At 35.9% G+C, this 138,870-nt stretch overlaps 1 protein-coding gene across 1 annotated transcript; it reads right to left on the bottom strand.

The window, feature by feature from the left end:
* Positions 1-50,665: 50,665 nt before the first annotated feature.
* LOC136028733 (aldo-keto reductase family 1 member A1-like) lies at positions 50,666-108,569 on the bottom strand. The gene is made up of 7 exons (XM_065706603.1): positions 108,494-108,569; positions 81,980-82,147; positions 75,835-76,044; positions 72,542-72,789; positions 67,111-67,273; positions 57,401-57,498; positions 50,666-50,815 (listed from the first exon to the last, which is right to left on the bottom strand). Exons 1-7 carry the CDS (start codon positions 108,563-108,565, stop codon positions 50,773-50,775), a joined length of 1,002 nt encoding a protein of 333 aa, XP_065562675.1. The 5' UTR covers positions 108,566-108,569; the 3' UTR covers positions 50,666-50,772.
* Between the last annotated feature and the right edge of the window lie 30,301 nt (positions 108,570-138,870).

Genomic DNA, 138,870 nt, shown 5'->3' with positions numbered 1-138,870 from the left:
ATTTGATCAAATACTCTCTTGAATGTAAAAGAGGACTGCTACTCTTTTCTTCAATCCCTGTTTCTAAATTCAAGTTTAATGTTCGTAAAAAAAGGTAACACTTGCATTCCCTCCTGGAAAATTCCCTGACGGAGTTTGTGATGCCCCCCTTTCCAAACCTCATCTTTTATGTCGGTGTTAAAAAAAAACAAGTACTCCTCTGCAAAAAGGGGATCACCCTGTAGCATCTACATTCAGAATAAGTCGAAATAAAGGGAAATCCGGGATTAAGTTCTGTTTTTCCAGACCTTCTTTCATCTTCGCCTGAAGGCTCCTGGAGGGCCCCATATTCTGGCATAAAAAACACTTTTTGAGGTATCAGGCTCTGCCCCCCCCCCCGCACAACCTACTAAATGATCAGTCATCCCTGCTCCGTAACAGCTTATACACAATTATACATTACAGTTCACAATTTTATCAGAATAATTTGTATTATTTTTAATTTTTAATGTTGCTCCTTATTTCAGTTGAAAAAACTTCTTTTTATTTCTAACTATTCTTGAAACCAAATCAGGGAATCGTCCCGCACCTTCTTGTAAACTTTATCCAGGAAAATTCCCTCCAAAAACTTTCCTCCCACAGAAAATTCTCCCCGTGGAAAATCCATCCCCTTGCAGAAAATTCACTCAAAAATATTTCCATTGAGGACACTAGAACTTACAGGACGATCGGCTCAATACGGTTACCCCTGGAAAAAAGAAAGAAAGAAAGAAAACAAATTAATGCCCATCTATAATCTTTTTGGTGACATATTGGAGCTGCAAACTTCTCTAATATACTCTTCTTTAAAAGTAGGATTATCTGATAGGCTGAATCTGATGGCATGATTTTCATTAAGATCGCTTGACTTTTTGGGGGGTGTTTTCCTAGTCAATAGGAAACAAAACCCTAAAAACCTAAATTTTTGTACGATTTTATCGGCAATAGATTTTGATTAAATAAAAAAACAAGTTTTTTCAACTGAAAGTAAGGAGCGACATTAAAACTTAAACGAACAGCAATTATACCGTATATGAAAGGGGTTGTCCCTTCCTCAACTTTCCACGCTTTACGCTAAAGTTTGACTATTTCTCAAAAATCTACTTTTTAAAATAATAAAAACTCTAGCGTGAAGAGTGAGGCGTTGAGGAGGGGACAGCCCCTTTCATATACGGAATAATTTCTGTTTGTTTTAAGCTTTAATGTCGCTCCTTAGTTTCAGTTTTAAAAACCTTTTTTTTTCAATTTAAATTTCTAAAGAATTATGTTGACTGTGCAAGACTTTTAAAGAGTTTGAAGGTGTGTTCTAAGCAAATTTACAAGGTGGGTATCTCCGCATACTGTATATTCAGTACATAGATTATCTTGATAAATAGTACAAAAAACTATTAAAGTGTTTTGTTTGCATATTAATTAAAATTAATTGAAATTAAACTAAGAGTAATTAAAAGTCTATTATTTGCACATTAATCAGAAAAGAACGGAATATGGGTGACAGAAGTGTCTTGGGGGAGGGTCATCTCCTCCGAACCCATGGATCTGTATCTGGCCTAAATTGCTTTTAGATCTTTTATTGATCTAATTTCAACCAAATTAGCTATACAGTTAAAATAAATTGATAGATATATCTATCACAAGAATGCCCTGTAGGGCCATTTGCTATTTAGTTAGTCACAAAACTAAAATTAAGGATTTTTTTGAGTGGGGGGTGGGTAGGGGCAGTTCAAAAAAATACTCTTTAACATGAATTTAGAGCTGTAAGTTGCCTTATCATATCCTCATCATTGACGCCCAGAAACCGGACCCTAAACTGAGGGGCTCTTAAGAAAGAGAATAAAAAAAACCTGCAAAAAAAAAAACAAAAAAAGAAAACAAAATCTGAAGATGAAGATCTAGCAAGCAAGTTTAATTATATGATTAATTTTTCCTGAAAACGAGGTTTACCTTATAATTTTATGACGAAATGATTCGTAAATTGATCATGTGAGCAGTTTCATGTCTGAATCTCTAACAGATCAAGAGCAAAATCTCAGGCACGGGGGCCACTGGAGCAAGGGCGCCAATGTGACTCAAAGTGGGCAACAAATTGACAAGTTTACTTTTAAAAAGATTAAAAATAGAAAAAAAGAACGGAATAAGTGGGCCGGAAGTGTCTTGGGGGGAGGGTATCCCTCTCCAACCCCATGGATCCGTTCCTGGCCTAAATTTCTTTTAACTCATTCTTTCATCTAATTTCAACCAAATTGGCTACATAGTTAAAATAAATAGATAGATAAACTTATTCACAGAGAGCCCTATTGGGCCATTTGTTATTGAATTAGTCACAAAACTAAAATTAAGGATTTTTTGAGGATGGAGGGGGTTATTATTAGTCAAAACTTAACTTTCGATTTTTGGGTATTTTTGGAGTTTTAACCAAAATATCCAGAAATATTCTTCGATCCCCTTGTACATTCAGCCATCAGTCTTCGCCTCTTTTCCATTCTATGCTCGTGTCCATATTTTTATTTTTATCCATTTTGAACTTTTAGCTACAAGGTTATTTTTCAATATGTTATTGTGAATAGACAAATAGCTGTAACTGTGTTACAACATATATGAAACGTGTTGAAAATACCACTTTTATTTTCAACAGGTGTTTCCATTTTCGTGAAATAAGGGAAAGTTCCATGCTCGTACAAAAATCTTTGCAGCAATCAAAGGTTTTTATGCCAATTTTGCAGGTACATACTGAACCAGTTGACGATAAAATTTTTGTTCGTTTTAAGCTTCAACTTTGCTCTTTACGTTCATTGAAAAGCTTTGCTTTTTGTTGTTAATTGAATAAATCACCTAGGAATAATTGATCAAATTGACAAGTGTACTTAAAAAAAGAGTAAAAAAGAAAAAAGAACGGAATGTGAATGAGGGCACCAGAAAAATCTTGGGGGGCCTAAGGCCCTCTGCCGACCCCTGGATCTGTACCTGGTCACAAAGGGGATTTTAAGGGAGTCCGTGAGAAGTGTAAAAAATATGTGGCAAGTCGTTGAGTTGAAGCCGAGACGAATATCCTTTTACCCGTTCACGGAGGCTCATACTTCACTTAAATTAACCAACTTATTCCTTAAAAGAAGATATTCCATATATAAAGGGATTTTTGACCTCTCCAATACCCTGATTATTACGTTAAAGTTTTTCAACTTTAAAAGAAAAACTTCTTATTCTAATTTCTTCTTACTCTTATTCTAAACGACATTTGTGTTTCAGGGGCTGTTCTTAGAAAACTTGGATAAATAGTCAAACTTTAGTTTAAGAGGAAATTATTGTGGAGGGGGGGGGGCATTCCCCTCATATGAAAATTAATTTGTGTTTGTTTTGAATTTTAATCTTACTCCTTACTTTCACTTGAAAAAATTTGTTTTTTTATCTAGCTCCCTCCCCATGAAAAACATCCCACCCTTACCGGATACTCTGCGGGATAAAGTTCCTCTCACTTAAAATACTCATCCCTTCGTAAAATCCCCTCCTGAAAATTCCGTCCTAGCTGAAAATTCCACCTCGTGAAATTTCTTGCTGACGATTCCGTCTGAAAAATTCTCCTTAGCATAATTTCATTTAAAAGAGACTTAAATTTCTAATCACTTCAGAAATTCCACCAACTCCCAGTGCGAAGTTCCTTCCGTGGAAAATTTTCCTTGGAGAATTTCCTGCAAAAAATTCTTCCATATAGAAATTATCCCTCTAAAAATCCCCCACCCCCAAAAAATGAGCCAGACAATTCCAAAATGGCTGATAATTTCCCCCGGAACTTCTCCACGTACGAAACTGAGTCGGTAAAAAGAAAATAAGACAAATAAAAATAATTTTGTATAAAAATTCTGTCAAATCCCCTGGTGCGAAAATTCCCCAGGAAGGTTTGACCCGGAAACTTCCCTCCTCATAGAAAATTCTCCCCATGGAGACAAATTCCCAGTGTAAAATCCCCCCTCCGAAAAATGTCTGTATACTTCCCAGTAACAAATACTGAACGTATTTGTTTTGATAATATATACTGTGCGTATATATTATTAAAAATACGTTCTAATAAAAAAAATAGTCCAAACCTAATTTAAGGGAAACGTAGATGTTTAGTAAAGCATAAATTACCAACCTAATCTATATATATATATATATATATATATATATATATATATATATATATATATATATATATATATATATATATATATATATATATATATAAATAAGTTGTATGTATTTTTGTATGTTTGACGACTGATCTCATTATAAGGATTGAGCATTATGACGTCATGGGTGTATTTTGTATGTTTGTATATGACGTCATTATAAAATGACGTCATTGTAAGTATATAACACTTTATATATGACGCCATTATAAGTATATAAGATTGCGATTCAAAGAGAATATTAGTATAAATCCTACAATGGCAGATGAAACAGTCTAGGAAGCGGCTCAGAGAGATAATACCAAAAGGCTTGCGGCTAAAGAACGCAAAACCGCGCAGTTAAATGAAAATCAACCTGGACAGCGAGAATCAAAACGTATCAAGACTGGAAATGATAGCGATGATGATTGGGTTTTGGATTTTGACTTGGATAAGGTCATCAATGCCTACCAGATTTTAGATAAAAAAACAAAGGTTTGGTGGTATGAATTTCATAGTGACGAAAGACAAGCCAAGGTAGAACAAACCAAACAACTTGAAAGTGATACCGATGATAAAAAAAAACGACATTGAAAGGACTATCGTTTCCCAGTTGCAACATCTTTTCCACAAAAATAATAATTTAGTGCTTCTGTTCAAAACAGCAATAGAATTGATGCCTACTCATACGCATAAACTTGTTATTTCCGCTGACAAAGCGCCATAAATATGCGTGTCCAATTGCAAAACAATCACTCTGGCGACACATTTTCAGATCAGTTGCTGACAATTGAAAACGGAATGTTCCCACTTGACTCAATTTCAGGACGTATACAACTGCCTCCTGAATTCTGTAATTTAGTGACATCAAAAATGATTTGGTTGAAAAGGTATTTCCGAATATTCTAACCAATTATAAAAATCATAAATTTCTAAGTGAACGAGCGATTCTGGCAGCCAAGAACAAAGACGTCCAACAATCTTGACAGGGCTTTCTGAGGGTGAGGCTGTTCTTATTCCTCGCATTCCCATGATTCCAACGGCCTTTCCAATTTAAAAGATTGCAATTTCCAATTCGATTAGCAACTACAAAAAAGAAAAAACTGAAAAAAAATAAAAAAATAAAAGAGGAAAATAGAAAAAAAAGAAAAATACACTGCTCAATGGCAATCATTTAAAAATAACTAAAAAAAAACATGTTAATACAGATTGTATTATTGAATACTTGATCAATAATAGAGTGGTAGAGAAAATGGAAAAGAACTATCTATATTCACAGGTGGGACACAGGGACGCAACTACAATGGAGTGTAACTAATATGGCACGTAACGACTTACGCGTGCAGGGGGGCTTGGAGGGGGCCCCCCACGAACTAGGTGTTGGTGTGGCGTGACGCACCACACCAACAGCTAGTATCCTTATAAGAACATCGTAATTACTTGCCTACGTTTGACTACAGCTAATTAGCGTTTCCAACAGTTGTCATTTAAGATTGGCAAATGAGTTCCCTTGAAGAACCAAATCCTGAATTCTTAAAGTGTACCTATTCTTGAACCCTTGAGGGGCCTAAAGCAAGGACTTCGCATACTTAAAATGGCCCTTTCATAACACTCGCCTATCAGCTTCAGTAAAAATGTCCCAAAATGGGGTCAAATATAAATTATGCGTTTAATTAGCATTACCCAAGGTTGTCATTTGAGCTTGGCAAATGAGTTCCCTTGAACCACCTGTTCCTGAATTCTTCAACCATTCTTGAACCGTACCTAGTCTTGAATCACCGAAGGCCCATAAGCAAAAACTTTGCGTACTTGAAATAGCCCTTTCGTAACACTCGCCTATCAATTTCAGTAAAAATTTCCCAAAATTGGGTCAAATATAGAATATACACGTAATTAGCATTTCCAAACTTGTTACTTGAGCTTGGCAAATGAGCTCCCTTGAACCACCTATTCCCAAATTCTTGAACCATACCTAGTCTTGAACCGCCGGAGGACCATAAGCAACAATTTTTCGTACTTCCGAAAATTTTTCGGGGCTCACCTCCTCCTAATACCTCGCTCTTTACGTTAAAGTATTTTCAGTAATTTCAACTATTTATTCTACGGCTTTTGTGATTCTGGGGTCAATCTTAATGAATTGGGACAAAATTTAAGCTTTAGTGTAAAGAGCGAGGATCTGACAAGGGGGCGAACCCCCTCATATATGTAATAAAAATATGAGAATACAAAAGTTGTTTACGTAAGCTAATTTATAAGTTACGTAAATCTTTTACTAATAAAAATATTCGTAAAAAATTAAAAGCTCTAGTTGCCTTTTTGATTAACCAAAAAATCGGAGGGCAACTAGGCTTCCTCCCCCGCTCTTTTTTTCTCAAAATCATTCGATCAAAATTATGAGAAAGCCATTTAGCCAAAAAAAAAAAAAAATGCAAATTTCGTTTTAATTATTCCTCTGCGGAGAGCCAAAATCAAAACATGCATTGATTCAAAAACGTTCAGAAATTAAATAAAAAAAACAAGTTTTTTTTAACTGAAAGTAAGGAGTGACATTAAAACTTAAAACGAACAGAAATTACTTCGTATATGAAAGAGGCTGCTTTCTCATCAACGCCCCGCTCTTTACGCTAAAGTTTTTTACTGTTTTAAAAAGAAGAATTGAGAGACAGAGTCAAACTTTAGCGTAAAGAGCGGGGTGTTGATGAGGAAGCAGCCTCTTTCATATGCGAAATAATTTTTGTTCGTTTTAAGTTTTAATGTCGCTCCTTACTTTCAGTTAAAAAAACTTGTTTTTTTTATTTAATAAAATACAAAACACCAACTTTTAGAAGAAGGCATGCTTAGAAACATTTAGTGCGACAAAACCGTAGGCAATGGAGAAATTTTGATTGCATATTAATTTCAAATTAACTCAGTTTCAAATTAATTCATATTAATTTCGAATTAATTGTAAATTAATTCAGTTTTTCGCAAAACGTTGCGAAAGTTACAGCGAAAATTTATCAAACAGTTCTTGGTAACGAACTGTAGCAAGGAGTGACCCGGCTCAATGGTGGACGAAAATCTAAAAAAAGGAATTTTGATACTACAAGATACATCAAAAGAATTGAATTTTTATGCTGATTTTAAATATATAAATTTCATCACTTTTAGTATTTGTCATCAAAAGTTACGAGCCTGAGAAAATTTGCCTTATTTTGGAAAATAGGGTGAAACACCCCCTAAAAGTCATATAATTTTAACGAAACTCACACTATCGCAAAAAGCGTATCAGAGTACTGTAAAAATTTCAAGCTCCTATCTACAAAAATGTGGAATTTCGTGTTTTTGCCAGAAGACCGATCACGGGTGCGTGTTTATTTGTCTGTTTTTTTCCCAGGGGTCATCGCATTGATCAAGAGGTCCTAGTGTCACAAGAGGGCTCATTCTAACGGAAATGAACAGTTCTAGTGCCCTTTTTAAGTGACCAAAAAAATTGGAGGGCACCTAGGCCCCCTCCCACGCTCTTTTTTTCCAAAGTCAACGGATCAAAATTTTGGGATAGCCATTATGTTGAACATAGTCGAAAACCATGGTCGAAAGTTTTTTACTGTTTAATAAACTAAAATTGAGAGAAAGAGTCAAACTTTAGTGTAAAGAGCGGGGCGTTGAGAAGGGAACAGCCCCTTTCGTACACCGAGTAATTTCTGTTCGTTATAAGTTTTAATGTCACTCATTACTTTCAGTTGAAAAAACTAGTTTTTTTAAATTTAATCAAGAAAATATATTCTTGGTTCCTCACAATGTTATCTGCCAACGTCATCAGAGTGTAATGAAATCCAAGCACGCCAACGTAAAAATTAAATAAAAAAAGTAAAAGTTTTTTAACTGAAAGTAAGGCGCGACATTAAACCTTAAAACGAAGAGAAATTATTCTGTATATGAAAGGGGATGTTCCCTCCTCAACATCCCGCTCTTTACTCTAAAGTTTTTTATTGTTTTAAAAAGTAGAACTGCGACAAAGAGTCAAACTCTAGCGTAAGAAGAGGGGTGTTGAGGAGGGGACAACCTCTTTCATATATGGAATAATTTCTGTTCGTTTTAAATTTCAATGTCGCTCCTTACTTTTGATTAAAAAAACTTGTTTTTTTATTTAGTTTCTGAGCGTATTTGAATTAATGCAGGTTTTGATTTTGGCTCATGATTATGAATAATTAAAACGAAATTTGCATATTGATTTTTCCTTTTTTTTGACTAAATGGCTTTCTTAAAGTTTTGATCGGATCGAAAAAAATTTATCGAGAAAATAAATTTTGGATCCCTCATAATGTTATCTGCCAACGTCATTAGAGAGCAATGAATTCCGAGCGCGCCATTGTAAAAGTAATCCGTATTAATTGATTTTTAGTTTATTTCGTATCAGGTTGTCAGGGGGAACGCAAGTGTGCTGGACCCAGGGATACTGTGTTGCACAGTAAACACATTAAATTTGAGGGATGTTTGACTCGGTATGCTTTTACTAAAACAACTCTTTGTGTTGTGCTCATGGCAAAGGATTGTAAGTAAGGAGCAACTCCTGCTAATAATAACTGGCGTTATACAAAAATCAGCTTTGATTACAACATATCATACGTATATGTTATAACAAACTGTACGTAAGGAGCGACTCAGGCCAATAGTAACCGAAACTCTGAAATAGGAATTTTGATAACAATTAACGCATTAAAAGCATTGGCTTTCTATGCTGATTTTAAATATATAAAATTAATCAAGTTTGATGTTACTCATCAAAAGCAACGAGCCTGAGAAAATTTACCTCATTTTTGAAAAGGGGGGAACATCTGTCAAAAGTCCAGTGATTTGAATTAAAGTTAAACCAGTAGATTCATCATATCAGAGAACTTCATTGTAGATGTTTCGAGCCCCTAGCTTCAAGAAGTTGCATATTTCCCATGAGGAAAGTTCACGGGAGTGTGTTTATTCGTTATATTTTTTTTTTCAGGTTTGATCATATCAAAACAATGCTCGAAGAAAATCGGGAGAGAGAATTTTCGAACACAAATTAAAGTTTTAGCACCCTCTATAAGTGACCGTAAAGATTGTACTACCTCCCCCTCCCCCGGAAAATGAATATATACTTCCCAATATGAAATACTGTACGTAAGCAATGGATATGTTATAGCATATGGATATAATTCATCATATCAGAGAATTTCATTGTAGATGTTTCGAGCCCCTAGCTTCAAGAAGTTGCATATTTCCCATGAGGAAAGTTCACAGGAGTGTGTTTATTCGTTATATTTTTTTTTCAGGTTTGATCATATCAAAACAATGCTCGAAGAAGATCGGGAGAGAGAATTTTCGAACACAAATTAAAGTTTTAGCACCCTCTATAAGTGACCGTAAAGATTGTGCTACCTCCCCCTCCCCCGGAAAATGAATGTATACTTCCCAATATTAAATACTGTACGTAAGCAATGGACAATTGTCATAACTTGAAGACCTATCCCCAGGGATCGGGGGGAGGGTCATTTTATCTCTAAAGGTTTGGTTTTGGTACTTTTCGACTATCCTGAACAATATCACTACCTCAAAAATTTTGATCAGACAATTTTTTGGGAAAAAAGGGGGATTGGAGGAGTGCTAGCTGCTTTCTAATACCTTTAGTCACTTAAAAAGGACACTAGAACTTTTCATTTTATATTACCTGTGATGATGTTTTAGTGCTATTGGTTCGATATGATCAACCTGGAAAAGAGCAAAGAAAAAAAAAAAAATGCTTCCGTGATTTTTCTTCTGACAAAAAATACACAGCAGGATTTTTGTTATGCTGAATTTGATGGAGTAATTTTCATTAAGGTTCTTTGACTTTTAGGGGGTGTTTCCCCCTTTTACTAAAATTGGGCAAATTTTATCATGCGCGTAACCTTTTCGGGTAGCACTAATTTCAATGGGTCTTATATATTTGGAATCAGCAAAACAATACAATTCTATTGATTCATTTATTGATATCAAAACTCCGTTTTTTATATTTTCGGTTAACATTGAGCCGTCTCGCTCCTTACTTATTCTTTGTTACCACGAATTGTTTGATTATGCTACAGATGTGTAATTGCGCATCAGCTATTATGAAGGAGGGGTGGTAGTCATTATATGGGTGTGTAGGGGGTATATGCCTAAAAAAGCGCATCTCAGTATAAACAGGTATAAAGTGCTTTGAATTGTCAAAGCACCAAACAGACGTGCTACCATTATAACTGCCCGTTAAGCAAGAACTTGAAGCCAAAAAGTTAATCTCTTAGAAATGATGGAGCCCTATATTAAAAAGCACATACGTGTCATGGAACGTAAATGGTAGTCTCAGCGCAAAAATCGCCAAGGTGGAACAACTTTGCCTTACTGAAGAAATTAAATAAAAAAAAGTTGTTTTAACTGAAAGTAAGGAGTGACATTAAAACTTAAAACGAACAGAAATTACTTCGTATATGAAAGGGGCTGCTCCCTCCTCAACGCTCTGCTTTTTACGCTAGAGTTTTTTACTGTTTTAAAAAGTAGAGTTAAAAGAAAGAGTCAAACTTTAACGTAAAGAGCGAGGCGTTGAGGAGGGAGCAGAACCTTTCATATACGAAGTAATTTCTGTTTGTTTTAAGTTTTAATGTCGATCATTACTTTCAGTTAAAGAAACTTGTTTTCTTTAACACAAAAGGATGATATTATGTCTTTTTTTTAGAAAAAAAAATCATGCCGACTTCTTTAGTTTGATCGACTAAGTTAAAAAGATTTTCTCTTGTAAGGTTTATTGTGTATATTAAAACAAGAAAAAAAAATCAATAAAAAAATCATATGTGAAGTAAAGAGCGTCGAAATTACAAAAAAAAGTCAGAATCTGGTCTGGTCCCTGATACGCATGCCAAATTTCATCGTCCTAGCTTATCTGGAAGTGCTTAAGGTAGCACAACCGGGACTGACAGACAGACCGACACACCGACAGAATTTGCGACAGCTATATATCACTTGGTATACCAAGTGCCATAACCATTTTTTTTTCAATAGTTTGTAACGGACAAAAAACTTTTTTTTATCATAGATTTGTTTTTTGGGAAATAGTTCTATTATTTTGAAAAATATTCAGACGATTCTGGGGAAAGTTTTGAACCATGAATGGAGTAGTTAAAATAAAATATATAGAGAAAACGGTTGTAATATTCAAACAAAGCAGTGAACAAAAAAACGATAAATTTTAAATGATATAAATCTGACTTTCCTTATCGTTTTATTATATTTTTATTATTTGAAATTAGTTTTTATATTCTTGTCCCCTGCTTTTTTTAAAAGTATTATACAAATTTTCTCTCATTATTGTAAATTCTATTAAATTCAAAGTGACTCAGACGGAAGGAAAAAAAAATTATGAATTCCGAAGACATACTTTTAAATTCCTTGCGACGCGAGGGATTGAACCACTGACCTGTCGATCATGAGATCAGCGTTTATCCACAACGCTATCACAAGGTATGAAAATGTTTTATTTTTCTAGTAGTTCACAAAGTTCAAAAAATTTCTACAGAAAATTTATAATAGCTGATTTGTTTGTTCCTTTGGGAATGGGACTGAGGGTTAAGCAAAGCAATGGATTATTTTCCAATCATGGATTTGATCATTTTATTTTCTTTTTTACTTAGTTATGCTAGTTTTCTTAATATGTATCTTTTGTTCTTCCGATATATGACTTATTTTGCGTTATCACTTTAATTCTGTTGTATTTTTTTTCTTTTTCGATATTGAAATATTAGCATGTATTCTATATTATATTCTGATTTGCTTTGTTTCTTCTTTTGAAAAAAAAAAAAATATGAATTGAATTATCGATCTGTACGTAAAAATATGTCGAAATCACCCCATGGTAAGCAAAAAAAAGACATTCTGCTATGGCACATACAGAATTTTACAAGTTTTGGGTTTTCATGGTATTTCCGTTTATAGAGGGATCCTCTGTCATGTCTTAATGTGAAATAATTCGTATCTCTGCATGCATGGGATTTACCTGGGGGTTTCAGATTTACCCCAAACCTGGGGTAAGTTCGATCTTCTTGAGATAGGTTACTTTGATGCCGTAACTCACAGAAACAACAGAGATTGCGAGCTTTCTAGATTGGGAAGAATATTACTAGTATGATTAAAAGCAACATCAAATAGTTTTTATTTGTTTACTCCTAAATAATTTCAGGGCCAAATTAAGCTGAAAAAATTAGATAAGGGTTCAGGATTACTTTACATCATCCTAGCTTTTGGTTAGTTCAAAATACACCTGAACGTATCCTGAAAGTTTCAACTTAATAATCTAAACACTTTCTGAAATATTGCTAGTACACCCTTTTGACAATCTGCATCTTCATTGTACGTTTTGATCAAGTTCAACATACCTCTTATCATTCCCTGAAAGCCCTACCTTAATACCCTTAGGTTCAATAGTACCAATAGCTACAGTAGCCGTAGTAGTAGCATTAGTAACACTATGCACATAGCACCTTATATTTTTTTCAAAATCCAATTGCTGTTACGTCCCTTTGACAGCATATAGTATATTCTGATTTAGTTCAATACTGTCTCAACATTCTTTCAAATTTTCAGCTTAATACCCTTAGATTTGGTTGCAATACTATCGGTAGAAGCTATAATGATAGTAGCAATATCAGAATTATCAATAGTTGTGGTAGTGGTAGCAGTAGAACCAGTAGTAGTAGCATCCAAATCTTTGCCTCTTGATTAGTTCATTATCTTGTACAACTAGGCCTGTATGTTTTAACTTCATACTGCAACGTTTCCTAAAAAATTGTTTATACGCCCTTTTGAGAACCTGCATGCACATAGTGTGTTTGATTCAATTCAACCTCCTCCCTGAATATCCCCTGAAATTTTCACCTTTATACCCTTAGTCTTAGGTGTAGCAGTAGTGACAGTAATAGTAGTAGGAGTATTATTTCTAGTTGTAGGAATAGGCTACTAACAGCAGCAGCTGTACATCTAGTAGCAGTAGTACCATGTTACCTTTTGGTCAGTTAAACACCCCATCATCAAGCTCTGGAAGTTTCAACTTAATATATCAGGTGTTTCTACGATATTGCCAATATACCCTTTTGATAACCTGTACAACCATAGTGTTTTTAATTTAGATTGACTTACTCCTTCGCATTTTCTAAAATTTTCATCTTAATACTCTTAGTATTAGTTACCATAGGAGTATTAGTTGGAATAGCAGTGATAGTAATACTGGTGGTAAGTAGGGGCGTAGCTCCAGCATTTTTATCGGTGGCAAGAGGGGTCTCTATCCTGAGGGTCAAGGAGCATGGGCTATTTAATAATTTTTCTCTAAACTACTACCTCCTCCCGAAACAATGCCTTTCGGTCATATTGCTTTTAGATCAATTGGTCTTCCCCCAAGGCATTCGCAGAAAGTTCCAGCTTAAAACGCAAGGCCATTACGACAGCCTTAATAGTAGTCGCTACAAAAGCAGTAGTGGTAGAATTACTAGCAGTAAGAGTGGTAGTACAAGGAGTAGTAGTAGTGGTAGTATCATACGAATTTTTGGTCAATTGATCTCATCAATCCCCACCCTTATCATTCCATGAAAATTCCAACTTAATACCCTAAGCGATTCCAGACCTACGCCGTTTTGAAAACCGCTTTTATAAATAATGCGTTTTGATTAAGTTCAACACTCCCCTTAAGATTCTTTGAAAGCTTGACCTAAATATCCTAAGTCTTTTTGAACACTAAAGGTCAACCATCGCCTCTTTCTAAATTACAGATACTGTATGTAAACAAAAGGTGAGTTGAATAACTTATAGCTACTGCCCCGACGGCTCTAGGGTGAGGGTATTTTCACCAAGTGCCATGGTCAAAAGAAAGTAATAAATAGGTAATACATTGTGTCCATTTTGCTCTTTACTTAGAGAGTGATATTGCGCTGCTTATTATTCCAAATTTATAAAAATCATTGAGTTGAATATTACCCATCAAAGCTAAGATGCTGAGAAAGTTTGTCTGATTTTAGAAAAATGAGAAAACACCCCCGGAAAGTGAAGCGATCTTAATGAAAGCCACGCTATAAGATTCAGCCTATCAGAGAGTCCTACGTTTAAAGAAGGGCATATCGGAGAAGTTTGAAGCACCAATGTATAAAAGACTGAATTTTGCAATTTTTTTATTTTTTTATGCCACCAACAATATTACAGATGGGTATTTATTGTGTTCTCTCTTTACTTACAGTTTGTTACGACAAACAATTTGATCAAATACTCTCTTGAATGTAAAAGAGGACTGCTACTCTTCTCTTCAATCCCTGTTTCTAAATTCAAGTTTAATGTTCGTAAAAAAAGGTAACACTTGCATTCCCTCCTGGAAAATTCCCTGACGGAGTTTGTGATGCCCCCCTTTCCAAACCTCATCTTTTATGTCGGTGTTAGAAAAACAAGTACTCCTCTGCAAAAAGGGGATCACCCTGTAGCATCTACATTCAGAATAAGTCGAAATAAAGGGAAATCCGGGATTAAGTTCTGTTTTTCCAGACCTTCTTTCATCTTCACCTGAAGGCTCCTGGAGGGCCCCATATTCTGGCATAAAAACACTTTTTGAGGTATCAGGCTCGCCCCCCCCCAGCACAACCTACTAAATGATCAGTCATCACTGCTCCGTAACAGCTTATACACAATTATATATTACAGTTCACAATTTTATCAGAATAATTTTTATTATTTTTAATTTTTAATGTTGCTCCTTATTTCAGTTGAAAAAACTTCTTTTTATTTCTAACTATTCTTGAAACCATATCAGGGAATCGTCCCGCACCTTCTTGTAAACTTTATCCAGGAAAATTCCCTCCAAAAACTTTCCTCCCACAGAAAATTCTCCCCGTAGAAAATCCATCCCCCTCGCAGAAAATTCACTCAAAAATATTTCCATTGAGGACACTAGAACTTACAGGACGATCGGCTCAATACGGTTACCCCTGGAAAAAAGAAAGAAAGAAAGAAAACAAATTAATGCCCATCTATAATCTTTTTGGTGGCATATTGGAGCTGCAAACTTCTCTAATATACTCTTCTTTAAAAGTAGGATTATCTGATAGGCTGAATCTGATGGCATGATTTTCATTAAGATCGCTTGACTTTTTTGGGGGTGTTTTCCTAGTCAATAGGAAACAAAACCCTAAAAACCAAAATTTTTGTACGATTTTAACGTCAATAGATTTTGATTAAATAAAAAAACAAGTTTTTTCAACTGGAAGTAAGGAGCGACATTAAAACTTAAGCGAACAGAAATTATACCGTATATGAAAGGGGTTGTCCCTTCCTCAACTTCCCACGCTTTACGCTAAAGTTTGACTATTTCTCAAAAATCTACTTTTTAAAATAATAAAAACTCTAGCGTGAAGAGTGAGGCGTTGAGGAGGGGACAGCCCCTTTCATATACGGAATAATTTCTGTTTGTTTTAAGCTTTAATGTCGCTCCTTAGTTTCAGTTGAAAAAAACTTTTTTTTTAATTTAAATTTCTAAAGAATTATGTTGACTGTGCAAGTCTTTTAAGGAGTTTGAAGGTGTGTTCTAAGCAAATTTACAAGGTGGGTATCTCCGCATACTGTATATTCAGTACATAGATTATCTTGATAAATAGTACAAAAAACTATTAAAGTGTTTTGTTTGCATATTAATTAAAATTAATTGAAATTAAACTAAGAGTAATTAAAAGTCTATTATTTGCACATTAATCAGAAAAGAACGGAATATGGGTGACAGAAGTGTCTTGGGGGAGGGTCATCTCCTCCGAACCCATGGATCTGTATCTGGCCTAAATTGCTTTTAGATCTTTTATTGATCTAATTTCAACCAAATTAGCTATACAGTTAAAATAAATTGATAGATATATCTATCACAAGAATGCCCTGTAGGGCCATTTGCTATTTAGTTAGTCACAAAACTAAAATTAAGGATTTTTTTGAGTGGGGGGTGGGTAGGGGCAGTTCAAAAAAATACTCTTTAACATGAATTTAGAGCTGTAAGTTGCCTTATCATATCCTCATCATTGACGCCCAGAAACCGGACCCTAAACTGAGGGGCTCTTAAGAAAGAGAATAAAAAAAACCTGCAAAAAAAAAACAAAAAAAGAAAACAAAATCTGAAGATGAAGATCTAGCAAGCAAGTTTAATTATATGATTAATTTTTCCTGAAAACGAGGTTTACCTTATAATTTTATGACGAAATGATTCGTAAATTGATCATGTGAGCAGTTTCATGTCTGAATCTCTAACAGATCAAGAGCAAAATCTCAGGCACGGGGGCCACTGGAGCAAGGGCGCCAATGTGACTCAAAGTGGGCAACAAATTGACAAGTTTACTTTTAAAAAGATTAAAAATAGAAAAAAAGAACGGAATAAGTGGGCCGGAAGTGTCTTGGGGGGAGGGTATCCCTCTCCAACCCCATGGATCCGTTCCTGGCCTAAATTTCTTTTAACTCATTCTTTCATCTAATTTCAACCAAATTGGCTACATAGTTAAAATAAATAGATAGATAAACTTATTCACAGAGAGCCCTATTGGGCCATTTGTTATTGAATTAGTCACAAAACTAAAATTAAGGATTTTTTGAGGATGGAGGGGGTTATTATTAGTCAAAACTTAACTTTCGATTTTTGGGTATTTTTGGAGTTTTAACCAAAATATCCAGAAATATTCTTCGATCCCCTTGTACATTCAGCCATCAGTCTTCGCCTCTTTTCCATTCTATGCTCGTGTCCATATTTTTATTTTTATCCATTTTGAACTTTTAGCTACAAGGTTATTTTTCAATATGTTATTGTGAATAGACAAATAGCTGTAACTGTGTTACAACATATATGAAACGTGTTGAAAATACCACTTTTATTTTCAACAGGTGTTTCCATTTTCGTGAAATAAGGGAAAGTTCCATGCTCGTACAAAAATCTTTGCAGCAATCAAAGGTTTTTATGCCAATTTTGCAGGTACATACTGAACCAGTTGACGATAAAATTTTTGTTCGTTTTAAGCTTCAACTTTGCTCTTTACGTTCATTGAAAAGCTTTGCTTTTTGTTGTTAATTGAATAAATCACCTAGGAATAATTGATCAAATTGACAAGTGTACTTAAAAAAAGAGTAAAAAAGAAAAAAGAACGGAATGTGAATGAGGGCACCAGAAAAATCTTGGGGGGCCTAAGGCCCTCTGGCGACCCCTGGATCTGTACCTGGTCACAAAGGGGATTTTAAGGGAGTCCGTGAGAAGTGTAAAAAATATGTGGCAAGTCGTTGAGTTGAAGCCGAGACGAATATCCTTTTACCCGTTCACGGAGGCTCATACTTCACTTAAATTAACCAACTTATTCCTTAAAAGAAGATATTCCATATATAAAGGGATTTTTGACCTCTCCAATACCCTGATTATTACGTTAAAGTTTTTCAACTTTAAAAGAAAAACTTCTTATTCTAATTTCTTCTTACTCTTATTCTAAACGACATTTGTGTTTCAGGGGCTGTTCTTAGAAAACTTGGATAAATAGTCAAACTTTAGTTTAAGAGGAAATTATTGTGGAGGGGGGGGGGCATTCCCCTCATATGAAAATTAATTTGTGTTTGTTTTGAATTTTAATCTTACTCCTTACTTTCACTTGAAAAAATTTGTTTTTTTATCTAGCTCCCTCCCCATGAAAAACATCCCACCCTTACCGGATACTCTGCGGGATAAAGTTCCTCTCACTTAAAATACTCATCCCTTCGTAAAATCCCCTCCTGAAAATTCCGTCCTAGCTGAAAATTCCACCTCGTGAAATTTCTTGCTGACGATTCCGTCTGAAAAATTCTCCTTAGCATAATTTCATTTAAAAGAGACTTAAATTTCTAATCACTTCAGAAATTCCACCAACTCCCAGTGCGAAGTTCCTTCCGTGGAAAATTTTCCTTGGAGAATTTCCTGCAAAAAATTCTTCCATATAGAAATTATCCCTCTAAAAATCCCCCACCCCCAAAAAATGAGCCAGACAATTCCAAAATGGCTGATAATTTCCCCCGGAACTTCTCCACGTACGAAACTGAGTCGGTAAAAAGAAAATAAGACAAATAAAAATAATTTTGTATAAAAATTCTGTCAAATCCCCTGGTGCGAAAATTCCCCAGGAAGGTTTGACCCGGAAACTTCCCTCCTCATAGAAAATTCTCCCCATGGAGACAAATTCCCAGTGTAAAATCCCCCCTCCGAAAAATGTCTGTATACTTCCCAGTAACAAATACTGAACGTATTTGTTTTGATAATATATACTGTGCGTATATATTATTAAAAATACGTTCTAATAAAAAAAATAGTCCAAACCTAATTTAAGGGAAACGTAGATGTTTAGTAAAGCATAAATTACCAACCTAATCTATATATATATATATATATATATATATATATATATATATATATATATATATATATATATATATATATATATATATATATATATATATATATATATATATATATATATATATATATATATATATATATATATAAATAAGTTGTATGTATTTTTGTATGTTTGACGACTGATCTCATTATAAGGATTGAGCATTATGACGTCATGGGTGTATTTTGTATGTTTGTATATGACGTCATTATAAAATGACGTCATTGTAAGTATATAACACTTTATATATGACGCCATTATAAGTATATAAGATTGCGATTCAAAGAGAATATTAGTATAAATCCTACAATGGCAGATGAAACAGTCTAGGAAGCGGCTCAGAGAGATAATACCAAAAGGCTTGCGGCTAAAGAACGCAAAACCGCGCAGTTAAATGAAAATCAACCTGGACAGCGAGAATCAAAACGTATCAAGACTGGAAATGATAGCGATGATGATTGGGTTTTGGATTTTGACTTGGATAAGGTCATCAATGCCTACCAGATTTTAGATAAAAAAACAAAGGTTTGGTGGTATGAATTTCATAGTGACGAAAGACAAGGCAAGGTAGAACAAACCAAACAACTTGAAAGTGATACCGATGATAAAAAAAAACGAAATTGAAAGGACTATCGTTTCCCAGTTGCAACATCTTTTCCACAAAAATAATAATTTAGTGCTTCTGTTCAAAACAGCAATAGAATTGATGCCTACTCATACGCATAAACTTGTTATTTCCGCTGACAAAGCGCCATAAATATGCGTGTCCAATTGCAAAACAATCACTCTGGCGACACATTTTCAGATCAGTTGCTGACAATTGAAAACGGAATGTTCCCACTTGACTCAATTTCAGGACGTATACAACTGCCTCCTGAATTCTGTAATTTAGTGACATCAAAAATGATTTGGTTGAAAAGGTATTTCCGAATATTCTAACCAATTATAAAAATCATAAATTTCTAAGTGAACGAGCGATTCTGGCAGCCAAGAACAAAGACGTCCAACAATCTTGACAGGGCTTTCTGAGGGTGAGGCTGTTCTTATTCCTCGCATTCCCATGATTCCAACGGCCTTTCCAATTTAAAAGATTGCAATTTCCAATTCGATTAGCAACTACAAAAAAGAAAAAACTGAAAAAAATAAAAGAGGAAAATAGAAAAAAAAGAAAAATACACTGCTCAATGGCAATCATTTAAAAATAACTAAAAAAAAACATGTTAATACAGATTGTATTATTGAATACTTGATCAATAATAGAGTGGTAGAGAAAATGGAAAAGAACTATTTATATTCACAGGTGGGACACAGGGACGCAACTACAATGGAGTGTAACTAATATGGCACGTAACGACTTACGCGTGCAGGGGGGCTTGGAGGGGGCCCCCCACGAACTAGGTGTTGGTGTGGCGTGACGCACCACACCAACAGCTAGTATCCTTATAAGAACATCGTAATTACTTGCCTACGTTTGACTACAGCTAATTAGCGTTTCCAACAGTTGTCATTTAAGATTGGCAAATGAGTTCCCTTGAAGAACCAAATCCTGAATTCTTAAAGTGTACCTATTCTTGAACCCTTGAGGGGCCTAAAGCAAGGACTTCGCATACTTAAAATAGCCCTTTCATAACACTCGCCTATCAGCTTCAGTAAAAATGTCCCAAAATGGGGTCAAATATAAATTATGCGTTTAATTAGCATTACCCAAGGTTGTCATTTGAGCTTGGCAAATGAGTTCCCTTGAACCACCTGTTCCTGAATTCTTCAACCATTCTTGAACCGTACCTAGTCTTGAATCACCGAAGGCCCATAAGCAAAAACTTTGCGTACTTGAAATAGCCCTTTCGTAACATTCGCCTATCAATTTCAGTAAAAATTTCCCAAAATGGGGTCAAATATAGAATATACACGTAATTAGCATTTCCAAACTTGTCACTTGAGCTTGGCAAATGAGCTCCCTTGAACCACCTATTCCCAAATTCTTGAACCATACCTAGTCTTGAACCGCTGGAGGACCATAAGCAAAAATTTTTTGTACTTAAAAAAGTCCTTTCGTACCACTCGCCTATCAGATTCAGAAAAATGTCCTAAAATGGGGTCAAACATAGAATATGCGTATAATTAGCATTACTAAAATTGTCATTTGAGCTTAGCAAATGAGTTCCCTTGAACTACCTAATCCTGAATTCTTGAACCGTACCTATTCTTGAACCACCGGAGGACCATAAGCAAAAACTTTGCGTACTATAAAATAGCCCTTTCGTAACACTCACCTATCAGATTCAATAAAAAGTCCAAAATGGGGTCAAATATGGAATATGCGCGTAATTAGCATTGTCAAAGTTGTCATTTGAGCTTGGCAAATGAGTTCCCTTGAACCACCTATTATTGAATATTTGAACCGTTCTTGAGCCGTACCTAGTCTTGTACCACCGGAGGGCCAAAAGCAAAAACTTCGCTTACTTAAAATAGCTCTTTCGTAAAACTCGCCTATCAGATTCAGAAAAAGTCCCAAAATGGGGTCAAATTTAGAATATGCGTGTAATTAACATCACCAAAATTGTCATTTGAGCTTGGCAAATGAGTTCCCTTGAACCACCTATTCCTGAATTCAGGAACAATTCTTGAACCGTACCTAGTCATGAACCACTGGAGGGTCATAAGCAAAAACTTTGCGAACTTGAAATAGCCCTTTCGTAACAATCACCTATTAGATTCAGTAAAAATGTTCCAAAATGGGGTCAAATATAGAATATGCGTGTAATTAGCATTACCAAAATTGTCATTTGAGCTTGGCAAATGAGTTCCCTTGAACCACCTGTTCCTGAATTCTTAGATCATTCTTGAACCGTACCTAGTCTTGAACCACTGGAGGGCCATAAGCAAAAACTTTGCAAACTTGAAATAGCCCTTTCGTAACAATCGTGTATCAGATTCAGGAAAAATGTTCGAAAATGGGGTCAAATATAGAATATGCGTGTAGTTAGCATTACCAAAATGGTCATTTGAGCTTGTCAAATGAGTTACCTTGAACCACCTATTCCTGAATTCTTGAACCACACCTAGTCTTAAACCACCGAAGGGCCATAAGCAAAACCTTTTCGTACTTAAAATAGCCCTTTCGTACCACTCGCCTATCAGATTCAGAAAAATGTCCAAAAATGGGGTAAAATATAGAATATGTGTGTAATTAGCGTTACTAACGTTGTTCTTTGAGCTTGGCAAATGAGCTCCCTTGAACCGCATATTCCTGAATGCTTGAACCATTCTTGAACCGTAACTAGTCTTGAACCACCGGATGGCCATAATCAAAAACTTTGCGTACTTGAAATAGCCCTTTCGTAACACTCGCCTATCAAATTCAGTAAAAATGTTCCAAAATGGGGTTAAATATAGAATATTTGTGTAATTAGTATTACCAAAACTGTCATTTGAGCTTGGCAAATGAGTTCCCTAGAACCACCTATTCCTAAATTCTTGAACCGTACCTAGTCTTAAACCACCGAAGGGCTATAAGAAAAAACGTTGCGTACTTAAAATAGCCCTTTCGTAACACTCACTTATCAGATTCAGTAAAAATGTCCCAAAATGATGTCAAATATAGAATATGCGCGTGATTAGCATTATCAAAGCTGTTATTTGAGCTTGGAAAATGAGTTCCCTTGAACCACCTATTCCTGAATTCTTGAACCATTCTTGAACCGTACCTAGTCTTGAACCACCGAAGGGCCATAAGCAAAAACTCTGCGTACTTTGAATAGCCCTTTCGTAACAATCGCCTATCAAATTCAGTAAAAATGTCCCAAAATGGGGGCAAATATTGAATATGCGTATAATTAGCCTTACCAAAGTTGTCATTTGAGCTTCGCAAATGAGTTCCCTTGAACCACCTATTCCTGAATTCTTGAACCGTACCTAGTCTTAAACCACCGAAGGGCTATAAGAAAAAACGTTGCGTACTGAAAATAGCCCTTTCGTAACACTTACCTATCAGATTCAGTAACAATGTTCCAAAATGGGGTCAAATATAGAATATGCGTGTAACTAGCATTACCAAAGTTGTCATTGAGCTTCGCAAATTAGTTCCCTTGAGCCACCTATTCCTGAATTCTTGAACCGTACCTAGTATTGAGCCACCGGAGGACCATAAGCAAAAACTTTTGATTTGATCAGATTGAGTAAAAATGTCCCAAAATGGGGTCAAATATTGAATATGCGTATAATTAGCATTACCAAAGTTGTCATTTGAGCTTGGCAAATGAATTCCCTTGAACCACCTATTTCTGAATTCTTGAACCATTCTTTAACCGTACCTAGTCTTGAACCACTGGAGGGCCATAAGCAAAACTTTGCGTACTTTAAGTAACCCTTTCGTAACACTCACCTATCAGATTCAGTAAAAATATCCCAAAATGGGGTCAAATATAGAATATGCGCGTAATTAGCATTATCAAAGTTGTCATTTGAGCTTGGCAAATGAGTTCCTTTGAACCACCTATTCCTGAATTCTTGAACCATTCTTGAACCGTTCCTAGTTTTGAACCACCGGAGGGCCATAAGCAAAAACTTTGCTTACTTTGAATAGCCCTTTCGTAACAATCGCCTATAAAATTCAGTTAAAAATGTCCCAAAATGGGATCAAATATAGAATATGCGTGTAATTAGCATTACCAAAATTGTCATTTGAGTTTGGCAAATGAGTTCCCTTGAACCACCTATTCCCGAATTCTTGAACCATTTTTGAATCGTACCTGGTTTTGAACCACCGGAGGGCAATAAGCTGATAGGCGAGGGCACTCGCCTATCAGATGCAATAAAAATGTTCCAAAATAGGGTCAAATATAGAATATACGTGCAATTAGCATTACCAAAGTTGTCATTTGAGCTTCGCAAATGAGTTCCCTTGAACCACCTATTCCTGAATTCTTGAAGTATTCTTGAACCATACCTAGTCTTGAATACCCGGAGGGCCAAAAGCAAAAGCTATGCGTACTTAAAATACCCCTTTCGTAACACTCGCCTATCAGATTCAGTAAAAATGCTCCAAAATGGGGTCAAATATAGAATATGCGTGTAATTAGTATTACCAAAATTTTCATTTGAGCTTCGCAAATGAGTTCCCTTGAACCACCTATTCCTGAATTCTTGAACCGTACCTAGTCTTGAATCACCGGAGGGCCATAAGCAAAAGCTATGCGTACTTAAAATAGCCCTTTCGTAACACTTGCTTATCAGATTCAGTAAAAATGTTCCAAAATGGGGTCAAATATAGAATATGCATCTAATTAGTATTACCAAAATTTTCATTTGAGCTTGGCAAATGAGTTCCCTTGAGCCACCTATTTCTAAATTCTTGAACCGTACCTAGTCTTGAACCACTGGATTTCCATAAGCAAAAACGTTGTGTACTTAAAATAACCTTTTCGTAACACCTGCCTATCAGATTCAGTAAAAATATTCCAAAATGGGGTCAAATACAGAATATTTGTGTAATTAGCATTACCAAAATTGTCATTTGAGCTTGGCAAATGAGTTCCCTAGAACCACCTATTCCTAAATTCTTGAACCACCGGAGGGCCATAAGCAAAAACTTTTCGTACTTAAAATAGCCCTTTCGTAACACTCACCTATCAGATTCAGTAAAAATGTCCCAAAATGGGGTCAAATATAGAATATGCGCGTATACCCCTCACCACACTTCGTGTTTTACCGAAATATATCTGATAGAAATTTTGAGATTGCCATGTGTTGTCTTTGAAACTTCGAAAACATTTCATTCGATTGGAAATTGAAAGGGCCAGTGCACTTTTTAATGGTCAAAATTGATTGAAGGGCAACTAGCCTCCTCCCACGCCCATCATTTCCCCAAACACATCAAATCAAAATTTCGAGAGAGCCATTTTGTTCAACGTAATTGAAAGGAACGGAAATTATGTCTTTGAGGAAGACAGCACCGCTCAGTCTTCAGGGCATGGCATGTTATACCGGGGGGAATGTAACGGGGAAAATATATACGGATACCGGGGATATATATATATATATATATATATATATATATATATATATATATATATATATATATAGATATATATATACTAGCTGTTGGGGTGGCGCTTCGCGCCACCCCAACACCTAGTTGGTGGGGGCGCTTCGCGCCCCCCCCCAAGCCCCCCCGCGCGCGCAAGTCGTTACGCGCCATATTAGTTACGCGCCATTGTAGTTGTGTCCCTATGTCCCACCTGTGAATATAGATAGATATATTATATATATGTTTTCAACTACGTAAAACTTGAGAATATACAACATTCTTTGCTGTCCCATTGTCTGTGCATATATATAGATTGTCAGGTTTACCGACTCTTGAACATGCAACATATAATGGTCCATGGGAAAACAATCCGTATTCAGATCTATACCTCATGATTCTAATGATTGCCCTTGAGCTTTGTTGATGGTGATTGCTAATCGACCATTCCCTGTCCCGGTGTCCCGGTCGTCATTTATATCCCCCTGTGCCCCCCGGCGTCCCCGTTGTAGTTGTGTCCCTGTGTCCCGGTCGTCATTTATATTTTTTACTTATGTCCTGGTCATTATGGCTTATGTATGGTCATTTATATTCCCTGTGTCCCGGTCGGCATTTGTATCCCGGTGTCCCGGTCTGTATATACATTCGTTTTTTAGTTTTGTTTTTCTCCTTTATTTTTTTCCTTTTTTATTTTTTTATTTTTTTTCTTTTTTATCTTTTTTAGTTTTTTCTATTCTTATTTATATTTTTTAGTTTTCTTTTTCTCTTTTATTTTTCAGTTTTGTCCTTTTTTTAGTTTTTTTCTGTTTTAGTTTTTAGTTTTTTTAGTTTTTACCTTTTTTTAGTTTTTTTAGTTTTTTTAGTTTTTTAGCTTTTTTAGTTTTTTTATTAGTTTTTAGTTTTTTTGTAGTTTTTGCCTTTTTTAGTTTTTTCAGTTTTTTTTTTTAGTTTTTAATTTTTTACCTTTTTTTAGTTTTTTTAGTTTTTTAGCTTTTTTAGTTTTTTTTTTCTTTTTAGTTTTTTTTTTAGTTTTTACCTTTTTTAGTTTTTTTTCTTCTTTTGTATTAGTGTGAAATAATTCAGACGTCATATGCGGACAAACACGACGTCACTCGACAGACAGTTCACCTGATCCACAGATCCACAGATCCACAGACAACTTATTTTTATATAGATAGATATATATATATATATATATATATATATATATATATATATATATATATATATATATATATATATATATATATATATATATATATATATATATATATATATATATATATATATATATATATATATATATATATATATATATATATATATATATATATATATATATATATATATATATATATATATATATATATATATATATACACCTGATCCACAGATCCACAGACAACTTATTTTTATATAGATAGATATATATATATATATATATATATATATATATATATATATATATATATATATATATATATATATATATATATATAGCTGTTGGGGTGGCGCTTACCTAGTTGGTGGGGGCGCTTCGCGCCCCCCCCAAGCCCCCCCCGCGCGCGTAAGTCGTTACGCGCCATATTAGTTACGCGCCATTGTAGTTGTGTCCCTATGTCCCACCTGTGAATATAGATATATATATATATATATATATATATATATATATATATATATATATATATATATATATATATATATATATATATATATATATATATATATATATATATATATATATATATATATATATATATATATATATATATATATATATATATATATATATATATATATATCTATATATATAAAAATAAGTTGTCTGTCCGTTACGCCAGATTATATTTTCTATATATATAAAAGAAAACAAACTAGAATGTAAAAACTGGAAATTGCATAAATATTTCGAAATATTTTGACAATAGATTAAAGTAATTCGAAAAAAGAAAAATGGTAAAAAACTAAAAAAAAACTAAAAAGAAAAAACTAAAAAAAAAATTAAAAATTGAAAAAATAAAAAAAAGAAAAAACCCAAAAAGAAAAAACATAAAAAAATAAAAAAGATAAAAAACTAAAAAAAACTAAAAAAGCTAAAAAACTAAAAAAAAAGAAAAAACTAAACAAACTGGGAATTGCACAAATATTTCAATATATTTTGACAATATATATAAAAATAAGTTGTCTGTCCATTACGCCAGATTATATCTTCTATATATATAAAAGAAAACAAACTAGAATGTAAAAACTGGAAATTGCATAAATATTTCGAAATATTTTGACAATAGGTTAAAGTAATTCGAAAAAACAAAAATGGTAAAAAACTAAAAACAAAACTAAAAAGAAAAAACTAAAAAAAAACTAAATAAAAAATTAAAAAAAGAAAAAAACTTAAAAAGGAAAAATGTAAAAAAAATAAAAAGGTAAAAAACTAAAAAGAAAAAAAAACTAAAAAAAACCTAAACAGCTAAAAAAAAAGAAAAAACTAAAAAAACTGGGAATTCTACAAATGTTTCAATATATTTTGACAAAAGATTAAGGTAATTCGAAAACCTTAAAACAGATACCCAAAATTTTGAGGTTTATTATCAATAAAAAGAAGAAACTTAAAAAAGAAAAACTAAAAAAGAAAAAATAAGAAAAGAAAAAACTATAAAAGAAAAAAAACTGAAATGAAACTGTATCTATATATCTATATAAATGACGACCAGGACACTCTAAGAGAAATTACAGACTGGGATACCGGGACACAAATGACGACCGGGACACAGGGAATATAAATGACGACCTGGACACAGGGATACAACTCCAACGGGGACGCCGGGGGCACAGGGGGATATATAGATGACGACGGGGACACAGGGAATGTTCGATTAGCAATCACCATCAACAAAGCTCAAGGGCAATCGTTAGAAAAATGCGGTATAGATATGAATACGAATTGTTTTCCCATGGACAATTATTATGTTGCATGTTCAAGAGTTGGTAAACCTGACAATCTATTTATATGGACAGACAATAGGAGAGCGAAGAATGTTGTATATTCGCAAGTTTTACGTAGTTAAATATATATCTATATATATAAAAATAAGTTGTCTGTGTGTGGATCTGTGGATCAGGTGACGTCATGTTTGTCCGCATATGACGTCTGAATTATTTCACACTAATACAAAAGAAGAAAAAAACTAAAAAAGGTAAAAACTACAAAAAAAACTAAAAAGAAAAAAAAACTAAAAAAGCTGAAAAACTAAAAAAAACTAAAAAAAGGTAAAAATCTAATAACTAAAAAAAAACTGAAAAAAATAAAAAAAGGCAAAACTACAAAAAAAATAAAAACTAATAAAAAAATAAAAAAGCTAAAAAACTAAAAAAACTAAAAAAAACTAAAAAAAGGTAAAAAACTAAAAAAAACTAAAAACTAAAAAAGAAAAAAACTAAAAAAAAGGAAAAAACTGAAAAATAAAAGAGAAAAAGAAAACTAAAAAAATATGAATAAATATATATAATGACGACCAGGACATAAGTAAAAAAAAAAAAACTAAAAAAACTAAAAAAATGGTAAAAACTACAAAAAAACTAAAAACTAATAAAAAAACTAAAAAATCTAAAAATCTAAATAAACTAAAAAAGAAAAAAAAGAAAAAAGGAAAAAAATAAAGGAGAAAAACAAAACTAAAAAACGAATGTATATACAGACCGGGACACCGGGATACAAATGACGACCGGGACACAGGGAATATAAATGACGACCGGGACACAGGGACACAACTACAATGGGGACGCCGGGGGGCACAGGGGGATATAAATGACGACCGGGACACCGGGACACAAGGAATATAAATGACGCCTGGGACACTCAAAGAGAAATCACAGACTGGAACACCGGGACACAAATGACGACCGGGACACAGGGAATATAAATGACGACCGGGACACAGGGACATAACTACAAAGGGGACGCCGGGGTGCACAGGGGGATATATAAATGACGATGGCGACTCAGGGAATGGTCGATTAGCAATCACCATCAACAAAGCTCAAGGGCAATCATTAGAATCATGAGGTATAGATCTGAATACGGATTGTTTTCCCATGGACCATTATATGTTGCATGTTCAAGAGTCGGTAAACCTGAAAATCTATTTATATGCACAGACAATGGGACAGCAAAGAATGTTGTATATTCGCAAGTTTTACGTAGTTAAAAACATATATATATATATATATATATATATATATATATATATATATATATATATATATATATATATATATATATATATATATATATATATATATATATCTATATTCACAGGTGGGACATAGGGACACAACTACAATGGCGCGTAACTAATATGGCGCGTAACGACTTACGCGCGCGGGGGGGCTTGGGGGGGGGGGCGCGAAGCGCCACCCCAACAGCTAGTATATATATATATATATATATATATATATATATATATATATATATATATATATATATATATATATATATATATATATATATATATATATATATCTTTTTAACTACGTAAAACTTGCGAATATACAACATTCTTTGCTGTCCCATTGTCTGTGCATATAAATAGATTTTCAGGTTTACCGACTCTTGAACATGCAACATATAATGGTCCATGGGAAAACAATCCGTATTCAGATCTATACCTCATGATTCTAATGATTGCCCTTGAGCTTTGTTGATGGTGATTGCTAATCGACCATTCCCTGAGTCGCCATCGTCATTTATATATCCCCCTGTGCACCCCGGCGTCCCCTTTGTAGTTATGTCCCTGTGTCCCGGTCGTCATTTATATTCCCTGTGTCCCGGTCGTCATTTGTGTCCCGGTGTTCCAGTCTGTGATTTCTCTTTGAGTGTCCCGGGCGTCATTTATATTCCTTGTGTCCCGGTGTCCCGGTCGTCATTTATATCCCCCTGTGCCCCCCGGCGTCCCCATTGTAGTTGTGTCCCTGTGTCCCGGTCGTCATTTATATTCCCTGTGTCCCGGTCGTCATTTGTATCCCGGTGTCCCGGTCTGTATATACATTCGTTTTTTAGTTTTGTTTTTCTCCTTTATTTTTTTCCTTTTTTCTTTTTTTTCTTTTTTAGTTTATTTAGATTTTTAGATTTTTTAGTTTTTTTTATTAGTTTTTAGTTTTTTTGTAGTTTTTACCATTTTTTTAGTTTTTTTAGTTTTTTTTTTTACTTATGTCCTGGTCGTCATTTATACTCCCTGTGTCCCGGTCGTCATTTGTGTCTCGGTGCTTTGTTGATTGCTAATTTATATTATATTTATATTTATATTTTTTATATTTATTAATATTTTTTTAGTTTTCTTTTTCTCTTATTTTTCAGTTTTTTCCTTTTTTTAGTTTTTTCTTTTTTAGTTTTTTTTTGTTTTTTACCTTTTTTTTGTTTTTTTAGTTTTTTTAGTTTTTTAGCTTTTTTAGTTTTTTTATTAGTTTTTAGTTTTTTTTTTTAGTTTTTGCCTTTTTTTAGTTTTTTCAGTTTTTTTTAGTTTTTAGTTTTTTACCTTTTTTTAGTTTTTTTAGTTTTTTAGCTTTTTTAGTTTTTTTTCCTTTTAGTTTTTTTTGTAGTTTTTACCTTTTTTAGTTTTTGTTCTTCTTTTGTATTAGTGTGAAATAATTCAGACGTCATATGCGGACAAACACGACGTCACTCGACAGACAGACAGACAGACATAACCCACAAACAACTTATTTTTATATATATTTATTCATATTTTTTTAGTTTTCTTTTTCTCTTTTATTTTTCAGTTTTTTCCTTTTTTTTAGTTTTTTTCTTTTTTAGTGTTTTTAGTTTTTTACCTTTTTTTAGTTTTTTTTTAGTTTTTTTAGTTTTTTAGCTTTTTTAGTTTTTTTATTAGTTTTTATTTTTTTTGTAGTTTTTGCCTTTTTTTATTTTTTTCAGTTTTTTTTTAGTTATTAGATTTTTACCTTTTTTTTAGTTTTTTTTAGTTTTTTAGCTTTTTTAGTTTTTTTTTCTTTTTAGTTTTTTTTGTAGTTTTTACCTTTTTTAGTTTTTTTTCTTCTTTTGTATTAGTGTGAAATAATTCAGACGTCATATGCGAACAAACATGACGTCACCTGATCCACAGATCCACACACAGACAACTTATTTTTATATAGTGTACAGACATTTTCAGGAGGATTTTTTGGGTTTGGGGTTGAGGGGGGACTATTTGGGATGAGCTTTCCTTGGAGAAATATGTCATGGGGGAAGAGAAATTCAATGAAAAGGGCGCAGGATTTTCTAGCATTACTGTAAAAAAAAAAACAATGAAAAAATAAACATGAACTTTGGTAATGCTAATTACACGCATATTCAATATTTGCCCCCATTTTGGGACATTTTTACTGAATCTGAAAGGCGAGTGTTACGAAAGGTCTATTTTAAGTACGCAAAATTTTTGCTTATGGCCCTCCGGTGGTTCAAGACTAGGTGCGGTTCAAGAATGGTTCAAGAATTCGGGAGTAGGTAGTTCAAGGGAACTCATTTACCAAGCTCAAATGACAATTTTGGTAATGCTAATTACACACATATTCAATATTTGACCCCATTTTGGGACATTTTTACTGAATTTGATAGGCGATTGTTACGAAAGGGCTATTCAAAGTAAGCAAAGTTTTTGCTTATGGCCCTCCGGTGGTTCAGGACTAGGAACGGTTCAAGAATGGTTCAAGAATTCAGGAGTAGGTGGTTCAAGGGAAGTCATTTGCCAAGCTCAAATGACAACTTTAATAATGCTAATTACGCGCATATTCTATATTTGACCCCATTTTGGGACATTTTTACTGAATCTGATAGGTGAGTGTTACGAAAGGGCTATTTTAAGTACGAAAAGTTTTTGCTTATGGCCCTCCGGTGGTTCAAGAATTTAGGAATAGGTGGTTCTAGGGAACTCATTTGCCAAGCTCAAATGACAATTTTGGTAATGCTAATTACACAAATATTTCCGTATTTGACCCCATTTTGGAATATTTTTACTGAATCTGATAGGCAGGTGTTACGAAAAGGTTATTTTAAGTACACAACGTTTTTGCTTATGGAAATCCCGTGGTTCAAGACTAGGTACGGTTCAAGAATTTAGAAATAGGTGGCTCAAGGGAACTCATTTGCCAAGCTCAAATGAAAATTTTGGTAATACTAATTACATGCATATTCTATATTTGACCCCATTTTGGAACATTTTTACTGAATCTGATAAGCAAGTGTTACGAAAGGGCTATTTTAAGTACGCATAGCTTTTGCTTATGGCCCTCCGGTGATTCAAGACTAGGTACGGTTCAAGAATTCAGGAATAGGTGGTTCAAGGGAACTCATTTGCGAAGCTCAAATGAAAATTTTGGTAATACTAATTACACGCATATTCTATATTTGACCCCATTTTGGAGCATTTTTACTGAATCTGATAGGCGAGTGTTACGAAAGGGGTATTTTAAGTACGCATAGCTTTTGCTTATGGCCCTCCGGGTATTCAAGACTAGGTATGGTTCAAGAATACTTCAAGAATTCAGGAATAGGTGGTTCAAGGGAACTCATTTGCGAAGCTCAAATGACAACTTTGGTAATGCTAATTGCACGCATATTCTATATTTGACCCTATTTTGGAACATTTTTATTGCATCTGATAGGCGAGTGCCCTCGCCTATCAGCTTATTGCCCTCCGGTGGTTCAAAACCAGGTACGATTCAAAAATGGTTCAAGAATTCGGGAATAGGTGGTTCAAGGGAACTCATTTGCCAAACTCAAATGACAATTTTGGTAATGCTAATTACACGCATATTCTATATTTGATCCCATTTTGGGACATTTTTAACTGAATTTTATAGGCGATTGTTACGAAAGGGCTATTCAAAGTAAGCAAAGTTTTTGCTTATGGCCCTCCGGTGGTTCAAAACTAGGAACGGTTCAAGAATGGTTCAAGAATTCAGGAATAGGTGGTTCAAGGGAACTCATTTGCCAAGCTCAAATGACAACTTTGATAATGCTAATTACGCGCATATTCTATATTTGACCCCATTTTGGGATATTTTTACTGAATCTGATAGGTGAGTGTTACGAAAGGGTTACTTAAAGTACGCAAAGTTTTGCTTATGGCCCTCCAGTGGTTCAAGACTAGGTACGGTTAAAGAATGGTTCAAGAATTCGGGAATAGGTGGTTCAAGGTAACTCATTTGCCAAGCTCAAATGACAATTTTGGTAATGCTAATTATACGCATATTCAATATTTGACCCCATTTTGGGACATTTTTACTCAATCTGATCAAATCAAAAGTTTTTGCTTATGGTCCTCCGGTGGCTCAATACTAGGTACGGTTCAAGAATTCAGGAATAGGTGGCTCAAGGGAACTAATTTGCGAAGCTCAATGACAACTTTGGTAATGCTAGTTACACGCATATTCTATATTTGACCCCATTTTGGAACATTGTTACTGAATCTGATAGGCAAGTGTTACGAAAGGGCTATTTTCAGTACGCAACGTTTTTTCTTATAGCCCTTCGGTGGTTTAAGACTAGGTACGGTTCAAGAATTCAGGAATAGGTGGTTCAAGGGAACTCATTTGCGAAGCTCAAATGACAACTTTGGTAAGGCTAATTATACGCATATTTAATATTTGCCCCCATTTTGGGACATTTTTACTGAATTTGATAGGCGATTGTTACGAAAGGGCTATTCAAAGTACGCAGAGTTTTTGCTTATGGCCCTTCGGTGGTTCAAGACTAGGTACGGTTCAAGAATGGTTCAAGAATTCAGGAATAGGTGGTTCAAGGGAACTCATTTTCCAAGCTCAAATAACAGCTTTGATAATGCTAATCACGCGCATATTCTATATTTGACATCATTTTGGGACATTTTTACTGAATCTGATAAGTGAGTGTTACGAAAGGGCTATTTTAAGTACGCAACGTTTTTTCTTATAGCCCTTCGGTGGTTTAAGACTAGGTACGGTTCAAGAATTTAGGAATAGGTGGTTCTAGGGAACTCATTTGCCAAGCTCAAATGACAGTTTTGGTAATACTAATTACACAAATATTCTATATTTAACCCCATTTTGGAACATTTTTACTGAATTTGATAGGCGAGTGTTACGAAAGGGCTATTTCAAGTACGCAAAGTTTTTGATTATGGCCATCCGGTGGTTCAAGACTAGTTACGGTTCAAGAATGGTTCAAGCATTCAGGAATATGCGGTTCAAGGGAGCTCATTTTCCAAGCTCCAAGAACAACGTTAGTAACGCTAATTACACACATATTCTATATTTTACCCCATTTTTGGACATTTTTCTGAATCTGATAGGCGAGTGGTACGAAAGGGCTATTTTAAGTACGAAAAGGTTTTGCTTATGGCCCTTCGGTGGTTTAAGACTAGGTGTGGTTCAAGAATTCGGGAATAGGTGGTTCAAGGTAACTCATTTGACAAGCTCAAATGACCATTTTGGTAATGCTAACTACACGCATATTCTATATTTGACCCCATTTTCGAACATTTTTCCTGAATCTGATACACGATTGTTACGAAAGGGCTATTTCAAGTTTGCAAAGTTTTTGCTTATGGCCCTCCAGTGGTTCAAGACTAGGTACGGTTCAAGAATGATCTAAGAATTCAGGAACAGGTGGTTCAAGGGAACTCATTTGCCAAGCTCAAATGACAATTTTGGTAATGCTAATTACACGCATATTCTATATTTGACCCCATTTTGGAACATTTTTACTGAATCTAATAGGCGATTGTTACGAAAGGGCTATTTCAAGTTCGCAAAGTTTTTGCTTATGACCCTCCAGTGGTTCATGACTAGGTACGGTTCAAGAATTGTTCCTGAATTCAGGAATAGGTGGTTCAAGGGAACTCATTTGCCAAGCTCAAATGACAATTTTGGTGATGTTAATTACACGCATATTCTAAATTTGACCCCATTTTGGGACTTTTTCTGAATCTGATAGGCGAGTTTTACGAAAGAGCTATTTTAAGTAAGCGAAGTTTTTGCTTTTGGCCCTCCGGTGGTACAAGACTAGGTACGGCTCAAGAACGGTTCAAATATTCAATAATAGGTGGTTCAAGGGAACTCATTTGCCAAGCTCAAATGACAACTTTGACAATGCTAATTACGCGCATATTCCATATTTGACCCCATTTTGGACTTTTTTATTGAATCTGATAGGTGAGTGTTACGAAAGGGCTATTTTATAGTACGCAAAGTTTTTGCTTATGGTCCTCCGGTGGTTCAAGAATAGGTACGGTTCAAGAATTCAGGATTAGGTAGTTCAACGGAACTCATTTGCTAAGCTCAAATGACAATTTTAGTAATGCTAATTATACGCATATTCTATGTTTGACCCCATTTTAGGACATTTTTCTGAATCTGATAGGCGAGTGGTACGAAAGGACTTTTTTAAGTACAAAAAATTTTTGCTTATGGTCCTCCGGCGGTTCAAGACTAGGTATGGTTCAAGAATTTGGGAATAGGTGGTTCAAGGGAGCTCATTTGCCAAGCTCAAGTGACAAGTTTGGAAATGCTAATTACGTGTATATTCTATATTTGACCCCATTTTGGGAAATTTTTACTGAAATTGATAGGCGAGTGTTACGAAAGGGCTTTTGCTTATGCTTATGGGTTTTTGCTTATGGGCCTTCGGTGATTCAAGACTAGGTACGGTTCAAGAGTGGTTGAAGAATTCAGGAACAGGTGGTTCAAGGGAACTCATTTGCCAAGCTCAAATGACAACCTTGGGTAATGCTAATTAAACGCATAATTTATATTTGACCCCATTTTGGGACATTTTTACTGAAGCTGATAGGCGAGTGTTATGAAAGGGCTATTTTAAGTATGCGAAGTCCTTGCTTTAGGCCCCTCAAGGGTTCAAGAATAGGTACACTTTAAGAATTCAGGATTTGGTTCTTCAAGGGAACTCATTTGCCAATCTTAAATGACAACTGTTGGAAACGCTAATTAGCTGTAGTCAAACGTAGGCAAGTAATTACGATGTTCTTATAAGGATACTAGCTGTTGGTGTGGTGCGTCACGCCACACCAACACCTAGTTCGTGGGGGGCCCCCTCCAAGCCCCCCTGCACGCGTAAGTCGTTACGTGCCATATTAGTTACACTCCATTGTAGTTGCGTCCCTGTGTCCCACCTGTGAATATGAATAGTTCTTTTCCATTTTCTCTACCACTCTATTATTGATCAAGTATTCAATAATACAATCTGTATTAACATGTTTTTTTTTAGTTATTTTTAAATGATTGCCATTGAGCAGTGTATTTTTCTTTTTTTTCTATTTTCCTCTTTTATTTTTTTATTTTTTTCAGTTTTTTCTTTTTTGTAGTTGCTAATCGAATTGGAAATTGCAATCTTTTAAATTGGAAAGGCCGTTGGAATCATGGGAATGCGGGGAATAAGAACAGCCTCACTCTCAGAAAGCCCTGTCAAGATTGTTGGACGTCTTTGTTCTTGGCTGCCAGAATCGCTCGTTCACTTAGAAATTTATGATTTTTATAATTGGTTAGAATATTCGGAAATACCTTTTCAACCAAATCATTTTTGACGTCACTAAATTACAGAATTCAGGAGGCAGTTGTATACGTCCTGAAATTGAGTCAAGTGGGAACATTCCGTTTTCAATTGTCAGCAACTGATCTGAAAATGTGTCACCAGAGTGATTGTTTTGCAATTGGACACGCATATTTATGGCGCTTTGTCAGCGGAAATAACAAGTTTATGCGTATGAGTAGGCATCAATTCTATTGCTGTTTTGAACAGAAGCACTAAATTATTATTTTTGTGGAAAAGATGTTGCAACTGGGAAACGATAGTCCTTTCAATGTCGTTTTTTTTTATCATCGGTATCACTTTCAAGTTGTTTGGTTTGTTCTACCTTGGCTTGTCTTTCGTCACTATGAAATTCATACCACCAAACCTTTGTTTTTTTATCTAAAATCTGGTAGGCATTGATGACCTTATCCAAGTCAAAATCCAAAACCCAATCATCATCGCTATCATTTCCAGTCTTGATACGTTTTGATTCTCGCTGTCCAGGTTGATTTTCATTTAACTGCGCGGTTTTGCGTTCTTTAGCCGCAAGCCTTTTGGTATTATCTCTCTGAGCCGCTTCCTAGACTGTTTCATTTGCCATTGTAGGATTTATACTAATATTATCTTTGAATCGCAATCTTATATACTTATAATGGCGTCATATATAAAGTCTTATATACTTATATAAGATATAAGTATTATGCTAAGGAGAATTTTTCAGACGGAATCGTCAGCAAGAAATTTCACGAGGTGGAATTTTCAGCTAGGACGGAATTTTCAGGAGGGGATTTTACGAAGGGATGAGTATTTTAAGTGAGAGGAACTTTATCCCGCAGAGTATCCGGTAAGGGTGGGATGTTTTTCATGGGGAGGGAGCTAGATAAAAAAACAAATTTTTTCAAGTGAAAGTAAGGAGTAAGATTAAAACTCAAAACAAACACAAATTAATTTTCATATGAGGGGAATGCCCCCCCCCCCTCCACAATAATTTCCTCTTAAACTAAAGTTTGACTATTTATCCAAGTTTTCTAAGAACAGCCCCTGAAACACAAATGTCGTTTAGAATAAGAGTAAGAAGAAATTAGAATAAGAAGTTTTTCTTTTAAAGTTGAAAAACTTTAACGTAATAATCAGGGTATTGGAGAGGTCAAAAATCCCTTTATATATGGAATAACTTCTTTTAAGGAATAAGTTGGTTAATTTAAGTGAAGTATTCCCAAAGGAACAAACAAATCAGCTATTATAAATTTTCTGTAGAAATTTTTTGAACTTTGTGAACTACTAGAAAAATAAAACATTTTCATACCTTGTGATAGCGTTGTGGATAAACGCTGATCTCATGATCAACAGGTCAGTGGTTCAATCCCTCGCGTCGCAAGGAATTGGTAAATAAGTGAAATTTAAAATAATTTTTTTTTGTGATTCATCTAAAGTAAATTCTTCTATTAGACTTGATTCACAATAGTCGAAGCCGATGGCTGCGTCAAATCCAATAAAAAACTAAAAAGAAAAAAAGGAAAAAAACTAAAAAAAAATTTCATCTAAAAAACTAAAAAAAAATAAAAAAGGTAAAAACTAAAAGAACTAAAAAAGAAAAAAAAACTAAAAAAAGGAAAAAAACTGAAAAATAAAGGAGAAAAAGAAAACTAAAAAAATATAAATAAAAATAAAAAAACTAAAAAGATAAAAACTTCAAAAAAAAACTAAAAGATAAAAACTAAAAAAAAAAGTAAAAAGAAAAAACGAAAAAAAACTAAAAAAGCTAAAAAAAAAGAGGTAAAAACCAATAAAAAACTAAAAAGAAAAAAAGGAAAAAAACTAAAAAAAATTTTCATCTAAAAAACTAAAAAAAACTAAAAAAGGTAAAAACTAAAAGAACTAAAAAAGAAAAAAAAACTAAAAAAAGGAAAAAAACTGAAAAATAAAGGAGAAAAAGAAAACTAAAAAAATATAAATAAAAATAAAAAAACTAAAAAGATAAAAACTTCAAAAACTAAAAAAAGGTCAAAACCAATAAAAAAGAACTAAAAGGGGAACACTGGGACACAAATGACGACCGGGATACTGGGAATATAAATGACGACCGGGACACAGGGAATGTTCAATTAGCAATCACCATCAACAAAGCTCAAGGGCAATCATTAGAATCATGAGGTATAGATCTGAATATGGATTGTTTTTCCCATGGACAATTATATGTTGCATGTTCAAGAGTCGGTAAACCTGACAATCTAAATAAATGACGACACTCAAAGAGAAAGCGACCGGGACAAAAGGAATGTTCGATTAGCAATCAACAAAGCACCGGGACACAGGGAGTATAAATGACGACGACCGGGACACAGGGACATAACTACAAAGGGGACGCCGGGGTGCACAGGGGGATATATAAATGACGATGGCGACTCAGGGAATGGTCGATTAGCAATCACCATCAACAAAGCTCAAGGGCAATCATTAGAATCATGAGGTATAGATCTGAATACGGATTGTTTTCCCATGGACCATTATATGTTGCATGTTCAAGAGTCGGTAAACCTGACAATCTATTTATATGCACAGACAATGGGACAGCAAAGAATGTTGTATATTCGCAAGTTTTACGTAGTTAAAAACATATATATATATATATATATATATATATATATATATATATATATATATATATATATATATATATATATATATATATATATATATATATATATATATATATATATATATATATATATATATCTATATTCACAGGTGGGACATAGGGACACAACTACAATGGCGCGTAACTAATATGGCGCGTAACGACTTACGCGCGCGGGGGGGCTTTGGGGGGGCGCGAAGCGCCCCCACCAACTAGGTGTTGGGGTGGCGCGAAGCGCCACCCCAACAGCTAGTATATATATATATATATATATATATATATATATATATATATATATATATATATATATATATATATATATATATATATATATATATATATATATATATATATATATATATATATATATATATAAGCCCCCCCCCCGCGTGTAAGTCGTTACGCGACTCTTTAATTGTGTCCCTGTTTCCCACTTGTGAATATCTATATATATAAAAATAAGTTGTTTGTCTGTGTGTCTGTCTACTGACGTCATGTTTGTGTGTCGACTGACGTCATGTTCGTCAACTGACGTAACTATCTATCTATATATATGAAAATAAGTTGTTTTTCTGTGCGTCTGTCTACTGACGTCATGTTTGTATGTCGACTGACGTCATGTTTGTGTGTCGACTGACGTCATGTTTGTCAATCTGGGAAAATGACTATCAAGTCAAATTGTGCAGCTCCCTGACACGCCTACTAATTTTCATCGTCCTAGCACGTCCAGAAGCACCAAACTCGACAAATCACTGAACCCCTCCCCCCAACTCCCGAAAGAGAGCGAATCCAGTACGATTCTGTCAATCACGTATCAAGGAGAATTGTTTATTCTATCCACCAAGTTTCATTCCGATTCCTCCTCTCCAAGTTTTTTTCCAAGATATCCCCCTCCAACTCCCCCCAATGTCAAAAGATCTGGTCGGGATTTGAAATAAGAGCTCTGAGACTTTAATTCCTTCTAAAAATTAAATTGCATTACGTTTTCCAACAATTCCGGTTTCCTCCTTCAACTCCCCCCAAAGTCACAGGATCTGGTCGAAATTTAAAATTAGAACTTTAAAGCACAAGATCCTTCTCAATATCAAATTTCATTCAGATATGGAATTTTTTTTTTTATTTTTACTGGACATTTTTACTGAATCTGAAAGGCGAGTGTTACGAAAGGTCTATTTTAAGTACGCAAAATTTTTGCTTATGGCCCTCCGGTGGTTCAAGACTAGGTGCGGTTCAAGAATGGTTCAAGAATTTGGGAGTAGGTAGTTCAAGGGAACTCATTTACCAAGCTCAAATGACAATTTTGGTAATGCTAATTACACACATATTCAATATTTGACCCCATTTTAGAACATTTTTACTGAATTTGATAGGCGAGTGTTACGAAAGGGCTATTTCAAGTAAAAATATTCCAAAATGGGGTCAAATACAGAATATTTGTGTAATTAGCATTACCAAAATTGTCATTTGAGCTTGGCAAATGAGTTCCCTAGAACCACCTATTCCTAAATTCTTGAACCACCGGAGGGCCATAAGCAAAAACTTTTCGTACTTAAAATAGCCCTTTCGTAACACTCACCTATCAGATTCAGTAAAAATGTCCCAAAATGGGGTCAAATATAGAATATGCGCGTAATTAGCATTATTAAAGTTGTCATTTGAGCTTGGCAAATGACTTCCCTTGAACCACCTATTCCTGAATTCTTGAACCATTCTTGAACCGTTCCTAGTCCTGAACCACCGGAGGGCCATAAGCAAAAACTTTGCTTACTTTGAATAGCCCTTTCGTAACAATCGCCTATCAAATTCAGTAAAAATGTCCCAAAATGGGGTCAAATATTGAATATGTGTGTAATTAGCATTACCAAAATTGTCATTTGAGCTTGGTAAATGAGTTCCCTTGAACTACCTACTCCCGAATTCTTGAACCATTCTTGAACCGCACCTAGTCTTGAACCACCGGAGGGCCATAAGCAAAAATTTTGCGTACTTAAAATAGACCTTTCGTAACACTCGCCTTTCAGATTCAGTAAAAATGTCCCAAAATGGGGGCAAATATTGAATATGCGTGTAATTAGCATTACCAAAGTTCATGTTTATTTTTTCATTGTTTTTTTTTACAGTAATGCTAGAAAATCCTGCGCCCTTTTCATTGAATTTCTCTTCCCCCATGACATATTTCTCCAAGGAAAGCTCATCCCAAATAGTCCCCCCTCAACCCCAAACCCAAAAAATCCCCCTGAAAATGTCTGTACACTTCCCAATAACCATTACTGTATGTAAACACTGGTCAAAGTTTGTAACTTGCCGCCCCTCCGCCAGGGACTGTGGGGGAGTACGTCATCCCCAAAGACATAGTTGTTATGGTTTTCGACTATGCGGAACAAAATGACTATCTCAAAACTTTGATCCGTTGACTTTGGGAAAAAATGAGCTTGGGAGGGGGCCTAGGTGCCCTCCAGTTTTTTTGGTCTCTTAAAAAGGCACTAGAACTTTTCATTTTCGTTAGAAGGAGCCCTCTTTTGACATTGTAGGACCACTTGTTCGATGCGATGACCCCTAAGGAAAAGAAAAAAACAAACAAACAAATAAACACGCACCCGTGATCTGTCTTCTGGCAAAAAATATGAAATTCCACATTTTTGTAGATAGGATTTTGGAATTTTTACTATGAGGTTCTCTGATATGCTAAATGCGATGGTATGATTTTGTTAAGATTCTATGACTCTTAGGGGGTGTTTCCCCCTGTTTTCCAAAATAAAGTAAATTTTTTCAGGCTCGTAACTTTTGATAAAATTTGATGAAACTTATATATTCAAAATCAGGATAAAAATCCGATTCTTTTGATGTATCTTTTAGCATCAAAATTCCGATTTTTAGAGTTTCGTTTACTATTGAGCCGGACACGTTCTGCGGGTGGCGGATGACAGATTGCCGAAACCATCTAGGGCTAAACAGAAAGCAGGTTGTTCTCGTCATGGCTTCCACATTGACATATTTTGTGTCAAAATGACACAATTTGATGTTGCGTGACACAAACATTCAGACGAAATGATGACATAATCGACGAAAATGACACATTTTTCAATAAAAAATGACACAATCGACAAAAATAACACGTTTTTCAAAAAAATTACACATTTTTCAAAAAAATGACATATTTTTGTCATCCTAGTCTTGATTTTTAAATGGTAATGATAGAAAAGTGAAATTTCAATTTTCTACCTCCAGAAAAGCTACAAATTAATGGAAGGGAATAGCGATGCCTAACGGTGGCAGTAGTACACAAACAGTGCAGAATACAGGACAGATGCCATCACCGTATTTAAAATTTAAACCACGCGAAAAAACAGCCATAGGCGGAAATTTCAAATCAAAATGCCCGCTGAATACTTCTTGATTGAGTATTTGATGTAGCCAACTGGTACGTACTTTATAGTAAAAATTAAACAGCATGCAGTTTACCAGAGCTGTGTGCATAAGCAGCAACTCCCATTTTTAGGAGTACAGGAGGGGTATCCAACCTCGGACAAGATTACAAATTTCCAGAGATGTCTCCTTCAGAATAATCCATCTGGCCTATAAAGGCACCAAAAAATATGACAAAAATACTAGATTGAAGCTGGTTGAATGGCTTCCATATCGAGTTAATAAAAAGCTTAGCCAATAAAGCCGATTATGTATAGAGCCGATTACGATTACGACGTCATACGAAAAGTCTATTTTGAATTTGCTGTCGGAATTGATTGTCCCTAAAAATTTTATAAATGTAAACTTGCCTCGTTGGCCGCCCAGACACAAATTCATAGTGTGTAACATTAATTTAATCGAATGTTTCTATTTCTTTCATAACGTCACAAATAGGTCATGATCCCAAGATAATAGGATAAGGTTAAGTTTACTCCTTTTTGAACTGATTTGGAAAAGATTACATATTCAAAACTCTAAATAAAGATTTGACAATTAGATATGATACCACTTGTAGCAAAAAAATATGACACATTTTGTGACATGGAATCTGAGATGACACAAAAATCACATTTTCGAAAAAAATATGACACACTCCTTAAAAAAAATTTGGCAGCCCTGGTTCTCGTGTGGGATGGGATGATGTCATGAAGAAAGATTTAAAGGAAATTGGAACTGCTTGGGAGGGTATAAAGAGGGCGGCTGTGAATATATTGGTATGGATGAGGAGTGGGCGAAGCTACGCTCGCCTCAGGCGGCTTAGTGCTGCGGTTAATTGTTAGGAGTAGTAGTAGTGAATGACCATGATCACTCTGAATCTTAAAAAGGGAACTAGAACTCTGATCCAACGAGCCTCCTCCAAAGCTTATAAGATCACCCTTTCTATATATATATATATATATATATATATATATATATATATATATATATATATATATATATATATATATATATATATATTCCCGGTATCCGTATATATTTTCCCCGTTACATTCCCCCCGGTAAAACATGCCATGCCCTGAAGACTGAGCGGTGCTGTCTTCCTCAAAGACATAATTTCCGTTCCTTTCAATTACGTTGAACAAAATGGCTCTCTCGAAATTTTGATTTGATGTGTTTGGGGAAATGATGGGCGTGGGAGGAGGCTAGTTGCCCTTCAATCAATTTTGACCATTAAAAAGTGCACTGGCCCTTTCAATTTCCAATCGAATGAAATGTTTTCGAAGTTTCAAAGACAACACATGGCAATCTCAAAATTTCTATCAGATATATTTCGGTAAAACACGAGGTGTGTTGAGGGGTATCCAACCTCCGATCACTCTGAGTCTTAAAAAGGGCACTAGAAATTCCGATTACCAATCCAATGAGCCCCCTCTGAAACTTATAAGATCGCCCTTTCTAAGTATATTTTGTATGCCCCCAGGGCATAACTTACAACCCTTGCCCTGAGGGCTGTGGGGGGTTGTCATCCTCAAATACATAATTTTCGGACCTTTTAACTACGCTGAAAAATAATGGATATCTCAAAATTTTGATTGTATTTGTTTGGATAAATAGTTGGCGTAAGGGGGAGGCCACTTGCCCTCTAATCACTTTCAACTATTTAAAAGGGGTACTAGCCAATTCAATTTCCAGTCTAATAAGCCCTTGTAGAAGTTTCTACGACAACAAATGGCCATCTTAAAGTTTGTTTTAGATAGATTTCGGTAAAGTACGAGTAGTAGGGGAGGTAGTATCCCCCCTCCGATCACTCTGAATCTTAAAGAGGGCACTAGAACTTTCGATTACCAATCCAATGGGTCCCCTCTGAAGTTCATACGAACAACCTTTCTATAGAAACCTTAAACGCTCCCAGGGAATAACTTACATCTCTTGCCCTGAGGGCTGGGGGGGGGCTTTTTATTCTCAAAGACACACTTTCCGGATCTTTCAATGATGTTGAACAAAGTACCTGTTCCAAATTTCGATTGAATGTGTTTGGGGGAATGGTGGGCGTGGGAGGGGGCTGGTTGCCCTTAAATCACTTTCGAACTATTGAAAAGGGCACTAGACCTTTCAGTTTCCAAGTGAATGAGTCCTTTTTGAAGTTCATACGACAATTTCTTCGATAAGAATTGCCGTGGTCTACAAAAAAACAAAAACAAAAAAAACACTAATATATTGTGCCCAGATGGCTCTTTACTTAGGCGAAGCTATTGTGCTGTCTATGATAAAGGAAATTCTAGATTCGGACAAGAATAGTTAGTTTTATTTTAATCATTTCATTGTATCAAACAGTCCATGGTAACAAACTGTAAGTAAGGAGCGATACGGCTCAATAGTAACAGAAACTATATGAAACAGAGTCTTGATAACAATATATACATCAAAAGAAACGAATTCAAAATATGTAGAATTTGTCAAATTTAATGGTACCCATCAAAAATTAAGAGCCTGAAAGAATTTGCCAAATTTTGAAAAAGGGGGGAACACCCATAAAACATCATGTGATCTAAATGAAAATCACTCCAAAAGATTCAGCATACTGGACAACCCAACTGTAGAGGTTTCAAGCTCATAGATTACGACTATGAATGATTACAGTCGAAGGGGGGATATTACGTGGGAGTATTCTTCCGTAGGGATTTTTCATGTGGGAGGGGAATTTTCCATGGAAGTGGAGCTGGATTTCCAAGAACTATTTAAAAAACGATCAGAAATTACATTAAAAAAAAAATACACACATTTTTATCAACTGAAAGTAAGGAGCATAGGAACTGAGCTAAGCAATTAAAATCAAGTGTATTAAGCCGTAGCTTATCGTAGAAAAAGCCAAGAGAGATAATCCGAGTGAGTGAGATTTAAATCCGGCATAAGCCCTTTTTAGGTTTGTATGGAAACGATGTCATTTCATTTGTTGATAGATAATCTGCTGATTTTAAATTAAAATGACGGCATCAAGTCATGGCTAATTCCAAAAAAAGCCAAGACAGATAGTCCAAGTGAGTGAGAGGCAAATCTGGCATAAGTTCTTTTTAGGATTGTATAAAATGATGTAATTTTATTTGTTGATAGATATCCGTCCATATGTCATTCCTAGGGACGTCATTCTTAGTTAAATGGAAAACATCGCTAGAATCGTGCACTTCCGGCAAAAAGCACCAAAATTGGTGGAAATACATATTAAAGCACAGGAAATCAAGTGGTGACGGGAAGCAAGTCGGGCGGACGCTCAAAAGCACCTTTACGAGCACCCAAAGGGCTAAAAAAAACTCACATTTACCAGTCTCTCTACAGACGCATCAAAACTTATGACAATACATTTCAAGACATGGAGATTCAAATGGTGTTTAAATGAAAAGCAAAGGATTGCTCTGAAGCGCGCAATAGAGCGCTAAAGAAAGCGCGTAAAGCTTAAAATGGAAGTACCTTTTCTATGGAATGCAAATAGTGGCAAAAACATAGTTTAGAGTGCTAGAAGCTCGACGATTACAAGAAGAATCTCGAGTTTGTCTGTCCAAGCACGTAATCGCACGCTCGGCGTAAAAAGCGCAAAACTGATGGAACGCGCATAGCGCGCAAAAAGTACAAAACTGATGGAAGGTTTTGAGAAACTCTAGAAAAAGTAGAGATATATTATGAAATATGGGAAACCCAATGGTGATCAGTATGAAGTTGAGCGATTGCTCTACAACGCCCTATGAAGCACCCAAAGCGCTGAAAAGGTGCAAATTTACCAGCTTCACTGCAAAAGCATCAAAACCTCTGGAAATACGTTTTAAGATATGGCAATTCCAAAGGTGGCTCTAAAAAGCAAAGGATCGCTCTAAAGCTCGCCATAGAGCGCCAATGCAAGCACGTAAAGCTCAAAATGGAAGCGCAAATTCCATGGAATGCAAAAACTCGCGAAAACAGAGTTTAGAGTACTAGAAGTCCGCAATTACAAAAAGCATGGTTGTCAAAGCGCATCAATGATGATGGTTAGGAAGTCAAGCCATTGCTCTATAGTACCCTACAAAGAAACCAAAGTGCTAAAAAAGCGTAAGTTAAGTATGATCGTTACAGTGACGACTTTACTCAGATTTAGCACGTAACACTGTCAAAAATCTCCCTGTGAATTAATTACCTTTGCGTAGTAGTCATAACTGAGATCCAAGTCATTCTTCGTATCGTTTCCTGGACTTAGCAGCCATAGGATGAAAAGTGCAAGGGTGAATGGGAGCATTACACGTAGAAATGGCCATGGATTCAGTGATTGGAGAAGTGCTGAGTAGAAGTGGATGGAGGAAAGCATTGACTGGTGTAGGAGTTTTCCCGGCAGGGGGATGTGACGCACTAGAAAAGGGTAGCAATGTTAACCGTTCTGGATATGCCTATGAAGTTACCATTGTCAAACTCGAGGAATTAAAGTAGCGCGCATTTTTCACACTAGTCGAGTCAGATGATGATGAAATGAAGGACTTCAGTTGGCCAAAGGAGCACAAAGCAATGCATCACAATTTAGCCTTCTGGAATCTGGTGATTAGACTCATCAGTCTACTACTTGTTCTGTTTCAGTCTCTTCAAACCGGCGATTATCATTTATTAATTGCAGCCGTCACCAAAATAGCCCCGCTCTTTTTTGCCCTTCATGATTAGAACGATACCTGATATAACTAAATACAACTACCGAAGTTTCATTATACAATGGCTAAACTTTTTACCATATTCTTCTTGAGTTGGAGCATTCATTTTTGAAGCATTGATATTGAGACGAGAAAGTCTGCCATTTAGAGCGAAATCACGGGTGGGGGGCGACTACCCCCTGAATCCACCAGTTCTCTAGCGTGTCATTGCTTCCAAAGAGAACTGTCACCCTTTCAATACTGATATTGCATGTTTGGTCTAAGTATATTCCTTCAAATGAAGGGAAGTTAGGGGGTATATTTGACCCCATCTCGATATTGATTAGAAAAAGCTTTTGTGGGTACTTCCGGGGCTAAAACCTAAAACCGGGGCTCCTCACGCCTTGTGAGGATTTAGGCCCCCATGCAAAAAATACTCGCTGACTCTCGCCCAAATAGTTGGGGCGCAAATGTTTAAACCCGTTACTACAGATGTATACACAGTATATAATAACCGTTAGTTTTTTAGGATTTTACGAACGTGTTATCAAGCGCCAGTATAGTTTCTAGATCAAGAAAAAATATATAAATAGTTTTCTGGTAGTTTTATGCCAAATCAATATCTCAGAATTTTCGGTCGATAGTAGGCTCACACTATTTGAATGAAACCATTTCCTTTTAAGAACAAAATGACAGAAACAGGCACTCGACGGTGTGATATCTTTTAGTATTTAAAAACGTAATAAAACTTATAGTTGAGCCCTCTCCCAATATTCTACGATGAGTGGTTCAATGTAGTCATCACTAGAGGGCGAGGGGACAAATAAACATGCATTCATGATCATCCACAAGAGGGAAATTAATAATATTCTATTTTTGTAGGTAGAACCTTGAAACTTCTGATCAATGGTAATTAGACTTATGTATTTTGATGGTGTAGTTTTAATAAGGATTGCACCCCTTTTCACAATATTTTGCCTACTTGTTCTAAAATTACTCACATATTCTAATGCTAATACCTTTCAATGTGTAAATTTAAAGTAACGTTTTTTTTTTAATCCATGATTTACACTTAATAGACACCCCTGGGCATATCCAGATAAAAATTGCTAATCAACTTCGGGGTTGGTCTGAAAGAAGGACAAAATATAATATAGTTAAAAAAAACTATGGTAAAAATTATACATGAATTTTTGAATTAATTACATAGAGACTGACACAATCATAAATCTGTTTCAAAAAATAATGAAAAATAGGTGCTTCAATCCTTAAGGAAAAAAGCTCCGTAGTCCATGAGTAGTTAAGGAGTCTTCATTTTTAGCAGCCGACGACCTTTTTTAAAAAAAAAGGGAAATGAAAAGTAGGGAAAAAAAGGGTGAAAAGTAGCAAACAGTAGGCTAAAAACGTATGGCAGTAGACAGCTTAAGAATATGCGTCTTTCTTTTGATGGTGTAGTTGTATTCAAGAATCGACAGTTTGTTAGTGTTTGAATTTTTACGGACGAAAAGCGTTATAAAATTTAACGAATTAATTTTGCTATTTATTTCCATGGTTCAGCGTGGCAACACTGAAAGAAAATGCCTTAAATTGGTCTAGAAACATCTTTGGAAGTCGCAATTTATGGTTATGAATAGAATTAAGATGAGGGGGAAATGTTTGGATTTTGATGTCCTTGGTCCTTCATGTTGAACAAATACCTCTAAAACCAAATTCACAGATTTAATTTTTATCAAACTTCAGTCATCTCATTACGAGACTTTACCCTTTTCAAACAGTTCATGGTAACGAACTGTAGTAAGGAGCGACCCGGCTCAATAGTAAACGAAACTCTAAATAACGGAATTTTGATGCTAAAATATACATCAAAAGAATCGGATTTTGATGCTGATTTTAAATATATAAGTTTCATCAAATTTGGTCTTTGTCATCAAAAGTTACGAGCCTGAGAAAATTTGTCTTATTTTAGAAAATAGGGAAAAACACCCCCTAAAAGTCACATAATCTTAACGAAAATCACACCATCGCATTCAGAGTATCAGAGAACCCTTTTTCAAAATTTTCAAGCTCCTATCTACAAAAATGTGGAATTTCTTATTTTTTTCCAGAAGACAAATCACGGGTGCGTGTTTATTTGTTTTTTGTTTTTTTTTTCCCCAGGGGTCATCGTGTCGACCAAGTGGTCCTAGAATGTTGCAAGAGGGCTCATTCTAACGGAAATGAAAAGTTCTAGTGCCCTTTTTAAGTGACCAAAAAATTAGAGGGCATCTAGGCCCCCTCCCACGCTCATTTTTTCCCAAAGTCAACGGATCAAAATTTTGAGATAGCCATTTTGTTCAACATAGTCGAAAACTATAATAACTATGGATTTGGGGATGATTTACTCCCCCACAATCCCTGGGGGAGGGGCTGCAAGTTACAAACTTTGACCAGTGTTTACATATAGTAATGATTATTGGGAAGTGTACAGACGTTTTCAGGGGGATTTTATTTTGTTTGGGGGGTGGGGCTGAGGGGAGGGTGCTATGTTGGAGGATCTTTCCTTGGAGGAATCTGTCATGGGGGAAGAAAAATTCAAGGAAAAGGGCGCATGATTTTCTAGCATTACTATAAGAAAACAATGAAAAATAAACATGAAAAGGTTTTTTCAAATGAAAGGAAGGAGTAGCATTGAAACTTAAAACGAACAGAGATTATTACGCATATGATGGGTTCCAAAAATACTTTAGCATAAAGAGCGAGGTATTTAGGAGGAGATAAATACCTCGCTCTTTATGCTAAAGTATTTTTAGTAATTTCAACTATTTATTCTACGGCCTTTCTGATTCAGGGGTCATTCTTAAAGAATTGGGACAAAACTTAAGATTTAGTGTAAAAAGCGAGGTATTAACGAGGATACAAACCCTCTTGTATACATAATAAAAATATAAGATTATGAAAGTTTGTTACATAAGTAGCTAATTTATAAGATACGTATATTTTTTAATAATAAAAACGTTCGTTAAAAACTAAAGTTCTAGTTGCCTTTTTAAGCAACCGAAAAATTGGAGGGCAACTAGGCCTCCTTCTCCACCCCTTATTTCTCAAAATCGTCTGATCAAAACTAAGAGAAAGCCATTTAGCCCAAAAAAGAATTTATATACAAATTTAATTTTAATAATTTATGTGCGGAGAGCCAAAACCAAACATGCATTAATTAAAAAACATTCAGAAATTAAAAAAAAAACTAATTTTTTTAGCTGAAAGTAAGGAGTGGCATTAAAACTTAAAACGAACAGAAATTACTCCGTATATAAAATGGGTTGTCCCCTTCGCAATCCCTCGGTCTTTACGCTAAAGTTTGACTCTTTGCCACAATTCTACTTTTTAAAACAATTAAAAGCTTTAGCGTAAAGAGCGAGGGATTGCGGAAGGGACAACCCATTTTATATACGGAGTAATTTCTGTTTGTTTTAAGTTTTAATGCCGCTCCTTACTTTCGGCTAAAAAAATTTGTTTTTTTTTAATATATATATGTATATATATATATATATATATATATATATATATATATATATATATATATATATATATATATATATATATATATATATATATATATATATATATATATATATATATATATATATATATATATATATATATATATATATATATATAAGATAAAATTCACTATTTATACCAAGTTTCAAGCCTAAACATCGATTAAAAGTCTTATACCTGAAGTCAGTCATAAAAGGGGAAGACGCTCTACTTTATTTTCTGTTTAGTCCTAAAATTTGAAATTGGTTTATAGGAGGATGAGTAACGAATACTATCTTTTATTTGCCTAGGTACTATAAAAGAACAAAAACAAGTCACGAATCACAGCAATCAGGTGAGGATTAATCATTTGTATAGAGTCTCATCTTTTCAATATTCATCAACAAACGGATATTCAGGGTGTTGGTCAATCCTGAAAGAAAAAAATTATTCTATTTTGCAAAAATAACATAACAACAGTGATCTTCAAAGCCTTTTTAGGTTACAGAAAATTTGCAAAACTCGTGAAAAACGAGGAAGAATAAAATAAATGAAAGAAAAATCAAATAGCCGAAAAAAACGAGGGTAGTATCAGCCAGTGGATCAATATGAAGCAAAAATAAGCAGATATTTCGACTGGGCATCTGCCAAGTCGTTGTCAGTGCTAAAAAAACAAAAAAAAAACAAAATATAACCTTTTGAAGTAAACTTAACGAGTGACGAATACTCGACTATTTGATTTTATTTATCATGTTTTATTTTTTCGTATTTGTTTCATAAGTCCTGTATAGCCCGTGTGGTCTTAGATTGTATTCACAAAACACAACTTGAGCGTCTGAAAAATCGAGGCGTAGGGTCGCCAACCTCTAGTTGTAGTGTTTCGCTTCCCTTCGTCACTTCGAATCCGTTTCGGCGTGGCCAGCTATGACGGAAAGCTATCCCCGAAATACTCTCTCCTCTACTAAGGAACTTGTAATAAAATTACAAATACTAAGCAAGTAATTTAACGATGACAATTAATTTATTTTAATTGATAATAATAACTAATTAGTATTTTTCCACCAAAAGGCTTTTCAATGACTTTTTAAGGAACAGTCACGAACAAAGTTTTGCCATTCTAATTGCATATATTAGGCCCCTTGTCTCACTTATGGCTGGTATCCGTTCGCTTAATCATTTCAAGTTTTTTTTTATTTACTCAGACAGCTGCAATACACAATTTCTGATTTTATTCAATATGAGGGGAGGGAGGTCCCTCCAAGTTAACTGAATTTCATGACAATATGATCAAAACTTAGAGTCGGTTTATGGCACCTCGTCCGTAGGGTATATTATTATTATTTATTAATCATAATATACCCTACGGACGAGGTGCCATAAACCGACTCTAAGTTTTAGGGTAGTACATATAAATTGAGCTAGGCCTTGTTCATGAGTGGAATAGCATGTCAAGGGTTAAAGTTGAACAGCTTTATCTTGAATGATCACAAACAGGAGTGCAAATTCACGAAGACATAAGAGAGACCAGCGTTTTCTTTTAAATAAAGATACAAAAATACTACTACTACTATTAACAATAACTTACCGCAGCACCAAGCCGCCTGAGACCAACACATCTGTGCACATTCCCACTTCATCTCAATCTATTCAACGCCTCCCTTTTACACCCTCCCAGAAAGTCCATTTCCTTTAAATCTTTCTTTATGACGTCCTCCCAACCCAAAGAAGGACAACCTGCTTTCAATTTAGCCCTAGACGGTTGACCGAAAAGGACAATATTTGACAATCTGTCTTTCTTCATCCGCACATCGTGCCCTAGCCATCTCAACCTTTCTTTCATTATATCCCTAGAAAGCGGGATCGAATCACATTTTTGTTCAGCCTACTGTTTGAAACACGGTCTGTCAGCCGGGTACCCAGAACAATCCGTAGGCAATTTCTCTGGAAAACATCTAGAAAATCTTCATCCGCTTTTTGGAGCACCCATGCTTCCGAGCCATATTTGACCATTGTCATCATTGTAGCTTCTAATATTCTAATCTTCGTTTACAGACTTTTCTTCCTATTCTTCCAAACATTTTTCTTAACTGTGAAAAAACACCCTGAGCGTTGAATATTATACTTTTAACATGTTCACTTCTCCCACCGTCTTTACTAATAACACTGCCAAGGTAAGTGAAGAAGCCCACCTGATCAATCTTTTTGTTACCCCAAGTTACATTTTAACATGTAACATGTTAACTTTTAACATGTTCACTTCTCCCACAGTCTTTAGTAATAATACTACCAAGGTAAGTGAAGCTGCTCACCTGATCAATTTTTTTGTTACCAAAAGTTACCTTTTCATCTTCACTTATTCCTAGCCTTAGTGATTTAGTCTTCTTAACATTAATTTTCAAACCTATTCTAGCACCCTGAACTCGCGAAACCTCTAAAAGTCCATTCATTTTGCTCACACTTACATTTAGGATGCTTAAATCATCATAAAAATCTAAGTCCAGGAGTGTTTTTCCTCCCCATTGATTCCGTGGCCTTCCATTATCTTTTATGTTATCCTTAAGATAAAGTCCATCAAAATGATCCATATAAAGGGGGGATAGAACATAACTCTGCTTAACTCCTGATTTAATACAAAACCAGCTGCTAACCTCAATTCCTACCTTAACCGCAGCGAGGTTATTCTCGTATATAGCACTAATCACTTTAATGTATTTGTCTGGTATACCATACAAGGACAAGACCTTTGCTAAAACTTTTCTATGAACAGAATCGAAACCCCGCTCATAATCTATAAAACTGAGGGTTAAAGGTGTTTGACAACTCAGGCACTTCACAATTATTATTCTAAGAGTGATAATTTGGTCGACACATCCTCTTCTTTTTCTAAAACCGCACTGTTCTTCTCTTAAAACTTTGTCTACAGGATCTTCCAGTATAAAAAGTATCATATTACTAAGTAGTTTTCTACCTACAGAGAACAGACTAATACCTCAATAATAACCCCACTCACACTTAACACTTTTCTTATACAGTGGTTTAATTAAGGTTTTCCTAAAAATCGTTCACTTCTTCCCTTTTTCAAAAATCACATTCATAATCTTCAATAACTTAATTCTAATCTCAGAGCCACCATGTTTAAGCAACTCATTTACAACACTATCAGCACCTGGAGCCTTTTTATTTTCTAATCCTTTTAGTACTGTCACCAATTCTTCCTCACAAAACAAATGGTCCTTCACATCCAAGATATCAAAAACTTTTTCATTTTCCTCAATATTTTTCCCTGTAACTCTATCTCGGCTTAGCATATTCTCAAAATGTTGTGCCTATCTATCTTTAACTCTTTCCTTATCACTAACTGTGGCCCCGTACCTATCTTTAATTGGGACGAGTCCGGATTGACAACTCCCTCTCAATTTATTAATATGCCAGCACAATATTTTACTTTTATCCCGTCTAGCTGCATCTTCCAGATCCTCAGCAATTTTATCTATGGCCTCCACTGCACACCTCCTTAGTTCTTATTTTAGAGCTTTCTCCTCTTTCTTTACATTTCTTTTGGTTTCATATGATCTATCACTCAAATAATTCTTGTACAAGTCCCTTCTCCTCTCTATTAAACATAAAGCTTTTTCACTAATATTCATAGCTGCAACTTTCTTCCCTAAGACACCATCAGCAACTTTACAAATTGCTTTCAAAAATTGTTCCAACCATCTTCCACATTGTCAACTTTTAAACTCTCAAGTTTAGTATTCAACTGTTCCTGAAAAGTTTCTTTCAAATTTTTATCCTAGAGTCTACCAACATCATAACTTCCCAGGTGGTAGTTATCCTTCCGAAATTTCAGCTTTAAATTAACCCTAGACACTACTAGATGGTGATCTTTACTTTTAAAATCAATAACAGCACTTTTATGTACCCTACTATCTTGTATTGATCCTGCTAGTCTTCGGTTCACTATAACATAATCAATAAGGTTTGCTGTCGTACCATCTCGTGAATACAATGTTAACTTAGGGGCCATTTCATGACCGAACATCGTATTGGTTATAAGTAGATTGTTATACCCACAAAATTGCAAAAGTCCATAGCCATTACTGTTTTCTTTTCCTACACCAAATTTACCTAGGCTAGGATACCATCCGTCCCTATTTCTACCGACCTGGGCGTTAAAATATCCGAAAAAAAACCATCATATTTCTACCTGAGACCCTGTCTATTTGCTCCTGTAACTGTAAGTAAAATTCATCTGAGTCACTAGTACAGGGGCATATACTATCCCAGTGATCCCTATCACTTATCCCAGAACTTTTTAGTCATAAAATAAGCAATTAGCATTCTATTATTAATACCTTCCCAGCCTAAAGAAGACTTAGTAGCTTCTTTATTCATCGTGAGCCTTACTCCCTGTCTATGTCCTTCATCCTTCTTGCCTAAATAAATAAATTCTTTATCACCTATTTTCATGCTTATTAACCCTGGGATATGAGTTTCTGAAACTTCTAATAAGTCCAGCTCGAATCGTCTGAATTCGTCGTCGTAACATTCAAAGTTCCAATCTTCATGAAATTATTTTGAGCTCAGGAAAAGCAATGATCCCGGACACCAGTGCCAAACGGGGATGACATATCTTCTCAAGTCTAGAACGAAGCACTCAAGCCGGCTTAGAACCGGACAGCAGGCAGTCCCTGGGACCTCCAGTTGAATGAAGTTTTTGTGCCATCCTGGGCCCACCTTGGTCACAACATGGTTTTCAGCAATTGGCGATGCTTTTCTATAAACAAGAATCGGAATCCTGCACAGACAGTCTCAACCCTATTATCTCCGACTCATTATACATTCATATCTGCAAATATTATGCTACTACGGTGGGGCAGCCCATAGCAGATAAATTAGCTAGGAAGAGGTTTTTCAGCACGAAAACGCCCGTCAAAACAGACCAAGCCTAATGGAATTATACCTTATTAATGGAATTATCCATTAATCAGAATCCCGTCCGAATGCTTTGTCGTTTACTAGGCTATAATTTCCTCGAGAGGCACCTCTTCTCGAGGGCCGAGAGGGGTCAAGACAGTCCTTTGCAGAGGCTTTTGTCCATAGATCTGGATCTTACGCCCAGCCGCAGTTGTCCTTCTATAGAGGATCCTCCCGCGATGATGTTCTGCGTCATCATGCAGTTTAACCCATTACTAGGATAAGATTTGTATCTCACGAGACGTGTGGAAACGCCAGTGGGCCCTTTTGAGTGTACATTTGAGAGGGCTTCTTTCTCCTTCACCTGTATTTATGGACCCGGTTAAGGGTGTCCCAGCCTCTATTATGGACCCCCAGGGACAAGGTCCCCCTTGGTCTGAGCCTCCTATGAAGGTACCCTGCATATCTGTAGGGCGTTCCCCTATAAACAACTGGAGAAACGCTGAGTGGCCTGGGAGAGGCCCCTAAAGTTGGCAAATGATAAATATATTTTCTTAGAATTACAATTTAGCAGTCCCAAATAATAATCAAATATTAATGTTGCTATCTATTTTATAGCAAAAGATTTTTTTTAACTGAAATAGCTCCACAAAGGAAGACGAAATAATGTAGCCTATTACTTTTATCAAAAATTTCAGATTTCAAAGCTGAATACACAAAGATGGATTCAGGTTTACAGTTTATAAGCCACGCCATATTCTAGATTTTGATTCGGGAAATCCAAACAGCTATACCTATATATTTATATGTATTCAGATTTTGCATGAAGAATGAAGCTCATTTTCCAAAAATTTGTTCAAAAGCTTCACTTAAAAGTTATAAGCATTTGAGATTTCCAGTAAATTTAAGCCTTCTTAGCAAATTTTTACCTGTCAAAACGTCTTGATAATTTTATCAGATGTATCACTTGATTCTAAAGTCATTCTCTTTAAACGGGGGTGATTGTTCCCTGATGATCATTGTTCCATAATATAATTATTCTTTAATATAATTCATAATTCTAGACGAAAAATATAATTCATATGAATAAAAATAATATTGTTCAAAATATCTAAAGCAAAAACTGATGAAACAAATCAGCCATCTTACCTAACAGCAAAATTAAATTCAAATGATTTTTATCTCTTTCATTTGTTCTTATTTTTCCAGTTATTCTGAAGAAGTTGTGTTATAGCATTTTTCAAAATTTATCGATGGAGAATTTTTGTCTTCTTTTAATTTATGAAGTTACCAAAAACAGGTATTTTCAAATTTAACCACCCCAGCCCCCAATTCACACGCCTGATCACAAGCATGTAGTATTGACGTTTCTTTAAGTCTGGGTGTTAGATTGGAAAAATAAATTCAAGGAAAAGTTGAACATATTTTCTACATAAAAGTTCTACATATTTAGAGTGAATATGCGAATCAATTTTTTTAAAACACATTTTGTAATAAAAATTGATTACTGATCATTACCTCTTTACTAACCGTTCAATTCTATAGACTTTTTCAAAATTCTAACTCTTGGTCTGATACTCAATTAAGTTATTTCTATGAAAGCAAACTAGCTCTTTGAGATCGAGTCATCAAACTACGAATCTTAATGCTGGGTAAGGGGAGGCTATTATTTGTTCCTCATAAAAGAGCGTGCACTACATTTTCTTTTCTTCTTCTTCTTTTTATGGTTGTCGACCAACAAGCACTGCTGCTAGCAAGAAAATATAGTAAGTTCATACTTCTCGGGGACACATGGAACGTCTCCCCCCCAAACAAAATTGGTCACGAAATGTTGTTTTGTCAATCGCTCCCTTGATTGATACAGAATATAGGTGGTTAAGAGAAGAACTTTTGTTGTCCTTGAAAAAAAAACAGAACCCGACGGAGACTTTCAAAAGTACAGCACAAAGGAGTACAAAGATTGGCTGCAGATTACAAGGGAAACAGTTGTGGACACAGGAGTGGCGGCCGGCAGAGGTCTGTCCTGTATACTTAAAGCCGGTCCAGACGTGGATATGTTGGTTTCAACCTTAAAAAGAACAAAAGCATTTAAGCTTCTCACCCTTTAAAAAGAAGAAAGTCAAAAGTTCGTCCCTTAGCTCCTTTGTCCAGCGAATCTAACTTCTTCATGTCTTCAGAATCCAACTGGAAATCCATCAGCTAGAATAAATATTAAATAAGTACGAAAATTCAGTAAGTTTATGGTTTCAAACCCAATTAAAAACCCATTCGCATCCACGTTAAATAGTTACATCTATACAGGTGAAGAGACTTCACTTCACATTTTTCAGACAGTTCGTGGTAACGAGCTGTAAGTAAAGAGTGACGTGGCTCAATACTAACCAAAATTCTACAAATAGAAATTTGATACCAATAGATACATCAAGAGAACCATATTTTATGCTGATTTTAAACATATAAGTTTCGTCAAGTTTAGTCCAATTCATCAAAAGTTACGAGCCTGAGCAAATTTACCTTTTTTTCAAAAAAGGGAGGAAAGAAACCCCTAAAAGTCATAGAATCTTAATGAAAAACACATAATCAGATTCAGCGTATCAGAGAACCCTACTATAGAGATTTCAAGCTCTTATCTGCAAAAGTTTGGAATTTTGTATTTTTGCCAGAAGAAAGATCACGGATGCGTGTTTATTTGATTTTTTCCCCCAGAGGTGATCGTATCGACCCAGTGATCCTAAAATGGATCACGTTCTAAAGTTCTAGAGCCCTTTTTAAGTGACCGAAAAAATTGGAGGGAAACTAGGCGCCCTCCAACGCTCGTTTTCCCTCCAAAGTCAGCGGATAAAAACTTTGAGACGGCCATCCTGTTCAGCAGTGTCAAGAAATCTGATAACTATGTCGTTGAGGACGACTTTATCCCCCACAGTCCCTGGGGGGAAGGTCTGCAAGTTATGAACTTTGCCCATTGTTTACATATAGTATTGGTTATTGGGAAGTATACAGACATTTTCAGGGGGATTTATTCTGGCTGGGAAGGAGGGGGGGGAGATAGTTACGTGGGGGGATCTTTCCATCAAGAATTTTTTATGGGGGAAGAGAATTTACCATGAAGGGAGCACCGAATTTCCCAGCATTATTTAAAAACGATCAGAAATTAAGTTAAAATAACAAGTTTTTTCAACTGAAAATAAGGGGCAAGATTAAAACTTAAAACGAACAGAAATTATTATATATATGAGGAGGTTTGTCCCCTCGTCAATACCTCGCTCTTTACGCTACAGTTCTTTTAGTACTTTCAAAGCAACTATTTATTCTAATTACACTGCCTTTGTCATTTAGGGGTTGGAACATTAAGAGTTGGAACAAAATTCGAACTTTAGCGTAAAGAGCAAGGTATTGACGAGGGGGTGAACCCCCTCATATACGTAATAATTTCTGTTCGTTTTAAGTTTTAATGTTGCTCCTTACTTTCAGTAGAAAAATCTGTTTTTTTTTGTTTTTGTTTTTAATTACATCAAAGCACTACCGGAGTTAGTACTGAAAGAGAAAATATATGAACTTGAGAGACCCAATACACCACAAAAAGGAAAACTAATATAGAAGGAAACAGGCAAGGAAAACTAATAAATTAGGGCAGAAGATAAAGTAAGTTAGATTGAAGGGGTGAGGAGGGTTAATATTAAATAAGAGGAACCGGATTGGAACAATATAGTAGAAGAGTCAAAAACAATTTAGAATTAAAGGGACAAGGAAACTAGCAACTTAGATAAGAGGACAAAATAAGTTAAACTTAAAGTGAATGTAAAAGAGGAGGTACGGGAGTATATGTGTAATTGAAGGGTTACATTCCTGAGTTACATTATCTTTTTATTACAGAGGTAGCTTACTATCGTTGATCGATCTCTGACATTAAGATCGTAGCTGTTGACTAGCTCACTAGTAGCATGGCTGATGAAGAAATACCTCTGCCCCCCCCTCTGTCAAAAGTTGGGTCAGGTTAATATTATTGATAGGCACAATTAAATTCTTGCTGTTACATTCCAACAAAACTGGTTGGGACCCCACGCAAACTTCTTATGGCAAGACTTTGGGTGCCCTTTTCTCCTCCCTACAGAAGTCGAACCAATTATAGAATTTAAAAATCCTATATAGAAGATTCCATGTTACTTCTGATTAAGTTAGGTGAGGTCCTAACCTTTTTAGGTAAGCAGCTAGATAAAAATATTTAAGTGTCCCTCACCCACGTCCCCTCCACAGAGCTAGGATTGAGCTCTCCCTGATAAAATATTAGCGGAACAGAAAAGTTTTTCGGTCTCAATAGTTGCTCTTCAAGACGAAGTCAGGAAAATATCAGCAGAAAATGCTAATCTACAAGAAGAAGCAAAAAAGCTTCGAAATGATCTAGAGCAAGAAAAATTGCGGAATAACGATTTGGAGAGTAGGCTTTTGGAAATCGAAGTGTGAGAAAGGAGATTAAATTTGATTGTTCATGGTCTGCCTCCTGAAAAGCATAATCAATCAGTGACTAGCAACGTAATGTCTCTTCTTTCTGACAAATTGCAAGTTACCGAGGACATTTCTCTTACAAAGTGTTATCGCCTTAAGAGAAATAGCAGTTCAAACATTACTAGTAGGAAAACTAGTGTTCGACCGGCCCCTGTTTTTATATCGCTAGACACGGATCGTAGCATTCAGTCGATTCTCAGTGAGGTAAATAAGTTGAATGGTAGTGGAATTCGCATTTGCAGTGATCTCCCACCAAAGTTAAATTTTCTACGGAATGAGCTATTGTCTAAGGGAAAGGAGATGCGTGATTCAGGTTTGGTTCATCTTACGCGTATTAAACAAAAAGGGAGCAAATTATCGCTAGAATGTAAAAAGTCTCCGTCTTCACAGTGGATTAAGATTGACTAGTTACGGTGATTAATAATGACATTTCATTTGGTGAGATTACTTTTATTATTTTACAATATGTAATGTTTCTCTGTTCATACGATAGCATTTTTTTTTTCCTCTGTAGGGAAAAAATATTATATTTTTTGTCCCTCTGTAGCTTATTATGTGTTTATTTTATGTCTTTTTCTTTCTTTTTTTGTGTGTGTTTCTATTTATATGAAGTAATTGAGTGCAATAATTTTTCAGTGTCCGCATTTCATCTTACAATGAATATGTTCCATTTCTCTCTCCTGTTTCTATTTATTTTCAAGCAGTTTCTTTTTCTTTCATTATTTTCGAGTTCTCACTGGTTCAGTTGTTTTTGCTACTTTAAGACTCAGACGGTATGCATTTTGCGAAAGTGTCTGCTAGTTCGGATCATAATTCTGATTTTGTACATTGGATGATAATTGTATTGGGGATAGACTGAGATACCTTGAGTCTAACCCTTTTGATTTTTCCATATTCCAGAGCCATGGTAAATTTTCAGGAAATAAGATAAATGACGGTGAGCTAATTAACTTTCCAAATTGTAAAAATAAATTACCTTCCGAAGTTTCTGATCTTCCCAGTACCGGTGTTGTGAGAACAGGATTTTTAAATTGTAGGGGTTTTTTTAGTTCACAGGATGATCTTGTCGATGTAGTTCATAAACTATCTTGTCATGTCGTTGGATTCTGTGAGACTTTTCTTACAGACCTGACTCCTCAGGTTGTTTTTCCTGGATATCAATTTATTTTTAAAAACCGATTGACTAGGCGCCAGGGTGGTTTAGCAGTACTAGTTAAAGAAGGTATCTCTTTTCGACGCATTGCAAATCTGGAAGGTTCTCATGAGGAAATGCTTTTTGAAGTAATGGTGACTGAAATTAGTCTTGGAAAAAAAGATGTTTTTTTTTGCTTAGTATACCGACCGCCTTCTTCTCCAGTCAAATCTTTCCTCTCTAAACTCCATGATTTTTTGCATCAACCCCATTTTCAAAATAAAGATGTAATCCTTTCCGGAGATTTCAATATTGACCTTCTAGAAGCTTTAAATGAATCCTCTGTTGAGTTATTGTCTTCTTGCTTTTCTGCGTGTCTGCTTCCTACTTGCCTGATACCTACAAGAATTTCACCTAGTTCTGCTTCTCTCATTGATAATATTTTTACATCTTTACCTATTCAAGCAAATTTTGCTGTTTTAAGTGATATATCGGATCATTTCCTGCTGGTTTCAGATTTAGCTCTTACTTATAAAATACCACAGGTAAGTAAGGAACGTCAAGGACGGTTAATAAATAAAATAGCATTAAAGCACTTGAATGAAAGCCTTGGACTATTGGATTGGCAGGAGGTAATATCCACGGAAGATACAGATATGGCAACTGATAATTTTCTAAGAAATTTCAATTGCTGCCTTGATTCTAGTTGCCCATTTGTTACGATTAAAATTTGCAGAGAAAAATTTCCTATAAGGCCATGGATAACGTCTGGAATTTTGATATTAGTTAAGAAAAAAAAGCAGTTAAAGAATCCAACTGATTATAATATTAAAAATTTTAGAATTTTCAAAAATAAATTAACCACAATGATACGTTTGTCAAAACAATTGTATTATAAAAAGTCCTTCGAAGAAGCTCAAAATTCTCCTCGCAAAACGTGGTCCTTAATTAATTATTTTATAAAAAAAGAAAGTAAGTCGAATTTTCCTGAAGTTATTAGTTTAGAAGATGGTTCGACTACTAATAAATCGGAGAAAGTGGCTGATATTTTGAATACTTATTTTGCTAAAATAGGAGAGAAAATTGTTTCATCAGTAATGAACCAGTTTGATTCACGTAGTAATAAACATTTTTCTTCATACCTTCCATCTCCTCAAAGTAATTCAATTTTTCTCGGGCCTATTTCTAATTCTGAAATAACAAAAATAGTATGTGATCTAAATCCAGGTAATTCAGCGGGAATTGACGGGTCTAGTTCTAAAATTGTTAAAGAAATACTGTCTGCAATAATATTACCATTACAGCATATAATTCATCTTTCATTTAAAACTGGAGTTTTCCCATCTGCTTTTAAAGAAGCGCGGATAGTTCCGCTTCACAAAGGTGACGCTCCTGAAAATCCATCAAATTACCGCCCTATTTCTATTCTGTCAGCATTTTCTAAAATACTTGAGAAGGCAATTTATAAGAGGTTTTATGACTTTCTTAAATCGTCTAATTTCTTCAAAAATTTTCAGTTTGGTTTCCGGTCTGGACACAACATTGAACATGCTATCGTTGCTCTCATCCAATATATTCATGAATGTTTAGATAGAGGTGAAATTCCAGCAACAATATATTTAGATTTTAAAAAAGCATTCGATACAATATCCCATTGTATTCTTTTTAGTAAATTGGATAATTGTGGTGTGCGTGGACCGGCGTTGAATCTAGTTAAATCTTATCTTGATAAGAGAAAGCAACGATTAGATGGAGGCAATTTCCTCTCTTCACCTGTACCTCAGTCTTCGAAGGTTGGGGTACCTCAGGGCTCTGTCCTAGGTCCTCTCCTTTTTTTAATTTATATAAATGATTTTCACCGCGCTTTTACATCCCCGTGTCTCAACACACATTTTGCTGATGATACGGCAGTTTCAATTTCTGAAAAGAATGACGAGGAGCTGGAGGCAAAACTGAATACTGCATTTTCTAATGTTCTTGATTGGTGTTCTTCAAATTTTATTGCTTTGAATGTATCAAAAACTAATTCCATAATTTACGGCAGAAAGTCAAATATCTGCCCTCGTATTACCCGAGTTACTTTTTCAAAGTATCTATTATCAATATCTCGTGTGAAAATGATAAAATACCGTGGACTTGTGATTGACGAAAGCTTATCTTTTAAAACACACATTCAAAATCTACGATTAAAGATTTCAAGGTATGTTGGTTTAATGCGAAGGTTGAAGCTTTGTTTGCCCTACTCTGCTTTACGAAGTATTTATTTTGCTCTGATTCAGACTAATATTAATTATTGTTCTCTAGTATATTTATCTACATTTAAAAGCCATATTAAACCAATACAGATTTTACAAAATAAAGCCATAAGAGTCCTTAAACTGTTTATTCCATCACCTATTTAACTTCCAAATAAGTCTTCTACTGCATATTTATATACTTATCTAGATATACTTCCAGTCTCTCAACAATTTGCTTTTGGAGCAATTCTTTTCAAAATCAATTATGACATTAAGAAATTTCCGCCATATTACCTCCATCAAAGTTTGTTCTCCCAATCACAAGATTTACGTAATTATAACGCTCCACAAAAAAAAGGATATCTACATTGACAAGTATAGTACTGAGAGATCTAAATTCGCTCCGTTTGTGTCAATAGCTCGGTGCTGGGATGCTCACAAGACTCTTATTGATAATTTTTCCTCTATCCATTTAATAAAAAGGAAACTTAAATTTCATTTAGTTCAGGATTATTTTTAATTAAGTATCTTTTTAGTAAGGCAAAGTTTTTGTATGATTCGTTGCTCTGGGTGATTATGGGCCTCCCAGCTATCTTCCAGTATTAATTTATATTTAATAATATGGAAATTTTTAATTTCTTCAATAGTATTGAATGATCCTGGGCTAGCTGCTACTTTCTTATTATTGTTGTGTTATTGTATCTTTGCCGTCATGTTTATCTTTGTATTGTAGTGTGTTATTATTTTATCTTTGTCTAGGCCTAGTTTTTCGAGCTTGTCTTCCCATGGGCCTATGTCATTTATACATATATATGTATGTGCGATTAATAAATAAATGAACTTGAACTTGAAGTTATGACTTTCTGGAATTTTTATTCAAATTTTCAAATAAAAAGTTTTTATTATCAGCCCCCCTCCCCCCAAAAAAAAGAAAAATCCTACGCGACCTGTTTTGGCAGATCCCCAATTAGAAAAATATAGTAGCCCCTTTTTCATTACCCACAAAGGTACGAATGGCTCTGGACCTCCCGAAAAAACACAAGCAAGGTAACAGTCCGATAGTAAGGAAAACTCCTACACATAGAGGGCTCCTACCCAAAGATAGACCACAAAAAACAACACTAAACTTCATTGAAAAACAAAGCAGTATTTATTCTGCTTTTCTAGGTACTCTTCCACCGACCCTGCAGCAGTTTTTCTCAAGGACAGGCTCAGGTAGGTACTTTTCTTCTTTGTGTAATTCTTCTCGACGATTTATTTTACCAAAACGATCCTCTATAGTAGCTCAGAGGTCTCCTGTATATCAGTCAATTCTATTATGGAACTCCATCCCTTTGGATGTCCCTCTTTTTCTTTCTGCAAAGGCATTATTTCGTCGGGTCTTTCCAGTTAAATATTTTTTGTCTCTCTTTTAATTCTATCCCAATTTGTATGTCACTTCTCTTCTTTTAAAATCTTGTCTTGTTCCAGTGTTTTTTTTTTTGTTTTTTTTTTTCTGTATATATTTTATAAGTGTTTTTTTTTTTTCTCTGTGGCCCATTACAAGCATAGCTTCTTGGGCCTATTAATTGATTTACTTTTGTAATAGTTTTCTTTAGTATTAATAAATTGATTGATTGATTGATATATTTCTCTTTCCAGAATTATTCCATAGAAATTTAGAAGAGATAGGTCATTTTTAGGGCCATGTAATTGTTGTACGACTGGAATGTTACCTGATCCCCCGAAATGATGGTCGGACGCGTAAAAACGTAACAAAAATGAATATAAACAAATTTCTGATGCGTTCTTAAAAAAACTTTTGCTACCCCCTTGAAAAATCGCTTTGTACCACCCACCCTCCTGGAAAAACATCCTGGATACAGCCCTTTTTACATATATTCAATAGAGTTACGTAAATTTTATATATCAAGAAATACGCTACTGCTGCTAGTACTACTAATATTCCTGATACTACTATTACTACTACTAACAACTCATTGCGGCACCAAGCCGCCTGAGGCCAACACAACTACGCACGATCCTTCTCTATCCCAATCTCTTCAAAGCCTCTCTATTTATACTCTCCCAAAAGTTTCCCATTTTCCTTAATCTTTCCTTACAACATCCTTTCATCCCATTCGTAGGCGACCTGCTTTTCGTTTGGCCCAAGACGGTTGACCGACAAGGACCTTCTCATATCAACATTTTTCTCGTTATAACCCTAGAAAGCGAGATTAAAATACGATAGCTTCTTAGAAACAAATTAATTCGTCTGAAACTAAAATTTTTGGTCTACTTTTGGTGAAATCTGTACTTTTTTGAAAGAAATACATCTTTCATCTGGTCAGTTCCAACACAGTGGTCTTTCATGAGGCACGAATTTAAAAAAAGACGAATAAATCTTGAAACAAAATGTATGTATGCATAAATTAGGTGTTGAACTCAGAACAAGGGCAAATGTTTCTATTGTCAAAAAACTATTGCGATAACTGGATGCTATGGATATCCAAAGTACTACAAATTTTTCTTTATGTCCAAGTCACATTAAAGCTATATTTCTGGACAAAAACAGAATTAAACCCAATTTCATCCTATATAATAGGCCTATTTTTTGTTCCTAAGATCATAGTCCTCTGATTTTTTATCATTCTGCTAATCGAAGTGTCTTAGAGCTGAATGATCTTAGTCATAAGTGCTTAAGCTGATATATTTCTATCCAATAGGACCTTGAGGAGTGGGCTTCGATGATATCAGTTGACCACGGATCACAGAAGAATGAACAAAACAGCCTGTGAAGTAAAATCAGTGCCCCACGATTTTCTTAAAAATCGTTTTCTGTAAAAAATGTAAGATCTTAGCTGATTGAATAGCCGAAAAACAGGTCTAATCTCCGTGCGTAACTTGGCAAGTTTGGCCATGTTCAATTTTCAAATGTAAATTTTATGATTGACCAATTAGAATGAAAATTCCGGACATAGTTTTTTGAAATTAAAAGAGGGAATAGTCTGGAAATAGGCTTCTTAATTCAAGTTCTTGTCATTTCAATTATACAATGCTGTAATACGAATGTGAAGACATAATCAGTAAAGATTACATGTCATTAATACATCAACAGAAAGTACAAAAACTGCCGAAAGAAAATTGAAAACAGAAATGACTGCTTAATTAGTGCCACAACAAATCTGTACTTGAATACCCAGCATCAAAGAAATTATGGCCCAATAATTAGTGACATATTTTCTATTGGACACATAATTGTCCAGCATCAAAGAGTCAAAAGCACCAAAATATAACCCTCAGAATATAGATGGGAGCAGGTCTTATCGTGATTCTAAATTCATAACGATGAACAGAACCAGAAAACAAAATAACACAATACCCCACATGTGAAAATACTTAAATTAATATTGTTTATAAAATAAGTGTTATCTTTGCTTCTAAGATGGCTGTGCTTTAGCTGAGTGGTTAGCGACATAAGCTTCTAATATAAAGTCCTTCAAGATTGTGATTCAAGCCCTGTTTTCACTGATTATTTGGTAAAAAAAAAAGGTCCAGAGGTATGACTCTGCAGGCTTAGCTATAACCGACCCAGCGCTAAATGAACACCTAAGAAATCCAGGGAATGTAAAGATGAATGGCGTGTGAAAGTACATCATGACTACCCGTCAAAACCCCCACCCCCACCCCTACACTTCCTGTCTGCAATGCCAGGCAACAGAAATCGGCACCAACGGTAGGAACTTGAATTTGCAGTGTCGTATCCTTTTACCTATTTTATACAAAAAACTGAATAAGTAAACTATAAATTTTAGAGCACAAACTATGTAAAACATTTAAATTACTAAATGTTATTTAATTAGGATTACCAGAGAGACATTTTTTGCCTATAAGGGCTTCGCTGCTTCGAAGCTATTTAAAAGAAAGGAACTGGAAATTTTGAGAATTAAAAAAATATACCTGGAAGTTTTCCTTAATTCTTTTGGGATTGCAACTTTTTGGTATAACAACGAGTCCATGTTGCAGCAAATGACGAAGCAATACTTGTGCATTAGACTTATTGTGCTTTTTTGCAACTTCTCCAACAAGTGGGTTGTGGATTAGGCATGGGATTGGAGGGGCCCTAAAAAATAAATAAAATAAGATATATCATAGAATCCGTGGTGTCCATCAAAGGGTGGTGCAGGAGGGGACACGCACCTCTTAGGTTTTTGGCCCCTCCCCTAGGTTTTGAAAAATCTCTTTATCAGAAGTCAAAGCGCTTTTTTTCTATTTTTATTAGAAAACTGACAAATATATTTTCCAAAATACTAGATTTTGCAAAGTAAAAAATACCCCCTGCAAAATTTTTTGACTTGATGCAACTGCTTCAAGTTTTGTCTAAAATAGCTTAAACAAGGCAATTCAGAGACGAAAATTGATAAATATTTGAGTACCTACTTATACAAAACATCAAATAGAATTGGTTTTGCAGGATTTAAGATTTGGCTTTGGATATTTTTTTTTTTTTTACTGAAATTGTTCCTTAATCCTAGTGGGATTACTGCTTTTCAGTATAACAATGAGGCAAATTACAAAACAACACTTGTGCAACAGACTCAAGTTTTTTTCTTGTTTTTTCTTGCAGTTTCTCCCACGGGCGGACTGTGGATTAAGGTTTGTATTCCCTGTGCGAGTTCTAATATTTTTTTTCTAATATTTAAAAGTTATGGGTAACTTATAAAAGTGGGAACTGACACCTGTATCGATAAGAAAAAAGCTGTTAACACAATGTTGTGCTTGGCGACCCTTGGCATTTTTCAGTGTAACAATAAGAATACTCAATTTAATTAGTACATTCGGTAAAATCAGATAAAAATAAGTAATTGTTTACCTAAATAATTAATAAATTATCAATTTATTATAAATTATCTAAGAACAAGTCTAAGTAATATCAATATGTGAGATTTCAACCCCAACAAATTCTTAGGCCAAGACCCGGTTATCTGTGATAAGCAGTTTTTTACACATCCTTCTATAAGAAGCAATAAGGTAGCAAGGTTTATATTTTGACAGAGTCTTGTTTATAATAAGTCCTCTCTATTACATTCCAATGCCCCACTAGTAATGGAGAAAAGAAGAAATAAAAGAGGACACATCGGTGCTATCCATGTAAAAAAAGTAATTATCCTTAATTTTCAAGCCAGTAGACTGTAGGCTAAGTTTCCGGTAATGGGTTTTCCGCTATGGCCGGTTCCAATGGCGTACTTTTTTGTTTCAATCCGACGCTAATTTTAGAGTTTCATGCTATTTTTCGAAATTAATTACTTTGTTTTTGAAACAACATTTTAGTGTTAAAATTCATCAAGATAATAGTCACAATTTTTAAATCAGCAACTAAAGGCAGTTTTTTTCACTGGTCAGTTTTTATTAAAACATATTTTTTAACCTTTGTTTAATGCGCCATGGTTTGCTCTTTACTAGAACTGCATTCACGAAAGTTCCAATAGACACAAACTCGCCTGTGCAGCAATCAAAGCTACCCTGTTTTTTTCATAATTAAAAAAAAAAAAACAAGTTTTTTAAATGAAAGTAAGGAGCAACATTAAAACTTAACACGAACAGAAATTACTCCGTATATGAAAGGGACTTTTCCTCCTCAACGCCTCGCTCTTTACGCTAAAGTTTAACTCTTTCTCTTAACTCTACTTTTTAAAACAGCAAGAAACTTTAGCGTAAAGAGCGGGGCGTTGAGGAGGAAAATCCCCTTTCATATATGGAGTAATTTCTGTTCGTTTTAAGTTTCAATGTTGCTCCTTACTTTCATTTAAAAAAACTTATTTTTTTCAAAATTGCAATTTTGAAAATTTTAGGAAGATTTTGAGAAAAAAGGAGCGAGAGAGGAGGCCAAGTTGCCCTCCAAATTTTTGATTACTTAAAAAAGCAACTTGATCTTTTAATTTTTACAAACGTTTTCATTGTTAAAAAATATACGTAACTTACGTAACGAACTTCTATATTCGTATGCTTTTATTGCGTATATGAGGGGGTTCAACCCTCGTCGATACCTCGCTCTTTACACTAAAGCTTATATTTTGTCCCAATTCCTTAAGATTGACATATGAATCACAAAGGCCGTAGAATAAATGGTTGCAATTACTAAAAATACACTAGCGTAAAGAATAAGATATAACGAGGAAGTAAACCCCTCATATGCGTAATAATTTTTGTTCGTTTTAAGTTTTAATGCTGCTCCTTACTTTCAGTAGAAAAAACTTCCCATATTTATTTTTTTATTGTTTTTTTCAAATAATGCTAGAAAATCCTGCGCCCCCTTCATTGAGATTCTCTTGCCCTATGAGCAGTTCCTCCATGTAGATATCCTCCCACGTAACCCCCTCCCCTCAACTCTCCCCCTAAATAAAAAAAATCTCCCTGAGAACGTCTGTACACTTCCCAGTAACCATTACTATATGTAAACACAGGTCAAAGTTTGTAACTTGCAGCCCCTCCCACGGGGACTGCGGGGGAGTAAGTCGTCCCTAAACACATAGTTATTAGGTTTTATGACTAAGGTGAATAAAATGGTTATTTAAGAATCCAGTGACTTTTGGGGAAAATGAGCGTGGGAGGGGGCCTAGGTGCCATCCGATCTTTTTGGTCACTTAAAAAGGGCACTAGAACTTTTAATTTCCGTTAGAATAAGCCCTCTCACGAAATTCTAGGACCACTCAGTCGATTTGGTCACTCCTGGGAAAAAAACAACAACAACAAAAACGAATAAACACGCATCCGTGATCTGTCTTCGGGCAAAAAATGCGAAATTCCAATTTTTTGTAGATAAGAGCTTGAAACTCCTACAATAAGGTTCTCTGATACGCTGAATTTGATGGTGTGATTTTCGTTAAGATTGTATGACTTTTAGGGGGTGTTTCCCTTTATTTTCTAAAATGAGGCAAATTTTCTCAGGCTCGTAACTTTTGATGGGTATAACCGATCTTCTCTTGAGCCGGGTCGCTCCTTACTACAATTCGTTACCACGAACTATTTGATATATAGCAGTTGGCTCATCACAAGATCGCGGAGACATGAACCTTAACCATCATATTAGAGTAGTTGTGAAAAAGAACAAAAGTAGGACGTGTTAAACTGTAATCTAAAATAGCTTAAAACCTAAACAATTTAAAAAAGAAAATTGATAAATACTAGAGTACCTACCAGTGGTGCCAATTCACAGAAAACTAGGGGAGGGACGGCAAAATATGTTTTTCAAGATCTAGGAAGGGCACAATTTCATTGTTATTTTTTTCAAATGAAAATTCCCCAAAAAAAGCAATTTTCCTAAATCTAGGGGAGACACATGCCCCTCTCCCTACTTGATGCCACTGGTAGCTATAAAGCCTCTAATTGGTCTAAAAAATTGATCGTACAAGATTGGAAATTTATATTTGATTTTTTTTTGGGGGGAATAGTAAATTTGTTATCATTTATCATTTGGTACTTTTAGCTAAGGGTGTTTCCAGGATTTTTTTTTCAGGGGATGCGGTATTTTTTCGTCTTTTTACAAAAAAAAATATTTACAAAATGTGTTAAAAATTTGTTTATATACGTTTTTGCTACTCTTTTACGAGTCTGACAAGAATTTCAGGGAGAGGTTCAGGCTTAGTACCTTCCCCCTACATACAGCTTTACTTTTAGCATCTGTTAATCAAAAGTAATGAACGGGCCTTTTCAAACATAAATTTGTTGTTGCTATCTTTCCAGAAATTTGAAGAATCTGTTGCAATTTTAGGTTCTCAGTGAATTTGATTTTTTTTCAAATTTTGTCAAACCCGATTGCGAAAGTACAGTATTGGTCTATCCAAACATTGCGAAATCTCAAGGAAACTGGCTGTCAAATGGATAAGTCAAATCAAAAGCAAAAATGAATTACAGATAATTCATTTGACAATTAAAAATGATAATGATATTTACAGAATATGCACATTTTTAAAGGATATTTACAAGATGTCACGTAAATAGATGCTGAAAATTTAACTAATATGCAATAAGTCGCTAGGTTTTCGAAGAAAGGGAATAAACTGAAGCGAATCAACGTAGTAATAAATTGACTTTTCAATTATGAACAATATTATTTCTGGGAGATCATAAATAATTTCTCAGGCCACAATGCCATTCCAGTTACAGCCAAAACGAAAATAGTGAAAAAAGTTGAAACCTTTAGTAAGACAGTGAAAAAAAAAGTTTATGCAGACAATAATAAAGAACCGAATACTTCGGCTTCAATAAAGAAACTTTTATCAACGAAAGAAAAAGGAAAAAAACTAGCTTAAACAAAAGATAAAAGAGAGAAAGTATGAGAATGAAAACAAAGAAAAGCACATGGTTTGCGTTAGTGTTTTTTTTTATTGTTTTTCTTTTTTTAGATGTTTTAATTAACCTAGTTCTTGTTTTTTTGCTTTCCTTTTGTATCCTCCCGTTGATTAAGCCAAAATATTGATGCTGATTTCTAATTGTAAAAACGTTTTTTTTCAGTCTTATTAAAAGATTTATTCATTTTTCATCATTTTCATATGATTTTAACTGAAATTTTATCACCTAGCTCTCCCCCATCTCCCTTCACTTTGTCCCGTTTGGCATTTTTTTTTTTTTTACTATATCTCAGAAGTCTTCTGCTCGTAGGGAATAGTTTTATTTTTTTAAATTTCTGTTGGATTATCTGAAAAGGAAGAGAACCAATTATTTGATGAATAAATTCTGCTTAAGTTCTCCTGCTTTTGTATCAATGTCTCATCTATGGTAAGCGCTATTTATTAATTTAATTCTTGTTGCTACCTACTTATCTTGTATTTCTTTTCATTGGCATGTTTAATGCTATATATGTATTTTTTTTTTACCCCTATTTAGGCTGATTCACTCTCTTTTTGTTTGAAAGGGATTATCAATCTTTTGAGTTGAGAATTATTATATAAATAGAAATATTTATAATCGTTATCGCTAAATAACGCGGTATCGCTAAATATTCATGAAAAATTTGGTACACAGTAAAATCGTAAAGTTAGCTACTAACACCTAAATTAAAATGTCTTTTATGCTTATTTTTGTCGCTTTCTCTTTTCCAAATAAACTTAAATCTTTAATACAAATCCAGTTTAAAAAAAAATTAAAATGTTCTTCTTCTCCCTCCTCTTGTTGTTGTTATTTTAGAGACAGCTCCGCATAATATCATTATCCACATCTAAATCAGGGCAAATTAAAATTAAATTCATTTTGATTCTTTTCTATCTAGGTGGCGCTACGTTGCCTGTGAAGCTAGTAGTCTTACAGCTCCCATGAAAGCAAGAGCAAAGTTTGCTCCCTTATCAGTTTCTCATGGTTTTTAGTTTAAAGCGCCATCTAACTTGTAACTTACTTTTGCCCTCTTGCAGCATAAAACTTGGTCCGTCCTGGAGACCCAATTGGAGCATACGCCGTAACAACTATATTGTGTAATTTGCAAAGGGCCCTCAGGGGTTTTTGCATAAATTCCACATGAAGTTCTACTTGATCTGTTACTGGCAAGATTCTTGCATGCCGCACAATTTTTTCTATTTGAACACAGTTAAAATTGGACACTCCAATAGATTTTGCGAGACCATTATCAACCTGTGCTTCCATAGCCTGAAAAAAGAAAAAGAAACAGTTTACTTGTATGGCTACAGTGGAAAAGGAGCCATATCAATACTTCTTATTAAAAGGTTAAATAATGCAAATAAGAAAGGAGATATCAATATGGCTCAGGACTGATACCTCCCTTCCCGTGGACAATCCACCCGAAAAATTCCCAAGCCGAGGATAATATCCCCGAAAAATTCACCCTCATGGACAGAGGTGAATTTTATTCTTTCCAAAATAAAGGTAGGATAAATTGTGTAAAACATCACATAATACTTATTTGTATTTAATTCTTCTTCCGTGTTTTTTTTTTTTTTTTTGGGGGGGGGGGGGGTGAGTCATCATTGCAGAGTAAGATACAAGTTAAAGAAAATAATTTGGAAATATGAAATTAGTGGGTTGCAGCTGCGAAAGGGTTGCTCAATGATGCAAGCGTACAGATATACAGGCAGGGACGAAGAAGTACGAGTAATTATTTCTTGTGGACTTGGTCTGGATCGGCATTTATAGTGCACGACACCATTTCACCCCTTGTGACCGAGAACGTACCCACTAGTCGTACTTAAGAATATTTTCCTCCCTGGAGTACGTTAAACAGGTTTTTTTTATTTGTTTAATTTGAATAATATGGAGTCAAAATCCAAATCAGACCCAAAGAAATTTAGGGTGGAAAGAACTCCTTATTTCAAACAAGGAAGCAAATTGTTTTTTATGACCTTTATCTTCCCCCTGCTATAACTAATCAACCCCCTCCCTCAGAAACACGGTGAAAGAATTATCAGAAATAAAAATAGAGCCAACAAATAAATATCATGGGATACTCTATACCATAATTATAAAATATACCTGTATTTTACAATATAGCCAAAAATTTTTAAAATCACTTCTTAACTTTTTTTATTTATTTTACTGTCCCTTTGGCTGCTCAATTTTATGAGGGGATATTTCTGTGGAGATAATTATCCAGGGAGAAACTTTTCGCAAAGGGGAGTTTCCAACAGGGAATCAGCAAAAATCCCCCAATATCAATGTAGAAAGTCTAAGCTAAGCATTATGAAAACTACATATTACACAATTTTCGCCTGGAGACAAGGTCGTATCCAAGGGGGAGGGTTATGGGGTTTATCCCCCCTAGTGCTACAGTGGGAAAGAAAAAAAAATCCACTCAAATGATAATAAAAGTCTGAATGTTACTGCTACACTTTCGGAAGCCTTTATAAAAGAGAAAAAAATAAGCTAAAAACACAAAAATACTTAACTTAAAAAAAAAACAGGAAAAGTCAGAATAAAATGCAGAAAAACACGAATGAAAATAAAAAATAAAGTAAGATAAGATAAGATTTATCCATCATGAAATACAAATACAATATTACATTCTATTGTTCTCCCAAAGCTTTTTGGCCTGTAAAGAAGGGGGAAGATAAATGAGTCACTTATTAAGAGAAAAAATAAAAATAAAAATAATAACTTACTCACAGAGAGAAGAGCAAAAAGCAGAAGAAAGAAAATATAAATGAAATGAAACAATAAAAAATAAAACTAAATAGACTAATAGATTGAATAGACCAAATAAACTAAGTAAAAAAAAATAGATAAAATGAATTCTAAGAAGCCAAAGAATTTTTTGAACCAACCGAATGAGTGGCACCTCTGAACTGATTCGGGCAACTTTGTGTCTTTGTGTATTTGTGTTTTTCCATTTTTAAAGTAAGATAAGAAAGTAAGATAAGATAAGATTTATCAATCATGAAATACAAATACAATATTACATTCTATTATTCCCCCAAAGGCTCTTTGGCCTGTAAAGAAGGGGGAAGATAAATGAGTCACTTATTAAGAGAAACAAATTAAAATAATAACTTACTCACAGAGAGAAGAGAAAAACGCAGAAGAAAGAAAATATAAATGAAATGAAACAATAAAAATAAATCTAAATAGACTAATAGATTGAATAGACCAAATAACTAAGTAGAAAAAAATAAATAGATAAAACGACTTCTAAGAAGCCAAAGAATTTTTTGAGCCAACCGAATGAGTGACAACTTTGTGTTTTTCCGTTTTTGTTCCTCCCTTTTTTTCTCGCTTAAGCGAGAAAAAAGCGAGAAATTAAGTATTTTTTCTTTTTTTTTCTTTTGTTGATAATGGATTTTAGATATGAAATCCAAATATTCAAAATTGCATTATCATTAGTACAAAAAACTACTGTCCTATTCAAGAACTATTACCCGTTTTTCAATATTTTCATGTGTTTTAACTATGTTATCTTCAATAGACAATAAACAGCCAACACAGGCACGTACGCAGGAATTTTTTTTTTTGGGGGGCCAAAACCTTCGAAACAGTAGATATAAAGTAGTACTTTTTTATTTAGTAATACAAAAAGCAAGTATATCGGAAAATACAGATTAACTTTAATCTGTAGTAGTGTAACGGATGGGGAGGGGGGGAAGAAGACTGAAGCCTCGAAAGTACGTTTTAGGCTCAGGTTATATTCATAGCGATTTAGAACCAGTGATTAATCTATCATATCCCACTGAAAGGGAAATTTTAGGGTAAACAGTGCAATATGGGTGCTGTGGGGGGTAGTTCTTCTATTGCAAAAACGTAGATTTTAATGAAAATGATAGTTTCCAAAATTGATCCATTAAAAGCTGTACTTTATCCTGAAAAGGGGGGATAAACACCCTAATATCAAGGATAATCCTATTTTGCTGTGGAAAGCAAACTCTCTTTACATAAAAAATAACAGTACAATGGGTGATTACTTCAAAGAGGGTAAAAATTTAGACAGAAAATGGGTCAATAATTGGGCAGTGACTTGACCGGATAATTGCATGCTGTAAAATCCCCCAAAAAAGGCTTCACACATGTATCTACATTCTTAATAAATGTCCTACTTTTGCCAGAAATCCAAAGAAACCATGGAGAAATTAAACATTTTAAAAAATTTCGGGGGGGGGACCGAAGGCCCCCCCCTCCGTACGTGCCAGAGCCAACATCAAGTGGAACAATGAGCAGTAGAGAAAAAAAATGTCATTTAATAGCAGATACCTTCCAAGTCGCAGGCAAATCAGTAACGGGATCCAGGCTGACAGTGCCATCAGGTAAAGTAGGAAATGTGTTATTCACATTGTCATCAACTGGTTTAAGCCCTATTGGGCAATGAATTAAGTAAAGGTCCACATATTTGAGCTTTAGACGTTTGAGCGATTCCCTTAGATAGGGCTCGACATCTTCAGGTCTCACAGCTGGCATCGGTAACTGAAAAATAATAAAATCTTAATACGTTTCATGGGTGTGTTGCAGCCAGGACTGGATTCACGATTTGTTTTCGGAGGAGGTATTACAAAAGAAATTTTTCGAATGCGGGGGGGGGGGTGTACCACAAAACTTAAAAAAATCAAATATTTGTTTATATTCATTTTTTTTTACCTTCTTTATGAGTCTCACAAACATTTTGGGGAGGAGGGGGTCAAACCCCTACCCTCTCTGGGTACATCCTTGGTTGCAGCGCTTTACGCTAAGGTATCAACATATTATTGGTATTAATGATAATGACAGTAAAGGAAAAGCAAAAGTAACAGTTTAGTACAAAGACAGAGGGGTTTAGAGGCACCAGACCCCCTCGTTTATAGGATATCCCTGTTTTTCACTTTTTTAAGTTTTAACGTCACTGATTACTTTCATTTGAAATAAAACTTCTTTTATAAAATCAGATAATGGTGGTTTCAAGTCGGCTAATTGGCCTATCATCATGATTTACCTAAGATGCGTGAGTATTTCAAACCGTTGTCTAATCGACGGATTATTTTTAGCTGACCAATTACAGACCATTTTACATACTTAAGCTCCGTAGCCTAAAGTCTTAAATAAATATGTGATAGGCTCATGCGGCTCTGAAGATTTAGCAGAAGATGTTTAATTTTAATGAATCTATGAACTGCATTTTACTCCAACAGAAAGTATTATTTAGTCTGCATGAAAAAATAGCTTCCATCTAACGGCACGTCATATAACGGCGTCTTAAATGCCATTTACAGGGCGGGAACTTCTTGAGAGTTTTTTGTTCGACAAAAAGGGGTTTTAAAACCAACTGATGAGATTTTGAAAAAAGAGAATTGGAAACACTTCATATGATTTAAAATGTTCTCATTCAAAATATGATAAGTTAAGGAGGCATTTTCTGAAGACAGTAATTTAAATGCGATCTAAGCAAATACTTTGGTTACAGAAGTGGCAGCCGTCTTCTGGAAAAAATACCGCAAATACTAGAACAAAAACGATTAAGAACGTACTTCCTTCAACAGCTCTTAAATGAAATAACGTAACCAAAGTCACAAAAAAGGAAAAAGTAAGGGTACATGAATCAAAGCTCGTTTCTTGCGATTCTTAGACTTTTTTGCAGCCTAGTTTAACTTTTTCCAGGACTTACAGGTTAATTTTTTTTTTTCGGTGTAGACAGGCACAAGGTCATCTCTACACACGGTGTTGTAATTTTTTCGAATATATTCTAGATAGTAAAACGTTAATTTTTCCAGTTGTACTTATAAACTTATACTTATTGTAACTAGTTACTAAGTTATTGTGCGGTTATACTTATTGTAAACTAGTTACCAAAGATAAAATCCTCAGGAGCCATTAATGGCGTATAATGTTCGAATCGACCTTTGAGTTATTGGGTCATTTTTTTAAGACTGGCAGCAACCTTGTCGCCCAACCATGCGGAAGCGAGAATCGACCCCGGGCCCCTTATTTGCGAAATTTGGAATCATAGAGCTAGCTGCCAAACACCAGGAGAAATCTATATATCAGAATTAGGAATATAAAAATCGTGGTCACTCGTGATAAACTTCTGTAATATCTGTTGCCGCATCAGCCATGTCCAACTTGACGAACGCTAGTTCTAAAGTCATAGATCGAAAATCGTTTGGTACAGTGAGAAATGTTCCTAATGGCACTACTTCTGTCCATCTTAAAGCAGCAATCCCACAACTTTTTGAGGCTACTCAAATTGGATCTTCGTGCCTTTCAGCTTGACTTTTTGGATCAGGCTGCCGTCGATAGTCCTCCTAACTCGGGATTTCGTCTTGGGTGTCTTGGATTTTCCTCAGTGCATCTAAACATTATGTTATTCATTCAAATTATAACATCCTGGTTATTCAAAGCAATAATATTGCCTTTATGAAAATTTATCTTCCCTGTGATCACCGCAATATTGCTTCTCTATCTACATTTGCCAAGTGCTGCTCCAGTCTTAAGTCACTCTAAGAAAATCTAGGATCCAAGAATCTGAGTTGGCTTCTGGCCGGTGACTTGAACCTTGATTTGTATCAGGATTCAGGCAGATCAACCCTTCTGTTAGATTCGCTTCCCAATAGCTTCCCAATGGCAGTAAAAATCCAGGCTTTCAGGTATACTAAAAATAAAGGTGGATCCAAATATAAATTGGATCACGTGGTTTCATCTAGTGCTTCCTTGATCGGTTCCGTTGTTGACGTTAATGATGAAAAAACTGACGATAATCATCTGATTCTAAAGTGCTCCTTGGTATTTCCAATGAATAGTACATCCCCTCCTTCAAAATCTAAGTGATTCTATAATTATGAAACGTGCCAGTAGCACTCTGTTCGTTGCGACTTTAACTGCAATACCATATACTATTAAAGTGCCATATAATTTACTGCAAACTTCTGTCCTTACGAATTCAGATCGCCTCGATCTTAACTCGTACTATTACCAGATTGTTGCCTACTTTATTGCTGCCGAGAATACTGCAGTTCCAGTGGAGCGGATTCGATCCGGTGCTAAGAGGCCTCTTTGTAACATCTTTCCTGAAGCGAATCGTGCCAAATCCAAAGCGAAATTCTGGCTACTCATGTGGATTGCATGCGATCGTCCTGGTTACGGTGCTCATTTAAATGCGTGGGACAGTCCTCGGGATAAAGGTTAATGGAGAAAAGTAATTAATAGCGAAAAGTGTTCTCCTGATGTTACTTATAATTTGAGTTTACATGATTTTTCTAGTCATTATGTCTCTTTGTTTAGCGCTATGAATATTAAATTACAGGCAGTTTTTTCGGAAAACTTAAGACCGTTTCTACCTTACCATATTCGACAATCTGAAATTTTACCTCTGTCTTTAGGTGATATTCGGTCTGCACTTAAAAAGTTAAACGCTCTCCAACTATGGATAGCAATGGTATTTGTTTTCGTAACTTTTCTTTTGATTGCCCTGTTATTATTTTCCATTTACAATTACTATTCCAATCATGCCTTGCCCATTCAATAGTTCCAGATAGTTTTTTAGTTGGTTTTGTCACTTCTATTCCGAAGGGGGGAAAAGACCTTGAAAATTGTAGTAATTATCGGCCCATAAGTGTTTCTTGTTTTTTAAGTAAATTAATTCAGCATTTATTAATACCTGAAATTAATTAGTTGTGTGATTTTTGGGTTCCGCAAAGCTTTCAGCTACTCCCAGACTCATCATATTCTTACCCGTCTTATGAAACATGCTATAAAGTCTAAGAGTCCTCTTTATTGTGTTACGGTTGATATCGGGTGCTTTTGATAATGATGTACATTCAAATGTCCTTTACTGTCTGGCTTCTTCTGGGGTTGGTAAGTCGCTCTTAGCGATTCTATCGTATTGGTATTCTGGAGCTAAAATTCGATTAAAATGTAAGGGAGAGCTTTCTGCAGAAATTAATGCACGAAAAGGGGGTCGCCAAGGCGCTGTTTTGTCCCCTAGTGCTTTTAAATGTGTTCTAGCATTTAGCTTGCGCTTATTACCACTTTCTGTATTTTACGGTGATACATGGTTATTGCATATTGCATACGCTGATGATGTCCTTCTATTAAGCCGGAGTCGTAAAAGTTTAATACTGATTTAAAATCATCTCTTGAGTCTGCTGGACTTTCTAATAACCTTCAAAAGGGTGAGTTTATATGTTTTAATGGTGAATACATTGTAGGTGCATTAGTTATTGAAAATATTTCTCTTCCATGTTCTTCACAAGTAAAGTGGTTTGGTATCTCTCTTGGAAGTTCATTATCTTCTACATGTTTACATTTAGTCAAAAGTGCTATTAAAAATATTCGTATTGCTCATGGTAATATATCTCCCAACAAATGTAGATATAATCGAAATTTTTGCTTCGCCAGCATTTTTTTTTCTGTCCGGTACCTCGCATTTATTTAGGAAAAAGCATCTTTCAACAATTCGAGCAGCGTATTTTAAATGTTGTAACTTTTTGCTTTATTTATTATTCCATAATAAAACCACCGTTATTTATTATTCCACGAAAATGGAAAGTGTTTAATACCTAATATGTTTTTTTTTATTCGGGTTTATTTTGGTTGTTTTTTTTTTTCGAATTCGTCTATGGGGTTATTTATTAACAGAAAGAATGTGATAACAAGCAGTTGCTAGTAATGTATATTAACAAAGAATTGTTAAAATGTGACCGCCTTTATATTTGAAATCAACAAAAATGTTAGACAATATTTTTGGTTGATCATGGAAACCGATTCATTCTAGTTTGCTTTTGTTTTTCTCTTTTAGGGGTTGGTTATTTTATTTTATTTTTTAGTTTGTGTGTTATTTTGTTCCTTAGACCTACATATCATTAAAAAAAGAAGGTGGGGAAGAAAGTGTAAAAATCAACGGCATTATAGTGAAGTTTTGTCAAGCTTGTTTTTGCATGGTCAAAAGTGCATCTGGGCGTCATCATTAAATGCTTATTAACGCTTATTTTACTTGTACTAAACTTAAAGAAAACACAGTGTAGATGGCGTTGAGGTGCTGTTCATACAAATAATTCATTATCTTGGAGGGTTTGGATCAGATGCGCATCCAGGATTTTTGTTCGAGGGGGTGAGGTACAATAAAAAACGCATAAAAAGTTGGTTTATACGTATTCTTGTTACGTTACGGTTCAGACAAAAACATTACGCTGTCCCCTTTGATACGGTTTTGGTTGAGTTTTGGTTGGGTTTTTAACGGTGGTTTTGTAACAGGGATATAGTTAAACGATTTCAGCTTTTAGATGTGCCTTCACAAATTAAGGATCTTAATAAAGTTATGTGTCAAAGGACGTTGACTAGATTGTGCCATTATGACCCTCTTTTTCATTTTTTTTTCTCCCAGAGGCAGAATTAGTTTTTAGTTTTCGGTTTTTTGTTAATTTCGTTTCCTTTTTCTTTTCTCCATTCATCACGTCATTTTTAAAGTTACATGCAACCGAATGACGTGATGCATGGGGCTATTGGAATAGTGCGTAGTTCAACTGCAAGATTTTGTCTCCCATGACAGGCGGGAGAGTCTTGGGAAGTGGAAGGAGGATATTCAATTTACTATTTAATGGCCCATGCCTATTGACTATCCCCCTTTGTTAACTTTGTGTTATTCGTTATCTTTGTTATCGTTATCTTTGTGGGTAAAAATAAATGATGATGATGATGAATGCAAAACATGAGTGGCGGTTTATACTACGATAGTAAATATTTCTAATTATCCATGCAGCTTTACTTCGCATGTTCTACTGAACTATTATTCTATTTTATTATGCTGTTTTTCATTGTTATATTAGCTTTGCTGTGCTTGCTATTGTTGAGTTACGTATACTTCTACTTTTGCTTGTTTACTAATTTTTTCTCTGTACTCCACTGTTTATACTTTTTTATGTTTATGGGTAATAAATATAATAATAATAATAATTACCACTAGCCTAATTTTTTTTACAACTGAATAAATTCAACAAACTTATCGAAGTTTCATATAACACATAAGCCGTTTAATTTCTAAGATGATTTGGAAAAAAAGTGGGAATCTAAACGGCAACCGTAATATATGCACTTTTATAAGAAAATTTCATGTTACATGCTGAGAGGGTAACGAACGCGTCTGCTCCTTTTCCTATTTGCAGGAGCACAAATATATTCGTTATTGCCAAAAAGAAACTGAGGAACTACCTGTGAAATATATTGTGACTGAAAGCTTTTCATTTTTCTATTGACTTAAAATTTCACACAGACGAACAAATGAACTGATCAGGTTTAAAAAGGAGGGACATTCCCTTCCCTTTGCGATTGGCCTGCTAAAATACGCCACAGACTTAAAACCAACAACATTAAAGCACATTTTTAACACGAAATTATAGTAAATCATTTTTCTCTTTGTCTTGTGATTTGAACATACCTTAGTGGTTATAAAAAGGTCTCCCCTTTTGAGTTTCTTTGAGTTGAACCATTCTTGAAGTGTATCTCCAATTGCCTCTTCATTCATATATGAAAATGCTGTATCTATGTGCCGGTAGCCAACCTCTAGTGCTGTATCGATTGCTGTTTTTATCTCCGATGGTTCGGCCTAAACGGTAAATCAGTCACGAGGATTATACGAAAATGGTAAATCAAAAGGCGGTACGTCGAACAACACGAAATATACAACAGAGCAAAATACTTAAAAAAAATCTTTCTTCCAGCAAAGTCGTCGAACCTTTTGGGGTAAGCAGGAGCGCCAGTTCACCAGAATGTAGGACAAAGATACATTTTGTAGGGCATTAAAACCAAGGTTTTTTCACTTTTTATTAATTGAAGATACACCAATGTGTTTTTTAAAACCTAGGGGGAGGGTATATTTTTCATTTTTCCCACAATAATACCAAAAATCGTATCTTTCAAAAAATACGACGAATTTCTGATCAATTTGATGAATTTATATGTATACAAAACAGAAAGCCGTATAAAAAACAAAAGAGACAGTTAATATCAAAGAAACACTTCTTATATACTGGCCTGTAGATCTCTTAAAACGAGTTTATTCGTTGTCATTACGCGTCTAGGAGAGGTTGATTTAAGAACCCCCAGTGGCAACTCTTCCTTACTATTATTGAATAAATCTCTTGTACGAGTGAATATTTCAAATAGTATATATTTTAATGTTTAATAGTTTATTGTTTTTTCTTTCCATGACCTACCTCCTTTATAGGCCAATGGGCCTTTATGGGGATTTTTGATTGTATTTATTGAAAGATTTTTGTTTAAATAGGCCTATATCTTGTGCATTTCCCCTTAAATTAAGAAATTCATTACACCTGAAAAGAAAATGTCCCAGTCAGGATCTTATCCAAGATTTTGATTAAAAAAAAATGTTCATGGGTTCATCAAACATTTTTTTTCGGGGAAACCCAGGATACAATTCACGCCCCCCCCCCCTAAAAAAGGCAGAGTAAACAAGTTAGGAGTCTATTTGGAAAATCACAATCCCTCAAACTTGTTGCTAGTGATAGTATGGACAAGGTTTGGAAGATTTTTACAGCGACCACTTGCCCATTTTCGCAGCTGTTCTTATCCAGTGTCTCAATGTTCATCGTGATCATAAATGGCGAAACCGAAAAATGTGGGAAAGAACAGATCCCTCGCTGTTTCAGCGAGTTAGTGACGAAATCCTTGATAAGATCAGAGTACCATTTCACCTCCTCCAGGTAAATTCAAGTTGTAGCGAGCCAGAGACCCTTCTTCAATTAAATATCTATTGAGTAGAGATTATTCATGCTTTGAAATGTGCAGAGTCCGTGGCAGTGGCTGTTAAGAATATTAGAGTAAGAACCGAAAAAATCGGTTGGTCTTCAAACCCCTTACTTCAAAAAGCATGCTCTGACTCGAAGTTTTGGTCGAGAATCTGGAACGAGTGTGGCAGGCCGAGATCCGGTGCTGTGAATTTGGTTCGTATATTCTGCAAGCGCAAATTCAACCGTGAACCAAGTCTGCACATGGCAGAGGTGAAAATTAATAGTGCTAAAAAATCACTGAAAATCCCGATTTGATATGGAAACTACGTCCTAGTCCTTTTGGTGTTCCGAGTTCTGGAGTTATTCCTGTATCTGAGTGGGTTAGTCATTTTTCTGAGAAATTAAAGTGCCCTAATAATAACGCTCAAGTTGAACTTCACAAAGAGATTGAAAGTATTATACAGACAAAGCCGAATACGGGCAGGGCTTTTGTCTCGTCTTATATGGTCAAAGATATAGTAAGAAAACTGAAGAAAAAAACATCGTCTGGATGCGACGGGCTTTGTGCGCGACGTTCGGAATTGGGTAGTGCCTTGTTATTTGAGCATGTAGCTTTGTTATTTCAGACGATATTTTTTTCGGGGGTTGTGCCTGATAATCTTTGTATTGGGGTAATTACACCAATTTTAAAAAATGGTAAATCAAGTTTTAGTTGTAATTTGTATCGTCCTATTACGGTGTCGAGAGTATTATCAAAAGTTTTTGACCTGTTGATTATTCATAATGTTCAGAGGATTTGTAAGATGCTCCCCTTCCAGTTCGGTTTTCAGCGAGGGCTCTAAGATCCCTTTGTTCAGTATTGGTAGATTCTGTTGGGAAAGGAGAAATTTTGGTTGTTAGTGCGTATGATATTACTAATGCATTTGTTTCATTGATTCATTCGCAGGCGATGTTGGAGCTGTTTAGGCATGGGGTTGCAATCGATTCTGTTGGTCTGCTGTTTTTTACGTATCGCCACCTAAAGGTGGGCCTGAAAATTGAGGGGTCAATTGTCCCGGTTGATATCCCTGTGTATAAAGGTATTAAATAGGGCGCAATTACGTCACCGATGATGTATAATAATGCTATACTGCCAGCTCAGGATTGCATACCGATTTCGCGTGTTGTAAAAGCAACTACCGCGTCAGTATTATGTTATGCAGATGACTTGCTAAACTTGAGTCGGTCAGTGTCTAGTCTATTGGAGAGCTTTAATGTTATTCCAAGTGAATTTAGAAATATTGGTTTGAACCTTAACGCAGGGAAATCCCAAGTTCTTCTGCATTGTTGCCCGTCTGAGCCCGTCTTCAACTTCAGTGAATCTTGGTGGAGCATCCGTTGCCCCGTTTCAAGAGCTTATTTACCTAGGTCTACCTATTGGAGATTCAATATCTTCAACAAGAAAGTTATTGGTGGCTAGAACTGAAAAGAAAATCCGGGCTGCTTATGCTTCTTTAGTACTGTCACGCTCCTCGCAAAAATGTATAAGGCTGTTGTTCTTTCCCAAGTTTTGTAATTAACTTCGTCCACAGTTATTCTGAATGAAAGTGATAAGAACCAGATTAGAAAGCCATTTTTTCCTTATGCGAAGTTTCTTCTGAGTGTTCTGATGTGGTCCCGTAACACCGTAGGCTAGTGAAACAAAATTACGGGGTTCTCGACCCGATCGTACAGCTGGATGGTTTATATGTAAAATTGTCCTCAAAAGAAGTTCGCCACCCTTGGAGAAGTTTTCTTTTTTGAAAAGTCTTGTTTATTCGTGTTTTTATTTTGTATATATTTGTTCCTATTTTTGAATGTGTCTTTCTTTTTCTTTTCTTTTTTTGATACTCCATCGCCATGGCTTTGTGTTATTGATGGGTTTAAAATACATTCATTCATTCATAATTTCCCCTTCAACACAAATAACGGTAAAAAATATTACGTTAGACTCTCCTTTTTTTTTAAACATGGAATGTAAATTACAAGTCATATAAATATATCTCTATAGTAGTAAAATACTACTTCAAACAGGGCTTCAAAAACGAAAAAAAATTTCAAATTTTTTCATACACAATCTTTCTTATTGATTGAAAAGGGTTCCTTGGATCAAAGACCGAAAGATAACTTGAAATATCTATTAATTAATAGCATTAAATACGGTCTTAAAAAAAAAACAAAAAAACAGGTCTTTCAAGTGAAAGCAAAGGATGACACTACGCCTTTAAAATAACATAAATCATTCCGTATGTGAGGGAGGCTAACCTTTCCTTAACCCCCTTCCCAGACTTTACATTAAAGCAGGACTTACCGTCAAAGTCTTTAAGAACGACCACTAAAACACAAGGCCACTGTATTTGAATAAACAATACTTTTGAAACCCTATAAGACTTTAGCTTAAGAGTGGAGTGCCTAGGAGAGGTTAGGGGCTTTTATGTTCGATAGCCATAATACCCTTAGCCTTGGTAGTACTCATAGTAGTAATAGTGGTAGTAGCAGTAGCGGTAGCAATAGAACTAGAATTAGCAGTATTTGCATGCCAATATTGCCTTTTGGTCTGAACACCTCCCTCATCATTCCTTGAAACTTTCAACGTAATACTCTAAGCCGTTCCAAAGATTTTTCTGACGTGCTCTTTTGACAACCTGAATAAAAATGTGCGTTTTGATTTAGTTCAACTTCCCCCTAAACACTTCCGAAAATTTTCACCTTAATACCCTTAAACTTAGCAGTAGTCACATTAGAAGTAGAAATTGTTGTATAAGTAGCTGTAATAGTAGCAGCAGTAATATAGACATATTGCCTTTTAGTCAATTAATCATCCCTCTCATCATTCCCTGAAACTTCCAACTTAATACCCTAAGTCCTTCCTAATATATACCTTTTGACAACCTGTATGCATATTGTAGGTTTTGATTTAGTTTTTGAAGTTTTTTTTTCATACTAGGTGGACCCTAAATCTATTTTTTTTTTTTTTTTTTTTTTAGTTACATTTGAAGCGAGTATTAGACATAGTGGCTTCTTATTGTATTCCAAGTAAGGAGCGACGTTAAAACTTAAAACGAACAGAAATTATTCCGTATATGAAAGGGGTTGTCCCCTCCTCAACGCCTCACTCTTTACGCGAAATTTTGGCTCTTTTTCACAACTCTACTTTTTGAAACAATAAAAAAACTTTAGCGTAAAGAGAGGTGTATTGAGGAGGGGACAACCCCATTCATATACGGAATAATTTCTGTTCGTTTTAAGTTTTAATGTTGCTCCTTGCTTGCAGTTAAAAAAATTGTCTTTTTATATTTAATTTCTGAACGTTTTTTTAATTAGTGCATGTTTTGATTTTGGCTCACCGCACATGAGTAAATAAAACGAAACTTAAATTTCGTCAATACCTCGCTCTTTACACTAAAGCTTGCATTTTGTCCCAAATCTTAAAGAATGACCCCCAAATCACAAATGCCGTAGACTAAATAGTTGAAATTACTAAGAAATACTTCAGCGTAAAGAGCAAGGTATTGTGGAGGAGACGAACCCCCTTATAGACGGAATATTTTATGTTCGTTTTAAGTTTTAATGCTGCTCATTACTTCCAGTTGAAAAAAATGTATGTATTTTCTCATTTTTTTTTTTTAGATAATGCAAGAAAATCCTGCACCTCCTTCATGGAAATTACTTTCCCTCGTGATATATCCCTCCATGAAAAGATCCTCCCACATAACCCCCCCCCCCCACATAACCCCCCCCGCCCCAACGCAAAAAAGTCCCTCTGAAAACGTCTATACGCTTCATAATAACCATTACTATATGTAAACAATGGTCGAAGTCTGCAACTTGTAGCCCCTCCCCCCGGGACTGTGAGAGATTAAGTCGTCCCCAAAGATATAGTTATTAGGTTTTCGATTAAGCTGAACAGAATGGCTACCTCAAAAATTTGATCCGGCAAATTTGGGGAAAAATTTGCGTTAAGCTGGGACTAGGTGCCCTCCAATTTTTTCGGTCACTTCTTTTAATTTCTGTTAGAATGAGCCCCCTTGCGACATTCTAGGACAACTGGGTCGATGAGATCACCCATAAAAAAAAAAAAACGCATCCGTGATCTGTCCTTCTGGCAAAAAAAAAAAAAAAAAAAAAACAAAATTTCACATTTTCGTATATAGGAGCTTGAAACTTCTACAGTAGGGTTCTCTGATACGCTGAATCTGGTGGTGTTGTTTTCATTACGATTCTATGTCTTTTAGGGGTTGTTTCCCCCTATTTTCTACGAGTTATTCTTAAAGAATTTTGACAAAATTCAAACTTTAACGCGAGAGGTGAGGTGTTAAGGAGGAGCAAACCCCCCTATATGCCTAATAATTTCTGTTCGTTTTAAGTTTTTAATAAGCTCCTTAATTTTTGTTCAAAAAACTTGTTTGTTTATTTAATTTCTGATCATTATTCTTAATAATGCCAGGAAATCTGGCTCTATTTCCACGGAAAAATCCCTCCTCTCCACGGATATACTCTCTAGACCAGTGGTTCTCAAACCGTGGTACGTGTACCCTTCGGGGTACGCAAAATTTTTTAAGGTGTGTGTGGTCAGCTTACAAAAAAAATTAAACAACCCTTTAGCTTTAGGACTGGTAATTTTATTTAGCTTAGCTAGTAGGGATACCTAAAATTGTTGGGTAAAAAGGGGTACAGAGTCTAAATAGGTTTGAGAGCCACTGCTCTAGGCAATTCAATCCTGGTGAAAATTTATGCTAGAGAATTGCTCTTAACATCTCCATACGTCAAACTTGGTTGGCAAAGGGAAAGCAAGACATGGGAAGAGTTTCGTATAGGAATTCTGGCAAATTCCCCCAGTGTAAAATTTTCTTTAAAAAACTCACCCCCTAAAAACTTTGCTCCCCACTGAATATTTTCCCCCTGGAAAATCCCCCAACCGAAAATTTGCCCCCCTCGAAAAACGTATGCATATTTCCCAATAATAAATACTATACGTAAACAATAACTTAAAGACTTAAAGACCTTATAACTTATTAACGTTATAGATTTATAACTTGAAGACCTTTCCCCAGGGGCTGTAGATGGTCAAATTATCTCCAGAGGCATAGTTATTGCTAAATTGGCTACTTAGGTCTACTTTTGCAGTATTAGCAGAGTTTTTAATAAGTCTTCTTATTCATTTAAATTCTCAAAGGTGTTTTCAATAGGGTTCTGGCTTGTGAGATGTTTAAAACTGGCTAAATTGGCTGCTTAGGTCTACTTTTGCAGTACCAGCAGAGTTTCTAATAAGTTTTCGTATTTATTTAAATTCTCAAAGGCGTTTTCTATAGGGTGTTGGCTTGTGAGATGTTTCAAACAGGCTAAATTGGCTACTTAGGTCTACTTTTGCAGTACTAGCAGGGTTTCTAATTAGTTTCCTTCTTAATTTAAATTCTTAAAGGTGTTTTCTATAAGGTGTGGCTTGTGAGGTGTTGCAATCAGGCCAAATGGGTTATTTATTAGTTAACATGCTAGGTTGTGGAAGAGGACAATAGAGCTTTTTTGTGTTTTCTTTATTTTATGGTATAAATTAAAAGGAAAATTGTACTTTATTACAATATTAATTAGCTGCAATATTTAATTAATTATTAGTTTGCATGCTAGGTTTTAGCAGAGGACAACAAAGCTTGTATGTGTTATTTTTGTCCTTTACTTTATAGTCTAAATTAAAGTAAAGTTGCAATTTACTGCAACTATTTATTAGTTGCATTAGTTAGTTAATTATTAGATAATCATGCTAGGTTTTGGTAGATGACAACAGATAGGGGAATGCCCTACAGATAGGTAGAGTAGCTCAATTGGAGGCTTAGACCAAGTAGCACCTTGTCCCAGTGGGGTCCATAATAGAAACTGGGAAACCCTCCCCTGGGGGTCATAATTACAGGTGTAGGAGGAAGAAGACCCCTCAAATGTACACTCAACATGGCCCAGTGCTGTGTTCACACGTCAGGTGAGTTACAAACCTATTCCCAGTAATGGGTTAAATTGCATGGTAAAGCAGAACACCATAGTGGGAGGATTCTCTATAGGAGGACAACTGCGGCAGGGCGTAAGATCCATATTTATGGACAACGGCCTCTGTAAAAGGACTGCCTCAGCCCTTTCGGGGTACCTGCAAGACTGGGAAACTTGGGGTCAATTTTTCCCACTTGAGGAGTGGCGCTCCACGAGGAAATTATAGCCTAGTAAACAACACAGCACTCGTACGGGATTCTGATTATTGGATATTTTTCTGGGCTTGGTTTGTTTTGATGGGCGTTTTCGGGCTGAAAAACCTCTTCCTAGCTAATTTATCTACTATGGGCTGCCTCCCCGTATTAGCATAATATTTGTAGGCATGAATATATAATGAGTCGGAGGTAATAGGCTTGGGACTGTCTGTGCAGGATTTCGACTCTTGTTGATAGGAGAGCATCGCCAAGTGCTGAAAACCATGTTGTGACCAAGATGGGCCCATGATTGCACAAAGCCTCCAACTTACTGGAGGTCCCAGGGACTTCTTGCTGTCCGGTTCTAAGCCAGCTTAAGCGCTTCGGTGTAGACTTGAGAAGATATGTTGGTCCCCATCCTGCACTGGTATCCAGGATCACTGCTTTTCTTGAGGCCAAAATAATTTCAAAGATTTAAAGAACATGAAAATTGGAACTTGGAATGTTACGACGTTAAAAAATGAATATCGCATCGACATTTTGACTGACGAATTCAGACGGTTTGAACTGGATTTATTAGGAATTTCAGAAACTCATATCCCAGGGATAGGAAGCATAAAATTAGGTGACATAGAATTTGTTTACTCAGGCAGGAAGGATGGGGTACATAGACAGGGAGTAGGGCTCATGATGAATAAGGAAGCTGCTAAGTCTCATTTAGGCTGGGAAGGTATTAATAATAGAATACTAATTGCTCATTTTATGACTAAAAAGTTTAGGGTATCAGTTATAGTAGTATATGCCCCCATTGAACCAACTGATGGAGATACTAGTGACTCAGATGAATTTTACTTACAGTTACAGGAGCAAATAGACAGGGTACCAGGTAGAAATAGGGATAGATGGTATCCTAGCCTAGGTAAATTTGGTGTAAGAAAATAAAACAGTAATGGCTATAGGCTTTTGCAATTTTGTAGGTATAACAACCTAGTTATAACCAATACGGCGTTTGGTCACAAAATGACCCATAAGTTGACATGGTATTTACGTGATGGTAAGACAGCAAAACTTATTGATTATGTTATTGTAAACAGAAGACTAGCAGGATCAATACAAGATACTAGGGTGTATAGGAGTGCCGTTATTGATGTTAAAAGTAAAGATCACCATCTAGTAGTGTCTAAGGTTAATTTAAAGCTGAAATTTCGGAAGGGTAACTCCCTCCCGGAAAGTTATGATGTTGGTAGACTTCAAGATGAAAATTTGAGAAAAAGATTCCAGGAACAGTTGAGTACTAAACTTGAGAGTTTAAAATTTTACAATGTGGAAGATGGATGGAATAATTTCAGAAAAACAATTTGTGAAGTTGCTGATGGTGTCCTAGGGAAGAGTGCTAAGACTGCAACTAGGAATAATAGTGAAAAAGCTTTAGGTTTAATAGAGAGTAGAAGGGGTTTGTATAAGAATTATCTGAGTGATCGGTCGTATGAAAACAAAAGGAATGTAAAGAAAGTGGAGAAAGCATTAAAATATGAACTAAGGAGATGTGAAGTGGAGGCGATGGATAAAATTGCTGAGGATCTGGAAGATGCGGCTAGACGGCATAATAGTAAAATATTATACTGGCATGTTAATAAATTGAAAGGGAGTAGCCAATCCGGACTAGTCCCAGTTAAAGATAGAAATGGGGCCACAATTAGTGATAAGGAAAAAGTTAAAGAAAGATGGGTGGAACATTTTGAGAATGTGCTAAACCGAGATACAGTTGCAGGAAAAGATATAGATGAAAACGAAAAAGTTCGTGATACCTTGGATCTGAAGGAAGATTTGTTTAGTGAGGAAGAATTAGCGACAGTACTAAAAGGATTAAAAAATAATAAGGCCCCAGGTACTGATAGTATGATTAATGAGTTTCCTAAATATGGTGGCTCTGAGGTTAGGAATAAGCTACTGAAGATTATGAACATGATTTTTGAAAAAGGGGAAGTACCCAATGATTTTAGGAAAACCATAATTAAACCACTGTATAAGAAAGGTGACAAGAGTGAGTGTCGTAATTATCAAGGCATTAGTCTGGTCTCTGTAGGTAGCAAATTACTGAGTAATATGATACTTTTTAGACTGAGACATTCTGTAGACAAAGTTTTAAGGGAAGAACAATGCGGTTTTAGAAAAGGTAGAGGATGTGTCGACCATGTTTTCACTCTTAGGTTAATAATTGAGAAGTCCCTTCGTTGTCAAACACCTTCGGTCCTCAGTTTTATCGATTATGAGCAAGCTTTCGATTCTGTTGATAGAACAGCCTTAACAAAGGTTTTGTCGTTATATGGTATACCTGAAAAATACATTAAAGTGATTTGCGCTATGTACGAGAATAATACTGCTGCCGTTAAGGTAGGAAATGAGGTTAGCAACTGGTTTTGTATTAAATCAGGGGTTAAGCAGGGTTGTGTTCTATCCCCCTTTATATGGATCATTTTGATGGACTTCATCTTAAGGAGCAGAGAAAAGGCAATTGGAGACCATAGAATCAAATGGGGAGGAAGAACGCTCCTGGACTTAGATTATGCTGATGATTTAAGCATATTAGATGAAAGTGTGAGCAAAATGAATGAATTTTTAGAGGTTTTACAAGTTCAGGGTGCTAAAATAGGCTTGAAAATTAATGTTAAGAAGACTAAGTCACTCAGGCTAGGAACAAGTGAAGACGAACAGGTGACATTAGGTAACGAAAAGAATGATCAGGTTGGGAGCTTCAGTTACCTTGGTAGTATTATTAGTAAAGATGGTGGGAGCAGTGAAGATGTTAAAAGTAGAATAGCTAAGGCCTAGGGTGTTTTTTCACAGTTAAAAAAAGTTTGGAAGAATAGAAAGATAAGTCTACATGCCAAGATTAGAATATTGGAAGCTAGAGTGATGACAGTGGTCAAATATGGCTCTGAAGTATGGGCACTCCGAAAAGCAGATGAAAATTTACTAGATATTTTCCAGAGAAATTGCCTACGGATTGTTCTGGGTACCCGGCTGACTGACCGTATTTCAAACAGTAGGTTGTACGAAAAGTGTGGTTCAATCCCGCTTTCTGGGGCTATAATGAAAGAAAGGTTGAGATGGCTAGGCCACGTTCTACGGATGAAGGATGACAGATTACCGAAGATTGTCCTTTTGGGCCAACCGTCTGGGGCTACACGGAAAGCAGGTCGTCCTTGTCTGGGTTGGGAGGATGTAATAAATAAAGATTTAAAGGAAATGGGAACTTCCTGGGAGGGTGTAAACAGGGAAGCTTTAAATAGATTAGGTTGGAGGAGGAGCGTGCGTAGCTGTGTTGGCCTCAGGCGGCTTGGTGCTGCAGTGAGTTACTAGTAGTAGTAGTAGTAGTAACTATTGGAATGAAAATTCTGTTTCTTAGAGTTTTGGTTACTATTGAGCCGGGTCGCTCCTTGCTACCGTTTGTAACCACGAATGGTTGATGGAACCTTGAAGCTGTTCTGGGAAAATGTCCGAGGTTGACAATTGAACACAACGACATAAAAGGGCAAAAATGTGAAACATTGTAGAAATTAGGGGCAAAAAAGGGATACATTCTGTAAATTAATGACATACAACAAAACATACCTCAAGTGGATATATATTTGTTAAACCAAAATGTCACTTTTAACCTAAATCGTATTTTTTCTTGGTATTTTTTTTAGCATTTAGGTTTTGCCTGAGATACGGAACGAATTCTGCTAATTTTGGGGTTTTATGTTAATCTTTACTGTCATGATAACAACGTAGACCGGAAATCTTCCCGGGAATCACGAAGGTTTCTTGAGATCGTAATCAGGGGAGGGTTTAAGGGTGTGACCCCCACCCAAGAATTGTTTGTCCGGCTTGTAAAAACACAATAGAAATGCATAAAACACACTTTTGATACGTTTTAAAACTTTTTTGTAAAATCCTTGAAAAAATACCCCCCAAAAAAGTCTCGGATACAGCAGTGGGGATTATAAATCAATTTCTACCTCTATTCTCCCCCCGTGTCTCTCTTAGATCTGATTCTAAATTTACCTGAAGATTTAATGAGAGTTGGGATGTTTTCGCATTAAAATGCACCCTTTGAGGTACCTGCCTACTTCCTAACTACAAAACAGTCAGAGAAACATACTATAGGTGTTTCAAGCTCTCATCTGCTCATGTTCAGAATTTTGTATTTGTGGAGCTTCCACCTGCAGAGGAAGTATAGGACATTTACCTCTTTCTTATATTTATTTTCAAGCTTCATTTAACTTAACTGATTTGCCTCATATTTCTTTAAAATAATATTTCATATAGATGTTTCAATTCTTAATGCAGATGTTTCAAGCTCTCATCTAATCATATTCGGAATTTTGTATTTGTGGAGCTTCCAGCTGCAGAGGAAGTATAGGACATTTACCACTTTCTTATATTTATTTCTAAGCTTCATTTAACTTAACTGATTTGCCTCGTATTTCTTAAAAATAATATTTCATGTAGATGTTTCAATTTTTAATGTAGATGTTTCAAGCTCTCATCTACTCATATTCGGAATTTTGTATTTGTGGAGCTTCCAGCTGCAGAGGAAGTAACGGGCATTTACCTCTTTCTTGTATTTATTTTCAAGCTTCATTTAACTAAACTGATTTGCCTCATATTTCTTAAAAATAATATTTCATGTAGATGTTTCAATTTTTAATGTAGATGTTTCAAGCTCTCATCCACTCATATTCGGAATTTTGTATTTGCGGAGCTTCCAGCTGCAGAGGAAGTAGTAGACATTTACATTTTTCTTGTATTTACCTTTTTATTTTAAAGCTTTATTTAACTAAACTGATTTGCCTCATATTTCTTTAAAACAATATGAGGTGATATGTAAGAACACATCAGCTATATGAAGGAGTGGCGAGGGACAGGTTCCTAAAATAGTGCATTTCCCCCCCCCCCCAAATGTTCTAACTCTCAATAAACCTTCATATAAATGATTTTTGGGAAGGAAGGGATGGTAGAAATTGATATCTTACCCTGGTCCCGGGAATATTTTTGGTCTACATTCCTCTTTTCTATGAAATGTATGAATGTATTTAAATAGTCACATACAATATAGTTAAACATTAAAGGCCGTAACTGTGTGGGCTGTGATAGCTCTACGTAGAATGCCAAGTCACACAGAACTGTCATTCACATGAACAATAATACCCGTCACCATCCACCCGAATTTCATTAGTAAAATAATTATTAAGAACTTATTCAACAAAACTACTGTTCATCAAAATGTTTTTACTAAATACACAAACATTATCCAAAATTTTAATTACAATCCACAAAACTGAAAAGTGGGAGGCTTCCAACCAATTTACAATTATTAGTACATACAACGAAAAATCGAAAAATCTACAGCGAAAAATCGTGGGTTTATTGGACTGATAGCCCACGTTATATCTTAGTTACGCCTGGGCATGGTCAATTTTGACTCTTAAAGATGGCACTAGAACTTCTAATTTGCAATCGAATAAGCCCTCTCCGAAGTTTATACAAGCTTCCATATGAAGTGCCTCTGAGAAAAAAAAAATATATATTAACACATTGAACCCTTTTTGCTCTTTCCTATAGGCAAACGCTACAGCATTGCCTCTGACTAAACAGGAGAGTAAAATCTTCAATTTCTGTTGTAGCCAGGGGGAATATTGGGGAAAAGAAAATTTTCCGCAGGGTGGGGGAATTTTATAAGGGGAAATGCGTGGACCCAATAGAAAGGTAATACTTTTTATATTATAGCGCTTATTTCAGAGTAAGAATCTTCAATACGAATCATAGTTTCAGCAGTAGCTGCAACCTAGTAAAGAGCGAACTACAGCCCATGCTAGCTAAAAGTTAAGAAATGTGAGTTGAAGAAAGCTGCCTAATGACAAAATTGCCATCCGACATTGAATTCAGGATTAGTAACTGTCATTTCGGTTCGTCTGCAATTTGTGTGCCATTTCTCAAGGGGTGGGGCTAGCAGGCTACCAAAACACCGTAGACAGATTTTTTTTATAGCTCATACAAAAGACATTGTTCATATCTATGTTCTTCGTACAAATCACACAATCAGCAAGTTCCAAATGGCACTAAAACGGCCCTTTTGTCGTCATATCTCAAGTGAAAAAGCTGGGCCTAATGGGCTACTAGAACTTTTTAGAGTGATGCTAAATGGATCATTTGAAAGCTATTGCTCATATCTACGTGATTTTTATTAATTCTACCATATGTATGTGTTATATGGTACAATAAAAACAATTTGGTGTCACGGATTAAGTAGAAAAGCTTGGAAGTATAAAACGATACCATTTCAACAATTATGGTCCAAAACACCAGATGAGTTTAGTTCTCATCTAGCATCCGGCCTGTAAACAACTCGAGGTTTATTGTGTTCTGATTGTTCCTCAAAGAATACTTCAATCTTACAGGCAAATCGTTCGAATTCACCTGTTCTACCTTCCCCTTGTACCCCGTTCTCCTAATTCAAGAGCTAGGATGCTTACTATCCTCAAAGAACTTAATAATGAATCGCCATTGCCCCTCCTGTCACAGAAGAAGATTCCATCTTCCCAATGCCTCCGTCATCAAGATGCATTCTCCCCTCCGGAAGCATCCAGTTAGACAGAGGGCAACACTACTCTTTTGTTGGCCCTTCTTCTATTCTTTGTACTGCCCCTAGTAGCTTGCACCCCTGCTCAAGTGAGGTATCAGTCCAGACCAAACCTTTCTCCAGTCTCCCAAGGGATAAATCAACGCGTCAGAATCCTCTTGTTAGAGATGCTGGATGTCAAACAAAAATTCCCTTTATGAAACCTGACCGTTTCAAACCAGAGTTTGGATTGTTGGAACTAAAAAGCAAGCTAGAAGAGGCTTTAAAACAAATCTCGATAATTGTTTCTCACCCCCTGTCTACAGTACAATGTAATGATAATCCTCCCCAACTTGATATTCTTAACTCTCCTTTCCTTCTACTCAGCAAGACAAATCCGAAAAATAATTAGGCCTACACCAATCATGTAGAGGTCAAAAATCCAGAAAATAATATTAGTGACCGGATCTCTCAGGTTAAAAGTACTGAAGATCCATCAAATATTAATGAATTGACTAATCTCTCTGACCTTGTATCACCTCTGAACAATTATATTTAAACTAATCAGTGTCTTGAAGAAAGTGAAGTAAATAACCTGACGAATAATAAAGTCCCTTTGTTTCACGTACGTAAATGTGCAAATATGATTTTGTCTTTTAGACACAATCGTTCTCCCAGCAAATTTACGTCATTGCGTGCTTCAAGCAAAATTAGCAAAGTTAACAACCTGGATATTAAGACTACTTCTTCTGCTAATAATCCAAAATACATTTGTGCTTCAACCAAGCTCCAGCAAAAAAAATGTGATATGTAAATGTGATATGTTATATGTAGCCTATAATCATAATCGCTGTAAATTTCGTAAGCAGTGCAAGTTTTTGCATATTTGTCGTAATTTTATTTGAGGTAGTTGTAGTTTCGTTAAGTGCAGTTTTGACCATGTGAACTTTTGTCCACTTCTAGCTTGCACTGACAAATGTTGTAGTTTTGCTCATGCATCACCAGTAGCTGAGGTTGAGTCTCCTCTCTTGGGCCCTGTTCCAGTGTCCCTGTCCAAAGATAAAAATTGTATGAGCTACTCATTTCCCTTCCGACGTCCTTTTTCAGTGCACCGCACCCAAGCAAAATCTCTCATCGACGTTCATCGGACACAGCTCAAAAATTAATAAACCCTTCCCGATTACGAACTCCCCTCCCTTACCCTTTGTTACCTCCTCTCCCTCACCGCATACAGAAGTCCTATTTCCTCCCCCCTTACAGTATACTGCCGTAAACCCGGCCTACTCTGCCGCAAACCAGCAATTTCTTGACGGACATGAATCACCATTCCCACCATGGCAATTACGAAGTAACAGCCGTTTAACAGATCCATCTCCATTCCAGTACAATGTCCAGCCAAGCTAACAATATCCCCGTTGAAAAAGAGTGCTCTCCTTCCCCAGACCCACGTTCCTTTTAAACCCTTCTGGCTACTACACTTAGCAAACAAACAACAGTTGGCTTTAGTAACCGTTTTACTTTTCCTAAGTTCCTTGTTACGAATGCCGAAAGCCTGAATTTTGACAAATTGACCGAACTAGACGCCCTCTCCCCAATTACACGAAATTGATGTAATTGCTGTAACAGAGGTCCAGGCTCAAAACCTTGACCTTCTATAAATGAATGACTACTCCCATTCATAAAACATCGTCCTCATGACAACCCCCTAGGTGAAAAGGGAGGCGGAATATTATTATTTGTAGGTAACTATCTCTTCCCTCAATTAATTCATACTCCCAACCTTTGAGATTACGATTAGATCATTTGGGTAAGTGTGAGACCCAAAGTTTTGCCTCAACCTTTTAATTTGATTGTTTTCTGCTGATTTTATTATTCCCCAAATCAAAACGCTGCACAAAGACAGCGGTTCTTCCAGAAACTACATAGCAGTGCTGACTTTGTCCTCTGCAAATTCCCAAACGCCGGTATTTTCCTAGTAGGTAATGCCAATGACCTAAAGTTAAATTCCCTTTGTAGTTCCCTCAATTTAAAACAAATAGTAAAAATACCAACAGCCAAAGCAAATACTACCCTTGGTCTGATTTGCACAAATATGCACACTTTGTATAGCTCATCTGTTCCTTGCCCCCTTTAGGAGGAAGCTACAATTTTGTTTATTAATGAAGCCTCTTCCCAACTTTAATCATACATTTTCTGTTACTCAATTCTCTTATCGTCCAATTTCCAATGAACGCCATTTCGAGTTTGGATCTTGGATTACTAATTAAAACTGGCCAGTTCTTAGGGGGAATAATGACATTAATGTTAAAGTGTCTCATTTCCAAAACTTGATTAAAGCCAAATGCTTAGAATCCTTCCCTGACAAAAAAGTAAAATCGTGTTCTAATGACAAACCTTACATTACTGGTCAGTTAAAAAAGCTAATTAGGCTAAAAATTAGTCTTGTTCAGAATGGTAAAACACCTGAAGCTTAACTCACTGCGTAAACATATAAAACAAGAAATACGTAAACCCGCTTCTGCGTATTACAAATGTAAAGTCAGGGATTTGTTTTGTACTAAGCAAAAACAGTGGTATACAAGTATAAAAAAAATTGTGGGAAAACAAATAATAATATAGTTTTCTATTTACAAGAAGAACCCCTTGTTACAGCCGATGATCTGAATAAATTTCTTTCCTCGATAGTTCAAAGCCTCCCTCCCCTCTATTAATACTGCTTATGATCTACACTCTCCCGATTCCCCTATTATTTTTCCGTCAGATGTTGAGGCAAAATTAAAAACATTAAAAAGTGCCGCACCTGTCCACTAGACATCCCAATTGTACTAATTAAAGCCTTTGTAGACATTCTTTCAGAACCTTTTTCCGTGCTTTTTAATGAAATTACCTCTACTAGTAAGTTCCCTGATTGTTGGAAATTAGGTTTTATTACTCCCGTAAAAAAGAAGGGCAGCAAACAAGATTTTTCTGGTGTCCGCCCCATTACTCTTACTCTGCTTTTTTTCCAAGTTATAAGAAAACCTTTTAGCGGATTGGTCGAAAATAAAATAATCCCTAATGTTGACCAAAGGTAATTCGGAAATTTGCGCTCTACTTTTACCACACACTATCTTGTTCACCTTTTGGAAACTACATGTAATAAACTTGAAAAACCCAATACTTGGTTCAGTGTTGTCGCAGTTGACTAACAACAAGCTTTTGAGTCAATTAACCACAATACATTAGTAAAAAAAAACTAACCAATGACTTCCTGGTTGACCCCTATTGAACAAGAATAATTTCATCTTTCCTTTTTAATAGAACGCAAGTCGTCAAATACCTGAATATATACTCTGATTCCCTCCCGATTTGTAATGGTGTGCCCCAGGGAACCCTCTTAGGCCCAATTTTATTTTTACCATAATAAACAGTCTTGGTGACGATTTCCCTGATAGATGGGAATTTTTTGACGATTTAACTGTCTTAGAAACATGTTTTAAAATCTAAAAAGTAACCCAATGGACATCTTGGAATCAATATCAGATGAAGCTGTTGCTAGTGATATTAGAGTCAACCCCTTAAAGTCGACAGTTGTAACAATTAGTTTCCTAAAAATTCCTCCTTCTTTCTCCTGTCCTATTCCCCCTGAAATGTCTTTTAACAGTATGAAATTAATGGGTATTACCATCTCAAGCGACTTAAAATGGGATTGCCACGTTAATGATTTCTTAAAACGTACAAATACTACATTCTCCCTCCTCAAACTCCTTAACAAATTTAAATGTCCTAAATCGTATTGTTTGAAGATTCTTCTCTCATTTCTACGCAGGGTTGCCAAAAATTTTTGGGACTGAAGTGTCAAAGTCAGCGAAAAAGGGACACTTTTAGTGTCCTCCTAGAAAATTAGCCAATGTACTTTAAAAGTTGACAAAAAAAGGCTTTAAATTGTTTTTTTGAAACTCCAGGGCAAGATTTACGTTCTTTTTTTCAAGTAAAAACAAAGCGGTTCTTCAAAAAAGTAAAATCCCATGTAAAACCTCAAATCGCCTATAATTTAGTACAATTTCTTGGGTTCTCTCAAACCTTCGGTTGTACTAGTTATTCATCTTCCGACAACTCAGCAAAGACTTGTTTTTATTATGGACTTTTCCGGCACCAGATCCGGCTTTGACGCTTTTTAGACCACAGTTTTCATTTTGTCGTTTTTGGCAAAAATTCGAAAGCGCAGTCTAATTTCAGGAACTGTAGAAGATTCTGAATCATTTGTGCTGCGTTTGAAGTGTTCAGGAACGTAAAGAAAAATTGGACTACATCTAAGATGAATGACAAAATTTGTTGTTTAGTTTCTTTCGTTTTCAGCCAAAATGTCTACTCCGTACGGCGAGAAAACGAAAACGGCGATAAAACCTGTCTTCACTATGAGAAGCCCCAGCCGTCTCGGCCGAAAAGCTTCATAACGAAGACATGGCTTAAAAGATTTGCGCCAGTTAGACCACAGACACGGTGTCTGTCGCTGCCAACATAGCTTAATTGCCCTCGCTCCCTTTTTTCCTTTAGTAGCATATCAGATCTTCTGCAAAATTTTGTCGACCATTTCCCGCAGACTGATATCAAAAAGCGATTGAAACGCGCTTGGATTGGAACGTGATTCACATCCTTTTCACCTGGCTTTCGCCAACGAGTTTGGTAACGCTGCTCTCGCAAAAATACACAACAACAGCGTTATTTCATCCAACATTAATGTATTCATGAAATCAATTAACTAAGAGATCAAACTTGATAAGGAGAGAAATAATGACAAGACAAATATCACTTGTCTTTGTTTAAATAAAGCTAATTTACGAAAGTAAAACAGTTCAAATAGGGATGATACCTTTTTATTGACAGTTAAATATAAAATTATTTAACTGGATATTTCGAACACATATACAGTGTTCATCATCAGCAGTAAAACTAAAAGACATGAATAAAAATAAACAAAATTTATACCTAATAAACTGATTACATATAGTTTATTGCTCTTATTTTTTTCAATGCAACAGCCGAGGCAAATCTCTTTGATCTTTTCGGTTCCGGTTCATTAGAATTAACTGACATATTACGTGGACAGAGGTCATAGCTCTTAGGTGAGGCGATGTTTACTTTATTTGACCTCAGTATCATAAATTGAGTTCAATCCAAATTCATCTGTATCTCTGTTTATGGAATTATTCTTGAACAGAATTTTTTAAATTTCGATTGTTTCCCTGAAAGTTTGCTTTAAACCTTGGTCCCTAGAAATCAAAGAAATATTTTCAAACAAAATAAAATGATTTGGAAAATTAAAAATATGCTCCGAGAGGGCCGACGTGAAATCTTCAGGTTTGGTATTTTGCTTTAAAGACGATAAAATGGAATTATGATGTTGTAGCAATCTCGTTTTTAAATTCTGGTTAGTACGTCCCACATAAGAGCTTTCACAAGTACATGGAATTTTATAAACCCCACTTTGTTGCTCTACGGAAGTCCGATCCTTTCCAGAATTTAAAAAACTAGCCAAAGTATTACTACCTCTTAAAGCTACCTTTAAACCATTATTTTGTAAAATTCTTTTAAGTTTTTCACTCAAACCTGGAACATATGGTAGAGAACAAGAAATATCTTTCTTTTCTGTTGTTTCCAGAATATCGTCAGAACATTCTAGAAATTTTTTCCTTCTTTTCGAAAAAGTCTGGTCAATTAACCAACCCGGATAATGGTTACTTACTAAAATCTCTTTTAACAACAATAATTGCTCCTCAATGAATTTTGGAGAACAAATTCTAAAAATGCGGTCAATTAAAGATATGACTAAACCATTTTTTACTTGGCGAGCATGACTGGAGAAAAACGACAAAAATCTGTTACTGTTAGTAGGTTTTCTGTAAATCTTAAAATCCAAACTATTTTCATTTTTTAAAAGAAGGGCGTCCAGAAAAAGAAGTTTATTATCCTCTTCCAATTCTATTGTAAATTTTAAATCCCCTCCCCAAAAATTAAGATGTTCTAAAAAACTTTTTAATTCCTCCACCCCATAATTCCATACTGAAATTATGTCATCCATATATCTTCCCAAAAATTTATGTTTTAAAAAATATGAATCTAACGCTATTGTTTCAATATTTTCTACAAAATAATTTGCTAATAAAGGACTTAAAGGGGCCCCCATGGGTAAACCATTTACTTGTTCGAAAAAACTTGTCTGAATTGAAAAAAATAAGAGAACATATTGCACAACCTAACTAAATTCATAATTACACCGACTTCCAAAAACTGTTTCACCACCAATTAAGTCCAAATTTCTTAGTATCTTTCTCTCAAGAAGAATTTCTGCGGCTTTTACATCAATACTCGTATACATTGACACTATGTCGAAACTTCAAATTATAGAATTTGCAGAAATCTCAACTTCTTTTAGTTTTTTTTTACAAGTTCTGACGAATTCTTAATGTAAGAAATTTGTGTAGACATGAGTGGTTTATACAATGACACTAGCCACTTACTCAGAGCACTTGTTGGTGACTTGTTACTCGCAACAATTGGTCGCAATGGCAGATTTGGCTTATGTATCTTTGGAAGTCCATATAATTTAGGGCACAAAGAAACCTCTTGGTAAGAAAATTGCAATGTTGCATTGAAAAAAATAAAAGCAATAAACTATATGTAATTAGTTTATTAGGTATAAATTTTGTTTATTTTTATTCATGTCTTTTAGTTTTACTGCTGATGATAAACACTGTATATGTGTCCGAAATATCCAGTTAAATAATTTTATATTTCACTGTCAATAAAAAGGTATCATCCCTATTTTGAACTGTTTTACTTTCGTCATGGAAAGGCAGTGTGGTCTTCGAAGTTATCAAAGCTAATTTATTCTTCAAAAAACAAAGAAATGTCAAATTCTTTGCAAATAGTGACAAGACAAATATCAAATGTGCTCAATCAAATGTTGAAATAAAAAAAGCACAGAAAACCAAAGAAAAAGGCTTTTTGGTGTCAAGAATAGCTATGGTTTTTCGAGGATAATCCGTTTCTCTCTGCCAACTCTCTTTCTTCTGAGAAGAGGTCGACGGCGTCTGTAAAAGACAATGGAAATGCTTATTTAATCACAATCCTTTTCACCAAAAGCAGAATGGTCCACAACAAATGTCTAAGCAAATCCAAAATATTTTGCGCTAGGCCTTTTCCGTCTTCGTGGCTCAAGATGGCCCGAACCAAAAAAACCTAGACAGCTTGAAGAGACCTTTATAAGGGAATGACTGTGCTGATTTCCCATACGGTGCATTCCATGTTATGGAGACTTACGAAAAGTGAGCATATACAGAATGAATCGGATTCCAATTCAGAAGCGTTATACAGAGGTCCAGCCACATCCTGGGTTCAGAAAAGGCCGGGTTTTTTCGAGAAAGAAAGGAGAAAATTATAAGAATGTGAGAGTACGAAGGGAAACTTTAATGCAAAATTCTTGGACAATAAATCTGTTCAAAGCTTCAGCTTTCATTTTTGAAAAAAAAAAAAAAAAAATCAATTTCTAGTGGCTACCCATTTTGGAGAAAAAAATTTCGGCTACTGCAATCTGATTTCAATTATTTGGTTTTCTGATTAGTAAGTGAAATAGGTCAGGTTCAGATTCATTCTCTATTTGCTCATTCTTGTCGTCAGCAGTACCACCTCGAAAAATTGTTAAGTAATTTTGGCAGAATCCTCCACCGATCCACCTACGCAGCAATACGAGTAACCATCTGCTTAAATGCATAAGGGAATCCACAGTTTTCACTTCCAACCGATTTCGCAACTTAGTTTTAATGTTTGTTAGTTGAGAAAACTGTCTTTCGGCACCAGCACTTGAGTGAGGTAACGCGCATTAGTGCCGTCGGGATTCTTCACATCTAACAAGAGCTTCCAGAAATAAGATGGTGAGGACACTAGCTCTTCACCACCAGACTTCAGGATCATGTGACTTGAAGTCAAAAGTTTCACCACGTTTGAATTTTTGCGCTTTTGAAAAGGAAAGTAGCGCGGATACGATAAAAAAAAAAAAAATCGCTAAGACGAAAACGAACCTGAAAAGCACAAGGCACAAATTAGAAGTAGTTGCAGTTAAGAGAAAACTGAAAATAAATGCGTATGGTATTGATTTTGAAAAAATGCCAAAAAGTGTCTTTTTTTCAAAAAGTTGCCTTTTTTCACCCGATAGTGGCACGGTGTCACCCAGAGTGAAAAAGTGTCAAAAAAGCACTAAAAGTGTCCCTTTGGCAACCCAGTTTGTACGTCCTATCTTCGAATACGCTTGTCGTGTTTGGCATCCTGGCAATTTCAAAGAAATATCGGACAGAATAGAGGTAGTTCAAAAAAGGTGCCTAGGAATTATCTTCAATGAGAATAAAGTGCCTTACATTGCCCTTCTTTTGAGAGCAAATCAAGTCGCCCTTAAGGTAACGAGAGCACAAATTTCCTTTTGTTTTGCCCACCCTCGTACTACTTCTCTTTTTCCTAGTGAACATTTATCCCCCCCCCCCCAAATTCCCCCAACTTTTTGTTTCAAGAAAAATACCCCTTCTTGTCGCTTTAAGACTTTACACTGAAAGATATATAAGAACGTTCATCTCTGACATAGTTGAAATTTAAAATCAATAACCCCCCCCCTTCTCACTCCACTTTTATCTTACAGTTTTAGTCTTTATTTTGCAATTTTGAACTTTGGAACTCCCGCTAGCTAGACTCTTGTTTAAATTCATTTTCCCTGTTTTAAATTTATCAGTTTTTACGGTTTGACTTTTTATTGATTGCAATTTTATGATTTTGTACTGACACTAAAGTGCAAATTTGGCCCTTTTGGCCTTACGATAGCCACTTTGTTGAAATAAATCTTATCTTACCTCCCGTGTGTTCCTCCTCCCAGTACCCTTAAAGAGCTATTTAATTAACGTTCTGCAAACACCAACATATCAAATGAGATTATTAGACGCGTGCTTCTGTTAGTAAAGCAATGGACTTCAATATGCTGTATCTTGCGTCAAAGCAAAACACGTTTCTATGATCCAAATGTGTGCCACGCAAACAGGGAGGCCTAGTCCTGGTTAAAAAAAGGTCTGTCTCCATGAAAAGTTTGAGCACCCGCGGGCAATAGACCAAATAAACAATAACACCTATATATAACTATCATCGTCATTTAAACTTACATAGTTATGATGTAACAGCCACGTGTGATTCTAATGTAAAATAATAGCATTTGCTGGCCCAAACCTATTTCCATTAATCAATTTTTCGATTTCTCTCTTCCATACAAATTATTTTTCCAAAATCAATACACTTGCATCGTGCCAAGTTAATTGCATGACAAGGTCACTAATTTCCAGGAGAATTTCTAATGATGCATTTCATTATTGCAGGAAGCCTATTACATATAATATATTTCCAAGATTACAATAATAACAATGACTTGTTGGATCAGTTGCCTATCGCGTTGTTCTATTGGAAATCTCTTGTATCACGTTCGATTCCTACACATGAGATGAAACCTTTGTTCTTGCCGGATTATAAAGATTTCTTGGACCAAAAAAGTCTTGCGTAAGCACTAGATAAACAAATGTCAATAACCCTCAAAATTACTTCATCCTAAATAAAATTGTATAAGTAAACAATAACATCTCCTAAACTGTTACGTAACATCCATGCGTGCGCAATATACCAATAATCATAAACACCAGCGGCTTGAGGGGCTAGTGACTTCAGGTACACCCCCAATGGGCCTCATGGGACCAATTAGTTTGTTTGAAACAGTTTTTAAAAATATGCTGCATAAACCACGAAGCGTCAATTTTTTTTAGTTTTCAGTTTCAACTTCGATCTTTACTTTCATCAGAAAAACTTGCTTTAATTAATCATCTAAGACAGTGATCTCGAATAAGATTATGATGGACAGTCAGCACAAGCGTGGTAGCGACAGTCATAGAGCGTTTAAACATCAAATGCATAAAGTAAGGAACAAATTATAAGGATAGCCATGAACATTTATAAAAGAAGTTTCTAAAGTTTTACTACTCCATAATATAAATATCGCATTCACATGCCTATTGGCACAGAGGGCGAAAAGGTGAGCAGGGTGTCAGGAAATTTTTGAGGGATGGAGGGTGACAATCACAACCAGGAAGCTTTGTTTTCACCGACTTTAAAAGGTAATTTTCCTTCTTTCCTATACAAAAGGTTTAAATGTATTTAAACATACATATATAATGTATTTAAACATTGGAGAACGCTATTTTGGAGGTCGTCAGAGCTTAGCCACATAGAACAGAAGTCACACAGAAATTCCATTTGCACGAACAGTAATACTTGTCTCCGTCCACCCGAATTTCTTTAGTAAAATTATCGTTAACAACTTATTCAACAAAACTATCTTCATCCAAAATTTTGACTAAATGCTCAAATCTTGTCAAAATTTTTATTTACAGTTCAATATTCGAATTCTCAAGCAGAAAACTGAAAAAGCGGGAACCTACCAAACAATTTACAATTATTGGTACATATACTTTAACAGCAACAAATTGTGAGCTTATTGGGCTGGTAGCCCACACCATATTTTGACTAAGCCTGGGCATGGTTTGAAAAATGATCAGAAATTAGATTAAAGACATGATCTTTTTCAGCTGAAAGTAAGGAGTACCATTAAAACTTAAAACAAGCAGAACTTATTCCTTATATTATGGTGGGGGTACCCTCCCTCAAAACCCACTCTTTATGCTAAAGGTGGTCTTTTCTTTAAAAACGACTGCTTAACACAAGGGCCGTCGAACTGGAGCGAGAAACCTTACCAAAACCCTGTAGTCGGTAATAAATCATTCAGTAGCAACTTATTGTAAATTAGGCTAAATCTTTAAAGATGTTCCCATAAAAATCTTATATTTTAAAGATGGGCAACATGCATAACTTACAGCCCTTGCCCATGGAATGTGGGCTAGAATGGGGTTGTCAAAACCAGAATCATGGTTATTTCGCCTATCGACTATTTTGAAGAAAACGGCTATCTTAAAAATTTGATCGGATGCTTCTTGGAGAAAAACGGATATTTGCCCTATGGACTATTTTGAAGAAAATGGCCATCTCAAAATTTCAGTCGGATGCTTTTTGGAGATAAACGGTGTGGAGGGAGGGGATTATTGCGTCCCAATCACTTTCGACTCTTAAATAGAGCACTAGAACTTTTAATTTTTAATTGAATGAGCCCACTCCGAAGTTTATGTGACCTTCCATGGGAAGTCCCCCTGAAAAAAAAATACATTGAACCGTTATGGCTCTTTACTAAAGGCAATGTTATAGCACTGCCTCTGACTTAAACAGGTGAGTAGAACTTTCAATTTCCCTTAGAGCTAGAATTGAGTTTTGATTGGGGGAGGGGGCACATTTAGACTGTCGCCATCAATACTGTAAATATTACGCTATTTGGGACTTGTTAATTGAACGATATACATTCAAGAATTAAGCTTAGGTTAGATCTCAGAAAACCGGTTTCATAGTCACAAAGACAGGTAAATGGGTGATAGAATGCACTGGACCTCTTATAATTTGGCTATATGCTTGCACCTTAGGGGTGGGGGTTAGGTTACGTCAAATGCACTGTCCAGATCCTTCACCCCCCTTCCCACACTAATGTGCAAATATATAGCCCAAGTAATATAAACAAAACGTTACATGAAGGTTATATTTCATTAGAACTAACATAATTTCACTTCTTGGGTGTGTTTTATTTAATTAAGAAGTACCCGATTTTTGCCCAAAAATATGAAATTCAAGGTTTTTTGCCACCCTCCGAGCTACCTGCCCAGGGGGTTTGCCGCCTAGATACAGCCCTGATTTTCCTTCTAATGAACATCCGAAACTATCCAGGGGAGAATTTTCTGGGCTGAATTTTTCATGGGAGGGAATTTTCCGGGGGGGGGGATAAACACCTAGACCCAATCGAAAGGTACTACTTTTTTATATTAAAGTACTTATTTCAGAATGGTAGTCTCGAGTTGTCTGTACAATGACCCCCTTTTTTAAAATCACATCCCTCTGCTGAAATAAGCCAACGTTTACACCACTCCTAGGATAATTTTGACGGGCACCGTGAGTGTGAGAGAGTTGTAAATCAACTTTCTAGACTTATGTTTTTTCTCAAAGAGGGGGGTGTAGACTTCCCCCCCCCCCTGTCACACAATCAATACTGTAAATATTATAATTTTCCAAAAAAAATATTACCATTTAATCTTATTTTGTCGCTTATTTTGTTCTTTCTAGGCTTATCAACCTTGTAGGATATTGATATGTACCAAAAATGGCAAATAACACAAAAGACAATAGCCCTTTTTTACTGTAACATTTCTCCTGTTAGCATATCGTCTATTAGACTGTAGATTTAAAATAATTACCTGCCAAGTTCCAAGGCCAATAACCGGAAACTTTAAACTATTATTAAGTAAAATATGATCTCTGACGGACATTTTCTGTTTCTTGGGGTGGCGGTTTGCGCCACCCCAACACCTAGTTGGTGGGGCGCTTCGCGCCCCCCCAAGCCCCCCCGCGCGCGTAAGTCGTTACGCGCCATATTAGTTACGCGCCATTGTAGTTGTGTCCCTGTGTCCCACCTGTGAATATAGATAGATTTATATATGTGTTTCAAACTACGTAAAAATTGCGAATATTCAACATTCTTGGCTTTCCCATTGTCTGTGCATATACAAAGCCGTATGTACTAATAATGACGTCATATGCAAACGCTCTTTTTACAAACAAACAAACATGCATACACACAACTCGTTTTTATATAGATAGATAGATATATAGATACAATACAAATTAACTACGTAAAACTTGTGAATATACAACAGTTTTCGCTGTCCAATTGTCTGTGCGTATAAATAGATTGTCAGGTTTACCGACCCTCAAAGATGCAACATACAATTGTACATTGGTAAAGCAATCTGTATTAAGATCTATACCGCATTTTTCTAGTGATTGCCCTTGAGCTTTGTTGATGGTGGTTGCAAATGCTAATCGAATTGGGGATTGCAATCTTTGAAATTGAAAAAGCAGATCCGTTGGAATCATGGGAATGCGAGGAATAAGAACAGCCTCACCCTCATAAGGCCCTGTCAAGATTGTGGCATCTATTAGGTTTTCCATTGTTTTTTTTTTTACGGCAAGTCGCGTGCCATTGCAAAGCTTTGGTGGGTTGATATTTCTTAAAAGTATTATTGGTACGCCTATTTTTAGTTGTAGCAGGTGTGATGGACACCCTGAAGGATCTATGGAATTTAAATATTCAGATGGATAATTAACCGCTTCATTTGGTTCCAAAATGCAAATTAACTGCGTAAAAACTTGCGAATATACAACATTCTTCGCTGTCCAATTCTCGCTGCATATAAATAGATTGTCAGGTTTACCGACCCTCGAACATACAACGTACAATTGTCCATGGGAAAAACAATCAGTATTAAGATCAATACCACATTTTTCTAATGATTGACCTTGAGCTTTGTTAATGGTGATTGCAAATGCTAATCGAATTGGGAATTGCAATCTTTTAAATTGAAAAGGCAGATCTGTTGGAATCATGGGAATGCGAGGAATAAGAACAGCCTCACCCTCAAGAGGCCCTGTCAGGATTGTGGCCTCTATTAGGTTTTCCATTGTTTTTTTTTTACGGCAAGTCGAGTGCCATTGCAAAGCTTTGGTGGGTTTATATTTCTTAAAAGTATTATTGGTACGCCTATTTTTAGTTGCAGCACGTGTGGTGGAAACCCTGAAAGATCATGGAATTTAAAAATTCAGATGGATAATTAACCGCTTCATTTGGTTCCAAAACTGTGTCGACTGACTTGTAAAGGACTGCCTGGTCTTGAATCTTGGTCAAAACAATATTGTTGATTTCGTGGACGTCTATATTTTTGGGTGCGAGAATCGCTCTTTCACTTAGCCATTTATTATTTTCATAATTTTTTAGAATATTCGGAAATACTTTTTCAATCAATTTATTTTTGGACGTCACTAAATTACAGAAATCAGCAGGTAGTTGTATACATCCTGAAATTGAGTCTACTGGGAGCTTTCCGTTTCCCATTGCCAGCAATTGATCTGAAAATGTTTGACCAGAGTCATCGTTTTGCAATCGGACACGCATATTTGTAGTTAATTTTAATGTTTTTACGTGTGCCCAGAAATTAGAATTTTTCAGGCAAGCATTCATTTCGTCTGCAGGAGTTGATCTAGGTATTATAGGTAATGTTTGCCTGAAATCTCCCGCAAGCAATATTAAGGTGCTGCCAAAGGGTTTCGACTTCCCTCGCAAATCTTTCAAGCATTGATCCAGAGCCTCGAGCGATTTTTTGTGTGCCATGCACTCATCCCAAATAATAAGTTTGCATTGCTGCAATACTTTACCCATCCCAGATGATTTGGAAATATTTCACGTGGGAGTTTCTGTAGAATGCAAGTTCAGAGGCAATTTCAAAGCGGAATGAGAAGTTCTTCCACCAGGCAGCAATGTTGCGGCTATTCCGGACAACGCAATTGCCAACACTATATCATTTTTAGATCGAACTGATGCCAGAATCAGTTTTATCACAAACGTTTTACCAGTACCTCCTGGCGCATCCAAAAAGAAAATTTCTCCAACGTTGTTAACGACACAATGCATTATCGTATCATAAATGTCTTTTTGTTCCGACGTTAACTTGGAAATGTTATTTTGTACATACGACAATAGATTACTCGTACTGTAACTTTGTTCACGATCCAATTCTACACATGTCGAAACAGCAGCGATACGGTTAGGTGAAGGCATTCCCAAATCCTGAAGAGGTTTGTTTGTCATACTTACGCACAAATCTTCTATAACAACTAAAGTGTAGTTATAAATTTCTGATGTAAAATCAAAAGTCATGTCTGACATCTCTAACTGTTTTCGATGAAGTATATCTTCGGACATTTTTGACTTATATTTTTCCCATAACTCTGTAGGAGCTGATGGAGAGCAAGTTGTTAAAATGATGCCAAACAATGCACGAATTTGACTTGGGGTTGACGTTTCGCACGCGTCATTGATGCAGTTATCCCAGTGTTGGTCATTCTCCAATAAATTCAGAGCTTGGCATGCACTACGGTAAGTGTCATGTATAGTACCATTTACAGTCCTCAAATACTCAAAGGATGTCGGACCGGGTACATTCACCAAAAGCAGGCATAGATAGAAGCATTCATGTTGATTGGGGTGAACGGTGTAGAGTCTTCCTATCGTGGTATCTTTGAAGATGGTAGGTTGGCCGTCGACTGACTTACCCTGTTTTCGACGTTCAAATACTTTATTTTTAGTATTCCACGTGTAATACGAAGGCACTTCAGTATACAGCAGTTTTTTTGCAAAAGAATCATTTTTGCAAAGCGAAAAAAAAGCTGTTAATGTTGTATCCGGTGGATTCAGGACTCTTTGTTGCACGTTGGTTTCCGTGAAATAAACACGTTGACCATTCTGTAAATGTACCGCTAAGTGAACAACAGCTGGACTACGTTCATGTATCGGAAATGAAAGAATTCGCCAAACAGCTTCATTACTGCTTATGTATCTTCCAGCCTGATATTCTACGATTTCATCAAAATCTTTGATTTCGGACTGCAAGCCAAAAACTGCCATGTCACTGCCTTTGTTGACGTATTTACATATGTATTTGATTGCCTTTACGGAGTTACAGTATTCAACGTTTATGTGTGCATTAAATGTTTTTGATAATAATGGGGAATATGGAACAACCCACTGGTTATCTACTTCGATGGTGGTACCGTTACGCTTCTTTATTATTGCTGTTTTACCGCCATCTTCAGTAGATCTTCTTCTATTTTGTGGGTAACCATCATTGCCAGTAATTGTTTTGGGTACTAAAAGTCGAGGATATTTCTTTGTGCACCTTCCTTTGGCCATGCATGGTGAAGTTTCGTTCAGTGCACCGCAAGGTCCATGTATCATATTTTTTACAATAATATCATGTAACCCCTTATCGACATTTTTATCAGGTATTTCAGCGGAAATCACATAATCAATTTCGTTTGAAGTGATTTTTTTATGTAGCCAGATTAGTATATGTGGGTGTGGCAAACCTCGTTTTTGCCATTCCACTGAGTACATCCAGCATCGCACTGACCCAAACACTTCATGTTTTACAAGGTAGTTTATCAGTGATTTCAACTTTTGCCGGAAGACACGTGCCGTAATGTCATGCCTATGAACCGCCGATTGTCCTTGAAGTAAAAGCTGCAGTATCTCGTCCCAAAATTGATTACATGTAAATGTAATAAATAAATCTGGACGACCATAGAGACGAACATACGCAATAGCATCTTGAGCATATTCATGCATATGACGGGGACTGCCAGCATATGACGAAGGTAAAATTGTTAATCTTCCAACGTTTGTGGTATTACCGTCATTTATAACTGCATCTCGCAAATGAATGTATTGTTCAGAGCGGAGCTTGGTCTGATTCAGGCGGATATATAGCAAACGTTCTGATTCAATTTTAGCATACATATCCACGACAAATTGGTGAAACAATTCACGGCATTTTAAAATATAATTTTCTTCATCCTGCCGAATCATTAGTCTATAGGAATAATAATGCATTGCACTGCATTTCTTATTCATTTCTTTGTTAGTGGCTGGATTCATCAATTTAATATTAAAGTGATAGCCGTCAGCTCCATCCCAAAAAATGATAGGATATTGTAGGGCATCGTAGCATCGATGAGTTTCAGCAATTCTTAAAAACTGAGCGTTTCGCTTATGTAGAATAATATCTCGAGGTAAAAACTGATCACCGACCATAACGATTGCCACTTCGTCGATAGTCGGAGCATTGTATCTACGCACATGTTGGCCAGGAGGCGTTTTGTCAGCGGAAATAACAATTTTATGAGTATCAGTAGGCATCAAATCGATGGCTGTTTTGAACAGACGCACTAAATTATTATTTTCGTGGAAAAGATGTTGCAATTGGGAAACGATTGTCCTTTCAACGTTGGGAGAAATTTCGCAACGTGCATTCAATTCAGAATTTCTATCACTGATGAAGTACAATTGTAAAAATTATGATTCTCGCCTGAGAATGGTAGAAGGGACCCTGCTTTATGATAAATTTGCCCTTTTACTTTGAAAGTAGACATAAATTGATCTGGATTTTCAATTTGGGCTCCAAACGACGTCATTTGGAAACATGTTTTGTATTGTCTGATTTTTGACAAAAAAACGCTTAGATTCTGACGTAGTTCCAGTAAGGAAAGTCTTCAATGGCTCTGGTGGTGCAGCCAATAGAGGAAGTTTAACTTTTTCTGAGGCGCAACACATTCCCATTGTTTCACCATTGAATTTCAAGGTCTTGCAATAGGGACAAATTTTAGACATTGTCCCGATTTGAACACATCTACTCAAGCTATAATCATCGACTGGGTTGTACCTTAATGCCAGGCGATAACTTTCAGATTGCTCTGATTCCTCGGCACGCTTTCTTTTCTTACTTTCTCTATCAGCAGCAAGCCTGATTTCTTGCTGTTCTTGTAATTCCTCGGCACGCTTTCTTTTCTTTCTTTCTCTATCAGCAGCAAGCCTGATTTCTTGCTGTTCTTGTGATTCCTCGGCACGCTTTCTTTTCTTACTTTCTCTATCAGCAGCAAGCCTGATTTCTTGCTGTTCTTGTAATTCCTCGGCACGCCTTCTTTTTTCACATTCTCTTTTAGCAGCAAGTCTGCTTCTGCGTTGCTCTGGTAGTTCCTCGGCATGCTTTCTGTTCTTTCTTTCTCTATCAGCCTCAAGCCTGTTTCCCTGCTGGTCTTTTGATTCCTCGGCACGCCTTCTTTTTTCACTTTCTCTTTTAGCAGCAAGTCTGCTTCTGCGTTGCTCTGGTAGTTCCTCTGCATGCTTTCTGTTCTTTCTTTCTCTATCAGCCTCAAGCCTGTTTCCCTGCTGGTCTTTTGATTCCTCGGCACGCCTTCTTTTTTCACTTTCTCTTTTAGCAGCAAGTCTGCTTTCGCGTTGCTCTGGTAGTTCCTCGGCACGCTTTCTTTTCTGATTTTCTCTATCAGCAGCAAGTTTTTTGGCATAGACTCTTTGAGCATCTTCATCAGTCATTGTAAACTTAAACATTAATAGATTTCTACGCGAACATATGTCTTATATAACTTGAATGACGTCACCTTCAAAGCAAAATGACGGCAACTAATTTCATGACGTCAGCTGAAACATGATGTCACCTGATCCACAGATCCACAGATCCACAGACAGACAGACAACTTATTTTTATATATATAGATAGATAGATAGATAGATATATATATATATGTCTTCTATATATATAAAAATAAGTTGTCTGTCTGTCTGTTGATCAGGTGACGTCATGTTTCTGTGTCGACTGACGTCATGAAGTTAGTTGTCGTCATTTTTGCTATGACGGTGACGTCATTAACGGTATTTAAGGCATTTGTTCCCGGAAAAATGTTTAATTGTAAAATGACTGAAGAACCTACAATGGCAGAAACGAGGAAGCTGCTCAAAGAGTTTATGCCAAAAAACTTGCTGCTGATAGAGAAAGTAAGAAAAGAAAGCGTTTCGAGGAATCACAAGAACAGCAAGAAAACAGGCTTGCAGCTGATAGAGAAAGTAAGAAAAGAAAGCGTGCCGGGGAATCACAAGAACAGCAAGAAAACAGGCTTGCGGCTAAAGAACGCAAAACCGCGCAGTTAGATGAAAATCCACCTGGACAGCGAGAGTCAAACATATCAAAACTGAAAATGATAGCGATGATGATTGGGTTTTGGATTTTGACTTGGATAAGGTCATCAATGCCTACCAGATTTAAGTTAAAAAAACAAACGTTCTTCGATATGTACTTCATAGTGACGCTGAAAAATAAAGAAGAAAAAGAAAACTGAAAAAAGAAAAAAGGTAAAAAACTAAAAAAAAAAAATAAAAAGAAAAAACACTCAAAGAGAAATTACAGATCGGGACACAAATGACGACCGAGACAGAGGGAATATAAGTGACGACCGGGAACCTCAAAGAGAAATTACAGACTGGGACACCCGGACACAAATCACGACCGGGACACAGGGACACAACTACAACGGGGACGCCGGGGGCACAGGCAGGATATATAAATGACGACCGGGATACAGGGATTGTTCGAATAGAAATTACAGACCGGAACACCGGGACACAAATGACGACCGGGACACCGGGACACAGGGAATATAAATGACGACCGGGACACTCAAAGAGAAATTACAAACTGGGACACTGGGACCCAAATGACGACCGGGACACAGGGAATTTAAATGACGACCGGGACACAGGGACACATCATTAGAATAATGAGGTATAGATCTGAATACGGATTGTTTTTCCCATGGACAAATATATGTTGCATGTTCAAGAGTCAGTAAACCTGACAATCTATTTATATGCACAGACAATGGGACAGCGAAGAATGTTGTATATTCGCATGTTTTACGTAGTTAAAAACATATATTTATATCTATCTCTATTCACAGGTGGGACACAGGGACACAACTACAATGGCGCGTAACGACTTACGCGCGGGGGGGGCTTGGGGGGGCGCGAAGCGCCCCACCAACTAGGTGTTGGGGTGGCCCAAAATACTCCAATTAGACAATACTTCAAAACACTACTTACAAAACACCAGTCTTGTACTCCAAAATACTCCAAATAGACAACACTCATAAATACTGTTTACAAAAGACCAGACTTGTACTCCAAAATACTCAAAATAGACAATACTCCAAAATAATGCGAACAAAACCCAGTCTTGTACTCCAAAATACTCCAATTAGACAATACTTCAAAATACTGCTTACAAAACACCAGTCTTGTGCTCAAAAATACTCCAAATAGACAATGCTCCAAAATAATGCATACCAAACATAAGTCTCATACTCCAAAACACTTCAAATAGTCAATTCTCCAAAAAACTGCTTACAAAACACAAGTCACATGCTTAAAAATAATCCGAGTACTGCTTACGGAACACCAGTCTTGTACTCCAAAATACTCCAATCAGACAATACTTCAAAATACTTCTTACAAAACACCAGTCTTGTACTCCAAAATACTCCAATTAGACAATACTTCAAAATACTGCTTACAAAACACCAGTCTTGTGCTCAAAAATACTCCAAATAGACAATGCTCCAAAATAATGCATACCAAACATAAGTCTCATACTCCAAAACACTTCAAATAGTCAATTCTCCAAAAAACTGCTTACAAAACACAAGTCACATGCTTAAAAATAATCCGAATACTGCTTACGGAACACCAGTCTTGTACTCCAAAATACTCCAATCAGACAATACTTCAAAATACTTCTTACAAAACACCAGTCTTGTACTCGAAAATACTCCATTGATTTTGCAAGCACAGGAACGGCTAAAATAAATATACAAGGCGAAGCTTTCTACAAAAAATTACATATTTCTACGACAACCTTTATTATAATTTGACTAACTATCTTCTTAAACTTATACAATAAGTAGTCACTTCAAATAGTCAATTCTCCAAAAAACTGCTTACAAAACACAAGTCACGTGCTTAAAAATAATCCGAATAGACATAACTCCAAAATACTGCTTACAGAACACCAGTCTTGTACTCCAAAATACTCCAATCAGACAATACTTCAAAATACTTCTTACAAAACACCAGTCTTGTACTCGAAAATACTCCATTGATTTTGCAAGCACAGGAACGGCTAAAATAAATAAACAAGGCGAAGCTTTCTACAAAAAATTACATATTTCTACGACAACCTTTATTATAATTTGACTAACTATCTTCTTAAACTTGTACAATAAGTAGTCACTTCAAATAGTCAATTCTCCAAAAAAACTGCTTACAAAACACAAGTCACGTGCTTAAAAATAATCCAAATAGACATAACTCCAAAATACTGCAGACTAAACACCAGTCCGACCATAACGTTTGCCACTTCGTCGATAGTTGCTCTTGTGATTCCTCGGTACGCTTTCTTTTCTTACTTTCTCGACAAAAAATTGCTTATTTTCAACTCCATTGATTTTGCAAGCACAGGAACGGTTAGAATAAATATACAAGGCGAAGCTTTCTACAAAAAAATTGCTTATTTTCTACGACAACCTATATTAAAAAGCTGACCAACTATCTTCTTAAACTTATCAATTTTAATAATTTCTGATCACACTTTTGCAGCTCTTCAACAAAGACTATGCCATCTTCAAAAAGCATTTCAGTTCATTTCGAATCTTCACCTTTGTAAAAACCATCACATTGGTGTAGAACCAGCTGTCTGGTCATTTTCTGGTCTGGTCTAGTCATATTTTACCACTGTAAGCTGAGGATTCTCATATTTCTCTTTTTTCTCCCAAAATGTATTTTTCACCTCGCCCACATATTCAGTTATCAAATTCTGAATCTTATATGACGGTGTAAATTTATATTTTTTTATAAAGGCCTTTTTAATTATATTAGCCTTGTCCGAATGTTCTCCGATTTTCTCGATTAGTTCCCAAACTGGTACAATTTTGTGTCCTCGAGAGATAATTTTGCCTTTTTCTGGGTTTGAACATATTTCTTTTGAGAAGTCCAGTTCCGAGGCAAAGCCTCTCCAGTCAGACATGACTATTTGTCTCTCGCGGGATTTTAATTTTTCTTCTGCATACTCCTTTTTTTTTTCTGTTTAAATGTCGGCATGCACCCCTTTTTTACCTTTGAAAAAAAAGCCCCTGAGTCCTTTGACCTTGGCTCTGCCTGAAGTTTTCCCACTTTCTTTTTTTCCTGTAGTAGTGCTTGTGTCTGCTGCATTTTCAGAATGATAGCTCATCTCTACGCCACCGTAGTGAAAAACATTTTCGGGGTCAGGGTAGTGGGAGCCAAAGTCCTTTAGAAACTTCAAAGCATGTTCCTCCGTCTCCAAACTTCTTAAAGCCGTACAAGCTTCGGTGGTTAATTTTCGAATTTTCTCTGGGATCTTAAACGATCCCAGAGGATGGTACTCATAATGTAAAATATTTTTTTTTTGTGATTCAGTAAATTCTCTTATTAGACTTGATTCACAATAGTCGAAGCCGATGGCTGCGTCAAATCCATATTTTTTTTCTATGGCATCTGTCACAGTTTTCATAAAGCGTTGAACATTGTTAACATTGTTTAGTTCAAATTTGTCATTATACGAACGATCCATAGGACTAGTGCATAGTTCTATTTTTCCTATGAATGTAAATAGCGGCTTAGTTAGTTGTGTAAGCCTTATGTCTTCTCTCTTACGACAAAATGTAATATCTAGCCCAGAAAAGCTCAAACCATTGGACATGTTTCTGATTACATGTTCATCAACCACTTGGAAACTGTGTTTTTCTTCCGCACTCCGGCTTATTGACTTTGTTTCACTTTTAGACATTTTACTAAATTATCTCAGCTACTCGCTAAGAGTTTAAGTTGAAGTTGTAAAAGCAAGTGGTAAACTGAACTAATTTTACAAAATTCAGGTATTTTTTAGGTTTGAATTAAAATATTAAATCTATTACTCAGACACCATAAATATTTTTGCAGTTTGTAAATAAATAAAAATATTACAATAATAAAGAGAAAAGTGAAAATCAATCCAAAACTATTCGAACGTCATTATTTTTACAAAAGTTCAGTGATGAGTAAATAAAGAATTACCCCTTCCTCAGAACAAGAAAATTGCCTGAAAACGTCGTGGTAAGAATACAATCTAATTTTATGAAGTTTAAAGCTGGATGTTTTTTGTGGGCTATTGTTTTTATCTTACATAAAAAAGGCTCTTTTTTCGCATAAAAAAGTTCTTTTTTCGAATAAAAGTAAGGAAAAACTTAAAGCCATTAAAGAAGAAAAAGTGTTTGGGAGGCATTGTTATCCCTTTACCCTCTTTGGCTATTCGTCGGATAATTTACATCTCCTAATCCCGGTTAATGCAGGATAACTGAGTGACGTCAAACTCAGTTATCCTGTATTATCCAGGATTAGGAGGTGTAAATTACCCGACAAATTAGTTCATCGTTCTTGTGGGAGGGTTGAAGGTACAAAATTAAGGTACTTAATTGTAAAATTAAGAAAAGTAGGAATTTTATTCTTCGAAGAATTTTATTCTTAGCTGACAGTGAATGCTTGATATATAGCCAAAACAGTCTTTTAGCAGAACTTTAGCTCTTTTCTTTCCAGGAGAAGATGAGTAGTCATTTCATTCTTGCCACACTTCGTGCCCAGTCCCCCCCCCCAAGCCTCCCCTGCGCGCAAGTCGTTACGCGCCATTGTAGTTGTGTCACCGTGTCCCACCTCTGAATATAGGTAGATATATATCTATCTATCTATATATATATATATATATATATATATATATATATATATATATATACTAGCTGATGGGGTGGCGCTTCGCGCCACCCCAACACCTAGTTGGTGGGGGCGCTTCGCTCCCCCTCAAGCCCCCCCGCGCGCGTAAGTCATTACGCGCCATATTGGTTACGCGCCATTGTAGTTGTGTCCCTATGTCCCACCTGTGAATACAGATATATATATATATATATATATATATATATATATATATATATATATATATATATATATATATATATATATATATATATATATATATATATATATATATATATATATATATATATATATATATATATATATATATATATATATATATATATATATATATATATATATATATATATATATATGTATATATATATATATATATATATATATATATATATATATATATATATATATATATATATATATATATATATATATATATATATATATATATGTTTTTAACTACGTAAAACTTGCGAATATACAGCATTCTTTGCTGTCCCATTGTCTGTGTATATAAATAGAATGTCAGGTTTAACGACTCTTGAACATGCAACATATAATGGTCAATGGGTAAACAATCCGTATGCAGATCTATACCTCATGATTCTAATGATTGCCCTTGAGCTTTGTTGATGGTGATTGCTAATCGACGATTCCCTGTGTCGCCATCGTCATTTATATATCCCCCTGAGCCCCCCGGCGACCCCGTCGTAGTTGAGTCCCTGTGTCCCGGTCGTCATGTCCCGGTGTCCCGGTCGTCATTAGTGTCCCGGTCTGTATATACATTCGTTTTTGAATTGGTCTTTTTTTATGTTTTAGTTTTTAACCTTTTTTTAGTTTTTTTTCTTTTTTTGAGTTTTGTTTTTCTCCTTTATTTTTCATTTTTTTTCCGTTTTCAATTTATTTTCTTTTTTAGTTTTTTTAGCTTTTTAGCTTTTTTAGTTTTTTATTAGTTTTTAGTTTTTTTTTCTTTTTAGTTTTTTTGTAGTTTTTACCTTTTTTTAGTTTTTAATTTTTTTTTACTTATGTCCTGGTCGTCATTTATACTCCCTGTGTCCCGGTCGTCATTTGTGTCCCGGTGCTTTGTTGATGGTGATTGCTAATCGAACATTCCTTGTGTCCCGGTCGTCATTTATATTCCCTATGTGCCGGTGTCCCGGTCGTCATTTGTGTCCCGATGTCCCGGTCTGTAATTTCGTCAGTCGAAAACATGACGTCAGTCGACACAGAAACATGACGTCACCTGATAGACAGATCCACAGACAGACAACTTATTTTTATATAGATATATAGCTGTTGGGGTGGCGCTTCGCGCCACCCAATCATCACACAGTGTCCCTGTGTCCCACCTGTGAATAGAGATAGATATAAATATATGCTTTTAACTACGTAAAATATGCGAATATACAACATTCTTCGCTGTACCATTGTCTGTGCATATAAATAGATTGTCAGGTTTACTGACTCTTGAACATGCAACATATAATTGTCCATGGGAAAAACAATCTGTATTCAGATCTATACCTCATTATTCTAATGATGTGTCCCTGTGTCCCGGTCGTCATTTATATTCCCTGTGTCCCGGTCGTCATTTGTGTCCCGGTGTCCCAGTTTGTAATTTCTCTTTGAGTGTCCCGGTCGTCATTTATATTCCCTGTGTCCCGGTCGTCATTTGTGTCCCGGTGTCTATATATCCGGCCTGTGCCCCCGGCGTCCCCGTTGTAGTTGTGTCCCTGTGTCCCGGTCGTCATTTATATTCCCTGTGTCCCGGTCGTGATTTGTGTCCGGGTGTCCCAGTCTGTAATTTCTCTTTGAGGTTCCCGGTCGTCACTTATATTCCCTCTGTCTCGGTCGTCATTTGTGTCCCGGTCTGTAATTTCTCTTTGAGTGTTTTTTCTTTTTAGTTTTTTTTTAGTTTTTTACCTTTTTTCTTTTTTCAGTTTTCTTTTTCTTCTTTATTTTTCAGCGTCACTATGAAGTACATATCGACGAACCTTTGTTTTTTTAACGTAAATCTGGTAGGCATTGATGACCTTATCCAAGTCAAAATCCCAAACCCAATCATCATCGCTATCATTTTCAGTTTTGATATGTTTTGACTCTCGCTGTCCAGGTGGATTTTCATCTAACTGCGCGGTTTTGCATTCTTTAGCCGCAAGCCTGTTTTCTTGCTGTTCTTGTGATTCCCCGGCACGCTTTCTTTTCTTACTTTCTCTATCAGCTGCAAGCCTGTTTTCTTGCTGTTCTTGTGATTCCTCGGAACGCTTTCTTTTCTTACTTTCTCTATCAGCAGCAAGTTTTTTGGCATAAACTCTTTGAGCAGCTTCCTCGGCTGTTGCCATTGTAGGTTCTTCAGTCATTTTACAATTAAACATTTTTCCGTGAACAAATGTCTTAAATACCGTTAATGACGTCACCGTCATAGCAAAAATGACGACAACTAACTTCATGACGTCAGCCGACATAGAAACATGACGTCACCTGATCCACAGACAGACAGACAGACAACTTATTTTTATATATATAGATATCTTCTATCTATATATATATAAATAAGTTGTCTGTCTGTGGATGGATGGATGGATCAGGTGACGTCACCTGAAAAAACTGGATCAGGTGACGTCAAAACTGAAAAAACTAAAAAAAGGCAAAAACTACAAAAAAAAACTAAAAACTAATAAAAAAAATAAAAAAGCTAAAAAACTAAAAAAACTATAAAGGTAAAAACCAATAAAAAACTAAAAAAAAAACTGAAAAAACTAAAAAAAGGCAAAAACTACAAAAAAAACTAAAAACTAATAAAAAAAGTAAAAAAGCTAAAAAACTAAAAAAACTAAAAAAAACTAAAAAAAGGTAAAAAACTAAAAAAAAATAAAAAATAAAAAAAAAATAAAAAAAAGGAAAAAACTGAAAAATAAGCTAAAATAAAGGTAAAAACCAATAAAAAACTAAAAAAAAAAGGAAAAAACTAATAAATGACGACACTCAAAGAGAAAGCGACCAGGACAAAAGGAATGTTCGATTAGCAATCAACAAAGCACCGGGACACAGGGAGTATAAATGACGACCAGGACATAAGTAAAAAAAAAAAACTATCTATATATATAAAAATAAGTTGTCTGTGGATCTGTGGATCGTGGATCAGGTGACGTCACCTGAAAAAACTGGATCAGGTGACGTCAAAACTGAAAAAACTAAAAAAAGGCAAAAACTACAAAAAAAACTAAAAACTAATAAAAAAAATAAAAAAGCTAAAAAACTAAAAAAACTAAAAAAAGGCAAAAAAAACTAAAAACTAATAAAAAAGCTAAAAAACTAAAAAAACTAAAAAAAAGGCAAAAACTACAAAAAAACTAAAAACTAATAAAAAAAATAAAAAACCTAAAAAACTAAAAAAACTAAAAAAACTAAAAAAAGGTAAAAAACTAAAAAAACTAAAAACTAAAAAAAAACTAAAAAAGGTAAAAACTAAAAGAACTAAAAAAGAAAAAAATAAATGACGACACTCAAAGAGAAAGCGACCAGGACAAAAGGAATGTTCGATTAGCAATCAACAAAGCACCGGGACACAGGGAGTATAAATGACGACCAGGACACAAGTAAAAAAAAAAATTAACAAAACTAAAAAGAAGGTAAAAACTACAAAAAAAACTAAAAAGAAAAAAAAACTAAAAACTAATAAAAAAACTAAAAAATCTAAAAATCTAAATAAACTAAAAAAGAAAAAAAAAGGAAAAAAATAAAGGAGAAAAACAAAACTAAAAAACGAATGTATATACAGACCGGTACACCGGGATACAAATGACGACCGGGACACAGGGAATATAAATGACGACCGGGACACAGGGACACAACTACAACGGGGACACCGGTGGAAACAGGGGGATATAAATGACGACCGGGACAAAAAAACTAAAAAGAAAAAAAAACTAAAAACTAATAAAAAAACTAAAAAATCTAAAAATCTAAATAAGCTAAAAAAGAAAAAAAAGGAAAAAAATAAAGGAGAAAAACAAAACTAAAAAACGAATGTATATACAGACCGGGACACCGGGATACAAATGACGACCGGGACCCGGGACACAGGGAATATAAATGACGACCGGGACACAGGGACACAACTACAACGGGGACACCGGGGGAAACAGGGGGATGTAAATGACGACCGGGACACCGGGACAGGGAATGGTCGATTAGCAATCACCATCAACAAAGCTCAAGGGCAATCATTAGAATCATGAGGTATAGATCTGAATACAGATTGTTTTCCCATGGACCATTATATGTTGCATGTTCAAGAGTCGGTAAACCTGACAATCTATTTATATGCAAAGACAATGGGACAGCAAAGAATGTTGTATATTCGCAAGTTTTACGTAGTTAAAACCATATATATATATCTATCTATATTCACAGGTGGGACATAGGGACACAACTACAATGGCGCGTAACTATTATGGCGCGTAACGACTTACGCGCGCGGGGGGGCTTGGGGGGGCGCGAAGCGCCCCCATCAACTAGGTGTTGGGGTGGCGCGAAGCGCCACCCCAACAGCTAGTCTATATATATAAAAATAAGTTGTCTGGTTGTCTGTGGATCAGGTGACGTCATGTTTCTGTGTCGGCTGACGTCATGAAATTAGTTGTCGTCATTTTTGCTTTGACGGTGACGTCATTCAAGATATTTAAGACATATGTTCACGTAGAAATCTATTAATGTTTAAGTTTACAATGACTGATGAACTTACCATGGCAAAAGCCGATGAAGATGCTCAAAGAGTCTATGCCAAAAAACTTGCTGCTGATAGAGAAAGTCAGAAAAGAAAGCGTGCCGAGGAATCAAAAGAACAGCAAGGAAACAGGCTTGAGGTTAAAGAACGCAAGACCGCGCAGTTAGATGAAGATCCACCTGGACAGCGAGAGTCAAAACATATCAAAACTGAAAATGATAGCGATGATGATTGGGTTTGGGATTTTGACTTGGATAAGGTCATCAATGCCTACCAGATTTTAGTTAAAAAAACAAAGGTTCGGCGATATGTATTTCATAGTGAAGCTGAAAAATAAAAAAGAAAAAGAAAACTGAAAAAAGAAAAAATGTAAAAAACATGACGACCGGGACACAGGGAATATAAATGACGACCAGGACACGCTGAAAAAGAAAAAAGAAAAAGAAAACTAAAAAAAGAAAAAATGTAAAAAACTAAAAAATACTAAAAAGAAAAAACACTCAAAGAGAAATTACAGACCGGGACACTCAAAGAGAAATTACAGACTGGGATACCGGGACACAAATGACGACCGGGACACAGGGAATATAAATGACGACCAGGACACAGGTATTTAAGAATATCGTTCAAACACAAATTTTTAATTATAAGAAGACCGTTGAAAGAGAAATTTCTGATTGTAAAATGACTGAAGAACCTACAATGGCAACACCTGAGGAAGCTGCTCAAAACGAATGTATTCAAGCCGAAGTAGCTGAGTTGGTAAAGCGTTATGTTTCAGGTTCTAGGTCCGAGAGGCTCCAGGTTTGAACCTTGGCTTTAGCATTAATACAAAAGAAGAAAAAAGGTAAAAACTACAAAAAAACTAAAAAGAAAATATATATATATTTATATATTATATATATATTTTCTATATATTGTCTGTCTGTGAAACGATGACTCTGGTCAAACATTTTCAGATCAATTGCTGGCAATTGGAAACGGAAAGCTCCCAGTAGTGGGAAAGCCAAGAATGTTGTATATTCGCAATTTTTACGTAGTTTGAAACACATATATAAATCTATCTATATTCACAGGTGGGACACAGGGACACAACTACAATGGCGCGTAACTAATATGGCGCGTAACGACTTACGCGCGCGGGGGGGCTTGGGGGGATGCGAAGCGCCCCACCAACTAGGTGTTGGGGTGGCGCGAAGCGCCACCCCAACAGCTAGTATATATATATATATATATATATATATATATATATATATATATATATATATATATATATATATATATATATATATATATATATATCAGCGTTTCCACTTTTTATTTGTAAATCCCTAATAAAGAGCTGTAAAATCCCTAGAAATCCCCACCTTCAGTTCCAAAATCCCAAAAATATCTCATTTTCTAATTACTCCCTGAACCGCTTCTCCCTATCTCATTTTACCCGTACCATTGAAAGGTAACATATTTTGGCTTCTTAGATTGAAGTCTAGCTATCACTACCATAATAGAATGTCTTGTCATGCAGTTTAAAGTGCTTTTTAATCATCAGCTAAATACAAATAGCTTCAAATATACTTCAAATAATAATAAGCAAATAGAAAAGAAAATGCAATACTGTAATGTAGATGACGGTACAAGATGTTTAATACTGTTCAAATCAAATACATATGTAAATACTTCAACAAAGGCAGTGACATGGCAGTTTTTGGCTGGCAGTCTGAAATAAAAGATATCGACGAAATCGTACAATATCAGGCTGGAAGATAACATAAGCAGTAATGAAGCTGTTTGGCGAATTCTTTCATTTCCAATACATGAACGTAGTCCAGCTGTTGTTCACTTAGCGGTACATTTACAGAATAGTCAACGTGTTTATTTTTCGGAATCCAACGTGCAACAAAGAGCCCTGAATCCACCGGATACAAAGTTAACTGCTTTCTTTTCGCTATGCAAAAATGATTCTTTTGCAAAAAAACTGCTGTATACTGAAGTGCCTTCGTATTACACGTGGAATACTAAAAATAAAGTATTTGAACGTCAAAAACAGGGTAAGTCAGTCGACGGCCAACCTACCATCTTCAAAGATACCACGATAGGAAGACTCTACACCGTCCACGCCAATCAACATGAATGCTTCTTTCTACGCCTGCTTTTGGTGAATGTACCCGGTCCGACGTCCTTTGAGTATTTGAGAACTGTAACCGGTACTATACATGACACTTACCGTAGTGCATGGCAAGCTCTGAATTTTGGAATATTTTGCAGTACAAGACTGGTGTTTAGTATGCAGTATTTTGGAGTTATGTGTATTTGGATTATTTTTAAGCACGTACTTGTGTTTTGTAAGCAGTTTTTTGGAGAATTGACTATTTTGAGTATTTTGGAGTATAAGACTGGTGTTTTGTAACAAGTGTTTTGGATTTATGTCTATTTGGAGTATTTTGGAGTACAAGACTGGTCTTTTGTAAGCAGTATTTATGAGTATTGTCATTTTGGAGTACAAGACTGGTGTTTTGTAAGTAGTGTTTTGAACTATTGTCTAATTGGAGTATTTTGGAGTACAAGCCTTGGTTTTGTTAGCATTATTTTGGATTATTGTCTATTATGAATATTTTGAAGTACAAAATTCGTGTTTTGTATGTAGTATTTTGAAGTTATGTCTATTTGGAGCATTTCGGAGTACAAGACTGGTGTTTTGTAAGCAGTATTTTGGAGCGATATCTAATGGAGTATTTTTCAGTACGAGATTTGTGTTTGGTAAGCAGTATTTTGGAAAACTGACTATTTGGAGTGTTTTGGAGTACGAGACTTGTGTTTTGAAAGCAGTACTTTGGAGTATTGTCTATTTGGAGTATTTTGGATTACAAGACTGGTGATTTGTAAGCAGTATTTTGACGTACTGTCTATTTGGAGTATTTTGGAGTACAAGACTGGGTTTTGTAAGCATTATTTTGGAGTATTGTCTATTTTGAGTATTTTGGAGTACAACACTGGTGTTTTGTAAGCAGTATTTTGGAGTTATATCTACTTGGAGTATTTTACAGTACAAAACTAGTGTTTTGTGTGCAGTATTTTGGAGTTATGTCTATTTGGAGTATTTTTAAGTACGTGACTTGTGTTTTGTAAGCAGTTTTTTGGAGAATTGACTATTTGAAGTGTTTTGGAGTACGAGACTTGTGTTTTGTAAGCATTATTTTGGAGTATTGTCTATTTGGAGTATTTGAACATACGCAATAGCATCTTGAGCATATTCATGCATATGACGGGGACTGCCAGCATATGACGAAGGTAAAATCGATATTCTTCCAACGATATTCCACAACTTTTTAGTCATAAAATAAGCAACTAGCTTTCTATTATTAATACCTCCCCAGCCTAAACAAGACTTAGTAGCTTCTTTATTCATCATGAGCCTTACTCCCTGTCTATGTACTCCATCCGTCTTGCCTGAATAAACAAATTCTTTATCACCTAATTTCATGCTTCTTACCCCTGGGATATGAGTTTCTGAAACTTCTAATAAGTCAAGTTCGAATCGTAAGATAAGATAAGATATTTATTTCAAAAAAATCACTATCACAAGCCCTGAGGGGGCCAAATTCGGACTTCGGAGTCGACTAATAAATCAAACAAAGCAAAAAACACTAATAATAATGAGTAATCAAATTATGTATAAAAATACAAGTCAGAAAAAAAGTCAAAAAATATAAGTCAGAAAAAAAAGGGAAGGGACGAAAAAAAGTCAAGAAATAGACATATATATCTACAAATTAAAAGGGACACTAAAAAAAAGTCCAAAAACTCACAAAAAGAAGAACGAAGCATAAAACACAAGAAAAACACATATGACTTAAAAGGGAAACTAAACCAAAACAGCGGGGGGCAAGCAAATTAGTGTGACGACCTAAAGCACCACACATGAAAAAAGGAGGGGGGGAACTAGTTGGCTATTTTATTTATTTTTTCTGTGATGAAGGGGACAAAGGTTTTTTCATATCTGGAAGTAACGCAGCGAATGGGAGACAAAACTGGGATAGGCTCAGAAACAGCTCGCGGCTGTCGTAATCTGGATGGTGTGTGACGTTTGAGGAAAATACTTGCCGTCCGAGGGTTCATTATTGCATTTTTTGAAAAACGGAGGCACAACGACGACCTCCTTCGCTCAAGGGTTTCCAAGCTAGCTTTTTTTTAGGAGCAGAGAGTAAAGCACCTTGCCTTCTTTGAAAATTATTCGCAAGGCTCTTTTTTAGATTGACTCAATTTTGTCAGATTCTTTACGGGAGATGCCAGGGTGCCAAACAGGACAAGCATATTCAAGATGCGGGCGGACAAAAGACGTGTACATCCTTAAGGAGTTAGAAGTGGGGACGCTATATTTACTTAGGAGCTTAAGGAGGGTGATAGACGCATTAGCTTTATGGATGATATCTTTAACGTGGATATCCCACTTTAAATTTGAAGAAATTGTGACTCCAAGTAATTTAAATAAATAAATATAAATAAATATATTCGCAAATTTGATGGCAGGCCGTTAAGCCTCTGCAAAACAAAAATCTTAATTTACATTTCTTCTAAATTTGCATAAGGAGAAAATGTCACTTGAATAATATTCATCAATATCCTTCTTGAATGTCCGTAGGTTTGTGGAGCAGATTACTCTTTCTGGTAAGTTGTTCCAATGCTGAACAACTCGGTTGCCGAAAGTCCATCGGCCCATGTCCTTGTAAAAACGTTCCATACTCACTTTGTACTGATGTCCTCGGAGATGATTTTTATTGTACTGCACGATTCTCTGGGCTGGTACGTTATCATAGGCTCCATTGCAGAGCTTGTACATTTCAATAAGATCACCACGATGGAATCTGTAGGCGAGGGTTGGGATTTCAAGCTTTCTAAGCCGCTCTTCGTAGGGAAGGAAACATAACCTGGGAGAGAATTTAGTTATCCTCCTCTGAACATTTTCGAGAGCACCTATGTCCTTGTTGTAGTATGGTCTTGTAGAACAATGTCCATACTCAAGAATCGGGCGGACAAGGGACTTATAGAGCGTAGCAAGCATTTTGTCGTCCTCGCACGAGAAGTTTCTTCTGATCATACCAGCAACTTTGGAAGCCTTCTTGACGACATCTTCATAGTGGCTACTGAAGTTCAGTTCAGAATCCACTAAGATGCCTAGGTCTCTTTCTTCTCTACTAAGAGTGAGTGCAGCGGAACCAAGAAAGTATGAGGACGAAAAGTTTTGTGGACCCAGAGTCAGGATGCATCCTCATTAACCGAGGATGCATAAATTTCAGGAGGGATAGGATTAAGAAAACAGGGCGAGGATTTGAGGAAACAAATCGGCATTATCATGGACTTAGAGGGGTTTAAAGTCATATCTAGGTCCAAAGCCTCACTTCCAATTTCATTGAGAATACTCATAGGGTCGATTATTAAATTCCTGAAGCAAATTTCAACAATCGTTAGGTCATCAACAAATTTCCAACGGTCAGGAACTTCCTTCGCGAGGCTGTTAACCATGACTGAAAAAAGGAGGGGGCCTGGGAGAGTTCCTTGGGGTATGCCATTGTAGATAGGGAGAGGATTTGAGTAATGGTTCTGGTATTTAACCACCTGTGATCTATTTGTTAAAAAGGAGGCAACCAATTTTACCAGTAAGGGATCGATATTGAACTCACTTTCAAGTTTTCTCAATTAAAATATTGTGGTTAACAAGGTCAAAGGCTTTCTGAAGGTCAATAGAAATTAAGTTTAGCCAGGAATTAGGTTTTTCGAGGATTTTCCCGATATGGTCAATAAGAGAAACGAGGTAGTGGGAAGTAGAAGTTGATTTTAGGTTTCCAAATTGCTTCAGGTCAGTAAGAGGTAGGATTTTTTCTTTTAGCCAATCTGCAAGGAATCCTTCATACAATTTTGAAAAAATAGGAGTAAGTGTAATAGGTCGAACGCCATCAAAGCCAGGCTTTCCGTTTTTCTTTTTCAAAGGGGTAATGAAACCCTGTTTCCAAATTGTTGGAATTTGCCCAGACTTAGTAATTTCGTTAAACAGGACAGACAACGGCTTAGACAGGAAGTCACCGAAGGCTCTCATAAGGGGAAACGGGATATCCAAAGGACAAACATTTGTCTTTCTTAGTTTATCAATTCTTCCTTCAATCTCAGACGGGGAAACAGTCTGGAAAAAGGGGGATAGGGCTCCTGTTGATAATTGGATTGGCAATGCTGGAAGACTCTGGACAATGGAAGCGAGAAATTTATTTAGAATATTTACAGTAACATCAGGGGGCTCTGGTAAATTGAAATCAAGCTGGTTAAGACTCTTGCCACATAGCTTTTTAACCTCGGAATACCAGTTTTTAGGCTTATTAGTAAACAATTTTTCGATCTTATTTTTGTAGTACAATCGTGCCAATTTACGAATTTCTCTTTTAATTGATTTTCTTAATATATTGGCTTGATCAAGTTTACCATTTTTAAACAGCTTCAATTTGGTTCTAATTAGTGTTTTTATTGTTTGATTAATAAAGGGTTTGTCACTTGAGCACCTTTTAAACCTTTTTTCTGGGAAACAAATTTGATATTTATCAATTAGCTTTTTATGAAACGTGGCTGTTTTCTCATCAAGGTTTTGTAAACTATAAGTGTCGGACCAATCTTCAGTGCTCAGCCACATACCGAAAGAAAGAAGACCAGAATTTTGAAGAGGGCGGTAAGTGCTATAAGTTTTTGAGAAAGTATGCTTAAAATATGAGGAGGGTGACAAAATAATGGAAAGGTGATAACTCCCACCTAATGGGGGCAAAGTTGAGGGAGGGCTGTAAAAATTATACATATTAGTTAAAATAACAACAAGAGAGGTATTTCCCCGAGTCGTCGGTGTTTTAACAATTTGCTTTACTTTAAGTGAAGCACAAAAAGAATCCAATTTAAGGTCGTTGGCATCGCCAACTAAAAAAAGGCCAGCACTATCAGCACTTGCCTGTAATTGCTGGATAAAATTACGTTTTGACTCGATATTTTGATTTGGGGAGTAATAGAAAACAGCTATTGCAATAATACTAAATGGACGAGGGAGTACTTTTGGTCTAACACTTAGCCAGAGGATTTCATCACACTCGGATAAGTTAGGGACTTGAATAACCTTTGGGTAAAGGTGACTCTTAGTAAAAAACAAAACTCCGCCACACTTTTTCCCGAGTGGGTGGTCTGAAGAACGGAGTTTAATAAACTCTGAATAATTTGTCAGGTGTAGGGACCCTGGGTCATGGGATTGAACTTCAGTGAAATCTATAATATCTATCAAATTTGATTTTGAAACCACCTCGAGTTCAGTAAGCTTTTCAAAATTAAGACTTTCAGCATTAGTAACTAAAAGCTTAGGAAAAACAAACCGACTGGGGAATCGCGACAGGGAGACTTGATGGGTTTGAGAATTTCCTGGGTAGGGTTTTAATTTAATTTTATTATGCTTTGGAGAAGAGGGGTAAGAGAAGGATTTGCTTTGGGGATTTGGATGTGGGGGGACGGGCAAGGATATGGAAGAAGCACGAGGACTTATTATATGACAATTATTGAATGTAAAAAGTCTCAGACCTGAGTCACGTTTACAGGGTAGGCACGAGAGATAAAACGAATGGGCTGGGGGTGGGGTTTCGTAAGGTGCTGGGTGGGAATAGTGATTCATGTCCGTCACGAAATTGCTGGTTTGTGGCAGAGTAGGGAGGGTATGGGGCAGTAAACTGTAAGGGAGACGGAAAGAGGGCTTCTGAATATGGAGAGGAGGAAAAGATAACAAGGGGGAGGATGGTGTCGTGAGTGCTTTCGACGCTGGCCTAAAAAGGGTGGGCCTCCCTCCGAAATCCATCCCCGTTTTTTGTCAAATTCTTAGAACTAACATCGTACACATGCGAAGGTATAGCTTGTGGCTTAGAGAATAACTTACTAAACGACTTTGGTATAAAAACATGATACTCGTTGCAACCGAAACAATGACCCGACATAAGAACAGAACAAATTGAAATATGGTCAAACGAGCATGAACTTTTATTGCAAGAACCCGTCAGAAAATATTTGCAAATATGGAGCTGATTACATCTTTTTCCGTGGTTACATTTTGCAGGTAAAAAACCTTGCAAACTGATTTCGTTTTTTCTTTATTTTCAATTAATATTAATATTAATATTTATTTCTAACCCACTTACATCAAAAAGATAAATAGTGGAGTAAAAACTTGAAGAAAAACGGAAAAAAAAAAATGTGATACAAAAAAAAAACGAGAGTCAACAATAGACATTAATCATACAAACGGATCAGACCGTGGTGAGGCGACAAACACCGATACGCCGTTTCTGAGAACTTTTTGTGTAGATCAGTCAGCTTCTCAGTAATGTTTGGAAGATGGAACTTTTTGATGATCATTCGATTCCTATACCACAGAGGAAGATAGAGAAGAAATTTACAGAAACGGAAATAAGAGGATCGAATATCGCTAATATCTTTTTTCTTAAATATAGGGTAAAGCCCAGAAAGGTAAAGAACAGAATGATCGGAAAAAGTAGAATAAAGCTTACCAAGGGCAATACGATTGTATTTCCCTCGATTGGCTACAATTTTAGAGTAACCAATCTGGATTTTCACTCTAGCATCCCAGACAGCACGCTCCCGAAGAGTTTTAAGATTTCTTGTAAGTGTAATACCCAACCACCGGATCGAATCTACATGAGGGATAGAAAAATTTTCAAAAATTAGAGGCCTAGGAGAAGAGGGAACATTAAAAGAAAGATACTCACATTTATCAACATTAAGCGAAAGACCGATTTTAGTAAAAGAAGAAGAAACTTTATGAACCATCTGCGATAGACTGAGTTTAGACCGGCTAATTAGAAGAATGTCATCAGCATAAGCAAGGTAAGAAATATCACTCAAACCAACAAAACACATAGAAGAAATATTCTCAAGAATACCAGAGATACAAAATTTGAAAATACTAGGAGATAACACTCCACCCTGCCGTACGCCCCGACGAACAAGAACATTAGAAGATGAAAGGGCACCATTAGTTTTAATTCCAAGATAAGAATTACTATACCAAAACTTTAGAAGAAAAATAACTGAAAGGTTAATACCTTGACTATAAAGAGAGTAAAGAGCCTGACTATGTACAACACTATCGAAAGCCTTAGAAAGATCAAGAGCACAAATATGAAGACCATACCCTTTAGCCGAAGCATCTTTAAGAAGGAAAGCAAGAGCACGGTGAGCATGCTGGCACCCGATGCCAGACCGAAAACCAAACTGATTCTCCCCGAAATTAGTATTCATACTTATGAAAGGAAGTAGGATGTGTTCAAGGATTTTACTAAAATTACAAGCAACCGTGATAGGCCTGTAAGAAGAACAATCCAAAGGAGTCTTACCTCGTTTAAGTACAGAAGTGACAGTTCCACACAAAAAGCTGTCAGGAATTTGGAAAAACAACTGTAAATGGAAAAGCAAAGACGGGCAATTTATTTTTAGATGACAAGCGCTGATACCATCAATATCAAGAGAACTTGATTTCAATTTCTTAACAGATGCAATTACAGCGTCAACTGAAACGGGAATAACTTGTGCCTGAGTCAGGGAAGGCGGGAGAACCGAATCAAGCAATTTCGAATAAAACACGTGCACTGCATAATTCACTTTGGAAAATATAACTGAATAGTGGTCAGACCATGTGGAAGGCGTAATGGGGCAATTAGGATTTGCCAAGTTATTTAAATTAGCTGAATTAATCACTTTGTCCCATTCTTTCTTATTAGTAGGATATTCTAACCCTTTGTAACGGCTCTATCGCAGTCATTTCTTAAACTCGCGCTTAGTTTTTTGTTTTATTTCAAACACATTCCCAGCTAATGGTCGACCGTTAGCAAACCCATATACGTAGCCACAATTTGGCTTTATTTTTCACACTTTTCAGCTCAGGGTCACACGACCAGATTGGTTTCCTTGTACTTTTCCTCACTCGCTCCTGAGGGACAGCAACCTCCTGAGCGGGTTTTAAACACCACACGATTTGGTTGTAATAATGATTCAGATCGTAATTACTTTTAGTAGGACTAACACTCAGCTGTAGTAGATGAAAAGGTACACGTAAAGAACCAAGGAGAATGGCCAGGATTGAAATATATAATGGCATATTAACATTTTTCCAATTACTCCGCACAAACCATTTAGAGGCAGGAGCACAAGCCTGGTCAGTACTATCTTTTCTAATCGAAAAGCATAGCGATAAAGGAAGGTGATCAATATCTTGCTCATCTTCGTGGACATGCACTGTTGAAGATGTAATGAATGGGGAACAAATCACGTGATCAATATCCGATAAGCTGCCGGAATTATGCACATACGAGAAAGGTAGATCCTTCGCAATTATTCTGTAATCAGGGAGACAATCAAGTAGGTTCACAGTACGAGCAGAATCACGTTTTACATCAGTGTTCATATCTCCAATAATAATAAATTCGTACCCATTTTTGCTTGTACTTTGAAGGAGAGTTTTCAAACTAGAGCATGCTTTGGAGAATTTATTAAGCGATGTCATATTCTTCCCATCGTGAGGCAGGTAAGTGTTTATCAATACGGTTTTACCAAGTCTTATAGCCAATAAATGTTCATCAGAGAAATAGCATGACGGGGACAGAAAGCTGAGCTTTTGTTTTATAATACATGCTAAACCCCCTGAAGGCCTTCCAAAAGTAGATTTAGCATTTGTTGTGAAAACAAAGTGGGCGGAACTGCGGCGCAGGAAATTAACACTCGTTGCGGTCAAAAGATGTTCCTGAAAGCATACAATGTCAAACTTACTGTACAGTTCATCAATGGTCAGGTCCTTGTTTTTCGTCCCATTAATATTGAAGGATACGAGTGATACTGATTCAGACATTAGTTTGTTTTCGGTAACTTGAGACTGACAATTGCTTTCAATTTAGGGCAAGTGAGGCTAAACGAAACATGATCACCTCCACAGCTTGCGCACTTAGGTGACAAATTGCAAGGCGAGTCTCTATCTGAAACATGAGGACCGGCACATCACGCACATTTTGGTGTAACACTGGGACAAGAGAACTGCAGACGGTCAGGGGATCGGCAATTGTTACAGCACCGGGGAATCGCTTTGAACTCATAAACACTTAGGATTTCGTATCCAACTTTGAGACCATATCTAAATGCTTCGACTCTTGATGTTGCATCGGAGAATTCAAGTTTTACTGCAAGCGATTTCCCTAGCCTAGAGGCACCAGAAACACCAGGGCACGATATCAGGTGGGACAGTTCAAAATCAAGCGGGATTCCCTTCAGGAGTCCGTAAAACTTCTTGGTTAGAACTTTGACAGAAGAGCCAGTAAACGCACCAGTCACCGATAAGCGGAAATCTTCAGCAACTGACTTATCTATATTGATAAACAGTTTGTCACGAACGGGGCGAACGCTAGTGATTGATTCGTGTCCATCAATCTGATCTATCAGATCTTTTCGTTTTATTGGGTCCGAAAAGGGTAGATGGAAGGTTCGACACAACAATAGTAGCATGCGAGTCGGGAATTGCAGGTTTCGGCAGTTGCGGGTAGTTCAGTTCATAATCATCCAGCTTGGTGGCAACAACCTTGAGTAGTTGTTCCACACGATTCACCTTTGTTGACAGCCTAGAATACGCGACTGCGGGCAAAACCGGGACCTCGGTTGGAGACTTTATTACATAAATCGGAGTTGATACCTCCTCAGAGTCCAGTTTCTTAATAAAATCAAGAATATCTTTCACATTGTTCGCAGAAGCTTTCGCACCAATGCGCCGGGGGCAATTATCATTAGGCGCAACCTTCACCCAAAATTTGCTTTTCGCATCAGCAATAACACCGCATTCAAAAAAGTCTATTGCGTGTTGAATAATAGTAGCTTCTTCAATACCTTCTTCCCAGTTGTTTTGCAAAAAGTTCATTACCGGGCAATGCACATACTCGCTGTTATCCATTATCCTTTACTGGGAAAAACCAGTCAAACTGGTCAAAGAGCACGACTGATTCATACTTATGCGTCACTATAATCCCTATTGCGAAATTTTGATTTTCTTCACAAAAAACTTACTGAATTAATAATGTCCATGCAATATCCAATTTAGATGTATACACTTTGAACTCTGAATTGATACTAATGATCGTGAATTACACGTTGATCACCATTTTTTTCCAGACAATTCTTCCGTTTCCTTCAATTTCATATGCCACAAGTTTCTCATAAACAATTTCAATATCTGCATCGGATTTCGCAGTAACCTTATTAGTCTTTAAAACAAAGGTGTCATTATCCTCTTTCAAATTCAGCATACAACCGGAAGCCGTTTATCCCTGTATTCGGGAGCCTGATCCTCTACCATACTAATAGTGGATTTGTCAGTGGGATTACCTTCATGAATAATTGATTTCATTTCAACATTATTAACTTAAATGTTCCGGTCAATGTCATTGCTAATCACCTGGTATGTCACTGGTTCAAACGCCCTTGACCTCTCAAATGAATTTACGAAGGGTAATATAGCATTTTCTGATTTTTTTATTTTCACTTGATTGACTTCATTATTCTTTATTATATCACTGTTTTGAGTTACAGATAGGGGTTCAGAAATTACGGTCGAAATGTAGCTTAATAACTCTTCTAGTCTGTCTTTTAAAGGTTTAAGAATATCAAGATTTGTCTGGCAAGCAAAATCTTTAATACAGGGATTTGGATACGTAAAATTTTCTCTGGTAACATATGAGTAAGGTTCGGTCTGAACCGATACCTCACGTGAACAGGTGCGTAGTTTTCCAATGGTGGTGTTCAGAGTATAGGTTGGGTCGACGGAAGAAAAGGTCTGGCACTCAGTCTGACAAGAAACTTCAAGAGGAGGTGGACGTCACTTCGTGTTGTAAATAGGGAGAAGATAGAGTCAACTTCTGCGAAGGGGGAGCACCGGCGATTTGAGCTCTTTTAAGATATTAAGCATCCTAGCACTTGAATTTGGAGAACGAGGGGTGCGAGGTGAAGGTAAAACAGGTGAATTTAAAGGATTTACCTTATTGATTGGCATTTTCTTAGAGGAGCAGTCAGGACAACACCAGCTCTCACTCCAATTAGCTGTATCAATTCTGGCACATTTATCCGCTCCTGTGTGAAACGAGCAATTGCACCCTTCACACTTCACAGAGTTTGAAAAGACTCTAAGCCTACATTCGGGACAAACTAGTCTTTGTCTGACCATTGTTTCTTAAGAGGTTAATGGTCCGGCTGTTAAAACTTGGCTCAACAGTTAACAACACTAGATCCTCACACGTTGGATAACATTCGAAGTTCCAATCTTCATGTTCTTTAAATCACTGAAACTATTTTGACCTCAGGAAAAGCAATGATCCCGGACACCGGTGCCAAACGGGGATGACATATCTTTTCAAGTCTAGACCGAAGCACTCAAGCCGGCTTAGAACCGGACAGCAGGCAGTCCCTGGGACCTCCAGTGGAATGGAATTTTTGTGCCATCCTGGACCCACCTTGGTCACAATGTGGTTTTCATCACTTGGCGATGCTCTTCTATCAACAAGAATTGAAATCCTGCACAGACAGTCTCAAGCCTATTATCTCCGACTCATTATACATTCATATCTGCAAATATTATGCTACTACGGTGAGACAGCCCAGAGTAGATAAATTAGCTAGGAAGAGGTTTTTCAGCCCGAAAACGCCCGTCAAAACAGACCAAGCTTAATGGAATTATCCCTTATTAATGGAATTATCCATTAATCAGAATCCCGTCCAAATACTGTGTCGTTTACTAGGCTATAATTTCCTCGAGGGGCGCAAGGGGTCAAGACAGCCCTTTGCAGAGGCTGTTGTTCATAGATCTGGATCTTACGCCCAGTCGCAGTTGTCCACCTATAGCGGATCCTTCCGCGATTGTGTTCTGCGTCACCATGCAATTTAACTAAGATAGGATTTGTAACTCACGAGACGTGTGAAAAGGCCAGTGGGCCCTTTTGGGTGTACATTTGAGAGGCCTTCTTCCTCCTTCATCTGTATATATGGCCCCGGGCAAGGGTGTCCCAGCTTCTATTATGGACCCCCAGGGACAAGGTCCCCCTTGTCTGAGTCTCCTATGGAGGTACCATGCATATCTGTAGGGCGTTCCCCTATCACCAACAGGGGACATACTGAGTGGCCTGGGTAAGGCCCCTTAAAGTTGGCAAATGATAAATATATTGTCTTATATTACAATTTAGCGGTCCCAAATAATAATCAAATATTAATGTTGCTATCTATTTTATAGCAAAATAATTTTTTTTTTAACTGAAATAGTTCCACAAAGAAAGACGAAATAATGTATTACTTTTATCAACAATTTCAGATTTCAAAGCTCAATACACAAAGATGGATTCAGTTTTACAGTTTAGAAGCCACACCATATTTTAGCTTTTAATTCGGAAAATCCAAACAGCTATACCTATATATTTATATGTATTCAGATTGTAAATGAAGAATAAAGCTCATTTTACAAAAAAATTGTTCAAAACCCGCACTTAAAAATTATAAGTATTTGAGATTTCCAGTAGATTTAAGCCTTC

This window comes from Artemia franciscana, chromosome 7 (assembly GCF_032884065.1).
Source record: "Artemia franciscana chromosome 7, ASM3288406v1, whole genome shotgun sequence".
NCBI lineage: Eukaryota > Metazoa > Arthropoda > Branchiopoda > Anostraca > Artemiidae > Artemia > Artemia franciscana.
This window is presented reverse-complemented; position numbering and strand designations above follow the sequence as displayed.

Coding starts and splice junctions, on each gene's coding strand:
- LOC136028733 (XM_065706603.1), bottom strand. CDS start 108,565: ATGTCCGTCAGAGATCATATTTTACTTAATAATAGTTTAAAGTTTCCG. Junction 82,148..108,493: donor TTGGCCTTGGAACTTGGCAG/GTAATTATTTTA, acceptor TTTACCGTTTAG/GCCGAACCATCGGAGATAAA. Junction 57,499..67,110: donor GAATTAAGGAAAACTTCCAG/GTATATTTTTTT, acceptor TATTTATTCTAG/CTGATGGATTTCCAGTTGGA.